The sequence below is a fragment of the Meriones unguiculatus genome, chromosome 14 (genome assembly GCF_030254825.1).
Source record: "Meriones unguiculatus strain TT.TT164.6M chromosome 14, Bangor_MerUng_6.1, whole genome shotgun sequence".
NCBI classification, from domain to species: domain Eukaryota; kingdom Metazoa; phylum Chordata; class Mammalia; order Rodentia; family Muridae; genus Meriones; species Meriones unguiculatus.
In genome coordinates this window covers 49272972-49387477 of record NC_083361.1, presented here as the reverse complement: position 1 = coordinate 49387477, position 114506 = coordinate 49272972, and the positions used below count along the sequence as shown (strand labels likewise).

General features: G+C 41.0%; 31 non-coding genes across 31 annotated transcripts; all 31 read left to right on the top strand.

Annotated features, from left to right (window-relative positions):
* Positions 1-1056: 1056 nt before the first annotated feature.
* Positions 1057-1121, top strand: LOC132647291 (small nucleolar RNA SNORD109A). Its single transcript, XR_009585659.1, has one exon. It is a non-coding gene; the product is annotated as a small nucleolar RNA SNORD109A (small nucleolar RNA).
* Positions 1122-4639: 3518 nt separating this feature from the next.
* LOC132647289 (small nucleolar RNA SNORD109A) lies at positions 4640-4704 on the top strand. The gene has a single exon (XR_009585657.1). It is a non-coding gene; the product is annotated as a small nucleolar RNA SNORD109A (small nucleolar RNA).
* A 3503-nt stretch (positions 4705-8207) lies between these two features.
* Positions 8208-8272, top strand: LOC132647288 (small nucleolar RNA SNORD109A). Its single transcript, XR_009585656.1, has one exon. It is a non-coding gene; the product is annotated as a small nucleolar RNA SNORD109A (small nucleolar RNA).
* Positions 8273-11792: 3520 nt separating this feature from the next.
* LOC132647396 (small nucleolar RNA SNORD109A) lies at positions 11793-11857 on the top strand. Its single transcript, XR_009585764.1, has one exon. It is a non-coding gene; the product is annotated as a small nucleolar RNA SNORD109A (small nucleolar RNA).
* Positions 11858-15344: 3487 nt separating this feature from the next.
* Positions 15345-15409, top strand: LOC132647287 (small nucleolar RNA SNORD109A). The gene has a single exon (XR_009585655.1). It is a non-coding gene; the product is annotated as a small nucleolar RNA SNORD109A (small nucleolar RNA).
* A 3488-nt stretch (positions 15410-18897) lies between these two features.
* LOC132647342 (small nucleolar RNA SNORD109A) lies at positions 18898-18962 on the top strand. Its single transcript, XR_009585710.1, has one exon. It is a non-coding gene; the product is annotated as a small nucleolar RNA SNORD109A (small nucleolar RNA).
* A 3535-nt stretch (positions 18963-22497) lies between these two features.
* LOC132647666 (small nucleolar RNA SNORD109A) lies at positions 22498-22562 on the top strand. The gene has a single exon (XR_009586012.1). It is a non-coding gene; the product is annotated as a small nucleolar RNA SNORD109A (small nucleolar RNA).
* Positions 22563-26093: 3531 nt separating this feature from the next.
* LOC132647594 (small nucleolar RNA SNORD109A) lies at positions 26094-26158 on the top strand. The gene has a single exon (XR_009585941.1). It is a non-coding gene; the product is annotated as a small nucleolar RNA SNORD109A (small nucleolar RNA).
* Positions 26159-29693: 3535 nt separating this feature from the next.
* Positions 29694-29758, top strand: LOC132647722 (small nucleolar RNA SNORD109A). The gene has a single exon (XR_009586066.1). It is a non-coding gene; the product is annotated as a small nucleolar RNA SNORD109A (small nucleolar RNA).
* A 3550-nt stretch (positions 29759-33308) lies between these two features.
* LOC132647664 (small nucleolar RNA SNORD109A) lies at positions 33309-33373 on the top strand. The gene has a single exon (XR_009586010.1). It is a non-coding gene; the product is annotated as a small nucleolar RNA SNORD109A (small nucleolar RNA).
* A 3515-nt stretch (positions 33374-36888) lies between these two features.
* On the top strand, positions 36889-36953 carry LOC132647663 (small nucleolar RNA SNORD109A). The gene has a single exon (XR_009586009.1). It is a non-coding gene; the product is annotated as a small nucleolar RNA SNORD109A (small nucleolar RNA).
* Positions 36954-40500: 3547 nt separating this feature from the next.
* LOC132647662 (small nucleolar RNA SNORD109A) lies at positions 40501-40565 on the top strand. The gene has a single exon (XR_009586008.1). It is a non-coding gene; the product is annotated as a small nucleolar RNA SNORD109A (small nucleolar RNA).
* A 3515-nt stretch (positions 40566-44080) lies between these two features.
* LOC132647661 (small nucleolar RNA SNORD109A) lies at positions 44081-44145 on the top strand. The gene has a single exon (XR_009586007.1). It is a non-coding gene; the product is annotated as a small nucleolar RNA SNORD109A (small nucleolar RNA).
* Positions 44146-47667: 3522 nt separating this feature from the next.
* LOC132647338 (small nucleolar RNA SNORD109A) lies at positions 47668-47732 on the top strand. Its single transcript, XR_009585706.1, has one exon. It is a non-coding gene; the product is annotated as a small nucleolar RNA SNORD109A (small nucleolar RNA).
* A 5297-nt stretch (positions 47733-53029) lies between these two features.
* Positions 53030-53094, top strand: LOC132647286 (small nucleolar RNA SNORD109A). The gene has a single exon (XR_009585654.1). It is a non-coding gene; the product is annotated as a small nucleolar RNA SNORD109A (small nucleolar RNA).
* Positions 53095-56617: 3523 nt separating this feature from the next.
* Positions 56618-56682, top strand: LOC132647758 (small nucleolar RNA SNORD109A). The gene has a single exon (XR_009586101.1). It is a non-coding gene; the product is annotated as a small nucleolar RNA SNORD109A (small nucleolar RNA).
* A 3488-nt stretch (positions 56683-60170) lies between these two features.
* On the top strand, positions 60171-60235 carry LOC132647433 (small nucleolar RNA SNORD109A). The gene has a single exon (XR_009585801.1). It is a non-coding gene; the product is annotated as a small nucleolar RNA SNORD109A (small nucleolar RNA).
* Positions 60236-63842: 3607 nt separating this feature from the next.
* Positions 63843-63907, top strand: LOC132647660 (small nucleolar RNA SNORD109A). The gene has a single exon (XR_009586006.1). It is a non-coding gene; the product is annotated as a small nucleolar RNA SNORD109A (small nucleolar RNA).
* Positions 63908-67379: 3472 nt separating this feature from the next.
* LOC132647658 (small nucleolar RNA SNORD109A) lies at positions 67380-67444 on the top strand. Its single transcript, XR_009586004.1, has one exon. It is a non-coding gene; the product is annotated as a small nucleolar RNA SNORD109A (small nucleolar RNA).
* Positions 67445-70903: 3459 nt separating this feature from the next.
* On the top strand, positions 70904-70968 carry LOC132647320 (small nucleolar RNA SNORD109A). Its single transcript, XR_009585688.1, has one exon. It is a non-coding gene; the product is annotated as a small nucleolar RNA SNORD109A (small nucleolar RNA).
* Positions 70969-76293: 5325 nt separating this feature from the next.
* On the top strand, positions 76294-76358 carry LOC132647285 (small nucleolar RNA SNORD109A). Its single transcript, XR_009585653.1, has one exon. It is a non-coding gene; the product is annotated as a small nucleolar RNA SNORD109A (small nucleolar RNA).
* A 3520-nt stretch (positions 76359-79878) lies between these two features.
* Positions 79879-79943, top strand: LOC132647940 (small nucleolar RNA SNORD109A). Its single transcript, XR_009586280.1, has one exon. It is a non-coding gene; the product is annotated as a small nucleolar RNA SNORD109A (small nucleolar RNA).
* A 3510-nt stretch (positions 79944-83453) lies between these two features.
* LOC132647939 (small nucleolar RNA SNORD109A) lies at positions 83454-83518 on the top strand. Its single transcript, XR_009586279.1, has one exon. It is a non-coding gene; the product is annotated as a small nucleolar RNA SNORD109A (small nucleolar RNA).
* Positions 83519-87026: 3508 nt separating this feature from the next.
* On the top strand, positions 87027-87091 carry LOC132647938 (small nucleolar RNA SNORD109A). Its single transcript, XR_009586278.1, has one exon. It is a non-coding gene; the product is annotated as a small nucleolar RNA SNORD109A (small nucleolar RNA).
* A 3509-nt stretch (positions 87092-90600) lies between these two features.
* Positions 90601-90665, top strand: LOC132647937 (small nucleolar RNA SNORD109A). The gene has a single exon (XR_009586277.1). It is a non-coding gene; the product is annotated as a small nucleolar RNA SNORD109A (small nucleolar RNA).
* Positions 90666-94200: 3535 nt separating this feature from the next.
* Positions 94201-94265, top strand: LOC132647936 (small nucleolar RNA SNORD109A). Its single transcript, XR_009586276.1, has one exon. It is a non-coding gene; the product is annotated as a small nucleolar RNA SNORD109A (small nucleolar RNA).
* A 3526-nt stretch (positions 94266-97791) lies between these two features.
* Positions 97792-97856, top strand: LOC132647934 (small nucleolar RNA SNORD109A). The gene has a single exon (XR_009586274.1). It is a non-coding gene; the product is annotated as a small nucleolar RNA SNORD109A (small nucleolar RNA).
* A 3501-nt stretch (positions 97857-101357) lies between these two features.
* Positions 101358-101422, top strand: LOC132647721 (small nucleolar RNA SNORD109A). Its single transcript, XR_009586065.1, has one exon. It is a non-coding gene; the product is annotated as a small nucleolar RNA SNORD109A (small nucleolar RNA).
* A 3494-nt stretch (positions 101423-104916) lies between these two features.
* On the top strand, positions 104917-104981 carry LOC132647389 (small nucleolar RNA SNORD109A). Its single transcript, XR_009585757.1, has one exon. It is a non-coding gene; the product is annotated as a small nucleolar RNA SNORD109A (small nucleolar RNA).
* Positions 104982-108465: 3484 nt separating this feature from the next.
* Positions 108466-108530, top strand: LOC132647933 (small nucleolar RNA SNORD109A). The gene has a single exon (XR_009586273.1). It is a non-coding gene; the product is annotated as a small nucleolar RNA SNORD109A (small nucleolar RNA).
* A 3523-nt stretch (positions 108531-112053) lies between these two features.
* Positions 112054-112118, top strand: LOC132647768 (small nucleolar RNA SNORD109A). Its single transcript, XR_009586111.1, has one exon. It is a non-coding gene; the product is annotated as a small nucleolar RNA SNORD109A (small nucleolar RNA).
* The last annotated feature ends 2388 nt before the right edge of the window (positions 112119-114506 follow it).

Below are 114506 nucleotides of genomic sequence, written 5' to 3'. Positions count from 1 at the left end.
CCCCTAGAGCACAGAACAATAACCCTCACAAATTTCATCTATCATTGATCCTCTGGCGTGGATACTAAGAGAGCAAACCATGCGTTTTCACTTCCTTGTAAGTAGCATGGAAACATGCAATCTTGCCCTCTAAAATTCAGGTGAATTGCCATAAAGTTTTCAAAAACCCAAACAGAGCTGACAAGGAACCATATTTATTCTTTTTATAAATGATTATGGATTATGTTGAGCCAGAAATCTAGTTGTCCATTGTCAGAACAAAACAAAACAAAACTAAGAATATTTTTGGTATTAAATGCAATGGCTTCCTTCATCTTGGAACCTGGGTGGTGTTGAGTTCATTTGAAGAAACATGACATGAGAGGTGATAAGAAGAGAAGGTTCAGGAATCAGGCACACAGAACCCAACTCCTGTCCCTGTCAATGTCCTGTGGGATACCTGGTGATGTATATGGACCAAAATATAGCTTGGCCTGTGTGTTGCTTTTTGTTGTCCAAGGAAATATGGAAGGAGCTGGTGGTCATGCGACATACATCACAAAATCCTCCAGAGCATTGACAATTGCAGGACAACTGGAAGGCTCAATACTGTGCACTGTAAGATGGAGAGGAACATACATGGAAGACAGGGAACCTGAGGAGGAAGTGTAAAGGCGGGTTAACATGACGAGCATAGAATCAAAACCGCAAATTAGGATGTTGAAAAAATCTTATCTAGATAGGAAAAAAGTCATTTTGCTTTCTTGAATGTTTTCTCTATTCTTACCAAATCTTTGTTGTAAAGATTAAATACATAAATTCAAGGAACATTCACAGGTACCCGATTTGGGGCCAGTGACACCCACCAAAGGCAATGTGTTGACCTCTATTTTTCTCATATGGTGTCAAAGGGGAAAGGCTCTTTAATCCTGTCCTCTGTGTTTCCCCAGAACCTTTGACAGAATGAGGTACATGCCTCCTGCACAGTTTTGAACTTCCTTGTCAAGGCCCAGGAGTCTAGCTCTCTGGGATTTCACTTGGTAGGTGAAAACTCATGTGTTGAGCGAAGGCCTTTCTGGATCTATGATGACAACAGGTCTCTGAGGACGTTGACTGACTTGAACAGATGCGATCTGAGGTCCAGATATGAGGTCCTCGTGAGACCCATGAGGAGTTCAGAGCCTGCCTTGCACTCTTCCCTCTTCAGAGAGGATGAGAACTGTGCAGTATGGCATCAGATTCTGAGAATTTTCGAAAAAGGCCTCATAACAATACCCATACTTGGTTTGATACAATCTTCATTGCTTTCTATTTTCAAAGAGATAGAAATGATTCCAAGTGATAGGGAGACAACCTTTACTATAGGAGTAGGCACATATATCAGGTAGAGATGACTGTAGGTGCAAATGACGTACTCAAAAAATATGTAAGAACTGATGAATTAGAACGTGCTGCTCATTCCTAGTCTCCGGCGATGTACCCTTGCACATATGTGGTAAAGTGTCAGGCTGGGAGGTTAGGGCTCATGCCAGTAGTCCCAAGAATATTGGAGGACAATGACTGCCCTCGCACTTTTCCCAAAGTTGTGTAAAGGCTGACGTATAACTAATAATTAAAGGATCATTCAATTTATATAGAGGGAAAATTGAAATGGTCTTTCCTGTTGGAGGCTGGGTAAATTCTAGATAATAATGGCTAGGTGAGAAGCCAGGGCACCTGTTTGAGACATTCCCTAGTTTTATTGGTGTTCATCATTTATGTCTTAGCTGCCAAAATCTTCCAGAGCATGTTGTGTTTACCTATCTCTTTCTCGCATGGAAACCATCTCAGTTGATCCATCATGAGAAATGACAATTGGGCTTTGCTTTCTGTTACTTGTTGTTGTTGTTTTTCTTTTCCTCCTGGGTACATTCATCCTCTCATTGCCGCTCTCACACAGATGCAAATCATCTATTCTAACAAAATTTGCGTGTTACCCAAGATCTATGAAAACAACTATTCCTTTATGAAACAAGGAAAGATATTTCTAAAGAACATGTTGCTTGCTGGTAGACCCACAATCCTGATAATGGATCAGATGCGCTAACTCTTCAATGAAACAAGAAAGAACCACACACTGAATCTTCTTAACATCCTCATGATGAACACAATTAATTCAGGACTGACACACACATATATGTATATATATATATATATATATATATATATATATATATATATATCTTACTACTAACAGACTTTTACGAAGCTGTAGCATAGGACTCTTGGTAACACTTGCTGGATACACAATTTCTAAAGCCATGTTTGAAGCTTGAATATCCAATCAAGGACATCATGTAATCTCAGATGTGTAGTACAGCATACTCGATAAAAAGGAACCCATGTGTATTTGACCACGGGCTAGTCAGTTAGTGCGTAGAAAACATCTTCTTTTCATCAGATTTAACCTGAAGCATGGTAGATGATTCCAACGCTCTTCCAAGTGGAAGACTTGAGTTTTTATGAATCGAGACATGGTAACATACATGTAGACAAAAAGGTACCTTTGGATTCCCCTCTCTTCCAAGATGAGGTTGCATGGCAGGGAAGAAATCTAAAGTCAATTATGGAACACTCTGTTGGATAAACAAGGAGAGAATTCCATGCACAGAGGACAAATTTCAATGAAACCCTGAAATCTCAAAGGTACCATTGGGCTTACTGACTTTCACCTCTGTGCAACTTGGTCGTTTTGACTTTGAGAAAGGAGGAGTTAAGAATGACCATACTGCAATGCTATACTCACTGCTTCTTCTTTGCTTTGTCCAACTTCCTCGCTGCCCACTGAGAGGCGTCCACACTGTGCCTGCTGGCACTGGCAAAGATGCTCTCACAGACAGCTTCTGAGGAAGTCATCAGAAGAAGAGAAATCCTTGCCACAGTGGCTAAAATCTGAGGGGATTGGAAGGGAGGAAATGAATTCAATAGTTGGTTCTGGGAAAGACTGAAGTGCTGGCAGACTTGAAGGTCGGGACACTTTAGAAAGTCAAGGTTGCCTAGACGCATTTCATTTTCTGATAACCTTCATACTTATTATGTTGCAGGCTAAAACTTGGAGAGGTGCTTCCCTTCTGGCAGGACAGGTAAGTGACGCTGCTTCCCATTGTGTCTTTTGTTTGTAGACAGGCCGCATTCTCGCCTGACTAAATATTTACCTACTGTGTACCACAAGAGATGAGATTTATTTAACGTCCCTCTCATGGCTAAACAACCTAGGCTTCATCTTGCCTATTGATGGTGGAACACTTGCTATGGCCCTGGCATTGTAGGGGACTTAGCTAGGTAGACCAAACCCAAGCAAGTGACAAGGATACTAACTAATACCATTAGTATTTTGAGGTGCATTTGGAAAACCAACAGTTAGGTGAAGTTATTGGCATATTTGACTTTCTTTTGAAGCTACCATTGAAGCTTCCAATGCTAAATAATATATCCAGAAGTACTAAGAAAAGCCTTCTCCCAGCTCCTTCCCTTATCGACATTCAAGCTCAAAGAATTAAACTTTTATTTCTGCCCTGACAGGTGTGGAACCCAAAGGAAGATGATAGGGTGTTAGGAGTCTAGACCCCTAGAGCACAGAACAATAACCCTCACAAATTTCATCTATCATTGATCCTCTGGCGTGGATACTAAGAGAGCAACCCATGCGTTTTCACTTCCTTGTAAGTAGCATGGAAACATGCAATCTTGCCCTCTAAAATTCAGGTGAATTGCCATAAAGTTTTCAAAAACCCAAACAGAGCTGACAAGGAACCATATTTATTCTTTTTATAAATGATTATGGATTATGTTGAGCCAGAAATCTAGTTGTCCATTGTCAGAACAAAACAAAACAAAACTAAGAATATTTTTGGTATTAAATGCAATGGCTTCCTTCATCTTGGAACCTGGGTGGTGTTGAGTTCATTTGAAGAAACATGACATGAGAGGTGATAAGAAGAGAAGGTTCAGGAATCAGGCACACAGAACCCAACTCCTGTCCCTGTCAATGTCCTGTGTGATACCTGGTGATGTATATGGACCAAAATATAGCTTGGCCTGTGTGTTGCTTTTTGTTGTCCAAGGAAATATGGAAGGAGCTGGTGGTCATGCGACATACATCACAAAATCCTCCAGAGCATTGACAATTGCAGGACAACTGGAAGGCTCAATACTGTGCACTGTAAGATGGAGAGGAACATACATGGAAGACAGGGAACCTGAGGAGGAAGTGTAAAGGCGGGTTAACATGATGAGCATAGAATCAAAACCGCAAATTAGGATGTTGAAAAAATCTTATCTAGATAGGAAAAAAGTCATTTTGCTTTCTTGAATGTTTTCTCTATTCTTACCAAATCTTTGTTGTAAAGATTAAATACATAAATTCAAGGAACATTCACAGGTACCCGATTTGGGGCCAGTGACACCCACCAAAGGCAATGTGTTGACCTCTATTTTTCTCATATGGTGTCAAAGGGGAAAGGCTCTTTAATCCTGTCCTCTGTGTTTCCCCAGAACCTTTGACAGAATGAGCTACATGCCTCCTGCACAGTTTTGAACTTTCTTGTCAAGGCCCAGGAGTCTAGCTCTCTGGGATTTCACTTGGTAGGTGAAAACTCATGTGTTGAGCGAAGGCCTTTCTGGATCTATGATGACAACAGGTCTCTGAGGACGTTGACTGACTTGAACAGATGCGATCTGAGGTCCAGATATGAGGTCCTCGTGAGACCCATGAGGAGTTCAGAGCCTGCCTTGCACTCTTCCCTCTTCAGAGAGGATGAGAACTGTGCAGTATGGCATCAGATTCTGAGATTTTTCGAAAAAGGCCTCATAACAATACCCATACTTGGTTTGATACAATCTTCATTGCTTTCTATTTTCAAAGAGATAGAAATGATTCCAAGTGATAGGGAGACAACCTTTACTATAGGAGTAGGCACATATATCAGGTAGAGATGACTGTAGGTGCAAATGACGTACTCAAAAAATATGTAAGAACTGATGAATTAGAACGTGCTGCTCATTCCTAGTCTCCGGGGATGTACCCTTGCACAAATGTGGTAAAGTGTCAGGCTGGGAGGTTAGGGCTCATGCCAGTAGTCCCAAGAATATTGGAGGACAATGACTGCCGTCGCACTTTTCCCAAAGTTGTGTAAAGGCTGACGTATAACTAATAATTAAAGGATCATTCAATTTATATAGAGGGAAAATTGAAATGGTCTTTCCTGTTGGAGGCTGGGTAAATTCTAGATAATAATGGCTAGGTGAGAAGCCAGGGCACCTGTTGGAGACATTCCCTAGTTTTATTGGTGTTCATCATTTATGTCTTAGCTGCCAAAATCTTCCAGAGCATGTTGTGTTTACCTATCTCTTTCTCGCATGGAAACCATCTCAGTTGATCCATCATGAGAAATGACAATTGGGCTTTGCTTTCTGTTACTTGTTGTTGTTGTTTTTATTTTCCTTTTGGGTACATTCATCCTCTTATTGCCGCTCTCACACAGATGCAAATCATCTATTCTAACAAAATTTGCGTGTTACCCAAGATCTATGAAAACAACTATTCCTTTATGAAACAAGGAAAGATATTTCTAAAGAACATGTTGCTAGCTGGTAGACCCACAATCCTGATAATGGATCAGATGCACTAACTCTTCAATGAAACAAGAAAGAACCACACACTGAATCTTCTTAAAATCCTCATGATGAACACAATTAATTCACAACTGACACACACATATATGTATATATATATATATATATATATATATATATCTTACTACTAACAGACTTTTACGAAGCTGTAGCATAGGACTCTTGGTAACACTTGCTGGATACACAATTTCTAAAGCCATGGTTGAAGCTTGAATATCCAATCAAGGACATCATGTAATCTCAGATGTGTAGTACAACATACTCGATAAAATCAACCCAGTGTATTTGACCACGGGCTAGTCAGTTAGTGCGTAGAAAACATCTTCTTTTCATCAGATTTAACCTGAAGCATGGTAGATGATTCCAATGCTCTTCCAAGTGGAAGACTTGAGTTCCATGAATCGAGACATGGTAACATACATGTAGACAAAAAGTTACCTTTGGATTCCCCTCTCTTCCAAGATGAGGTTGCATGGCAGGGAAGAAATCTAAAGTCAATTATGGAACACTCTGTTGGATAAACAAGGAGAGAATTCCATGCACAGAGGACAAATTTCAATGACAACCTGAAATCTCAAAGATACCATTGGGCTTACTGACTTTCACCTCTGTGCAACTTGGTCGTTTTGACTTTGAGAAAGGAGGAGTTAAGAATGACCATACTGCAATGCTATAAGCACTGCTTCTTCTTTGCTTTGTCCAACTTCCTCGCTGCCCACTGAGAGGCGTCCACACTGTGCCTGCAGGCACTGGCAAAGATGCTCTCACAGACAGCTTCTGAGGAAGTCATCAGAAGAAGAGAAATCCTTGCCACAGTGGCTAAAATCTGAGGGGATTGGAAGGGAGGAAATGAATTCAATAGTTGGTTCTGGGAAAGACTGAACTGCTGGCAGACTTGAAGGTCGGGACACTTTAGAAAGTCAAGGTTGCCTAGACGCATTTCATTTTCTGATAACCTTCATACTTATTATGTTGCAGGCTAAAACTTGGAGAGGTGCTTCCCTTCTGGCAGGACAGGTAAGTGACGCTGCTTCCCATTGTGTCTTTTGTTTGTAGACAGGCTGCATTCTCGCCTGACTAAATATTTACCTACTGTGTACCACAAGAGATGAGATTTATTTAACGTCCCTCTCATGGCTAAACAACCTAGGCTTCATCTTGCCTATTGATGGTGGAACACTTGCTATGGCCCTGGCATTGTAGGGGACTTAGCTAGGTAGACCAAACCCAAGCAAGTGACAAGGATACTAACTAATACCATTAGTATTTTGAGGTGCATTTGGAAAACCAACAGTTAGGTGAAGTTATTGGCATATTTGACTTTCTTTTGAAGCTACCATTGAAGCTTCCAATGCTAAATAATATATCCAGAAGTACTAAGAAAAGCCTTCTCCCAGCTCCTTCCCTTATCGACATTCAAGCTCAAAGAATTAAACTTTTATTTCTGCCCTGACAGGTGTGGAACCCAAAGGAAGATGATAGGGTGTTAGGAGTCTAGACCCCTAGAGCACAGAACAATAACCCTCACAAATTTCATCTATCATTGATCCTCTGGCGTGGATACTAAGAGAGCAACCCATGCGTTTTCACTTCCTTGTAAGTAGCATGGAAACATGCAATCTTGCCCTCTAAAATTCAGGTGAATTGCCATAAAGTTTTCAAAAACCCAAACAGAGCTGACAAGGAACCATATTTATTCTTTTTATAAATGATTATGGATTATGTTGAGCCAGAAATCTAGTTGTCCATTGTCAGAACAAAACAAAACAAAACTAAGAATATTTTTGGTATTAAATGCAATGCCTTCCTTCATCTTGGAACCTGGGTGGTGTTGAGTTCATTTGAAGAAACATGACATGAGAGGTGATAAGAAGAGAAGGTTCAGGAATCAGGCACACAGAACCCAACTCCTGTCCCTGTCAATGTCCTGTGGGATACCTGGTGATGTATATGGACCAAAATATAGCTTGGCCTGTGTGTTGCTTTTTGTTGTCCAAGGAAATATGGAAGGAGCTGGTGGTCATGCGACATACATCACAAAATCCTCCAGAGCATTGACAATTGCAGGACAACTGGAAGGCTCAATACTGTGCACTGTAAGATGGAGAGGAACATACATGGAAGACAGGGAACCTGAGGAGGAAGTGTAAAGGCGGGTTAACATGATGAGCATAGAATCAAAACCGCAAATTAGGATGTTGAAAAAATCTTATCTAGATAGGAAAAAAGTCATTTTGCTTTCTTGAATGTTTTCTCTATTCTTACCAAATCTTTGTTGTAAAGATTAAATACATAAATTCAAGGAACATTCACAGGTACCCGATTTGGGGCCAGTGACACCCACCAAAGGCAATGTGTTGACCTCTATTTTTCTCATATGGTGTCAAAGGGGAAAGGCTCTTTAATCCTGTCCTCTGTGTTTCCCCAGAACCTTTGACAGAATGAGCTACATGCCTCCTGCACAGTTTTGAACTTCCTTGTCAAGGCCCAGGAGTCTAGCTCTCTGGGATTTCACTTGGTAGGTGAAAACTCATGTGTTGAGCGAAGGCCTTTCTGGATCTATGATGACAACAGGTCTCTGAGGACGTTGACTGACTTGAACAGATGCGATCTGAGGTCCAGATATGAGGTCCTCGTGAGACCCATGAGGAGTTCAGAGCCTGCCTTGCACTCTTCCCTCTTCAGAGAGGATGAGAACTGTGCAGTATGGCATCAGATTCTGAGATTTTTCGAAAAAGGCCTCATAACAATACCCATACTTGGTTTGATACAATCTTCATTGCTTTCTATTTTCAAAGAGATAGAAATGATTCCAAGTGATAGGGAGACAACCTTTACTATAGGAGTAGGCACATATATCAGGTAGAGATGACTGTAGGTGCAAATGACGTACTCAAAAAATATGTAAGAACTGATGAATTAGAACGTGCTGCTCATTCCTAGTCTCCGGGGATGTACCCTTGCACATATGTGGTAAAGTGTCAGGCTGGGAGGTTAGGGCTCATGCCAGTAGTCCCAAGAATATTGGAGGACAATGACTGCCCTCGCACTTTTCCCAAAGTTGTGTAAAGGCTGACGTATAACTAATAATTAAAGGATCATTCAATTTATATAGAGGGAAAATTGAAATGGTCTTTCCTGTTGGAGGCTGGGTAAATTCTAGATAATAATGGCTAGGTGAGAAGCCAGGGCACCTGTTGGAGACATTCCCTAGTTTTATTGGTGTTCATCATTTATGTCTTAGCTGCCAAAATCTTCCAGAGCATGTTGTGTTTACCTATCTCTTTCTCGCATGGAAACCATCTCAGTTGATCCATCATGAGAAATGACAATTGGGCTTTGCTTTCTGTTACTTGTTGTTGTTGTTTTTATTTTCCTTTTGGGTACATTCATCCTCTTATTGCCGCTCTCACACAGATGCAAATCATCTATTCTAACAAAATTTGCGTGTTACCCAAGATCTATGAAAACAACTATTCCTTTATGAAACAAGGAAAGATATTTCTAAAGAACATGTTGCTAGCTGGTAGACCCACAATCCTGATAATGGATCAGATGCACTAACTCTTCAATGAAACAAGAAAGAACCACACACTGAATCTTCTTAACATCCTCATGATGAACACAATTAATTCACGACTGACACACACATATATGTGTATATATATATATATATATATATATATATATATATATATATATATCTTACTACTAACAGACTTTTACGAAGCTGTAGCATAGGACTCTTGGTAACACTTGCTGGATACACAATTTCTAAAGCCATGGTTGAAGCTTGAATATCCAATCAAGGACATCATGTAATCTCAGATGTGTAGTACAACATCCTCGATAAAATCAACCCAGTGTATTTGACCACTGGCTAGTCAGTTAGTGCGTAGAAAACATCTTCTTTTCATCAGATTTAACCTGAAGCATGGTAGATGATTCCAATGCTCTTCCAAGTGGAAGACTTGAGTTCCATGAATCGAGACATGGTAACATACATGTAGACAAAAAGTTACCTTTGGATTCCCCTCTCTTCCAAGATGAGGTTGCATGGCAGGGAAGAAATCTAAAGTCAATTATGGAACACTCTGTTGGATAAACAAGGAGAGAATTCCATGCACAGAGGACAAATTTCAATGACAACCTGAAATCTCAAAGATACCATTGGGCTTACTGACTTTCACCTCTGTGCAACTTGGTCGTTTTGACTTTGAGAAAGGAGGAGTTAAGAATGACCATACTGCAATGCTATACGCACTGCTTCTTCTTTGCTTTGTCCAACTTCCTCGCTGCCCACTGAGAGGCGTACACAATGTGCCTGTTGGCACTGGCAAAGATGCTCTCACAGATAGCTTCTGAGGAAGTCATCAGAAGAGGAGAAATCCTTGCCACAGTGGCTAAAATCTGAGGGGATTGGAAGGGAGGAAATGAATTCAATAGTTGGTTCTGGGAAAGACTGAACTGCTGGCAGACTTGAAGGTCGGGACACTTTAGAAAGTCAAGGTTGCCTAGACGCATTTCCTTTTCTGATAACCTTCATACTTATTATGTTGCAGGCTAAAACTTGGAGAGGTGCTTCCCTTCTGGCAGGACAGGTAAGTGACGCTGCTTCCCATTGTGTCTTTTGTTTGTAGGCAGGCTGCATTCTCGCCTGACTAAATATTTACCTACTGTGTACCACAAGAGATGAGAATTATTTAACGTCCCTCTCATGGCTAAACAACCTAGGCTTCGTCTTGCCTCTTGATGGTGGAACACTTGCTATGGCCCTGGCATTGTAGGGGACTTAGCTAGGTAGTCCCAACCCAAGCAAGTGACAAGGATACTACCTAATACCATTAGTATTTTGAGGTGCATTTGGAAAACCAACAGTTGGGTGAAGTTATTGGCATATTTGACTTTCTTTTGAAGCTACCATTGAAGCTTCCAATTCTAAATAATATATCCAGAAGTACTAAGAAAAGCCTTCTCCCAGCTCCTTCCCTTATCGACATTCAATCTCAAAGAATTAAACTCTTATTTCTGCCCTGACAGGTGTGGAACCCAAAGGACGATGATAAGGTGTTAGGAGTCTAGACCCCTAGAGCACAGAACAATAACCCTCACAAATTTCATCTATCCTTGATGCTCTGGCGTGGATACTAAGAGAGCCACCCATGCGTTTTCACTTCCTTGTAAGTAGCATGGAAACATGCAATCTTGCCCTCTAAAATTCAAGTGAATTGCCATAAATTTTTCGAAAACTCAAACAGAGCTGACAATGAACCATATTTATTCTTTTTATAAATGATTATGGATTATGTTGAGCCAGAAATCTAGTTGTCCATTGTCAGAACAAAACAAAACAAAATTAAGAATATTTTTGGTATTAAATGCAATGCCTTCCTTCATCTTGGAAACTGGGTGGTGTTGAGTTCATTTGAAGAAACATGACATGAGAGGTGATACGAAGAGAAGGTTCAGGAATCAGGCACACAGAACCCAACTCCTGTCCCTGTCAATGTCCTGTGGGATACCTGGTGATGTATGTGGACCAAAATGTAGCTTGGCCTGTGTGTTGCTTTTTGTTGTCCAAGGAAATATGGAAGGAGCTGTTGGTCATGCGACATACATCACAAAATCCTCCAGAGCATTGACAATTGCAGGACAACTGGAAGGCTCAATACTGGGCACTGTAAGATGGAGAGGAACATACATGGAAGACAGGGAACCTGAGGAGGAAGTGTAAAGGCGGGTTAACATGAAGAGCATAGAATCAATACCGCAAATTAGGATGTTGAAAAAATCTTATCTAGATAGGAAAAAAAGTCATTTTGCTTTCTTGAATGTTTTCTCTATTCTTACCAAATCTTTGTTGTAAAGATTAAATACATAAGTTCAGGGAACATTCACAGGTACCCGATTTGGGGCCAGTGACACCCACCAAAGGCAATGTGTTGACCTCTATTTTTCTCATATGGTGTCAAAGGGGAAAGGCTCTTTAATCCTGTCCTCTGTGTTTCCCCAGAACCTTTGACAGAATGAGCTACATGCCTCCTGCACAGTTTTGAACTTTCTTGTCAAGTGCCAGGAGTCTAGCTCTCTGGGGTTTCACTTGGTAGGTGAAAACTCATGTGTTGAGCGAAGGCCTTTCTGGATCTATGATGACAGCAGGTCTCTGAGGACGTTGACTGACTTGAACAGATGCGATCTGAGGTCCAGATATGAGGTCCTCGTGAGACCCATGAGGATTTCAGAGCCTGCCGTGCAATCTTCCCTCTTCAGAGAGGATGAGAACTGTGCAGTATGGCATCAGATTCTGAGATTTTTCGAAAAAGGCCTCATAACATTACCCATACTTGGTTTGATACAATCTTCATTGCTTTCTATTTTCAAAGAGATAGAAATGATTCCAAGTGATAGGGAGACAACCTTTACTATAGGAGTAGGCACATATATCAGGTAGAGATGACTGTAGGTGCAAATGACGTACTCAAAAAATATGTAAGAACTGATGAATTCGAACGTGCTGCTAATTCCTCGTCTCCGGCGATGTACCCTTGCACATATGTAGTAAAGTGTCAGGAGGGGAGGTTAGGGCTCATGCCAGTAGTCCCAAGAATATTGGAGGACAAGGACTGCCCTCGCACTTTACCCAAAGTTGTGTAAAGGCTGACGTATAACTAATAATTAAAGGATCATTCAATTTATATAGAGGGAAAATTGAAATGGTCTTTCCTGCTGGAGGCTGGGTAAATTCTAGATAATAATGGCCAGGTGAGAAGCCAGGGCACCTGTTGGAGACATTCCCTAGTTTTATTGGTGTTCATCATTTATGTCTTAGCTGCCAAAATCTTCCAGAGCATGTTGTGTTTACCTATCTCTCTCTCGCATGGAAACCATCTCAGTTGATACATCATGAGAAATGACAATTGGGCTTTGCTTTCTGTTATTTGTTGTTGTTGTTTCTGTTTTCCTCCTGGGTACATTCATCCTCTGATTGCCGCTCTCACACAGATGCAAATCATCTATTCTAACAAAATTTGCATGTTACCCAAGATCTATGAAAACAACCATTCCTTTATGAAACAAGGAAAGATATTTCTAAAGAACATGTTGCTAGCTGGTAGACCCACAGTCCTGATAATGGATCAGATGCGCTAACTCTTCAAAGAAACAAGAAAGAACCACACACTGAATCTTCTTAACATCCTCATGATGAACACAATTAATTCAGAACTGACACACACATATATGTATATATATATATATCTTAATACTAACAGACTTTTACGAAGCTGTAGCATAGGACTCTTGGTAACACTTGCTGGATACACAATTTCTAAAGCCATGGTTGAAGCTTGAATATCCAATCAAGGACATCATGTAATCTCAGATGTGTAGTACAACATACTCGATAAAAAGCAACCCAGTGTATTTGACCACGGGCTAGTCAGTTAGTGCGTAGAAAACATCTTCTTTTCATCAGATTTAACCTGAAGCATGGTAGATGATTCCAATGCTCTTCCAAGTGGAAGACTTGAGTTCCATGAATCGAGACATAGTAACATACATGTAGACAAAATGTACCTTTGGATTCCTCTCTCTTCCAAGATGAGGTAGCATGGCAGGGAAGAAATCTAAAGTCAATTATGGAACACTCTGTTGGATAAACAAGGAGAGAATTCCATGCACAGAGGACAAATTTCAATGACACCCTGAAATCTCAAAGATACCATTGGGCTTACTGACTTTCACCTCTGTGCAACTTGGTCGTTTTGACTTTGAGAAAGGAGGAGTTAAGAATGACCATACTGCAATGCTATACACACTGCTTCTTCTTTGCTTTGTCCAACATCCTCTCTGCCCACTGAGAAGTGTACACAATGTGCCTGTTGGCACTGGCAAAGATGCTCTCACAGACAGCTTCTGAGGAAGTCATCAGAAGAAGAGAAATCCTTGCCACAGTGGCTAACATCTGAGGGGATTGGAAGGGAGGAAATGAATTCAATAGTTGGTTCTGGGAAAGATTGAACTGCTGGCAGACTTGAAGGTCGGGACACTTTAGAAAGTCAAGGTTGCCTAGACGCATTTCCTTTTCTGATAACCTTCATACTTATTATGTTGCAGGCTAAATCTTGGAGAGGTGCTTCCCTTCTGGCAGGACAGGTAAGTGACGCTGCTTCCCATTGTGTCTTTTGTTTGTAGGCAGGCTGCATTCTCGCCTGTCTAAATATTTACCTATTGTGTACCGCAAGAGATGAGAATTATTTAACGTACCTCTCATGGCTAAACAACCTAGGCTTCGTCTTGGATCTTGATGGTGGAATACTTGCTATGGCCCTGGCATTGTAGGGGACTTAGCTAGGTAGTCCCAACCCAAGCAAGTGACAAGGATACTACCTAATACCATTAGTATTTTGAGGTGCATTTGGAAAACCAACAGTTGGGTGAAGTTATTGGCATATTTGACTTTCTTTTGAAGCTACCATTGAAGCTTCCAATTCTAAATAATATATCCAGAAGTACTAAGAAAAGCCTTCTCCCAGCTCCTTCCCTTATCGACATTCAAGCTCAAAGAATTAAACTCTTATTTCTGCCCTGACAGGTGTGGAACCCAAAGGAAGATGATAAGGTGTTAGGAGTCTAGACCCCTAGAGCACAGAACAATAACCCTCACAAATTTCATCTATCCTTGATCCTCTGGCGTGGATACTAAGAGAGCCACCCATGCGTTTTCACTTCCTTGTAAGTAGCATGGAAACATGCAATCTTGCCCTCTAAAATTCAGGTGAATTGCCATAAAGTTTTCGAAAACTCAAACAGAGCTGACAATGAACCATATTTATTCTTTTTATAAATGATTATGGATTATGTTGAGCCAGAAATCTTGTTGTCCATTGTCAGAACAAAACAAAACAAAACTAAGAATATTTTTGGTATTAAATGCAATGCCTTCCTTCATCTTGGAAAATGGGTGGTGTTGAGTTCATTTGAAGAAACATGACATGAGAGGTGATACGAAGAGAAGGTTCAGGAATCAGGCACACAGAACTCAACTCCTGTCCCTATCAATGTCCTGTGGGATACCTGGTGATGTTTATGGACCAAAATGTAGCTTGGCCTGTGTGTTGCTTTTTGTTGTCCAAGGAAATATGGAAGGAGCTGGTGGTCATGCGACATACATCACAAAATCCTCCAGAGCATTGACAATTGCAGGACAACTGGAAGGCTCAATACTGGGCACTGAAAGATGGAGAGGAACATACATGGAAGACAGGGAACAGGAGGAGGAAGTGTAAAGGCGGGTTAACATGAGGAGCATAGAATCGAAACCGCAAATTAGGATGTTGAAAAAATCTTATCTAGATAGGAAAAAAAGTCATTTTGCTTTCTTGAATGTTTTCTCTATTCTTACCAAATCTTTGTTGTAAAGATTAAATACATAAGTTCAGGGAACATTCACAGGTACCCGATTTGGGGCCAGTGACACCCACCAAAGGCAATGTGTTGACCTCTATTTTTCTCCTATGGTGTCAAAGGGGAAAGGCTCTTTAATCCTGTCCTCTGTGTTTCCCCAGAACCTTTGACAGAATGAGCTACATGCCTCCTGCACAGTTTTGAACTTCCTTGTCAAGGCCCAGGAGTCTAGCTCTCTGGGTTTCACTTGGTAGGTGAAAACTCATGTGTTGAGTGAAGGCCTTTCTGGATCTATGATGACAACAGGTCTCTGAGGACGTTGACTGACTTGAACAGATGCGATCTGAGGTCCAGATATGAGGTCCTCGTGAGAACCATGAGGATTTCAGAGCCTGCCTTGCACTCTTCCCTCTTCAGAGAGGATGAGAACTGTGCAGTATGGCATCAGATTCTGAGATTTTTCGAAAAAGGCCTCATAACAGTACCCATACTTGGTTTGATACAATCTTCATTGCTTTCTATTTTCAAAGAGATAGAAATGATTCCAAGTGATAGGGAGACAACCTTTACTATAGGAGTAGGCACATATATCAGGTAGAGATGACTGTAGGTGCAAATGACGTACTCAAAAAATATGTAAGAACTGATGAATTAGAACGTGCTGCTCATTCCTAGTCTCCGGCGATGTACCCTTGCACATATGTGGTAAAGTGTCAGGAGGGGAGGTTAGGGCTCATGCCAGTAGTCCCAAGAATATTGGAGGACAAGGACTGCCCTCGCACTTTACCCAAAGTTGTGTAAAGGCTGACGTATAACTAATAATTAAAGGATCATTCAATTTATATAGAGGGAAAATTGAAATGGTCTTTCCTGCTGGAGGCTGGGTAAATTCTAGATAATAATGGCTAGGTGAGAAGCCAGGGCACCTGTTGGAGACATTCCCTAGTTTTATTGGTGTTCATCATTTATGTCTTAGCTGCCAAAATCTTCCAGAGCATGTTTTGTTTACCTATCTCTCTCTCGCATGGAAACCATCTCAGTTGATCCATCATGAGAAATGACAATTGGGCTTTGCTTTCTGTTATTTGTTGTTGTTGTTTCTGTTTTCCTCCTGGGTACATTCATCCTCTGATTGCCGCTCTCACACAGATGCAAATCATCTATTCTAACAAAATTTGCGTGTTACCCAAGATCTATGAAAACAACTATTCCTTTAAAAAACAAGGAAAGATATTTCTAAAGAACATGTTGCTAGCTGGTAGACCCACAGTCCTGATAATGGATCAGATGCGCTAACTCTTCAAAGAAACAAGAAAGAACCACACACTGAATCTTCTTAACATCCTCATGATGAACACAATTAATTCAGAAATGACACACACATATATGTATATATATATATATCTTAATACTAACAGACTTTTACGAAGCTGTAGCATAGGACTCTTGGTAACACTTGCTGGATACACAATTTCTAAAGCCATGGTTGAAGCTTGAATATCCAATCAAGGACATCATGTAATCTCAGATGTGTAGTACAACATACTCGATAAAAAGCAACCCAGTGTATTTGACCACGGGCTAGTCAGTTAGTGCGTAGAAAACATCTTCTTTTCATCAGATTTAACCTGAAGCATGGTAGATGATTCCAACGCTCTTCCAAGTGGAAGACTTGAGTTCCATGAATCGAGACATAGTAACATACATGTAGACAAAAAGGTACCTTTGGATTCCTCTCTCTTCCAAGATGAGGTAGCATGGCAGGGAAGAAATCTAAAGTCAATTATGGAACACTCTGTTGGATAAACAAGGAGAGAATTCCATGCACAGAGGACAAATTTCAATGACACCCTGAAATCTCAAAGATACCATTGGGCTTACTGACTTTCACCTCTGTGCAACTTGGTCGTTTTGACTTTGAGAAAGGAGGAGTTAAGAATGACCATACTGCAATGCTATACTCACTGCTTCTTCTTTGCTTTGTCCAACTTCCTCGTTGCCCACTGAGAGGCGTACATAATGTGCCTGCTGGCACTGGCAAAGATGCTCTCACAGACAGCTTCTGAGGAAGTCATCAGAAGAAGAGAAATCCTTGCCACAGTGGCTAAAATCTGAGGGGATTGGAAGGGAGGAAATGAATTCAATAGTTGGTTCTGGGAAAGACTGAACTGCTGGCTGACTTGAAGGTCGGGACACTTTAGAAAGTCAAGGTTGCCTAGACGCATTTCCTTTTCTGATAACCTTCATACTTATTATGTTGCAGGCTAAAACTTTGAGAGGTGCTTCCCTTCTGGCAGGACAGGTAAGTGACGCTGCTTCCCATTGTGTCTTTTGTTTGTCGGCAGGCTGCATTCTTGCCTGACGAAATATTTACCTACTGTGTACCACAAGAGATGAGAATTATTTAACGTCCCTCTCATGGCTAAACAACCTAGGCTTCATCTTGCCTCTTGATGGTGGAACACTTGCTATGCCCCTGGCATTGTAGGGGACTTAGCTAGGTAGTCCCAACCCAAGCAAGTAACAAGGATACTACCTAATACCATTAGTATTTTGAGGTACATTTGGAAAACCAACAGTTGGGTGAAGTTATTGGCATATTTGACTTTCTTTTGAAGCTACCATTGAAGCTTCCAATTCTAAATAATATATCCAGAAGTACTAAGAAAATCCATCTCCCAGCTCCTTCCCTTATCGACATTCAAGCTCAAAGAATTAAACTCTTATTTCTGCCCTGACAGGTGTGGAACCCAAAGGAAGATGATAGGGTGTTAGGAGTCTAGACCCCTAGAGCACAGAACAATAACCCTCACAAATTTCATCTATCCTTGATCCTCTGGCGAGGATACTAAGAGAGCCACCCATGCGTTTTCACTTCCTTGTAAGTAGCATGGAAACATGCAATCTTGCCCTCTAAAATTCAGGTGTATTGCCATAAAGTTTTCGAAAACTCAAACTGAGCTGAAAATGAACCATATTTATTCTTTTTATAAATGATTATGGATTATGTTGAGCCAGAAATCTAGTTGTCCATTGTCAGAACAAAACAAAACAAAACTAAGAATATTTTTGGTATTAAATGCAATGCCTTCCTTCATCTTGGAAACTGGGTGGTGTTGAGTTCATTGGAAGAAACATGACATGAGAGGTGATACGAAGAGAAGGTTCAGGTTTCAGGCACACAGAACCCAACTCCTGTCCCTGTCAACGTCCTGTGGGATACCTGGTGATGTATATGGACCAAAATGTAGCTTGGCCTGTGTGTTGCTTTTTGTTGTCCAAGGAAATATGGAAGGAGCTAGTGGTCATGCGACATACATCACAAAATCCTCCAGAGCATTGACAATTCCAGGACAACTGGAAGGCTCAATACTGGGCACTGTAAGATGGAGAGGAACATACATGGAAGACAGGGAACAGGAGGAGGAAGTGTAAAGGCGGGTTAACATGAAGAGCATAGAATCAAAACCGCAAATTAGGATGTTGAAAAAATCTTATCTAGATAGGAAAAAAAGTCATTTTGCTTTCTTGAATGTTTTCTCTATTCTTACCAAATCTTTGTTGTAAAGATTAAATACATAAGTTCAGGGAACATTCACAGGTACCCGATTTGGGGCCAGTGACACCCACCAAAGGCAATGTGTTGACCTCTATTTTTCTCCTATGGTGTCAAAGGGGAAAGGCTCTTTAATCCTGTCCTCTGTGTTTCCCCAGAACCTTTGACAGAATGAGCTACATGCCTCCTGCACAGTTTTGAACTTCCTTGTCAAGGCCCAGGAGTCTAGCTCTCTGGGTTTCACTTGGTAGGTGAAAACTCATGTGTTGAGCGAAGGCCTTTCTGGATCTATGATGACAACAGGTCTCTGAGGAAGTTGCCTGACTTGAACAGATGCAATCTGAGGTCCAGATATGAGGTCCTCGTGAGACCCATGAGGAGTTCAGAGCCTGCCATGCACTCTTCCCTCTTCAGAGACGATGAGAACTATGCAGTATGGCATCAGATTCTGAGATTTTTCGAAAAAGGCCTCATAACAATACCCATACTTGGTTTGATACAATCTTCATTGCTTTCTATTTTCAAAGAGATAGAAATGATTCCAAGTGATTGGGAGACAACCTTCACTATAGGAGTAGGGACATATATCAGGTAGAGATGACTGTAGGTGCAAATGACGTACTCAAAAAATATGTAAGAACTGATGAATTCGAACGTGCTGCTCATTCCGAGTCTCCGGCGATGTACCCTTGCACATATGTGGTAAAGTGTCAGGAGGGGAGGTTAGGGCTCATGCCAGTAGTCCCAAGAATATTGGAGGACAAGGACTGCCCTCGCACTTTACCCAAAGTTGTGTAAAGGCTGACGTATAACTAATAATTAAAGGATCATTCAATGTATATAGAGGGAAAATTGAAATGGTCTTTCCTGTTGGAGGCTGGGTAAATTCTAGATAATAATGGCTAGGTGAGAAGCCAGGGCACCTGTTGGAGACATTCCCTAGTTTTATTGGTGTTCATCATTTATGTCTTAGCTGCCAAAATCTTCCAGAGCATGCTGTGTTTACCTATCTCTCTCTCGCATGGAAACCATCTCAGTTGATCCACCATGAGAAATGACGATTGGGCTTTGCTTTCTGTTATTTGTTGTTGTTGTTTCTGTTTTCCTCCTGGGTACATTCATCCTCTGATTGCCGCTCTCACACAGATGCAAATCATCTATTCTAACAAAATTTGCGTGTTACCCAAGATCTATGAAAACAACTATTCCTTCATGAAACAAGGAAAGATATTTCTAAAGAACATGTTGCTAGCTGGTAGATCTACAATCCTGATAATGGATCAGAGGCGCTAACTCTCCAATGAAACAAGAAAGAACCACACACTGAATCTTCTTAACATCCTCATGATGAACACAATTAATTCAGAACTGACACACACATACATGTATATATATATATATATATATATATATATATATATATATATATATATCTTACTACTAACAGACTTTTACGAAGCTGGAGCATAGGACTCTTGGTAACACTTGCTGGATACACAATATCTAAATCCATGTTTGAAGTTTGAATATCCAATCAAGGACATCATGTAATCTCAGATGTGTAGTACAACATACTTGAAAAAAAGCAACCCATGTGTATTTGACCACGGGCTATTCAGTTAGTGCGTACAAAACATCTTCTTTTCATCAGATTTAACCTGAAGCATGGTAGATGATTCCAACGCTCTTCCAAGTGGAAGACTTCAGTTCCATGAATCGAGACATGGTAACATACATGTAGACAAAAAGGCACCTTTGGATTCCCCTCTCTTCCAAGATGAGGTTGCATGGCATGGAAGAAATCTAAAGTCAATTATGGAATACTCTGTTGGATAAACAAGGAAAGAATTCCATGCACAGAGCATAAATTTCAATGACACCCTGAAATCTCAAAGATACCATAGGGCTTACTGATTTTAACCTCTGTGCAACTTGTTCGTTTTGACTTTGAGAAACTAGGAGGAGTCAAGAATGACCATACTGCAATGCTATAGGCAGTGCCTCTTCTTTGCTTTGTTGAACTTCCTTGCTGCCCACTGAGAGGCGTCCACACTGTGTCTGCTGGCACTGGCAAAGATGCTCTCACAGACAGCTTTTGAGGAAGCCATCAGAAGAAGAGAAATTTTTGCCCCAGTGGCTAAAATCTGAGGGGATTGGAAGGGAGGAAATGAATTCAATAGTTGGTTCTGGGAAATACTGAACGGCTGGCAGACTTGAAGGTCGGGACACTTTAGAAAGTCAAGGTTGCCTAGACGCATTTCCTTTTCTGATAACCTTCATACTTATTATGTTGCAGGCTAAAACTTGGAGAGGTGCTTCCCTTCTGGCAGGACAGGTAAGCAGTGACGCTGCTTCCCATGGTGTCTTTTGTTTGTAGGCAGGCTGCAGTCTCCGCTGACTAAATATTTACCTACTGTGTACCTCTAGAGATGAGAATCATTTGACGTCCCTCTTATGGCTAAACAACCTAGGCTTCATCTTGCCTCTTGCTGGTGGAACACTTGTTATGGCCCTGGCATTGTAGGGGACTTAGCTAGGTAGTCCCAACCCAAGCAAGTGACAAGGATACTACCTAATACCATTAGTATGTTGATGTGCATTTGGAAAACCATTAGTTGGGTGAAGTTATTGGACTATGTGACTTTCTTTTGTAGCTACCCTTGAAGCTTCCAATTCTAAATAATATATCCAGAAGTACTAAGAAAAGCCTTCTCCCAGGTCCTTCCCTTATGGACATTCAAGCTCAAAGAATTAAACTCTTCTTTCTGCCCTGACAGGTGTGGAACCCTAAGGAATATGATAGGGTGTTAGGAGTCTAGACCCCTAGAGCACAGAACAATAACCCTCACAAATTTCATCTATCCTTGATCCTCTGGCGTGGATACTAAGAGAGCCACCCATGCGTTTTCACGTCCTTGTAAGTAGCATGGAAACTTGCAATCTTGCCCTCTAAAATTCAGGTGAATGGCCATAAAGTTTTCGCAGCCCCAAACAGAGCTGACAATGAACCATAATTATTCTTTTTATAAATGATTATGGATTATGTTGAGCCAGAAATCTAGTTGTCCATTGTTGGAAAAATCAAAACAAAACAAAACAAAACGAAGAATATTTTTGGTATTAAATGCAATGCCTTCTTTCATCTTGGAAACTGGGTGGATTTGAGTTCATTTGAAGAAACATGACATGAGAGGTGATAAGAAGAGCAGGTTCAGGAATCAGGAACACAGAACCCAGCTCCTGTCCCTGTCAATGTCCTGTGGGATACCTGGAAATGTATATGGACCAAAATGTAGCTTGGCTTGTGTGTTCCAATTTGTTGTCCAAGGAAATATGGAACGAGGTGGTGGTCATGTGACATACATCACAAAATCCTCCAGAGCATTGACAATTGCAGGACAACTGGAAGGCTCAATACTGGGCACTGTAAGATGGAGAGGAACATACATGGAAGAAAGGAACAGGAGGAGGAATCCTAAAGTAGGGTTAAGAGGAAGAGCATAGAATCAAAACCGCAAATTAGGATGTTGAAAAAATCTTATCTAGATAGGAACAAAGTCATTTTGCTTACTTGAATGTTTTCTCTATTCTTACCAAAATCTCTGTTGTAAAGATTAAGTACATAATTTCAGGGAACATTCACAGCTACCCGATTTGGGGCCAGTGACACCCACCAAATGCAATGTTTTGACCTCTATTTTTCTCATATGGTGTCAGAGGGGAAAGGCTCTTCAATCCTGTCACTGTGTTTCCCCACCGCCTTTGACAGAATGAGCTACATGCCTCCTGCACAGTTGTGAACTTCCTTCTCAAGGCCCAGGAGTCTAGCTCTCTGGGGTTTCACTTGGTAGGTGAAAACTCATGTGTTGAGCGAAGGTCTTTCTGGATCTATGATGACAACAGGTATCTGAGGACGTTGACTGACTTGAGCAGATGTAATCTGAGGTCCAGATATGAGGACCTTGTGAGACCCATGAGGATTTCAGAGCCTGCCTGGCACTCTTCCCTCTTCAGAGAGGATGAGAACTGTGCAGTTTGGCATCAGATTATGAGATTTTTCGAAAAAGGCCTCATAAAAGTACCCATACTTGGTTTGATGCATTCTTCATTGCTTTCTATTTTCAAAGAGATTGAAATGATTCCAAGTGATAGGGAGACAGCCTTTACTATAGGAGTAGGCACATATATCAGGTAGAGATGACTGTAGGTGCAAATGATATACTCAAACAATATCTAAGAACTGATGAATTCGAACGTGGTGCTCATTCCTAGTCTCGGTCGATGTACCCTTGCACATATGTGGTAAAGTGTCAGGAGCGGATTTTATGGCTCATGCCAGTAGTCCCAAGAATATTGGAGGACAATGACTGCCCTCGCCCTTTACCCAAAGTTGTGTAAAGGCTGACGTATAACAAATAAATCCAGGATCATTCAATTTAGATAGAGGGAAAATTGAAAAGGTCTTTCCTGTTGGAGGCTGGGTAAATTCTAGATAATAATGGCTAGGTGATAAGCCAGGGCACCTGTTTGAGACATTCCCTAGTTTTATTGGTGTTCTTCAATTATGTCTTAGCTGCCAAAATCTTCCAGAGTATGTTGTGTTTACCTATCTCTCTCTCTCGCATGGAAACCATCTCAGTTGATCCATCATGGAAATGACAATTGGGCTTTGCTTTCTGTTATTTCTTGTTGTTGTTTCTGTTTTCCACCTGCGTACATTCTTCCTCTTATTGCAGCTCTCACACAGATGCACATCATCTCTTCTAACAAAATTTGCGTGTTACCCAAGATCTATGAAAACAACTATTCCTTTAAAAAACAAGGAAAGATATTTCTAAAGAACATGTTGCTAGCTGGTAGACCCACAGTCCTGATAATGGAGCAGACACGCTAACTCTCCAATGAAACAAGAACGAACCACACACTGAATCTTCTTAATATCCTCATGATGAAAATAATTAATTCAGAACTTACACACACACACACACAGATATATATATATATATATATATATATATATATATATATATCTTACTACTAACAGACTTTTAGGAAGCAGGAGGATAGGACTCTTGGTAACTCTTGCTGGATACACAATTTCTACAACCATGGTTGAAACTTGAATATCCAATCAAGAACATCATGTAATCTCAGATGTGTAGTACAACATACTCTATTAAAAAGCAACCCATGAGTATTTGACCACAGGCTAGTCAGTTAGTGCGTACAAAACATCTTCTTTTCATCAGATTTAACCTGAAGCATGGTAGATGATTCCAACGCACTTCCAAGTGGAAGACTTGAGTTCCATGAATCGAGACATGGTAACATACATGTAGACAAAAAGGCACCTTTGGATTCCCCTCTCTTCCAAGATGAGGTTGCATGGCAGGGAAGAAATCTAAAGTCAATTATGGAATACTCTTGGATAAACAAGGAAAGAATTCCATGCACAGAGCATAAATTTCATTGACACCCTGAAATCTCAAAGATACCATAGGGCTTACTGACTTTCACCTCTGTGCAACTTGTTCGTTTTGACTTTGAGAAACGAGGAGGAGTTAAGAATGACCATACTGCAATGCTATAGGCAGTGCCTCTACTTTGCTTTGTTGAACTTCCTTGCTGCCCACTGAGAGGCGTCCACACTGTGTCTGCTGGCACTGGCAAAGATGCTCTCACAAACAGCTTTTGAGGAAGCCATCAGAAGAAGAGAAATTTTTGCCCCAGTGGCTAAAATCTGAGGGGATTGGAAGGGAGGAAATGAATTCAATAGTTGGTTCTGGGAAATACTGAACGGCTGGCAGACTTGAAGGTCGGGACACTTTAGAAAGTCAAGGTTGCCTAGACGCATTTCCTTTTCTGCTAACCTTCGTACTTATTATGTTGCAGGCTAAAACTTGGAGAGGTGCTTCCCTTCTGGCAGGACAGGTAAGCAGTGACGCTGCTTCCCATGGTGTCTTTTGTTTGTAGGCAGGCTGCAGTCTCGGCTGACTAAATATTTACCTACTGTGTACCTCTAGAGATGAGAATCATTTGACGTCCCTCTTATGGCTAAACAACCTAGGCTTCATCTTGCCTCTTGCTGGTGGAACACTTGTTATGGCCCTGGCATTGTAGGGGACTTAGCTAGGTAGTCCCAACCCAAGCAAGTGACAAGGATACTACCTAATACCATTAGTATGTTGATGTGCATTTGGAAAACCATTAGTTGGGTGAAGTTATTGGACTATGTGACTTTCTTTTGTAGCTACCCTTGAAGCTTCCAATTCTAAATAATATATCCAGAAGTACTAAGAAAAGCCTTCTCCCAGGTCCTTCCCTTATGGACATTCAAGCTCAAAGAATTAAACTCTTCTTTCTGCCCTGACAGGTGTGGAACCCAAAGGAAGATGATAGGGTGTTAGGAGTCTAGACCCCTAGAGCACAGAACAATAACCCTCACAAATTTCATCTATCCTTGATCCTCTGGCGTGGATCCTAAGAGAGCAACCCATGCGTTTTCACTTCCTTGTAAGTAGCATGGAAACTTGCAATCTTGCCCTCTAAAATTCAGGTGAATTGCCATAAAGTTTTCGCAGCCCCAAACAGAGCTGACAATGAACCATAATTATTCTTTTTATAAATGATTATGGATTATGTTGAGCCAGAAATCTAGTTGTCCATTGTCGGAAAAATCAAAACAAAACAAAACAAAACGAAGAATATTTTTGGTATTAAATGCAATGCCTTCCTTCATCTTGGAAACTGGGTGGATTTGAGTTCATTTGAAGAAACATGACATGAGAGGTGATAAGAAGAGAAGGTTCAGGAATCAGGAACACAGAACCCGACTCCTGTCCCTGTCAATGTCCTGTGGGATACCTGGAAATGTATATGGACCTAAATGTAGCTTGGCTTGTGTGTTCCAATTTGTTGTCCAAGGAAATATGGAACGAGCTGGTGGTCATGTGACATACATCACAAAATCCTCCAGAGCATTGACAATTGCAGGACAACTGGAAGGCTCAATACTGGGCACTGTAAGATGGAGAGGAACATACATGGAAGAAAGGAACAGGAGGAGGAATCCTAAAGTAGGGTTAAGAGGAAGAGCATAGAATCAAAACCGCAAATTAGGATGTTGAAAAAATCTTATCTAGATAGGAATAAAGTCATTTTGCTTACTTGAATGTTTTCTCTATTCTTACCAAAATCTCTGTTGTAAAGATTAAGTACATAATTTCAGGGAACATTCACAGCTACCCGATTTGGGGCCAGTGACACCCACCAAATGCAATGTTTTGACCTCTATTTTTCTCATATGGTGTCAGAGGGGAAAGGCTCTTCAATCCTGTCACTGTGTTTCCCCACCACCTTTGACAGAATGAGCTACATGCCTCCTGCACAGTTGTGAACTTCCTTGTCAAGGCCCAGGAGTCTAGCTCTCTGGGGTTTCACTTGGTAGGTGAAAACTCATGTGTTGAGCGAAGGTCTTTCTGGATCTATGATGACAATAGGTATCTGAGGACGTTGACTGACTTGAGCAGATGTAATCTGAGGTCCAGATATGAGGACCTTGTGAGACCCATGAGGATTTCAGAGCCTGCCTGGCACTCTTCCCTCTTCAGAGAGGATGAGAACTGTGCAGTTTGGCATCAGATTCTGAGATTTTTCGAAAAAGGCCTCATAAAAGTACCCATACTTGGTTTGATGCATTCTTCATTGCTTTCTATTTTCAAAGAGATTGAAATGATTCCAAGTGATAGGGAGACAGCCTTTACTATAGGAGTAGGCACATATATCAGGTAGAGATGACTGTAGGTGCAAATGATATACTCAAAAAATATCTAAGAACTGATGAATTCGAACGTGGTGCTCATTCCTAGTCTCGGTCGATGTACCCTTGCACATATGTGGTAAAGTGTCAGGAGCGGATTTTATGGCTCATGCCAGTAGTCCCAAGAATATTGGAGGACAATGACTGCCCTCGCCCTTTACCCAAAGTTGTGTAAAGGCTGACGTATAACAAATAAATCCAGGATCATTCAATTTAGATAGAGGGAAAATTGAAAAGGTCTTTCCTGTTGGAGGCTGGGTAAATTCTAGATAATAATGGCTAGGTGATAAGCCAGGGCACCTGTTTGAGACATTCCCTAGTCTTATTGGTGTTCTTCAATTATGTCTTAGCTGCCAAAATCTTCCAGAGCATGTTGTGTTTACCTATCTCTCTCTCTCGCATGGAAACCATCTCAGTTGATCCATCATGGAAATGACAATTGGGCTTTGCTTTCTGTTATTTCTTGTTGTTGTTTCTGTTTTCCACCTGCGTACATTCTTCCTCTTATTGCAGCTCTCACACAGATGCACATCATCTCTTCTAACAAAATTTGCGTGTTACCCAAGATCTATGAAAACAACTATTCCTTTAAAAAACAAGGAAAGTTATTTCTAAAGAACATGTTGCTAGCTGGTAGACCCACAGTCCTGAAAATGGAGCAGACACGCTAACTCTCCAATGAAACAAGAACGAACCACACACTGAATCTTCTTAATATCCTCATGATGAACATAATTAATTCAGAACTGACACACACACACACAGATATATATATATATATATATATATATATATATATATATATATATCTTACTACTAACAGACTTTTAGGAAGCAGGAGGATAGGACTCTTGGTAACTCTTGCTGGATACACAATTTCTACAACCATGGTTGAAACTTGAATATCCAATCAAGGACATCTTGTAATCTCAGATATGTAGTACAACATACTCTATTAAAAAGCAACCCATGAGTATTTGCCCACAGGCTAGTCAGTTAGTGCGTATAAAACATCTTCTTTTCATCAGATTTAACCTAAAGCATGGTAGATGATTCCAACGCTCTTCCAAGTGGAAGACTTGAGTTCCATGAATCGAGACATGGTAACATACATGTAGACAAAAAGGCACCTTTGGATTCCCCTTTCTTCCAAGATCAGGTTGCATGGCATGGAAGAAATCTAAAGTCAATTATGGAATACTCTGTTGGATAAACAAGGAAAGAATTCCATGCACAGAAGATAAATTTCAATGACACCCTGAAATCTCAAAGATACCATAGGGCTTACTGACTTTCACCTCTTTGTTACTTGTTCGTTTTTACTTTGAGAAACGAGGAGGAGTTAAGAATGACCATACTGCAATGCTATAGGCAGTGCCTCTTCTTTGCTTTGTTGAACTTCCTTGCTGCCCACTGAGAGGCGTCCACACTGTGTCTGCTGGCACTGGCAAAGATGCTCTCACAGACAGCTTTTGAGGAAGCCATCAGAAGAAGAGAAATTTTTGCCCCAGTGGCTAAAATCTGAGGGGATTGGAAGGGAGGAAATGAATTCAATAGTTGGTTCTGGGAAATACTGAACGGCTGGCAGACTTGAAGGTCGGGACACTTTAGAAAGTCAAGGTTGCCTAGACGCATTTCCTTTTCTGATAACCTTCATACTTATTATGTTGCAGGCTAAAACTTGGAGAGGTGCTTCCCTTCTGGCAGGACAGGTAAGCAGTGACGCTGCTTCCCATGGTGTCTTTTGTTTGTAGGCAGGCTGCAGTCTCGGCTGACTAAATATTTACCTACTGTGTACCTCTAGAGATGAGAATCATTTGACGTCCCTCTTATGGCTAAACAACCTAGGCTTCATCTAGCCTCTTGCTGGTGGAACACTTGTTATGGCCCTGGCATTGTAGGGGACTTAGCTAGGTAGTCCCAACCCAAGCAAGTGACAAGGATACTACCTAATACCATTAGTATGTTGATGTGCATTTGGAAAACCATTAGTTGGGTGAAGTTATTGGACTATGTGACTTTCTTTTGTAGCTACCCTTGAAGCTTCCAATTCTAAATAATATATCCAGAAGTACTAAGAAAAGCCTTCTCCCAGCTCCTTCCCTTATGGACATTCAAGCTCAAAGAATTAAACTCTTCTTTCTGCCCTGACAGGTGTGGAACCCAAAGGAAGATGATAGGGTGTTAGGAGTCTAGACCCCTAGAGCACAGAACAATAATCCTCACAAATTTCATCTATCCTTGATCCTCTGGCGTGGATACTAAGAGAGCAACCCATGCGTTTTCACTTCCTTGTAAGTAGCATGGAAACTTGCAATCTTGCCCTCTAAAATTCAGGTGAATTGCCATAAAGTTTTCGCAGCCCCAAACAGAGCTGACAATGAACCATAATTATTCTTTTTATAAATGATTATGGATTATGTTGAGCCAGAAATCTAGTTGTCCATTGTCGGAAAAATCAAAACAAAACAAAACAAAACGAATAATATTTTTGGTATTAAATGCAATGCCTTCCTTCATCTTGGAAACTGGGTGGATTTGAGTTCATTTGAAGAAACATGACATGAGAGGTGATAAGAAGAGAAGGTTCAGGAATCAGGAACACAGAACCCAACTCCTGTCCCTGTCAATGTCCTGTGGGATACCTGGAAATGTATATGGACCAAAATGTAGCTTGGCTTGTGTGTTCCAATTTGTTGTCCAAGGAAATATGGAACGAGCTTGTGGTCATGTGACATACATCACAAAATCCTCCAGAGCATTGACAATTGCAGGACAACTGGAAGGCTCAATACTGGGCACTGTAAGATGGAGAGGAACATACATGGAAGAAAGGAACAGGAGGAGGAATCCTAAAGTAGGGTTAAGAGGAAGAGCATAGAATCAAAACCGCAAATTAGGATGTTGACAAAATCTTATCTAGATAGGAACAAAGTCATTTTGCTTACTTGAATGTTTTCTCTATTCTTACCAAAATCTCTGTTGTAAAGATTAAGTACATAATTTCAGGGAACATTCACAGCTACCCGACTTGGGGCCAGTGACACCGACCAAATGCAATGTTTTGACCTCTATTTTTCTCATATGGTGTCAGAGGGGAAAGGCTCTTCAATCCTGTCACTGTGTTTCCCCACCACCTTTGACAGAATGAGCTACATGCCTCCTGCACAGTTTTGAACTTCCTTGTCAAGGCCCAGGAGTCTAGCTCTCTGGGGTTTCACTTGGTAGGTGAAAACTCATGTGTTGAGCGAAGGCCTTTCTGGATCTATGATGACAACAGGTATCTGAGGACGTTGACTGACTTGAGCAGATGTGATCTGAGGTCCAGATATGAGGGCCTCGTGAGACCCATGAGGATTTCAGAGCCTGCCTGGCACTATTCCCTCTTCAGAGAGGATGAGAACTGTGCAGTTTGGCATCAGATTCTGAGATTTTTCGAAAAAGGCCTCATAACAGTACCCATACTTGGTTTGATACTTTCTTCATTGCTTTCTATTTTCAAAGAGATAGAAATGATTCCAATTGATAGGGAGACAGCCTTTACTATAGGAGTAGGCACATATATCAGGTAGAGATGACTGTAGGTGCAAATGATATACTCAAAAAATATCTAAGAACTGATGAATTCGAACGTGGTGCTCATTCCTAGTCTCGGTCGATGTACCCTTGCACATATGTGGTAAAGTGTCAGGAGCGGCTTTTATGGCTCATGCCAGTAGTCCCAAGAATATTGGAGGACAATGACTGCCCTCGCCCTTTACCCAAAGTTGTGTAAAGGCTGACGTATAACAAATAATTCCAGGATCATTCAATTTAGATAGAGGGAAAATTGAAATGGTCTTTCCTGTTGGAGGCTGGGTAAATTCTAGATAATAATGGCTAGGTGATAAGCCAGGGCACCTGTTTGAGACATTCCCTAGTTTTATTGGTGTTCTTCAATTATGTCTTAGCTGCCAAAATCTTCCAGAGCATGTTGTGTTTACCTATCTCTTTCTCTCTCGCATGGAAACCATCTCAGTTGATCCATCATGGAAATGACAATTGGGCTTTGCTTTCTGTTATTTCTTGTTGTTGTTTCTGTTTTCCACCTGCGTACATTCTTCCTCTTATTGCAGCTCTCACACAGATGCACATCATCTCTTCTAACAAAATTTGCGTGTTACCCAAGATCTATGAAAACAACTATTCCTTTAAAAAAAGAGGAAAGATATTTCTAAAGAACATGTTGCTAGCTGGTAGACCCACAGTCCTGATAATGGAGCAGACACGCTAACTCTCCAATGAAACAAGAACGAACCACACACTGAATCTTCTTAATATCCTCATGATGAACATAATTAATTCAGAACTGACACACACATACACACACACACACACACACACACACACACACACATATATATATATATATATATATATATATATTACTACTAACAGACATTTAGGAAGCAGGAGGATAGGACACTTGGTAACTCTTGCTGGATACACAATTTCTACAACCATGGTTGAAACTTGAATATCCAATCAAGGACATCATGTAATCTAAGATGTGTAGTACAACATACTCTATTAAAAAGCAACCCATGAGTATTTGACAACAGGCTAGTCAGTTAGTGCGTACAAAACATCTTCTTTTCATGAGATTTAACCTGAAGCATGGTAGATGATTCCAATGCTCTTCCAAGTGGAAGACTTGAGTTCCATGAATCGAGACATGGTAACATACATGTAGACAAAAAGGCACCTTTGGATTCCCCTCTCTTCCAAGATGAGGTTGCATGGCATGGAAGAAATCTAAAGTCAATTATGGAATACTCTGTTGGATAAACAAGGAAAGAATTCCATGCACAGAGGATAAATTTCAATGACACCCTGAAATCTCAAAGATACCATAGGGCTTACTGACTTTCACCTCTTTGTTACTTGTTCGTTTTTACTTTGAGAAACGAGGAGGAGTTAAGAATGACCATACTGCAATGCTATAGGCAGTGCCTCTTCTTTGCTTTGTTGAACTTCCTTGCTGCCCACTGAGAGGCGTCCACACTGTGTCTGCTGGCACTGGCAAAGATGCTCTCACAGACAGCTTTTGAGGAAGCCATCAGAAGAAGAAAATTTTTGCCACAGTGGCTAAAATCTGAGGGGATTGGAAGGGAGGAAATGAATTCAATAGTTGGTTCTGGGAAATACTGAACGGCTGGTAGACTTGAAGGTCGGGACACTTTAGAAAGTCAAGGTTGCCTAGACGCATTTCCTTTTCTGATAACCTTCATACTTATTATGTTGCAGGCTAAAACTTGGAGAGGTGCTTCCCTTCTGGCAGGACAGGTAAGCAGTGACGCTGCTTCCCATGGTGTCTTTTGTTTGTAGGCAGGCTGCAGTCTCGGCTGACTAAATATTTACCTACTGTGTACCTCTAGAGATGAGAATCATTTGACGTCCCTCTTATGGCTAAACAACCTAGGCTTCATCTTGCCTCTTGCTGGTGGAACACTTGTTATGGCCCTGGCATTGTAGGGGACTTAGCTAGGTAGTCCCAACCCAAGCAAGTGACAAGGATACTACCTAATACCATTAGTATGTTGATGTGCATTTGGAAAACCATTAGTTGGGTGAAGTTATTGGACTATGTGACTTTCTTTTGTAGCTACCCTTGAAGCTTCCAATTCTAAATAATATATCCAGAAGTACTAAGAAAAGCCTTCTCCCAGCTCCTTCCCTTATGGACATTCAAGCTCAAAGAATTAAACTCTTCTTTCTGCCCTGACAGGTGTGGAACCCAAAGGAAGATGATAGGGTGTTAGGAGTCTAGACCCCTAGAGCACAAAACAATAACCCTCACAAATTTCATCTATCCTTGATCCTCTGGCGTGGATACTAAGAGAGCAACCCATGCGTTTTCACGTCCTTGTAAGTAGCATGGAAACTTGCAATCTTGCCCTCTAAAATTCAGGTGAATTGCCATAAAGTTTTCGCAGCCCCAAACAGAGCTGACAATGAACCATAATTATTCTTTTTATAAATGATTATGGATTATGTTGAGCCAGAAATCTAGTTGTCCATTGTCGGAAAAAAATCAAATCAAAACAAAACAAAACGAAGAATATTTTTGGTATTAAATGCAATGCCTTCCTTCATCTTGGAAACTGGGTGGATTTGAGTTCATTTGAAGAAACATGACATGAGAGGTGATAAGAAGAGAAGGTTCAGGAACCAGGAACACAGAACCCAACTCCTGTCCCTGTCAATGTCCTGTGGGATACCTGGAAATGTATATGGACCAAAATGTAGCTTGGCTTGTGTGTTCCAATTTGTTGTCCAAGGAAATATGGAACGAGCTGGTGGTCATGTGACATACATCACAAAATCCTCCAGAGCATTGACAATTGCAGGACAACTGGAAGGCTCAATACTGGGCACTGTAAGATGGAGAGGAACATACATGGAAGAAAGGAACAGGAGGAGGAATCCTAAAGTAGGGTTAAGAGGAAGAGCATAGAATCAAAACCGCAAATTAGGATGTTGACAAAATCTTATCTAGATAGGAACAAAGTCATTTTGCTTACTTGAATGTTTTCTCTATTCTTACCAAAATCTCTGTTGTAAAGATTAAGTACATAATTTCAGGGAACATTCACAGCTACCCGACTTGGGGCCAGTGACACCGACCAAATGCAATGTTTTGACCTCTATTTTTCTCATATGGTGTCAGAGGGGAAAGGCTCTTCAATCCTGTCACTGTGTTTCCCCACCACCTTTGACAGAATGAGCTACATGCCTCCTGCACAGTTTTGAACTTCCTTGTCAAGGCCCAGGAGTCTAGCTCTCTGGGGTTTCACTTGGTAGGTGAAAACTCATGTGTTGAGCGAAGGCCTTTCTGGATCTATGATGACAACAGGTATCTGAGGACGTTGACTGACTTGAGCAGATGTAATCTGAGGTCCAGATATGAGGACCTCGTGAGACCCATGAGGATTTCAGAGCCTGCCTGGCACTCTTCCTCTTCAAAGAGGATGAGAACTGTGCAGTTTGGCATCAGATTCTGAGATTTTTCGAAAAAGGCCTCATAACAGTACCCATACTTGGTTTGATACTTTCTTCATTGCTTTCTATTTTCAAAGAGATTGAAATGATTCCAAGTGATAGGGAGACAGCCTTTACTATAGGAGTAGGCACATATATCAGGTAGAGATGACTGTAGGTGCAAATGATATACTCAAAAAATATCTAAGAACTGATGAATTCGAACGTGGTGCTCATTCCTAGTCTCGGTCGATGTACCCTTGCATATATGTGGTAAAGTGTCAGGAGCGGATTTTATGGCTCATGCCAGTAGTCCCAAGAATATTGGAGGACAATGACTGCCCTCGCCCTTTACCCAAAGTTGTGTAAAGGCTGACGTATAACAAATAATTCCAGGATCATTCAATTTAGATAGAGGGAAAGTTGAAATGGTCTTTCCTGTTGGAGGCTGGGTAAATTCTAGATAATAATGGCTAGGTGATAAGCCAGGGCACCTGTTTGAGACATTCCCTAGTTTTATTGGTGTTCTTCAATTCTGTCTTAGCTGCCAAAATCTTCCAGAGCATGTTGTGTTTACCTATCTCTCTCTCTCGCATGGAAACCATCTCAGGTGATCCATCATGGAAATGACAATTGGGCTTTGCTTTCTGTTATTTCTTGTTGTTGTTTCTGTTTTCCACCTGCGTACATTCTTCCTCTTAGTGCAGCTCTCACACAGATGCACATCATCTCTTCTAACAAAATTTGCGTGTTACCCAAGATGTATGAAAACAACTATTCCTTTAAAAAACAAGGAAAGATATTTCTAAAGAACATGTTGCTAGCTGGTAGACCCACAGTCCTGATAATGGAGCAGACACGCTAACTCTCCAATGAAACAAGAACGAACCACACACTGAATCTTCTTAATATCCTCATGATGAACATAATTAATTCAGAACTTACACACACATACACACACAGATATATATATATATATATATATCTTACTACTAACAGACATTTAGGAAGCAGGAGGATAGGACTCTTGGTAACTCTTGCTGGATACACAATTTCTACAACCATGGTTGAAACTTGAATATCCAATCAAGGACATCATGTAATCTCAGATGTGTAGTACAACATACTCTATTAAAAAGCAACCCATGAGTATTTGACAACAGGATAGTCAGTTAGTGCGTACAAAACATCTTCTTTTCATCAGATTTAACCTGAAGCATGGTAGATGATTCCAACGCTCTTCCAAGTGGAAGACTTGAGTTCCAAGAATCGAGACATGGTAACATACATGTAGACAAAAAGGCACCTTTGGATTCCCCTCTCTTCCAAGATGAGGTTGCATGGCATGGAAGAAATCTAAAGTTAATTATGGAATACTCTGTTGGATAAACAAGGAAAGAATTCCATGCACAGAGTATAAATTTCAATGACACCCTGAAATCTCAAAGATACCATAGGGCTTATTGACTTTCACCTCTGTGCTACTTGTTCGTTTTTACTTTGAGAAACGAGGAGGAGTTAAGAATGACCATACTGCAATGCTATAGGCAGTGCCTCTTCTTTGCTTTGTTGAACTTCCTTGCTGCCCACTGAGAGGCGTCCACACTGTGTCTGCTGGCACTGGCAAAGATGCTCTCACAGACAGCTTTTGAGGAAGCCATCAGAAGAAGAAAATTTTTGCCACAGTGGCTAAAATCTGAGGGGATTGGAAGGGAGGAAATGAATTCAATAGTTGGTTCTGGGAAATACTGAACGGCTGGCAGACTTGAAGGTCGGGACACTTTAGAAAGTCAAGGTTGCCTAGACGCATTTCCTTTTCTGATAACCTTCATACTTATTATGTTGCAGGCTAAAACTTGGAGAGGTGCTTCCCTTCTGGCAGGACAGGTAAGCAGTGACGCTGCTTCCCATGGTGTCTTTTGTTTGTAGGCAGGCTGCAGTCTCGGCTGACTAAATATTTACCTACTGTGTACCTCTAGAGATGAGAATCATTTGACGTCCCTCTTATGGCTAAACAACCTAGGCTTCATCTTGCCTCTTGCTGGTGGAACACTTGTTATGGCCCTGGCATTGTAGGGGACTTAGCTAGGTAGTCCCAACCCAAGCAAGTGACAAGGATACTACCTAATACCATTAGTATGTTGATGTGCATTTGGAAAACCATTAGTTGGGTGAAGTTATTGGACTATGTGACTTTCTTTTGTAGCTACCCTTGAAGCTTCCAATTCTAAATAATATATCCAGAAGTACTAAGAAAAGCCTTCTCCCAGCTCCTTCCCTTATGGACATTCAAGCTCAAAGAATTAAACTCTTCTTTCTGCCCTGACAGGTGTGGAACCCAAAGGAAGATGATAGGGTGTTAGGAGTCTAGACCCCTAGAGCACAGAACAATAATCCTCACAAATTTCATCTATCCTTGATCCTCTGGCGTGGATACTAAGAGAGCAACCCATGCGTTTTCACGTCCTTGTAAGTAGCATGGAAACTTGCAATCTTGCCCTCTAAAATTCAGGTGAATTGCCATAAAGTTTTCGCAGCCCCAAACAGAGCTGACAATGAACCATAATTATTCTTTTTATAAATGATTATGGATTATGTTGAGCCAGAAATCTAGTTTTCCATTGTCGGAAAAATCAAAACAAAACAAAACAAAACGAAGAATATTTTTGGTATTAAATGCAATGCCTTCCTTCATCTTGGAAACTGGGTGGATTTGAGTTCATTTGAAGAAACATGACATGAGAGGTGATAAGAAGAGAAGGTTCAGGAACCAGGAACACAGAACCCAACTCCTGTCCCTGTCAATGTCCTGTGGGATACCTGGAAATGTATATGGACCAAAATGTAGCTTGGCTTGTGTGTTCCAATTTGTTGTCCAAGGAAATATGGAACGAGCTGGTGGTCATGTGACATACATCACAAAATCCTCCAGAGCATTGACAATTGCAGGACAACTGGAAGGCTCAATACTGGGCACTGTAAGATGGAGAGGAACATACATGGAAGAAAGGAACAGGAGGAGGAATCCTAAAGTAGGGTTAAGAGGAAGAGCATAGAATCAAAACCGCAAATTAGGATGTTGACAAAATCTTATCTAGATAGGAACAAAGTCATTTTGCTTACTTGAATGTTTTCTCTATTCTTACCAAAATCTCTGTTGTAAAGATTAAGTACATAATTTCAGGGAACATTCACAGCTACCCGACTTGGGGCCAGTGACACCGACCAAATGCAATGTTTTGACCTCTATTTTTCTCATATGGTGTCAGAGGGGAAAGGCTCTTCAATCCTGTCACTGTGTTTCCCCACCACCTTTGACAGAATGAGCTACATGCCTCCTGCACAGTTTTGAACTTCCTTGTCAAGGCCCAGGAGTCTAGCTCTCTGGGGTTTCACTTGGTAGGTGAAAACTCATGTGTTGAGCGAAGGCCTTTCTGGATCTATGATGACAACAGGTATCTGAGGACGTTGACTGACTTGAGCAGATGTAATCTGAGGTCCAGATATGAGGACCTCGTGAGACCCATGAGGATTTCAGAGCCTGCCTGGCACTCTTCCTCTTCAAAGAGGATGAGAACTGTGCAGTTTGGCATCAGATTCTGAGATTTTTCGAAAAAGGCCTCATAACAGTACCCATACTTGGTTTGATACTTTCTTCATTGCTTTCTATTTTCAAAGAGATTGAAATGATTCCAAGTGATAGGGAGACAGCCTTTACTATAGGAGTAGGCACATATATCAGGTAGAGATGACTGTAGGTGCAAATGATATACTCAAAAAATATCTAAGAACTGATGAATTCGAACGTGGTGCTCATTCCTAGTCTCGGTCGATGTACCCTTGCATATATGTGGTAAAGTGTCAGGAGCGGATTTTATGGCTCATGCCAGTAGTCCCAAGAATATTGGAGGACAATGACTGCCCTCGCCCTTTACCCAAAGTTGTGTAAAGGCTGACGTATAACAAATAATTCCAGGATCATTCAATTTAGATAGAGGGAAAGTTGAAATGGTCTTTCCTGTTGGAGGCTGGGTAAATTCTAGATAATAATGGCTAGGTGATAAGCCAGGGCACCTGTTTGAGACATTCCCTAGTTTTATTGGTGTTCTTCAATTCTGTCTTAGCTGCCAAAATCTTCCAGAGCATGTTGTGTTTACCTATCTCTCTCTCTCGCATGGAAACCATCTCAGGTGATCCATCATGGAAATGACAATTGGGCTTTGCTTTCTGTTATTTCTTGTTGTTGTTTCTGTTTTCCACCTGCGTACATTCTTCCTCTTAGTGCAGCTCTCACACAGATGCACATCATCTCTTCTAACAAAATTTGCGTGTTACCCAAGATGTATGAAAACAACTATTCCTTTAAAAAACAAGGAAAGATATTTCTAAAGAACATGTTGCTAGCTGGTAGACCCACAGTCCTGATAATGGAGCAGACACGCTAACTCTCCAATGAAACAAGAACGAACCACACACTGAATCTTCTTAATATCCTCATGATGAACATAATTAATTCAGAACTGACACACACATACACACACAGATATATATATATATATATATATATATATATATATATATATATATATATATATCTTACTACTAACAGACATTTAGGAAGCAGGAGGATAGGACTCTTGGTAACTCTTGCTGGATACACAATTTCTACAACCATGGTTGAAACTTGAATATCCAATCAAGGACATCATGTAATCTCAGATGTGTAGTACAACATACTCTATTAAAAAGCAACCCATGAGTATTTGACAACAGGCTAGTCAGTTAGTGCGTACAAAACATCTTCTTTTCATCAGATTTAACCTGAAGCATGGTAGATGATTCCAACGCTCTTCCAAGTGGAAGACTTGAGTTCCAAGAATCGAGACATGGTAACATACATGTAGACAAAAAGGCACCTTTGGATTCCCCTCTCTTCCAAGATGAGGTTGCATGGCATGGAAGAAATCTAAAGTTAATTATGGAATACTCTGTTGGATAAACAAGGAAAGAATTCCATGCACAGAGCATAAATTTCAATGACACCCTGAAATCTCAAAGATACCATAGGGCTTACTGACTTTCACCTCTGTGCTACTTGTTCGTTTTTACTTTGAGAAACGAGGAGGAGTTAAGAATGACCATACTGCAATGCTATAGGCAGTGCCTCTTCTTTGCTTTGTTGAACTTCCTTGCTGCCCACTGAGAGGCGTCCACACTGTGTCTGCTGGAACTGGCAAAGATGCTCTCACAGACAGCTTTTGAGGAAGCCATCAGAAGAAGAAAATTTTTGCCACAGTGGCTAAAATCTGAGGGGATTGGAAGGGAGGAAATGAATTCAATAGTTGGTTCTGGGAAATACTGAACGGCTGGCAGACTTGAAGGTCGGGACACTTTAGAAAGTCAAGGTTGCCTAGACGCATTTCCTTTTCTGATAACCTTCATACTTATTATGTTGCAGGCTAAAACTTGGAGAGGTGCTTCCCTTCTGGCAGGACAGGTAAGCAGTGACGCTGCTTCCCATGGTGTCTTTTGTTTGTAGGCAGGCTGCAGTCTCGGCTGACTAAATATTTACCTACTGTGTACCTCTAGAGATGAGAATCATTTGACGTCCCTCTTATGGCTAAACAACCTAGGCTTCATCTTGCCTCTTGCTGGTGGAACACTTGTTATGGCCCTGGCATTGTAGGGGACTTAGCTAGGTAGTCCCAACCCAAGCAAGTGACAAGGATACTACCTAATACCATTAGTATGTTGATGTGCATTTGGAAAACCATTAGTTGGGTGAAGTTATTGGACTATGTGACTTTCTTTTGTAGCTACCCTTGAAGCTTCCAATTCTAAATAATATATCCAGAAGTACTAAGAAAAGCCTTCTCCCAGCTCCTTCCCTTATGGACATTCAAGCTCAAAGAATTAAACTCTTCTTTCTGCCCTGACAGGTGTGGAACCCAAAGGAAGATGATAGGGTGTTAGGAGTCTAGACCCCTAGAGCACAAAACAATAACCCTCACAAATTTCATCTATCCTTGATCCTCTGGCGTGGATACTAAGAGAGCAACCCATGCGTTTTCACGTCCTTGTAAGTAGCATGGAAACTTGCAATCTTGCCCTCTAAAATTCAGGTGAATTGCCATAAAGTTTTCGCAGCCCCAAACAGAGCTGACAATGAACCATAATTATTCTTTTTATAAATGATTATGGATTATGTTGAGCCAGAAATCTAGTTGTCCATTGTCGGAAAAAAATCAAATCAAAACAAAACAAAACGAAGAATATTTTTGGTATTAAATGCAATGCCTTCCTTCATCTTGGAAACTGGGTGGATTTGAGTTCATTTGAAGAAACATGACATGAGAGGTGATAAGAAGAGAAGGTTCAGGAACCAGGAACACAGAACCCAACTCCTGTCCCTGTCAATGTCCTGTGGGATACCTGGAAATGTATATGGACCAAAATGTAGCTTGGCTTGTGTGTTCCAATTTGTTGTCCAAGGAAATATGGAACGAGCTGGTGGTCATGTGACATACATCACAAAATCCTCCAGAGCATTGACAATTGCAGGACAACTGTAAGGCTCAATACTGGGCACTGTAAGATGGAGAGGAACATACATGGAAGAAAGGAACAGGAGGAGGAATCCTAAAGTAGGGTTAAGAGGAAGAGCATAGAATCAAAACCGCAAATTAGGATGTTGACAAAATCTTATCTAGATAGGAACAAAGTCATTTTGCTTACTTGAATGTTTTCTCTATTCTTACCAAAATCTCTGTTGTAAAGATTAAGTACATAATTTCAGGGAACATTCACAGCTACCCGACTTGGGGCCAGTGACACCCACCAAATGCAATGTTTTGACCTCTATTTTTCTCATATGGTGTCAGAGGGGAAAGGCTCTTCAATCCTGTCACTGTGTTTCCCCACCACCTTTGACAGAATGAGCTACATGCCTCCTGCACAGTTTTGAACTTCCTTGTCAAGGCCCAGGAGTCTAGCTCTCTGGGGTTTCACTTGGTAGGTGAAAACTCATGTGTTGAGCGAAGGCCTTTCTGGATCTATGATGACAACAGGTATCTGAGGACGTTGACTGACTTGAGCAGATGTAATCTGAGGTCCAGATATGAGGACCTCGTGAGACCCATGAGGATTTCAGAGCCTGCCTGGCACTCTTCCTCTTCAAAGAGGATGAGAACTGTGCAGTTTGGCATCAGATTCTGAGATTTTTCGAAAAAGGCCTCGTAACAGTACCCATACTTGGTTTGATACTTTCTTCATTGCTTTCTATTTTCAAAGAGATTGAAATGATTCCAAGTGATAGGGAGACAGCCTTTACTATAGGAGTAGGCACATATATCAGGTAGAGATGACTGTAGGTGCAAATGATATACTCAAAAAATATCTAAGAACTGATGAATTCGAACGTGGTGCTCATTCCTAGTCTCGGTCGATGTACCCTTGCACATATGTGGTAAAGTGTCAGGAGCGGATTTTATGGCTCATGCCAGTAGTCCCAAGAATATTGGAGGACAATGACTGCCCTCGCCCTTTACCCAAAGTTGTGTAAAGGCTGACGTATAACAAATAATTCCAGGATCATTCAATTTAGATAGAGGGAAAATTGAAATGGTCTTTCCTGTTGGAGGCTGGGTAAATTCTAGATAATAATGCCTAGGTGATAAGCCAGGGCACCTGTTTGAGACATTCCCTAGTTTTATTGGTGTTCTTCAATTCTGTCTTAGCTGCCAAAATCTTCCAGAGCATGTTGTGTTTACCTATCTCTCTCTCTCGCATGGAAACCATCTCAGTTGATCCATCATGGAAATGACAATTGGGCTTTGCTTTCTGTTTTTTCTTGTTGTTGTTTCTGTTTTCCACCTGCGTACATTCTTCCTCTTAGTGCAGCTCTCACACAGATGCACATCATCTCTTCTAACAAAATTTGCGTGTTACCCAAGATCTATGAAAACAACTATTCCTTTAAAAAACAAGGAAAGATATTTCTAAAGAACATGTTGCTAGCTGGTAGACCCACAGTCCTGATAATGGAGCAGACACGCTAACTCTCCAATGAAACAAGAACGAACCACACACTGAATCTTCTTAATATCCTCATGATGAACATAATTAATTCAGAACTTACACACACATACACACACAGATATATATATATATATATATATCTTACTACTAACAGACATTTAGGAAGCAGGAGGATAGGACTCTTGGTAACTCTTGCTGGATACACAATTTCTACAACCATGGTTGAAACTTGAATATCCAATCAAGGACATCATGTAATCTCAGATGTGTAGTACAACATACTCTATTAAAAAGCAACCCATGAGTATTTGACAACAGGATAGTCAGTTAGTGCGTACAAAACATCTTCTTTTCATCAGATTTAACCTGAAGCATGGTAGATGATTCCAACGCTCTTCCAAGTGGAAGACTTGAGTTCCAAGAATCGAGACATGGTAACATACATGTAGACAAAAAGGCACCTTTGGATTCCCCTCTCTTCCAAGATGAGGTTGCATGGCATGGAAGAAATCTAAAGTTAATTATGGAATACTCTGTTGGATAAACAAGGAAAGAATTCCATGCACAGAGTATAAATTTCAATGACACCCTGAAATCTCAAAGATACCATAGGGCTTATTGACTTTCACCTCTGTGCTACTTGTTCGTTTTTACTTTGAGAAACGAGGAGGAGTTAAGAATGACCATACTGCAATGCTATAGGCAGTGCCTCTTCTTTGCTTTGTTGAACTTCCTTGCTGCCCACTGAGAGGCGTCCACACTGTGTCTGCTGGCACTGGCAAAGATGCTCTCACAGACAGCTTTTGAGGAAGCCATCAGAAGAAGAAAATTTTTGCCACAGTGGCTAAAATCTGAGGGGATTGGAAGGGAGGAAATGAATTCAATAGTTGGTTCTGGGAAATACTGAACGGCTGGCAGACTTGAAGGTCGGGACACTTTAGAAAGTCAAGGTTGCCTAGACGCATTTCCTTTTCTGATAACCTTCATACTTATTATGTTGCAGGCTAAAACTTGGAGAGGTGCTTCCCTTCTGGCAGGACAGGTAAGCAGTGACGCTGCTTCCCATGGTGTCTTTTGTTTGTAGGCAGGCTGCAGTCTCGGCTGACTAAATATTTACCTACTGTGTACCTCTAGAGATGAGAATCATTTGACGTCCCTCTTATGGCTAAACAACCTAGGCTTCATCTTGCCTCTTGCTGGTGGAACACTTGTTATGGCCCTGGCATTGTAGGGGACTTAGCTAGGTAGTCCCAACCCAAGCAAGTGACAAGGATACTACCTAATACCATTAGTATGTTGATGTGCATTTGGAAAACCATTAGTTGGGTGAAGTTATTGGACTATGTGACTTTCTTTTGTAGCTACCCTTGAAGCTTCCAATTCTAAATAATATATCCAGAAGTACTAAGAAAAGCCTTCTCCCAGCTCCTTCCCTTATGGACATTCAAGCTCAAAGAATTAAACTCTTCTTTCTGCCCTGACAGGTGTGGAACCCAAAGGAAGATGATAGGGTGTTAGGAGTCTAGACCCCTAGAGCACAGAACAATAATCCTCACAAATTTCATCTATCCTTGATCCTCTGGCGTGGATACTAAGAGAGCAACCCATGCGTTTTCACGTCCTTGTAAGTAGCATGGAAACTTGCAATCTTGCCCTCTAAAATTCAGGTGAATTGCCATAAAGTTTTCGCAGCCCCAAACAGAGCTGACAATGAACCATAATTATTCTTTTTATAAATGATTATGGATTATGTTGAGCCAGAAATCTAGTTTTCCATTGTCGGAAAAATCAAAACAAAACAAAACAAAACGAAGAATATTTTTGGTATTAAATGCAATGCCTTCCTTCATCTTGGAAACTGGGTGGATTTGAGTTCATTTGAAGAAACATGACATGAGAGGTGATAAGAAGAGAAGGTTCAGGAATCAGGAACACAGAAACCAACTCCTGTCCCTGTCAATGTCCTGTGGGATACCTGGAAATGTATATGGACCAAAATGTAGCTTGGCTTGTGTGTTCCAATTTGTTGTCCAAGGAAATATGGAACGAGCTGGTGGTCATGTGACATACATCACAAAATCCTCCAGAGCATTGACAATTGCAGGACAACTGGAAGGCTCAATACTGGGCACTGTAAGATGGAGAGGAACATACATGGAAGAAAGGAACAGGAGGAGGAATCCTAATGTAGGGTTAAGAGGAAGAGCATAGAATCAAAACCGCAAATTAGGATGTTGACAAAATCTTATCTAGATAGGAACAAAGTCATTTTGCTTACTTGAATGTTTTCTCTATTCTTACCAAAATCTCTGTTGTAAAGATTAAGTACATAATTTCAGGGAACATTCACAGCTACCCGACTTGGGGCCAGTGACACCGACCAAATGCAATGTTTTGACCTCTATTTTTCTCATAAGGTGTCAGAGGGGAAAGGCTCTTCAATCCTGTCACTGTGTTTCCCCACCACCTTTGACAGAATGAGCTACATGCCTCCTGCACAGTTCTGAACTTTCTTGTCAAGGCCCAGGAGTCTAGCTCTCTGGGGTTTCACTTGGTAGGTGAAAACTCATGTGTTGAGCGAAGGCCTTTCTGGATCTATGATGACAACAGGTATCTGAGGACGTTGACTGACTTGAGCAGATGTAATCTGAGGTCCAGATATGAGGACCTCGTGAGACCCATGAGGATTTCAGAGCCTGCCTGGCACTCTTCCCTCTTCAGAAGGATGAGAACTGTGCAGTTTGGCATCAGATTCTGAGATTTTTCGAAAAAGGCCTCATAACAGTACCCATACTTGGTTTGATACTTTCTTCATTGCTTTCTATTTTCAAAGAGATTGAAATGATTCCAAGTGATAGGGAGACAGCCTTTACTATAGGAGTAGGCACATATATCAGGTAGAGATGACTGTAGGTGCAAATGATATACTCAAAAAATATCTAAGAACTGATGAATTCGAACGTGCTGCTCATTCCTAGTCTCGGTCGATGTACCCTTGCACATATGTGGTAAAGTGTCAGGAGCGGATTTTATGGCTCATGCCAGTAGTCCCAAGAATATTGGAGGACAATGACTGCCCTCGCCCTTTACCCAAAGTTGTGTAAAGGCTGACGTATAACAAATAATTCCAGGATCATTCAATTTAGATAGAGGGAAAATTGAAATGGTCTTTCCTGTTGGAGGCTGGGTAAATTCTAGATAATAATGGCTAGGTGATAAGCCAGGGCACCTGTTTGAGACATTCAATAGTTTTATTGTTGTTCTTCAATTCTGTCTTAGCTGCCAAAATCTTCCAGAGCATGTTGTGTTTACCTATCTCTCTCTCTCGCATGGAAACCATCTCAGTTGATCCATCATGGAAATGACAATTCGGCTTTGCTTTCTGTTATTTCTTGTTGTTGTTTCTGTTTTCCACCTGTGTACATTCTTCCTCTTATTGCAGCTCTCACACAGATGCACATCATCTCTTCTAACAAAATTTGCGTGTTACCCAAGATCTATGAAAACAACTATTCCTTTAAAAAACAAGGAAAGATATTTCTAAAGAACATGTTGCTAGCTGGTAGACCCACAGTCCTGATAATGGAGCAGACACGCTAACTCTCCAATGAAACAAGAACGAACTACACACTGAATCTTCTTAATATCCTCATGATGAACATAATTAATTCAGAACTGACACACACACAGATATATATATATATATATATATATATATATATATATATATATATATCTTACTACTAACAGACTTTTAGGAAGCAGGAGGATAGGACTCTTGGTAACTCTTGCTGGATACACAATTTCTACAACCATGGTTGAAACTTGAATATCCAATCAAGGACATCATGTAATCTCAGATGTGTAGTACAACATATTTTATTAAAAAGCAACCCATGAGTATTTGACCACAGGCTAGTCAGTTAGTGCATACAAAACATCTTCTTTTCATCAGATTTAACCTGAAGCATGGTAGATGATTCCAACGCTCTTCCAAGTGGAAGAGCTCTTGAGTTCCGTGAATCGAGACATGGTAACATACATGTAGACAAAAAGGCACCTTTGGATTCCCCTCTCATCCAAGATGAGGTTGCATGGCATGGAAGAAATCTAAAGTTAATTATGGAATACTCTGTTGGATAAACAATGAAAGAATTCCATGCACAGAGGATAAATTTCAATGACACCCTGAAATCTCAAAGATACCATAGGGCTTACTGACTTTCACCTCTGTGCAACTTGTTCGTTTTGACTTTGAGAAACGAGGAGGAGTTAAGAATGACCATACTGCAATGCTATAGGCAGTGCCTCTTCTTTGCTTTGTTGAACTTCCTTGCTGCCCACTGAGAGGCATCCATACTGTGTCTGCTGGCACTCGCAAAGATGCTCTCACAGACAGCTTTTGAGGAAGCCATCAGAAGAAGAGAAATTTTTGCCACAGTGGCTAAAATCTGAGGGGATTGGAAGGGAGGAAATGAATTCAATAGTTGGTTCTGGGAAATACTGAACGGCTGGCAGACTTGAAGGTCGGGAAACTTTAGAAAGTCAAGGTTGCCTAGACGCATTTCCTTTTCTGATAACCTTCATACTTATTATGTTGCAGGTTAAAACTTGGAGAGGTGCTTCCCTTTTGGCAGGACAGGTAAGCAGTGACGCTGCTTCCCATGGTGTCTTTTGTTTGTAGGCAGGCTGCAGTCTCGGCTGACTAAATATTTACCTACTGTGTACCTCTAGAGATGAGAATCATTTGACTTCCCTCTTATGGCTAAACAACCTAGGCTTCATCTTGCCTCTTGCTGGTGGAACACTTGTTATGGCCTTTGCATTGTAGGGGACTTAGCTAGGTAGTCCCAACCCAAGCAAGGATACTACCTATTACCATTAGCATGTTGAGGTGCATTTGGAAAACCAACAGTTGGGTGAAGTTATTGGCATATTTGGCTTTCTTTTGAAGCTACCATTGAAGCTTCCAATTCTAAATAATATATCCAGAAATACTAAGAAAAGTCTTTTCCCAGCTCCTTCCCTTATCGACATTCAAGCTCAAAGAATTAAACTCTTATTTCTGCCCTGGCAGGTTGGAACTCAAAGGAAGATGATAGGGTGTTAGGAGTCTAGAACCCTAGAGCACAGAACAATAACCCTCACAAATTTCATCTATCCTTGTTCCTCTGGCGTGGATACTAAGAGAGCGACCAATGTATTTTCAAGTCCTTGTAAGTAGCATGGAAACTTGCAATCTGCCCTCCAAAATTCAGGTGAATTGCCGTAAAGTTTTCGTAGCCCCAAACAGAGCTGATAATGAACCATAATTATTCTTTTTATAAATGATTATGGATTATGTTGAGCCAGAAATCTAGTTTTCCATTGTCAGAAAAAACAAAACAAAACAAAACTAAGAATATTTTTGGTATTAAATGCAATGCCTCCCTTCATCTTGGAAACTGGGTGGTTTTGAGTTCATTTGAAGAAACATGACATGAGAGGTGATAAGAAGAGCAGGTTCAGGAATCAGGCACACAGAATCCAACTCCTGTCCCTGTCAATGTCCTTTGGGATACCTGGTGATATATATGGATCAAAATGTAGCTTGGTTTCTCTGTTCCAGTTTGTGTCCAAGGAAATATGGAACGAGCTGGTGGTCATGTGACATACATCACAAAATCCTCCAGAGCATTGACAATTGCAGGACAACTGGAAGGCTCAATACTGGGCACTGAAAGATAGAGAGGAACATACATGGAAGACAGGGAACAGGAGGAAGAATCCTAAAGGAGGGTAAAGAGGAAGAGCATAGAATCAAAACCGCAAATTAGGATGTTGAAAAAATCTTATCTAGATAGGAACAAAGTCATTTTGCTTACTTGAATGTTTTCTCTATTCTTGCCAAAATCTCTGTTGTAAAGGTTAAGTACAGAAGTTCAGGGAACATTGAGAGGCACCCGATTTGGGGGCAGTGACACCCACCGAATGCAATGTTTTGACCTCTATTTTTCTCATATGGGGTCAAAGGGGAAAGGCTCTTTAATCCTGTCCTCTGTGTTTCCCCACCACCTTTGATAGAATGAGCTACATGCCTCCTGCTCAGTTTTGAACTTCCTTGTCAAGGCCCAGGAGTCTAGCTCTCTGGGGTTTCATTTGGTAGGTGAAAACTCATGTGTTTATCAAAGGCCTTTCTGGATCTATGATGACAACAGGTATCTGAGGACGTTGACTGACTAGAACAGATGCGATATGAGGTCCAGATATGAGGTCCGTGTGAGACCCATGAGGATTTCAGAGTCTGCCTGGCACTCTTCCCTCTTCAGAGAGGATGAGAACTGTGCAGTTTGGCATCAGATTCTGAGATTTTTCGAAAAAGGCCTCATAACAGTACCCATACATGGTTTGATACATTCTTCATTGCGTTCTATTTTCCAAGAGATTGAAATGATTTCAAGTGATAGGGAGAGAGCCTTTACTATAGGAATAGGCACAAATATCAGGTAGAGATGACTGTAGGTGCAAATGACGTACTCAAAAACTATCTAGGAACTGATGAATTCGAACGTGCTGCTCATTCCTAGTCTCGGTCGATGTACCCTTGCACATATTTAGTAAAGTGTCAGGAGGGGATGTTATGGATCATGCCAGTAGTCCCAAGAATATTGGAGGACAATAACTGCCCTCGCCATTTACCCAAAGTTGTGTAAAGGCTGACGTATAACAAATAATTCCAGGACCATTCAATTTATATAGAGGGAAATTTGAAATGATCTTTCCTGTTGGAGCCTGGGTAAATTCTAGATAATAATGGCTAGGTGATAAGCCAGGGCACCTGTTTGAGACATTCCCTAGTTTTATTGGTGTTCATCAAGTATGTCTTAGCTGCCAAAATATTCCAGAGCATGTTGTGTTTACCTATCTCTCTCTCACATGGAAACCCTCTCAGTTGATCCATCATGAGAAATGACAATTGGGCTTTGCTTTCTGTTATTCGTTGTTTTTGTTTCTATTTTCCTCCTTGGTACATTCATCCTCTTATTGCTGCACTCACACAGATGCAAATCATCTCTTTTAACAAAATTTGCGTGTTACCCAATATCTATGAAAACAACTATTCCTTTAAAAAACAAAGGAAAGATACGTCTATAGAACATGTTGCTAGCTGGTAGACCCACAGTCCTGATAATGGAGCAGACACACTAACTCTCCAATGAAACAAGAAAGAACCACACACTGAATCTTCTTAATATCCTCATGATGAACACAATTAATTCAGAACTGACACACACACACACACACATATATATAAATATATATATATATACATATATATATCTTACTACTAACAGACTTTTAGGAAGCAGGAGCATAGGACTTTTGGTAACACTTGCTGGATACACAATTTCTAAAGCCATGGTTGACGCTTGAATATCCAATCAAGGACATCATGTAATCTCAGATTTGTAGTACAACATACTCGATAAAAAGCAACCCATGAGTATTTGACCACGGGCTAGTCAGTTAGTGAGTAGAAAACATCTTCTTTTCATCAGATTTAACCTGAAGCATGGTAGATGATTCCAACTCTCTTCCAAGTGGAATACTTGAGTTCCATGAATCGATACATGGTAACATACATATAGACAAAAAGGCACCTTTGGAATCCCCTCTCTTCCAAGATGAGGTTGCATGGCAGGGAAGAAATCTAAAGTCAATTATGGAACACTCTGTTGGATAAACATGAGAGAATTCCATGCACAGAGGACAAATTTCAATGACACCCTGAAATCTCAAAGATACCATAGGGCTTACTGACTTTCACCTCTGTGCAACTTGTTCATTTTGACTTTGAGAAACCAGGAGATAAGAATGACCATACTGTACAGTATGACTCATGGCTAATGCCCTGGTGGTAGCTCCAACAGCTGTCAATGAGATGGTAGTAACAATGGTGGCTGTAGTTCCAAGATCCCTTTTCTGTCTGAAGAGAGTCATAGCGTGAGGGGCATCAATGGGCACAGGCACCCAGCGAGGCATGCGAGTAACCAGGGCATACCTAAATTTACTAGCATTCCAGCATTGGGCAAAAAAGCAAGTATCATTACCACAATTACTTGACTCTATCTGGCTAATAATGAATAAAAATGGGGGATATAGACAAACAGGTGTGGGCTTATAGGAAATATTATGAGAAGCCTTAACCCCTCGTTGGAACATCCTGCGTCAGTTCTAGAACTAGCAGTGGTGGTGTCCGAGGTCTGAGTAAGTTCAGGAGACCATTGCCCCCAGGGGCGAGACGTGCTCCATGCCAATTGACTAACTCCATGTTTTCCTCCAATTTTGAAATTCATTTAAGGTTATTAAATTATTTTTTTTCCTTTTTTCTTAAATTTTTCATCAATTACACTTTATTCATTCTGCATCCCCCCATTAGCCCCTCCCTCCTCTCCTCCCAATCCCACCCTCCCTCCTCCCTCTGCTTGCATGCCACTCCCCAAGTCCACTAATAGGGGAGGATCTCCTCTCCTTTCTTATTGTAGTCTGTCAGTTCAGACCCTGAATAATCATTAAGCCAATGTAGCTCATGCCTTTGTTGTACATAAAGGAATTAATGCTCAACTAAAAGGAAGCTTGATGGTGTTCAATCAGAGGATTGACCTCTTGTAGGAGCAAATAGATACCCTATGGCAAATCGCTCAAGCTGGCTGTCAATGAAAGTATGCTGGACTTTGTGTCACTAGCATACAACATGAGAATTTTTCCTGTGCTGCAAATCTGTCTAAACAATTGTCGAGCTATATTTTAGATAATTGGACTGGAGAATTCGATACTACGATGGAGCAGCTGAGAGTGGCCATTGTCACAGTAAATTCTACCAGAGTGGACGCAGGACTAGCCACAGGATTATCAACATGGATTGCTGCAGCAATGAACCATCTGAAGGAATGGGCGGGCATGGGAGTGTTAGCAGGCCTTCTGGTGTTGGTCTCCTTGGTTTGCCTGTGGTATATATGCAAGATTAGAGAATCACAACAGTGTGATGCAGCCATGATCATTCAGGTCTTTACAGCCATGAAGCAGGACATTCCCCCAAGCATGGTTGGATACCAGAAAAAGCTAAAATGATAAGCTCAGGATGCGAGGCTAAGCACTGCACTCAGGGTCAGCCGCTTTGGACCCAGAGAAGACCATGTCTGATTGGATGCAGGTTGATGCCCCAGGTCCCGCCTCTGAGAAAAAGGTATCGGACGGGTCTGATGCTCTTTGGGTGGATGACACCTAAATGAACATCTGTACAAAGTCCCAATTTATTTCTAATATCAGAGATCAGACCTCTACTCTTGCCTGATGCGTCTAAAACAAAAAGGGGGAACTGTAGAGAGCTGCGGAATGCTATGCCTTAAAGATGGAGCTGGTTTCCGCCTTTCACCTTCCTGATGGTGAGTGCTCTCTGTCACGAACAACTCCACATTTGGCTAAGGCCGAGGATCTGGCTTGCTTCCATGTATGTGGACCTATCTGCATTGCCCCCGTGGCACGCCTGGGTTGGCTACCCAGAGGCTATTTAAGCTGTGGGCTGACTTTCCCCAGGGCCCGAGGATTCTTCAATGTTCCTGAATAAACAGCATTGAAAAAAAAAAAAAAAAAAGAATGACCATACTGCAATGCTATAGGCAGTGCCTCTTCTATGCTTTGTCCAACTTCCCTGCTGCCCACTGAGAGGCGTCCACACTGTGTCTGCTGGCACTGGCAAAGATGCTCTCACAGACAGCTTTTGAGGAAGCCATCAGAAGAAGAAAATTTTTGCCACAGTGGCTAAAATCTGAGGGGATTGGAAGGCAGGAAATGAATTCAATAGTTGGTTCTGGGAAAGACTGAAGTGCTGGCAGACTTGAAGGTCGGGACACTTTAGAAAGTCAAGGTTGCCTAGACGCATTTCCTTTTCTGATAACCTTCATACTTATTATGTTGCAGGCTAAAACTTGGAGAGGTGCTTCCCTTCTGGCAGGACAGGTAAGTGACGCTGCTTCCCATTGTGTCTTTTGTTTGTAGGCAGGCTGCATTCTCGCCTGACGAAATATTTACCTACTGTGTACCACAAGAGATGAGAATTATTTAACGTCCCTCTCATGGCTAAACAACCTAGGCTTCGTCTTGCCTCTTGATGGTGGAACACTTGCTATGGCCCTGGCATTGTAGGGGACTTAGCTAGGTAGTCCCACCCCAAGCAAGTGACAAGGATATTACCTAATACCATTAGTATTTTGAGGTGCATTTGGAAAACCAACAGTTGGGTAAAGTTATTGGCATATTTGACTTTCTTTTGAAGCTACCATTGAAGCTTCCAATTCTAAAAAATATATCCAGAAGGACTAAGAAAAGCTTTCTCCCAGCTCCTTCCCTTATCGACATTCAAGCTCAAAGAATTAAACTCTTATTTCTGCCCTGACAGGTGTGGAACCCAAAGGAAGATGATAGGGTGTTAGGAGTCTAGACCCCTAGAGCACAGAACAATAACCCTCACAAATTTCATCTATCCTTGATCCTCTGGCGTGGATACTAAGAGAGCCACCCATGCGTTTTCACTTCCTTTTAAGTAGCATGGAAACATGCAATCTTGCCCTCTAAAATTCAGGTGAATTGCCATAAAGTTTTCGAAAACCCAAACAGAGCTGACAATGAACCATGTTTATTCTTTTTATAAATGATTATGGATTATGTTGAGCCAGAAATCTAGTTCTGTCCATTGTCAGAACAAAACAAAACAAAACTAAGAATATTTTTGGTATTAAATGCAATGCCTTCCTTCATCTTGGAAACTGGGTGGGGTTGAGTTCATTTGAAGAAACATGACATGAGAGGTGATACGAAGAGAAGGTTCAGGAATCAGGCACACAGAACCCAACTCCTGTCCCTGTCAATGTCCTGTGGGATACCTGGTGATGTATATGGACCAAAATGTAGCTTGGCCTGTGTGTTGCTTTTTGTTGTCCAAGGAAATATGGAAGAAGCTGGTGGTCATGCGACATACATCACAAAATCCTCCAGAGCATTGACAATTGCAGGACAACTGGAAGGCTCAATACTGGGCACTGTAAGATGGAGAGGAACATACATGGAAGACAGGGAACAGGAGTAGGAAGTGTAAAGGCGGGTTAACATGAAGAGCATAGAATCAAAATCGCAAATAAGGATGTTGAAAAAATCTTATCTAGATAGGAAAAAAAGTCATTTTGCTTTCTTGAATGTTTTCTCTATTCTTACCAAATCTTTGTTGTAAAGATTAAATACATAAGTTCAGGGAACATTCACAGGTACCCGATTTGGGGCCAGTGACACCCACCAAAGGCAATGTGTTGACCTCTATTTTTCTCATATGGTGTCAAAGGGGAAAGGCTCTTTAATCCTGTCCTCTGTGTTTCCCCAGAACCTTTGACAGAATGAGCTACATGCCTCCTGTACAGTTTTGAACTCCCTTGTCAAGGCCCGGGAGTCTAGCTCTCTGGGGTTTCACTTGGTAGGTGAAAACTCATGTGTTGAGCGAAGGCCTTTCTGGATCTATGATGACAACAGGTCTCTGAGGACGTTGACTGACTTGAACAGATGCGATCTGAGGTCCAGATATGAGGTCCTCGTGATACCCATGAGGATTTCAGAGCCTGCCTTGCACTCTTCCCTCTTCAGAGAGGATGAGAACTGTGCAGTATGGCATCAGATTCTGAGATTTTTCGAAAAAGGCCTCATAACAGTACCCATACTTGGTTTGATACAATCTTCATTGCTTTCTATTTTCAAAGACATAGCAATGATTCCAAGTGATAGGGAGAAAACCTTTACTATAGGAGTAGGCACATATATCAGGTAGAGATGACTGTAGGTGCAAATGACGTACTCAAAAAATATGTAAGAACTGATGAATTATATGTAAGAACGTGCTGCTCATTCCTAGTCTCCGGCGATGTACCCTTGCACATATGTGGTAAAGTGTCAGGAGGGGAGGTTAGGGCTCATGCCAGTAGTCCCAAGAATATTGGAGGACAATGACTGCCCTCGAACTTTACCCAAAGTTGTGTAAAGGCTGACGTATAACTAATAATTAAAGGATCATTCAATTTATATAGAGGGAAAATTGAAATGGTCTTTCCTGTTGGAGGCTGGGTAAATTCTAGATAATAATGGCTAGGTGAGAAGCCAGGGCACCTGTTGGAGACATTCCCTAGTTTTATTGGTGTTCATCATTTATGTCTTAGCTGCCAAAATCTTCCAGAGCATGTTGTGTTTACCTATCTCTCTCTCGCATGGAAACCATCTCAGTTGATCCATCATGAGAAATGAAAATTGGGCTTTGCTTTCTGTTATTTGTTGTTGTTGTTTCTGTTTTCCTCCTGGGTACATTCATCCTCTTATTGCCACTCTCACACAGATGCAAATCATCTATTCTAACAAAATTTGCGTGTTACCCAAGATCTATGAAAACAACTAATCCTTTATGAAATAAGGAAAGATATTTCTAAAGAACATGTTGCTAGCTGGTAGACCCACAATCCTGATAATGGATCAGACGTGCTAACTCTCCAATGAAACAAGAAAGAACCACACCCTGAATATTCTTAACATCCTCATGATGAACACAATTAATTCAGAACTGACACACACATATATGTATATATATATATATATATATATATATATATATATATATATATCTTGCTACTAAGAGACTTTTACGAAGCTGGAGTATAGGACTCTTGGTAACACTTGCTGGATACACAATTTCTAAAGCCATGGTTGAAGCTTGAATATCCAATGAAGGACATCATGTAATCTCAGATGTGTAGTACAACATACTCGATAAAAAGCAACCCATTGTATTTGACCACGGGCTAGTCAGTTAGTGCGTAGAAAACATCTTCTTTTCATCAGATTTAACATGAAGCATGGTAGATGATTCCAACGCTCTTCCAAGTGGAAGACTTGAGTTCCATGAATCGAGACATGGTAACATACAGGTAGACAAAAAGGTACCTTTGGTTTCCCCTCTCTTCCAAGATGAGGTTGCATGGCAGGGAAGAAATCTAAAGTCAATTATGGAACACTCTGTTGAATAAACAAGGAGAGAATTCCATGCACAGAGGACAAATTTCAATCACACCCTGAAATCTCAAAGATACAATTGGGCTTACTGACTTTCACCTCTGTGCAACTTGGTCGTTTTGACTTTGAGAAAGGAGGAGTTAAGAATGACCATACTGCAATGCTATACTCACTGCTTCTTCTTTGCTTTGTCCAACTTCCTCGCTGCCCACTGAGAGGCGTCCACACTGTGCCTGCTGGCACTGGCAAAGATGCTCTCACAGACAGCTTCTGAGGAAGTCATCAGAAGAAGAGAAATCCTTGCCACAGTGGCTAAAATCTGAGGGGATTGGAAGGGAGGAAATGAATTCAATAGTGGGTTCTGGGAAAGACTCAACTGCTGGCAGACTTGAAGGTCGGGACACTTTAGAAAGTCAAGGTTGCCTAGACGCATTTCCTTTTCTGATAACCTTCATACTTATTATGTTGCAGGCTAAAACTTGGAGAGGTGCTTCCCTTCTGGCAGGACAGGTAAGTGACGCTGCTTCCCATTGTGTCTTTTGTTTGTAGACAGGCTGCATTCTCGCCTGACTAAATATTTACCTACTGTGTACCACAAGAGATGAGATTTATTTAACGTCCCTCTCATGACTAAACAACCTAGGCTTCGTCTTTCCTCTTGATGGTGGAACACTTGCTATGGCCCTGGCATTGTAGGGGACTTAGCTAGGTAGTCCCAACCCAAGCAAGTGACAAGGATACTAACTAATACCATTAGTATTTTGAGGTGCATTTGGAAAACCAACAGTTGGGTGAAGTTATTGGCATATTTGACTATCATTTGAAGCTACCATTGAAGCTTCCAATTCTAAATAATATATCCAGAAGTACTAAGAAAAGCCTTCTCCCAGCTCCTTCCCTTATGGACATTCAAGCTCAAAGAATTAAACTCTTCTTTCTGCCTTGACATGTGTGGAACCCAAAGGAAGATGATTGGGTGTTAGGAGTCTAGACCCGTAGAGCACAGAACAATAACCCTCACAAATTTCATCTATCCTTGATGCTCTGGCGTGGATACTAAGAGAGCCACCCATGCGTTTTCACTTCCTTGTAAGTAGCATGGAAACATGCAATCTTGCCCTCTAAAATTCAGGTGAATTGCCATAAAGTTTTCGAAAACCCAAACAGAGCTGACAATGAACCGTATTTATTCTTTTTATAAATGATTATGGATTATGTTGAGCCAGAAATCTAGTTGTCCATTGTCAGAACAAAACTAAACAAAACTAAGAATATTTCTGGTATTAAATGCAATGCATTCCTTCATCTTGGAAACTGGGTGGTGTTGAGTTCATTTGAAGAAACATGATATGAGAGGTGATACGAAGAGAAGATTCAGGAATCAGGCACACAGAACCCAACTCCTGTCCCTGTCAATGTCCTGTGGGATACCTGGAGATGTATATGGACCAAAATGTAGCTTGGCCTGTGTGTTGCTTTTTGTTGTCCAAGGAAATATGGAAGGAGCTGGTGGTCATGCGACATATATCACAAAATCCTCCAGAGCATTGACAATTCCAGGACAACTGGAAGGCTCAGTACTGGGCACTGTAAGATGGAGAGGAACATACATGGAAGACAGGGAACAGGAGGAGGAAGTGTAAAGGCGGGTTAACATGAAGAGCATAGAATCAAAACCGCAAATTAGGATGTTGAAAAATCTTATCTAGATAGGAAAAAAAGTCATTTTGCTTTCTTGAATGTTTTCTCTATTCTTACCAAATCTTTGTTGTAAAGATTAAATACATAAGTTCAGGGAACATTCACAGGTACCCGATTTGGGGCCAGTGACACCCACCAAAGGCAATGTGTTGACCTCTATTTTTCTCATATGGTGTCAAAGGGGAAAGGCTCTTTAATCCTGTACTCTGTGTTTCCACAGAACGTTTGACAGAATGAGCGACATGCCTCCTGCACAGTTTTGAACTTCCTTGTCAAGGCCCAGGAGTCTAGCTCTCTGGGGTTTCACTTGGTAGGTGAAAACTCATGTGTTGAGCGAAGGCCTTTCTGGATCTATGATGACAACAGGTATCTGAGGACGTTGACTGACTTGAACAGATGCGATCTGAGGTCCAGATATGAGGTCCTCGTGAGACCCATGAGGATTTCAGAGCCTGCCTTGCACTCTTCCCTCTTCAGAGAGGATGAGAACTGTGCAGTATGGCATCACATTGTGAGATTTTTCGAAAAAGGCCTCATAACAGTACCCATACTTTGTTTGATACAATCTTACTTGCTTTCTATTTTCAAAGAGATAGAAATGATTCCAAGTGATAGGGAGACAACCTTTACTATAGGAGTAGGCACATATATCAGGTAGAGATGACTGTTGGTGCAAATGACGTACTCAAAAAATATGTAAGAACAGATGAATTCGAACGTGCTGCTCATTCCTAGTCTCCGGCGATGTACCCTTGCACATATTTGGTAAAGTGTCAGGAGGGGAGGTTAGGGCTCATGCCAGTAGTCCCAAGAATATTGGAGGACAAGGACTGCCATCGCACTTTACCCAAAGTTGTGTAAAGGCTGACGTATAACTAATAATTAAAGGATCATTCAATTTATATAGAGTGAAAATTGAAATGGTCTTTCCTGTTGGAGGCTGGGTAAATTCTAGATAATAATGGCTAGGTGAGAAGCCAGGGCACCTGTTGGAGACATTCCCTAGTTTTATTGGTGTTCATCATTTATGTCTTAGCTCCCAAAATCTTCCAGAGCATGTTGTGTTTACCTTTCTCTCTCTCGCATGGAAACCATCTCAGTTGATCCATCATGAGAAATGACAATTGGGCTTTGCATTCTGTTATTTGTTGTTGTTGTTTCTGTTTTCCTGCTGGGTACATTCATCCTCTTATTGCCGTTCTCACACAGATGCAAATCATCTATTCTAACAAAATTTGCGTGTTACCCAAGATCTATGAAAACAACTATTCCTTTATGAAACAAGGAAAGATATTTCTAAAGAACATGTTGCTAGCTGGTAGACCTACAATCCTGATAATGAATCAGATGCGCTAACTCTTCAATGAAACAAGAAAGAACCACATACTGAATCTTCTTAACATCCTCATGATGAACACAATTAATTCAGAACTGACACACACATATATGTATATATATATATATCTTACTACTAACAGACTTTTACGAAGCTGTAGCATAGGACTCTTGGTAACACTTGCTGGATACACAATTTCTAAAGCCATGGTTGAAGCTTGAATATCCAATCAAGGACATCATGTAATCTCAGATGTGTAGTACAACATACTCGATAAAAAGCAACCCAGTGTATTTAACCACGGGCGAGTCAGTTAGTGCATAGAAAACATCTTCTTTTCATCAGATTTAACATGAAGCATGGTAGATGATTCCAACGCTCTTCCAAGTGGAAGACTTGAGTTCTATGAATAGAGACATGGTAACATACATGTAGACAAAAAGGTACCTTTAGATTCCCCTCTCTTCCAAGATGAGGTTGCATGGCAGGGAAGAAATCTAAAGTCAATTATGGAACACTCTGTTGAATAAACAAGGAGAGAATTCCATGCACAGAGGACAAATTTCAATGACACCCTGAAATCTCGAAGATACCATTGGGCTTACTGACTTTCACCTCTGTGCAACTTGGTCGTTTTGACTTTGAGAAAGGAGGAGTTAAGAATGACCATACTGCAATGCTATACTCACTGCTTCTTCTTTGCTTTGTCCAACTTCCTCGCTGCCCACTGAGAGGCGTCCACACTGTGCCTGCTGGCACTGGCAAAGATGCTCTCACAGACAGCTTCTGAGGAAGTCATCAGAAGAAGAGAAATCCTTGCCACAGTGGCTAAAATCTGAGGGGATTGGAAGGGAGGAAATGAATTCAATAGTTGGTTCTGGGAAACACTGAAGTTCTGGCAGACTTGAAGGTCGGGTCACTTTAGAAAGTCAAGGTTGCCTAGACGCATTTCATTTTCTGATAACCTTCATACTTATTATGTTGCAGGCTAAAACTTGGAGAGGTGCTTCCCTTCTGGCAGGACAGGTAAGTGACGCTGCTTCCCATTGTGTCTTTTGTTTGTAGACAGGCTGCATTCTCGCCTGACTAAATATTTACCTACTGTGTACCACAAGAGATGAGATTTATTTAACATCCCTCTCATGGCTAAACAACCTAGGCTTCATCTTGCCTATTGATGGTGGAACACTTGCTATGGCCCTGGCATTGTAGGGGACTTAGCTAGGTAGACCAAACCCAAGCAAGTGACAAGGATACTAACTAATACCATTAGTATTTTGAGGTGCATTTGGAAAACCAACAGTTGGGTGAAGTTATTGGAATATTTGACTTCCTTTTGAAGCTACCATTGAAGCTTCCAATTCTAAATAATATATCCAGAAGTACTAAGAAAAGCCTTCTCCCAGCTCCTTCCCTTATCGACGTTCAAGCTCAAAGAATTAAACTTTTATTTCTGCCCTGACAGGTGTGGAACCCAAAGGAAGATGATAGGGTGTTAGGAGTCTAGACCCCTAGAGCACAGAACAATAACCCTCACAAATTTCATCTATCATTGATCCTCTGGCGTGGATACTAAGAGAGCAACCCATGCGTTTTCACTTCCTTGTAAGTAGCATGGAAACATGCAATCTTGCCCTCTAAAATTCAGGTGAATTGCCATAAAGTTTTCAAAAACCCAAACAGAGCTGACAATGAACCATATTTATTCTTTTTATAAATGATTATGGATTATGTTGAGCCAGAAATCTAGTTGTCCATTGTCAGAACAAAACAAAACAAAACTAAGAATATTTTTGGTATTAAATGCAATGCCTTCCTTCATCTTGGAACCTGGGTGGTGTTGAGTTCATTTGAAGAAACATGACATCAGAGGTGATAAGAAGAGAAGGTTCAGGAATCAGGCACACAGAACCCAACTCCTGTCCCTGTCAATGTCCTGTTGGATACCTGGTGATGTATATGGACCAAAATATAGCTTGGCCTGTGTGTTGCTTTTTGTTGTCCAAGGAAATATGGAAGGAGCTGGTGGTCATGGGACATACATCACAAAATCCTCCAGAGCATTGACAATTGCAGGACAACTGGAAGGCTCAATACTGTGCACTGTAAGATGGAGAGGAACATACATGGAAGACAGGGAACCTGAGGAGGAAGTGTAAAGGCGGGTTAACATGACGAGCATAGAATCAAAACCGCAAATTAGGATGTTGAAAAATCTTATCTAGATAGGAAAAAAAGTCATTTTGCTTTCTTGAATGTTTTCTCTATTCTTACCAAATCTTTGTTGTAAAGATTAAATACATAAATTCAAGGAACATTCACAGGTACCCGATTTGGGGCCAGTGACACCCACCAAAGGCAATGTGTTGACCTCTATTTTTCTCATATGGTGTCAAAGGGGAAAGGCTCTTTAATCCTGTCCTCTGTGTTTCCCCAGAACCTTTGACAGAATGAGCTACATGCCTCCTGCACAGTTTTGAACTTCCTTGTCAAGGCCCAGGAGTCTAGCTCTCTGGGATTTCACTTGGTAGGTGAAAACTCATGTGTTGAGCGAAGGCCTTTCTGAATCTATGATGACAACAGGTCTCTGAGGACGTTGACTGACTTGAACAGATGCGATCTGAGGTCCAGATATGAGGTCCTCGTGAGACCCATGAGGAGTTCAGAGCCTGCCTTGCACTCTTCCCTCTTCAGAGAAGATGAGAACTGTGCAGTATGGCATCAGATTCTGAGATTTTTCGAAAAAGGCCTCATAACAATACCCATACTTGGTTTGATACAATCTTCATTGCTTTCTATTTTCAAAGAGATAGAAATGATTCCAAGTGATAGGAAGACAACCTTTACTATAGGAGTAGGCACATATATCAGGTAGAGATGACTGTAGGTGCAAATGACGTACTCAAAAAATATGTAAGAACTGATGAATTAGAACGTGCTGCTCATTCCTAGTCTCCGGCGATGTACCCTTGCACATATGTGGTAAAGTGTCAGGCTGGGAGGTTAGGGCTCATGCCAGTAGTCCCAAGAATATTGGAGGACAATGACTGCCCTCGCACTTTTCCCAAAGTTGTGTAAAGGCTGACGTATAACTAATAATTAAAGGATCATTCAATTTATATAGAGGGAAAATTGAAATGGTCTTTCCTGTTGGAGGCTGGGTAAATTCTAGATAATAATGGCTAGGTGAGAAACCAGGGCACCTGTTTGAGACATTCCCTAGTTTTATTGGTGTTCATCATTTATGTCTTAGCTGCCAAAATCTTCCAGAGCATGTTGTGTTTACCTATCTCTTTCTCGCATGGAAACCATCTCAGTTGATCCATCATGAGAAATGACAATTGGGCTTTGCTTTCTGTTACTTGTTGTTGTTGTTTTTCTTTTCCTCCTGGGTACATTCATCCTCTTATTGCCGCTCTCACACAGATGCAAATCATCTATTCTAACAAAATTTGGGTGTTACCCAAGATCTATGAAAACAACTATTCCTTTATGAAACAAGGAAAATATTTCTAAAGAACATGTTGCTAGCTGGTAGACCCACAATCCTGATAATGGATCAGATGCGCTAACTCTTCAATGAAACAAGAAAGAACCACACACTGAATCTTCTTAACTTCCTCATGATGAACACAATTAATTCAGAACTGACACACACATATATGTATATATATATATATATATATATATATATATATATATATATATCTTACTACTATGCAACTGACACACAAATATATGTACCTCTGTGCAACTGACACACAAATATATGTATATATATATATCTTACTACTAACAGACTTTTACGAAGTTGGAGAATAGGACTCTTGGTAACACTTGCTGGATACACAATTTCTAAAGCCATGGTTGAAGCTTGAATATCCAATCAAGGACATCATGTAATCTCAGATGTGTAGTACAACATACTTGAAAAAAAGCAACCCATGTGTATTTGACCACGGGCTAGTCAGTTAGTGCGTACAAAACATCTTCTTTTCATCAGATTTAACCTGAAGCATGGTAGATGATTCCAACGCTCTTCCAAGTGGAAGACTTCAGTTCCATGAATCGAGACATGGTAACATACATGTAGACAAAAAGGCACCTTTGGATTCCCCTCTCTTCCAAGATGAGGTTGCATGGCATGGAAGAAATCTAAAGTCAATTATGGAATACTCTGTTGGATAAACAAGGAAAGAATTCCATGCACAGAGCATAAATTTCAATGACACCCTGAAATCTCAAAGATACCATAGGGCTTACTGATTTTAACCTCTGTGCAACTTGTTCGTTTTGACTTTGAGAAACGAGGAGGAGTTAAGAATGACCATACTGCAATGCTATAGGCAGTGCCTCTTCTTTGCTTTGTTGAACTTCCTTGCTGCCCACTGAGAGGGGTCCACACTGTGTCTGCTGGCACTGGCAAAGATGCTCTCACAGACAGCTTTTGAGGAAGCCATCAGAAGAAGAGAAATTTTTGCCACAGTGGCTAAAATCTGAGGGGATTGGAAGGGAGGAAATGAATTCAATAGTTGGTTCTGGGAAATACTGAACGGCTGGCAGACTTGAAGGTCGGGACACTTTAGAAAGTCAAGGTTGCCTAGACGCATTTCCTTTTCTGATAACCTTCATACTTATTATGTTGCAGGCTAAAACTTGGAGAGGTGCTTCCCTTCTGGCAGGACAGGTAAGCAGTGACGCTGCTTCCCATGGTGTCTTTTGTTTGTAGGCAGGCTGCAGTCTCGGCTGACTAAATATTTACCTACTGTGTACCTCTAGAGATGAGAATCATTTGACGTCCCTCTTATGGCTAAACAACCTAGGCTTCATCTTGCCTCTTGCTGGTGGAACACTTGTTATGGCCCTGGCATTGTAGGGGACTTAGCTAGGTAGTCCCAACCCAAGCAAGTGACAAGGATACTACCTAATACCATTAGTATGTTGATGTGCATTTGGAAAACCATTAGTTGGGTGAAGTTATTGGACTATGTGACTTTCTTTTGTAGCTACCCTTGAAGCTTCCAATTCTAAATAATATATCCAGAAGTACTAAGAAAAGCCTTCTCCCAGGTCCTTCCCTTATGGACATTCAAGCTCAAAGAATTAAACTCTTCTTTCTGCCCTGACAGGTGTGGAACCCAAAGGAAGATGATAGGGTGTTAGGAGTCTAGACCCCTAGAGCACAGAACAAAAACCCTCACAAATTTCATCTATCCTTGATCCTCTGGCGTGGATACTAAGAGAGCAACCCATGCGTTTTCACGTCCTTGTAAGTAGCATGGAAACTTGCAATCTTGCCCTCTAAAATTCAGGTGAATTGCCATAAAGTTTTCGCAGCCCCAAACAGAGCTGACAATGAACCATAATTATTCTTTTTATAAATGATTATGGATTATGTTGAGCCAGAAATCTAGTTGTCCATTGTCGGAAAAATCAAAACAAAACAAAACAAAACGAAGAATATTTTTGGTATTAAATGCAATGCCTTCCTTCATCTTGGAAACTGGGTGGATTTGAGTTCATTTGAAGAAACATGACATGAGAGGTGATAAGAAGAGAAGGTTCAGGAATCAGGAACACAGAACCCGACTCCTGTCCCTGTCAATGTCCTGTGGGATACCTGGAAATGTATATGGACCTAAATGTAGCTTGGCTTGTGTGTTCCAATTTGTTGTCCAAGGAAATATGGAACGAGCTGGTGGTCATGTGACATACATCACAAAATCCTCCAGAGCATTGACAATTGCAGGACAACTGGAAGGCTCAATACTGGGCACTGTAAGATGGAGAGGAACATACATGGAAGAAAGGAACAGGAGGAGGAATCCTAAAGTAGGGTTAAGAGGAAGAGCATAGAATCAAAACCGCAAATTAGGATGTTGAAAAAATCTTATCTAGATAGGAATAAAGTCATTTTGCTTACTTGAATGTTTTCTCTATTCTTACCAAAATCTCTGTTGTAAAGATTAAGTACATAATTTCAGGGAACATTCACAGCTACCCGATTTGGGGCCAGTGACACCCACCAAATGCAATGTTTTGACATCTATTTTTCTCATATGTTGTCAGAGGGGAAAGGCTCTTCAATCCTGTCACTGTGTTTCCCCACCACCTTTGACAGAATGAGCTACATGCCTCCTGCACAGTTGTGAACTTCCTTGTCAAGGCCCAGGAGTCTAGCTCTCTGGGGTTTCACTTGGTAGGTGAAAACTCATGTGTTGAGCGAAGGTCTTTCTGGATCTATGATGACAACAGGTATCTGAGGACGTTGACTGACTTGAGCAGATGTAATCTGAGGTCCAGATATGAGGACCTTGTGAGACCCATGAGGATTTCAGAGCCTGCCTGGCACTCTTCCCTCTTCAGAGAGGATGAGAACTGTGCAGTTTGGCATCAGATTCTGAGATTTTTCGAAAAAGGCCTCATAAATGTACCCATACTTGGTTTGATGCATTCTTCATTGCTTTCTATTTTCAAAGAGATTGAAATGATTCCAAGTGATAGGGAGACAGCCTTTACTATAGGAGTAGGCACATATATCAGGTAGAGATGACTGTAGGTGCAAATGATATACTCAAAAAATATCTAAGAACTGATGAATTCGAACGTGGTGCTCATTCCTAGTCTCGGTCGATGTACCCTTGCACATATGTGGTAAAGTGTCAGGAGCGGATTTTATGGCTCATGCCAGTAGTCCCAAGAATATTGGAGGACAATGACTGCCCTCGCCCTTTACCCAAAGTTGTGTAAAGGCTGACGTATAACAAATAATTCCAGGATCATTCAGTTTAGATAGAGGGAAAATTGAAATGGTCTTTCCTGTTGGAGGCTGGGTAAATTCTAGATAATAATGGCTAGGTGATAAGCCAGGGCACCTGTTTGAGACATTCCCTAGTTTTATTGGTGTTCTTCAATTATGTCTTAGCTGCCAAAATCTTCCAGAGCATGTTGTGTTTACCTATCTCTCTCTGTCGCATGGAAACCATCTCAGTTGATCCATCATGGAAATGACAATTGGGCTTTGCTTTCTGTTATTTCTTGTTGTTGTTTCTGTTTTCCACCTGCGTACATTCTTCCTCTTATTGCAGCTCTCACACAGATGCACATCATCTCTTCTAACAAAATTTGCGTGTTACCCAAGATCTATGAAAACAACTATTCCTTTAAAAAACAAGGAAAGATATTTCTAAAGAACATGTTGCTAGCTCGTAGACCCACAGTCCTGAAAATGGAGCAGACATGCTAACTCTCCAATGAAACAAGAACGAACCACACACTGAATCTTCTTAATATCCTCATGATGAACATAATTAATTCAGAACTGACACACACACACACACAGATATATATATATATCGGACTCTTGGTAACTCTTGCTGGATACACAATTTCTACAACCATGGTTGAAACTTGAATATCCAATCAAGGACATCTTGTAATCTCAGATATGTAGTACAACATACTCTATTAAAAAGCAACCCATGAGTATTTGCCCACAGGCTAGTCAGTTAGTGCGTATAAAACATCTTCTTTTCATCAGATTTAACCTAAAGCATGGTAGATGATTCCAACGCTCTTCCAAGTGGAAGACTTGAGTTCCATGAATCGAGACATGGTAACATACATGTAGACAAAAAGGCACCTTTGGATTCCCCTCTCTTCCAAGATGAGGTTGCATGGCATGGAAGAAATCTAAAGTCAATTATGGAATACTCTGTTGGATAAACAAGGAAAGAATTCCATGCACAGAGCATAAATTTCAATGACACCCTGAAATCTCAAAGATACCATAGGGCTTACTGATTTTAACCTCTGTGCAACTTGTTCGTTTTGACTTTGAGAAACGAGGAGGAGTTAAGAATGACCATACTGCAATGCTATAGGCAGTGCCTCTTCTTTGCTTTGTTGAACTTCCTTGCTGCCCACTGAGAGGCGTCCACACTGTGTCTGCTGGCACTGGCAAAGATGCTCTCACAGACAGCTTTTGAGGAAGCCATCAGAAGAAGAGAAATTTTTGCCACAGTGGCTAAAATCTGAGGGGATTGGAAGGGAGGAAATGAATTCAATAGTTGGTTCTGGGAAATACTGAACGGCTGGCAGACTTGAAGGTCGGGACACTTTAGAAAGTCAAGGTTGCCTAGACGCATTTCCTTTTCTGATAACCTTCATACTTATTATGTTGCAGGCTAAAACTTGGAGAGGTGCTTCCCTTCTGGCAGGACAGGTAAGCAGTGACGCTGCTTCCCATGGTGTCTTTTGTTTGTAGGCAGGCTGCAGTCTCGGCTGACTAAATATTTACCTACTGTGTACCTCTAGAGATGAGAATCATTTGACGTCCCTCTTATGGCTAAACAACCTAGGCTTCATCTTGCCTCTTGCTGGTGGAACACTTGTTATGGCCCTGGCATTGTAGGGGACTTAGCTAGGTAGTCCCAACCCAAGCAAGTGACAAGGATACTACCTAATACCATTAGTATGTTGATGTGCATTTGGAAAACCATTAGTTGGGTGAAGTTATTGGACTATGTGACTTTCTTTTGTAGCTACCCTTGAAGCTTCCAATTCTAAATAATATATCCAGAAGTACTAAGAAAAGCCTTCTCCCAGGTCCTTCCCTTATGGACATTCAAGCTCAAAGAATTAAACTCTTCTTTCTGCCCTGACAGGTGTGGAACCCAAAGGAAGATGATAGGGTGTTAGGAGTCTAGACCCCTAGAGCACAGAACAAAAACCCTCACAAATTTCATCTATCCTTGATCCTCTGGCGTGGATACTAAGAGAGCAACCCATGCGTTTTCACGTCCTTGTAAGTAGCATGGAAACTTGCAATCTTGCCCTCTAAAATTCAGGTGAATTGCCATAAAGTTTTCGCAGCCCCAAACAGAGCTGACAATGAACCATAATTATTCTTTTTATAAATGATTACGGATTATGTTGAGCCAGAAATCTAGTTGTCCATTGTCGGAAAAATCAAAACAAAACAAAACAAAACGAAGAATATTTTTGGTATTAAATGCAATGCCTTCCTTCATCTTGGAAACTGGGTGGATTTGAGTTCATTTGAAGAAACATGACATGAGAGGTGATAAGAAGAGAAGGTTCAGGAATCAGGAACACAGAACCCGACTCCTGTCCCTGTCAATGTCCTGTGGGATACCTGGAAATGTATATGGACCTAAATGTAGCTTGGCTTGTGTGTTCCAATTTGTTGTCCAAGGAAATATGGAACGAGCTGGTGGTCATGTGACATACATCACAAAATCCTCCAGAGCATTGACAATTGCAGGACAACTGGAAGGCTCAATACTGGGCACTGTAAGATGGAGAGGAACATACATGGAAGAAAGGAACAGGAGGAGGAATCCTAAAGTAGGGTTAAGAGGAAGAGCATAGAATCAAAACCGCAAATTAGGATGTTGAAAAAATCTTATCTAGATAGGAATAAAGTCATTTTGCTTACTTGAATGTTTTCTCTATTCTTACCAAAATCTCTGTTGTAAAGATTAAGTACATAATTTCAGGGAACATTCACAGCTACCCGATTTGGGGCCAGTGACACCCACCAAATGCAATGTTTTGACATCTATTTTTCTCATATGTTGTCAGAGGGGAAAGGCTCTTCAATCCTGTCACTGTGTTTCCCCACCACCTTTGACAGAATGAGCTACATGCCTCCTGCACAGTTGTGAACTTCCTTGTCAAGGCCCAGGAGTCTAGCTCTCTGGGGTTTCACTTGGTAGGTGAAAACTCATGTGTTGAGCGAAGGTCTTTCTGGATCTATGATGACAACAGGTATCTGAGGACGTTGACTGACTTGAGCAGATGTAATCTGAGGTCCAGATATGAGGACCTTGTGAGACCCATGAGGATTTCAGAGCCTGCCTGGCACTCTTCCCTCTTCAGAGAGGATGAGAACTGTGCAGTTTGGCATCAGATTCTGAGATTTTTCGAAAAAGGCCTCATAAATGTACCCATACTTGGTTTGATGCATTCTTCATTGCTTTCTATTTTCAAAGAGATTGAAATGATTCCAAGTGATAGGGAGACAGCCTTTACTATAGGAGTAGGCACATATATCAGGTAGAGATGACTGTAGGTGCAAATGATATACTCAAAAAATATCTAAGAACTGATGAATTCGAACGTGGTGCTCATTCCTAGTCTCGGTCGATGTACCCTTGCACATATGTGGTAAAGTGTCAGGAGCGGATTTTATGGCTCATGCCAGTAGTCCCAAGAATATTGGAGGACAATGACTGCCCTCGCCCTTTACCCAAAGTTGTGTAAAGGCTGACGTATAACAAATAATTCCAGGATCATTCAGTTTAGATAGAGGGAAAATTGAAATGGTCTTTCCTGTTGGAGGCTGGGTAAATTCTAGATAATAATGGCTAGGTGATAAGCCAGGGCACCTGTTTGAGACATTCCCTAGTTTTATTGGTGTTCTTCAATTATGTCTTAGCTGCCAAAATCTTCCAGAGCATGTTGTGTTTACCTATCTCTCTCTGTCGCATGGAAACCATCTCAGTTGATCCATCATGGAAATGACAATTGGGCTTTGCTTTCTGTTATTTCTTGTTGTTGTTTCTGTTTTCCACCTGCGTACATTCTTCCTCTTATTGCAGCTCTCACACAGATGCACATCATCTCTTCTAACAAAATTTGCGTGTTACCCAAGATCTATGAAAACAACTATTCCTTTAAAAAACAAGGAAAGATATTTCTAAAGAACATGTTGCTAGCTCGTAGACCCACAGTCCTGAAAATGGAGCAGACACGCTAACTCTCCAATGAAACAAGAACGAACCACACACTGAATCTTCTTAATATCCTCATGATGAACATAATTAATTCAGAACTGACACACACACACACACAGATATATATATATATCGGACTCTTGGTAACTCTTGCTGGATACACAATTTCTACAACCATGGTTGAAACTTGAATATCCAATCAAGGACATCTTGTAATCTCAGATATGTAGTACAACATACTCTATTAAAAAGCAACCCATGAGTATTTGCCCACAGGCTAGTCAGTTAGTGCGTATAAAACATCTTCTTTTCATCAGATTTAACCTAAAGCATGGTAGATGATTCCAACGCTCTTCCAAGTGGAAGACTTGAGTTCCATGAATCGAGACATGGTAACATACATGTAGACAAAAAGGCACCTTTGGATTCTCCTTTCTTCCAAGATCAGGTTGCATGGCATGGAAGAAATCTAAAGTCAATTATGGAATACTCTGTTGGATAAACAAGGAAAGAATTCCATGCACAGAAGATAAATTTCAATGACACCCTGAAATCTCAAAGATACCATAGGGCTTACTGACTTTCACCTCTGTGCAACTTGTTCGTTTTGACTTTGAGAAACGAGGAGGAGTTAAGAATGACCATACTGCAATGCTATAGGCAGTGCCTCTTCTTTGCTTTGTTGAACTTCCTTGCTGCCCACTGAGAGGCGTCCACACTGTGTCTGCTGGCACTGGCAAAGATGCTCTCACAGACAGCTTTTGAGGAAGCCATCAGAAGAAGAGAAATTTTTCCCACAGTGGCTAAAATCTGAGGGGATTGGAAGGGAGGAAAAGAATTCAATAGTTGGTTCTGGGAAATATTGAACGGCTGGCAGACTTGAAGGTCGGGACACTTTAGAAAGTCAAGGTTGCCTAGACGCATTTCCTTTTCTGATAACCTTCATACTTATTATGTTGCAGGCTAAAACTTGGAGAGGTGCTTCCCTTCTGGCAGGACAGGTAAGCAGTGACGCTGCTTCCCATGGTGTCTTTTGTTTGTAGGCAGGCTGCAGTCTCGGCTGACTAAATATTTACCTACTGTGTACCTCTACAGATGAGAATCATTTGACGTCCCTCTGATGGCTAAACAACCTAGGCTTCATCTTGCCTCTTGCTGGTGGAACACTTGTTATGGCCCTGGCATTGTAGGGGACTTAGCTAGGTAGTCCCAACCCAAGCAAGGATACTACCTATTACCATTAGTATGTTGAGGTGCATTTGGAAAACCAACAGTTGGGTGAAGTTATTGGCATATTTGACTTTCTTTTGAAGCTACCATTGAAGCTTCCAATTCTAAATAATATATCCAGAAATACTAAGAAAAGTCTTTTCCCAGCTCCTTCCCTTATCGACATTCAAGCTCAAAGAATTAAACTCTTATTTCTGCCCTGGCAGGTTGGAACTCAAAGGAAGATGATAGGGTGTTAGGAGTCTAGACCCCTAGAGCACAGAACAATAACCCTCACAAATTTCATCTATCCTTGTTCCTCTGGCGTGGATACTAAGAGAGCGACCAGTGTATTTTCAAGTCCTTGTAAGTAGCATGGAAACTTGCAATCTGCCCTCCAAAATTCAGGTGAATTGCCGTAAAGTTTTCGTAGCCCCAAACAGAGCTGATAATGAACCATAATTATTCTTTTTATAAATGATTATGGATTATGTTGAGCCAGAAATCTAGTTTTCCATTGTCAGAAAAAACAAAACAAAACAAAACTAAGAATATTTTTGGTATTAAATGCAATGCCTTCCTTCATCTTGGAAACTGGGTGGTTTTGAGTTCATTTGAAGAAACATGACATGAGAGGTGATAAGAAGAGCAGGTTCAGGAATCAGGCACACAGAATCCAACTCCTGTCCCTGTCAATGTCCTTTGGGATACCTGGTGATATATATGGATCAAAATGTAGCTTGGTTTCTCTGTTCCAGTTTGTGTCCAAGGAAATATGGAACGAGCTGGTGGTCATGTGACATACATCACAAAATCCTCCAGAGCATTGACAATTGCAGGACAACTGGAAGGCTCAATACTGGGCACTGAAAGATAGAGAGGAACATACATGGAAGACAGGGAACAGGAGGAAGAATCCTAAAGGAGGGTAAAGAGGAAGAGCATAGAATCAAAACCGCAAATTAGGATGTTGAAAAAATCTTATCTAGATAGGAACAAAGTCATTTTGCTTACTTGAATGTTTTCTCTATTCTTGCCAAAATCTCTGTTGTAAAGGTTAAGTACAGAAGTTCAGGGAACATTGAGAGGCACCCGATTTGTGGGCAGTGACACCCACCGAATGCAATGTTTTGACCTCTATTTTTCTCATATGGGGTCAAAGGGGAAAGGCTCTTTAATCCTGTCCTCTGTGTTTCCCCACCACCTTTGATAGAATGAGCTACATGCCTCCTGCTCAGTTTTGAACTTCCTTGTCAAGGCCCAGGAGTCTAGCTCTCTGGGGTTTCATTTGGTAGGTGAAAACTCATGTGTTTATCAAAGGCCTTTCTGGATCTATGATGACAACAGGTATCTGAGGACGTTGATTGACTAGAACAGATGCGATATGAGGTCCAGATATGAGGTCCGTGTGAGACCCATGAGGATTTCAGAGTCTGCCTGGCACTCTTCCCTCTTCAGAGAGGATGAGAACTGTGCAGTTTGGCATCAGATTCTGAGATTTTTCGAAAAAGGCCTCATAACAGTACCCATACATGGTTTGATACATTCTTCATTGCGTTCTATTTTCCAAGAGATTGAAATGATTTCAAGTGATAGGGAGAGAGCCTTTACTATAGGAGTAGGCACATATATCAGGTAGAGATGACTGTAGGTGCAAATGACGTACTCAAAAACTATCTAGGAACTGATGAATTCGAACGTGCTGCTCATTCCTAGTCTCGGTCGATGTACCCTTGCACATATGTGGTAAAGTGTCAGGAGCGGATTTTATGGCTCATGCCAGTAGTCCCAAGAATATTGGAGGACAATAACTGCCCTCGCCATTTACCCAAAGTTGTGTAAAGGCTGACGTATAACAAATAATTCCAGGACCATTCAATTTATATAGAGGGAAATTTGAAATGATCTTTCCTGTTGGAGCCTGGGTAAATTCTAGATAATAATGGCTAGGTGATAAGCCAGGGCACCTGTTTGAGACATTCCCTAGTTTTATTGGTGTTCATCAAGTATGTCTTAGCTGCCAAAATATTCCAGAGCATGTTGTGTTTACCTATCTCTCTCTCGCATGGAAACCCTCTCAGTTGATCCATCATGAGAAATGACAATTGGGCTTTGCTTTCTGTTATTCGTTGTTTTTGTTTCTATTTTCCTCCTTGGTACATTCATCCTCTTATTGCTGCACTCACACAGATGCAAATCATCTCTTTTAACAAAATTTGCGTGTTACCCAATATCTATGAAAACAACTATTCCTTTAAAAAACAAAGGAAAGATACGTCTATAGAACATGTTGCTAGCTGGTAGACCCACAGTCCTGATAATGGAGCAGACACACTAACTCTCCAATGAAACAAGAAAGAACCACACACTGAATCTTCTTAATATCCTCATGATGAACACAATTAATTCAGAACTGACACACACACACACACACATATATATAAATATATATATATATATATATATATATATATATATATATATATACATATATATATCTTACTACTAACAGACTTTTAGGAAGCAGGAGCATAGGACTTTTGGTAACACTTGCTGGATACACAATTTCTAAAGCCATGGTTGACGCTTGAATATCCAATCAAGGACATCATGTAATCTCAGATTTGTAGTACAACATACTCGATAAAATCAACCCATGAGTATTTGACCACGGGCTAGTCAGTTAGTGAGTAGAAAACATCTTCTTTTCATCAGATTTAACCTGAAGCATGGTAGATGATTCCAACTCTCTTCCAAGTGGAATACTTGAGTTCCATGAATCGATACATGGTAACATACATATAGACAAAAAGGCACCTTTGGAATCCCCTCTCTTCCAAGATGAGGTTGCATGGCAGGGAAGAAATCTAAAGTCAATTATGGAACACTCTGTTGGATAAACATGAGAGAATTCCATGCACAGAGGACAAATTTCAATGACACCCTGAAATCTCAAAGATACCATAGGGCTTACTGACTTTCACCTCTGTGCAACTTGTTCATTTTGACTTTGAGAAACCAGGAGTTAAGAATGACCATACTGTACAGTATGACTCATGGCTAATGCCCTGGTGGTAGCTCCAACAGCTGTCAATGAGATGGTAGTAACAATGGTGGCTGTAGTTCCAAGATCCCTTTTCTGTCTGAAGAGAGTCATAGCGTGAGGGGCATCAATGGGCACAGGCACCCAGCGAGGCATGCGAGTAACCAGGGCATACCTAAATTTACTAGCATTCCAGCATTGGTCAAAAAAGCAAGTATCATTACCACAATTACTTGACTCTATCTGGCTAATAATGAATAAAAATGGGGGATATAGACAAACAGGTGTGGGCTTATAGGAAATATTATGAGAAGCCTTAACCCCTCGTTGGAACATCCTGCGTCAGTTCTAGAACTAGCAGTGGTGGTGTCCAAGGTCTGAGTAAGATCAGGAGACCATTGTCCCCAGGGGCGAGACGTGCTCCATGCCAATTGACTAACTCCATGTTTTCCTCCAATTTTGAAATTCATTTAAGGTTATTAAATTATTTTTTTCCTTTTTTCTTAAATTTTTCATCAATTACACTTTATTCATTCTGCATCCCCCCATTAGCCCCTCCCTCCTCTCCTCCCAATCCCACCCTCCCTCCTCCCTCTGCTTGCATGCCACTCCCCAAGTCCACTAATAGGGGAGGATCTCCTCTCCTTTCTTATTGTAGTCTGTCAGTTCAGACCCTGAATAATCATTAAGCCAATGTAGCTCATGCCTTTGTTGTACATAAAGGAATTAATGCTCAACTAAAAGGAAGCTTGATGGTGTTCAATCAGAGGATTGACCTCTTGTAGGAGCAAATAGATACCCTATGGCAAATCGCTCAAGCTGGCTGTCAATGAAAGTATGCTGGACTTTGTGTCACTAGCATACAACATGAGAATTTTTCCTGTGCTGCAAATCTGTCTAAACAATTGTCGAGCTATATTTTAGATAATTGGACTGGAGAATTCGATACTACGATGGAGCAGCTGAGAGTGGCCATTGTCACAGTAAATTCTACCAGAGTGGACGCAGGACTAGCCACAGGATTATCAACATGGATTGCTGCAGCAATGAACCATCTGAAGGAATGGGCGGGCATGGGAGTGTTAGCAGGCCTTCTGGTGTTGGTCTCCTTGGTTTGCCTGTGGTATATATGCAAGATTAGAGAATCACAACAGTGTGATGCAGCCATGATCATTCAGGCCTTTACAGCCATGAAGCAGGACATTCCCCCAAGCATGGTTGGATACCAGAAAAAGCTAAAATGATAAGCTCAGGATGCGAGGCTAAGCACTGCACTCAGGGTCAGCCGCTTTGGACCCAGAGAAGACCATGTCTGATTGGATGCAGGTTGATGCCCCAGGTCCCGCCTCTGAGAAAAAGGTATTGGACGGGTCTGATGCTCTTTGGGTGGATGACACCTAAATGAACATCTGTACAAAGTCCCAATTTATTTCTAATATCAGAGATCAGACCTCTACTCTTGCCTGATGCGTCTAAAACAAAAAGGGGGAACTGTAGAGAGCTGCGGAATGCTATGCCTTAAAGATGGAGCTGGTTTCCGCCTTTCACCTTCCTGATGGTGAGTGCTCTCTGTCACGAACAACTCCACATTTGGCAAAGGCCGAGGATCTGGCTTGCTTCCATGTATGTGGACCTATCTGCATTGCCTTCGTGGCACGCCTGGGTTGGCTACCCAGAGGCTATTTAAGCTGTGGGCTGACTTTCCCCAGGGCCCGAGGATTCTTCAATGTTCCTGAATAAACAGCATTGAAAAAAAAAAAAAAAAAAAGAATGACCATACTGCAATGCTATAGGCAGTGCCTCTTCTTTGCTTTGTCCAACTTCCCTGCTGCCCACTGAGAGGCGTCCACACTGTGTCTGCTGGCACTGGCAAAGATGCTCTCACAGACAGCTTCTGAGGAAGTCATCAGAAGAAGAGAAATCCTTGCCACAGTGGCTAAAATCTGAGGGGATTGGAAGGGAGGAAATGAATTCAATAGTTGGTTCTGGGAAAGACTGAAGTGCTGGCAGACTTGAAGGTCGGGACACTTTAGAAAGTCAAGGTTGCCTAGACGCATTTCCTTTTCTGATAACCTTCATACTTATTATGTTGCAGGCTAAAACTTGGAGAGGTGCTTCCCTTCTGGCAGGACAGGTAAGTGACGCTGCTTCCCATTGTGTCTTTTGTTTGTAGGCAGGCTGCATTCTCGCCTGACGAAATATTTACCTACTGTGTACCACAAGAGATGAGAATTATTTAACGTCCCTCTCATGGCTAAACAACCTAGGCTTCGTCTTGCCTCTTGATGGTGGAACACTTGCTATGGCCCTGGCATTGTAGGGGACTTAGCTAGGTAGTCCTACCCCAAGCAAGTGACAAGGATATTACCTAATACCATTAGTATTTTGAGGTGCATTTGGAAAACCAACAGTTGGGTAAAGTTATTGGCATATTTGACTTTCTTTTGAAGCTAACATTGAAGCTTCCAATTCTAAAAAATATATCCAGAAGAACTAAGAAAAGCTTTCTCCCAGCTCCTTCCCTTATCGACATTCAAGCTCAAAGAATTAAACTCTTATTTCTCCCCTGACAGGTGTGGAACCCAAAGGAAGATGATAGGGTGTTAGGAGTCTAGACCCCTAGAGCACAGAACAATAACCCTCACAAATTTCATCTATCCTTGATCCTCTGGCGTGGATACTAAGAGAGCCACCCATGCGTTTTCACTTCCTTTTAAGTAGCATGGAAACATGCAATCTTGCCCTCTAAAATTCAGGTGAATTGCCATAAAGTTTTCGAAAACCCAAACAGAGCTGACAATGAACCATATTTATTCTTTTTATAAATGATTATGGATTATGTTGAGCCAGAAATCTAGTTCTGTCCATTGTCAGAACAAAACAAAACAAAACTAAGAATATTTTTGGTATTAAATGCAATGCCTTCCTTCATCTTGGAAACTGGGTGGGGTTGAGTTCATTTGAAGAAACATGACATGAGAGGTGATACGAAGAGAAGGTTCAGGAATCAGGCACACAGAACCCAACTCCTGTCCCTGTCAATGTCCTGTGGGATACCTGGTGATGTATATGGACCAAAATGTAGCTTGGCCTGTGTGTTGCTTTTTGTTGTCCAAGGAAATATGGAAGGAGCTGGTGGTCATGCGACATACATCACAAAATCCTCCAGAGCATTGACAATTGCAGGACAACTGGAAGGCTCAATACTGGGCACTGTAAGATGGAGAGGAACATACATGGAAGACAGGGAACAGGAGTAGGAAGTGTAAAGGCGGGTTAACATGAAGAGCATAGAATCAAAACCGCAAATAAGGATGTTGAAAAAATCTTATCTAGATAGGAAAAAAAGTCATTTTGCTTTCTTGAATGTTTTCTCTATTCTTACCAAATCTTTGTTGTAAAGATTAAATACATAAGTTCAGGGAACATTCACAGGTACCCGATTTGGGGCCAGTGACACCCACCAAAGGCAATGTGTTGACCTCTATTTTTCTCATATGGTGTCAAAGGGGAAAGGCTCTTTAATCCTGTCCTCTGTGTTTCCCCAGAACCTTTGACAGAATGAGCTACATGCCTCCTGCACAGTTTTGATCTTCCTTGTCAAGGCCCAGGAGTCTAGCTCTCTGGGGTTTCACTTGGTAGGTGAAAACTCATGTGTTGAGCGAAGGCCTTTCTGGATCTATGATGACAACAGGTCTCTGAGGACGTTGACTGACTTGAACAGATGCGATCTGAGGTCCAGATATGAGGTCCTCGTGAGACCCATGAGGAGTTCAGAGCCTGCCTTGCACTCTTCCCTCTTCAGAGAGGATGAGAACTGTGCAGTATGGCATCAGATTCTGAGATTTTTTGAAAAAGGCCTCATAACAATACCCATACTTGGTTTGATACAATCTTCATTGCTTTCTATTTTCAAAGAGATAGAAATGATTCCAAGTGATAGGGAGACAACCTTTACTATAGGAGTAGGCACATATATCAGGTAGAGATGACTGTAGGTGCAAATGACGTACTCAAAAAATATGTAAGAACTGATGAATTAGAACGTGCTGCTCATTCCTAGTCTCCGGCGATGTACCCTTGCACATATGTGGTAAAGTGTCAGGCTGGGAGGTTAGAGCTCATGCCAGTAGTCCCAAGAATATTGGAGGACAATGACTGCCCTCGCACTTTTCCCAAAGTTGTGTGAAGGCTGACGTATAACTAATAATTAAAGGATCATTCAATTTATATAGAGGGAAAATTGAAATGGTCTTTCCTGTTGGAGGCTGGGTAAATTCTAGATAATAATGGCTAGGTGAGAAACCAGGGCACCTGTTTGAGACATTCCCTAGTTTTATTGGTGTTCATCATTTATGTCTTAGCTGCCAAAATCTCACAGAGCATGTTGTGTTTACCTATCTCTTTCTCGCATGGAAACCATCTCAGTTGATCCATCATGAGAAATGACAATTGGGCTTTGCTTTCTGTTACTTGTTGTTGTTGTTTTTCTTTTCCTCCTGGGTACATTCATCCTCTTATTGCCGCTCTCACACAGATGCAAATCATCTATTCTAACAAAATTTGGGTGTTACCCAAGATCTATGAAAACAACTATTCCTTTATGAAACAAGGAAAGATATTTCTAAAGAACATGTTGCTAGCTGGTAGACCCACAATCCTGATAATGGATCAGATGCGCTAACTCTTCAATGAAACAAGAAAGAACCACACACTGAATCTTCTTAACTTCCTCATGATGAACACAATTAATTCAGAACTGACACACACATATATGTATATATATATATATATATATATATATATATATATATATATATATCTTACTACTAACAGACTTTTACGAAGCTGTAGCATAGGACTCTTGGTAACACTTGCTGGATACACAATTTCTAAAGCCATGTTTGAAGCTTGAATATCCAATCAAGGACATCATGTAATCTCAGATGTGTAGTACAACATACTCGATAAAAAGCAACCCATGTGTATTTGACCACGGGCTAGTCAGTTAGTGCATAGAAAACATCTTCTTTTCATCAGATTTAACCTGAAGCATGGTAGATGATTCCAACACTCTTCCAAGTGGAAGACTTGAGTTTTTATGAATCGAGTTTGGTAACATACATGTAGACAAAAAGGTACCTTTGGATTCCCCTCTCTTCCAAGATGAGGTTGCATGGCAGGGAAGAAATCTAAAGTCAATTATGGAACGCTCTGTTGGATAAACAAGGAGAGAATTCCATGCACAGAGGACAAATTTCTATGACACCCTGAAATCTCAAAGATACCATTGGGCTTACTGACTTTCACCTCTGTGCAACTTGGTCGTTTTGACTTTGAGAAAGGAGGAGTTAAGAATGACCATACTGCAATGCTATACTCACTGCTTCTTCTTTGCTTTGTCCAACTTCCTCGCTGCCCACTGAGAGGCGTCCACACTGTGCCTGCTGGCACTGGCAAAGATGCTCTCACAGACAGCTTCTGAGGAAGTCATCAGAAGAAGAGAAATCCTTGCCACAGTGGCTAAAATCTGAGGGGATTGGAAGGGAGGAAATGAATTCAATAGTTGGTTCTGGGAAAGACTGAAGTGCTGGCAGACTTGAAGGTCGGGACACTTTAGAAAGTCAAGGTTGCCTAGACGCATTTCCTTTTCTGATAACCTTCATACTTATTATGTTGCAGGCTAAAACTTGGAGAGGTGCTTCCCTTCTGGCAGGACAGGTAAGTGATGCTGCTTCCCATTGTGTCTTTTGTTTGTAGACAGGCTGCATTCTCGCCTGACGAAATATTTACCTACTGTGTACCACAAGAGATGAGATTTATTTAACATCCCTCTCATGGCTAAACAACCTAGGCTTCATCTTGCCTATTGATGGTGGAACACTTGCTATGGCCCTGGCATTGTAGGGGACTTAGCTAGGTAGACCAAACCCAAGCAAGTGACAAGGATACTAACTAATACCATTAGTATTTTGAGGTGCATTTGGAAAACCAACAGTTGGGTGAAGTTATTGGCATATTTGACTTTCTTTTGAAGCTACCATTGAAGCTTCCAATTCTAAATAATATATCCAGAAGTACTAAGAAAAGCCTTCTCCCAGCTCCTTCCCTTATCGACATTCAAGCTCAAAGAATTAAACTTTTATTTCTGCCCTGACAGGTGTGGAACCCAAAGGAAGATGATAGGGTGTTAGGAGTCTAGACCCCTAGAGCACAGAACAATAACCCTCACAAATTTCATCTATCATTGATCCTCTGGCGTGGATACTAAGAGAGCAACCCATGCGTTTTCACTTCCTTGTAAGTAGCATGGAAACATGCAATCTTGCCCTCTAAAATTCAGGTGAATTGCCATAAAGTTTTCAAAAACCCAAACAGAGCTGACAATGAACCATATTTATTCTTTTTATAAATGATTATGGATTATGTTGAGCCAGAAATCTAGTTGTCCATTGTCAGAACAAAACAAAACAAAACTAAGAATATTTTTGGTATTAAATGCAATGCCTTCCTTCATCTTGGAACCTGGGTGGTGTTGAGTTCATTTGAAGAAACATGACATGAGAGGTGATAAGAAGAGAAGGTTCAGGAATCAGGCACACAGAACCCAACTCCTGTCCCTGTCAATGTCCTGTGGGATACCTGGTGATGTATATGGACCAAAATATAGCTTGGCCTGTGTGTTGCTTTTTGTTGTCCAAGGAAATATGGAAGGAGCTGGTGGTCATGCGACATACATCACAAAATCCTCCAGAGCATTGACAATTGCAGGACAACTGGAAGGCTCAATACTGGGCACTGTAAGATGGAGAGGAACATACATGGAAGACAGGGAACAGGAGTAGGAAGTGTAAAGGCGGGTTAACATGAAGAGCATAGAATCAAAACCGCAAATAAGGATGTTGAAAAAATCTTATCTAGATAGGAAAAAAAGTCATTTTGCTTTCTTGAATGTTTTCTCTATTCTTACCAAATCTTTGTTGTAAAGATTAAATACATAAGTTCAGGGAACATTCACAGGTACCCGATTTGGGGCCAGTGACACCCACCAAAGGCAATGTGTTGACCTCTATTTTTCTCATATGGTGTCAAAGGGGAAAGGCTCTTTAATCCTGTCCTCTGTGTTTCCCCAGAACCTTTGACAGAATGAGCTACATGCCTCCTGCACAGTTTTGATCTTCCTTGTCAAGGCCCAGGAGTCTAGCTCTCTGGGGTTTCACTTGGTAGGTGAAAACTCATGTGTTGAGCGAAGGCCTTTCTGGATCTATGATGACAACAGGTCTCTGAGGACGTTGACTGACTTGAACAGATGCGATCTGAGGTCCAGATATGAGGTCCTCGTGAGACCCATGAGGAGTTCAGAGCCTGCCTTGCACTCTTCCCTCTTCAGAGAGGATGAGAACTGTGCAGTATGGCATCAGATTCTGAGATTTTTTGAAAAAGGCCTCATAACAATACCCATACTTGGTTTGATACAATCTTCATTGCTTTCTATTTTCAAAGAGATAGAAATGATTCCAAGTGATAGGGAGACAACCTTTACTATAGGAGTAGGCACATATATCAGGTAGAGATGACTGTAGGTGCAAATGACGTACTCAAAAAATATGTAAGAACTGATGAATTAGAACGTGCTGCTCATTCCTAGTCTCCGGCGATGTACCCTTGCACATATGTGGTAAAGTGTCAGGCTGGGAGGTTAGAGCTCATGCCAGTAGTCCCAAGAATATTGGAGGACAATGACTGCCCTCGCACTTTTCCCAAAGTTGTGTGAAGGCTGACGTATAACTAATAATTAAAGGATCATTCAATTTATATAGAGGGAAAATTGAAATGGTCTTTCCTGTTGGAGGCTGGGTAAATTCTAGATAATAATGGCTAGGTGAGAAACCAGGGCACCTGTTTGAGACATTCCCTAGTTTTATTGGTGTTCATCATTTATGTCTTAGCTGCCAAAATCTCACAGAGCATGTTGTGTTTACCTATCTCTTTCTCGCATGGAAACCATCTCAGTTGATCCATCATGAGAAATGACAATTGGGCTTTGCTTTCTGTTACTTGTTGTTGTTGTTTTTCTTTTCCTCCTGGGTACATTCATCCTCTTATTGCCGCTCTCACACAGATGCAAATCATCTATTCTAACAAAATTTGGGTGTTACCCAAGATCTATGAAAACAACTATTCCTTTATGAAACAAGGAAAGATATTTCTAAAGAACATGTTGCTAGCTGGTAGACCCACAATCCTGATAATGGATCAGATGCGCAAACTCTTCAATGAAACAAGAAAGAACCACACACTGAATCTTCTTAACTTCCTCATGATGAACACAATTAATTCAGAACTGACACACACATATATGTATATATATATATATATATATATATATATATATATATCTTACTACTAACAGACTTTTACGAAGCTGTAGCATAGGACTCTTGGTAACACTTGCTGGATACACAATTTCTAAAGCCATGTTTGAAGCTTGAATATCCAATCAAGGACATCATGTAATCTCAGATGTGTAGTACAACATACTCGATAAAAAGCAACCCATGTGTATTTGACCACGGGCTAGTCAGTTAGTGCGTAGAAAACATCTTCTTTTCATCAGATTTAACCTGAAGCATGGTAGATGATTCCAACGCTCTTCCAAGTGGAAGACTTGAGTTTTTATGAATCGAGTTTGGTAACATACATGTAGACAAAAAGGTACCTTTGGATTCCCCTCTCTTCCAAGATGAGGTTGCATGGCAGGGAAGAAATCTAAAGTCAATTATGGAACGCTCTGTTGGATAAACAAGGAGAGAATTCCATGCACAGAGGACAAATTTCTATGACACCCTGAAATCTCAAAGATACCATTGGGCTAACTGACTTTCACCTCTGTGCAACTTGGTCGTTTTGACTTTGAGAAAGGAGGAGTTAAGAATGACCATACTGCAATGCTATACTCACTGCTTCTTCTTTGCTTTGTCCAACTTCCTCGCTGCCCACTGAGAGGCGTCCACACTGTGCCTGCTGGCACTGGCAAAGATGCTCTCACAGACAGCTTCTGAGGAAGTCATCAGAAGAAGAGAAATCCTTGCCACAGTGGCTAAAATCTGAGGGGATTGGAAGGGAGGAAATGAATTCAATAGTTGGTTCTGGGAAAGACTGAAGTGCTGGCAGACTTGAAGGTCGGGACACTTTAGAAAGTCAAGGTTGCCTAGACGCATTTCCTTTTCTGATAACCTTCATACTTATTATGTTGCAGGCTAAAACTTGGAGAGGTGCTTCCCTTCTGGCAGGACAGGTAAGTGACGCTGCTTCCCATTGTGTCTTTTGTTTGTAGACAGGCTGCATTCTCGCCTGACGAAATATTTACCTACTGTGTACCACAAGAGATGAGATTTATTTAACATCCCTCTCATGGCTAAACAACCTAGGCTTCATCTTGCCTGTTGATGGTGGAACACTTGCTATGGCCCTGGCATTGTAGGGGACTTAGCTAGGTAGACCAAACCCAAGCAAGTGACAAGGATACTAACTAATACCATTAGTATTTTGAGGTGCATTTGGAAAACCAACAGTTGGGTGAAGTTATTGGCATATTTGACTTTCTTTTGAAGCTACCATTGAAGCTTCCAATTCTAAATAATATATCCAGAAGTACTAAGAAAAGCCTTCTCCCAGCTCCTTCCCTTATCGACATTCAAGCTCAAAGAATTAAACTTTTATTTCTGCCCTGACAGGTGTGGAACCCAAAGGAAGATGATAGGGTGTTAGGAGTCTAGACCCCTAGAGCACAGAACAATAACCCTCACAAATTTCATCTATCATTGATCCTCTGGCGTGGATACTAAGAGAGCAACCCATGCGTTTTCACTTCCTTGTAAGTAGCATGGAAACATGCAATCTTGCCCTCTAAAATTCAGGTGAATTGCCATAAAGTTTTCAAAAACCCAAACAGAGCTGACAATGAACCATATTTATTCTTTTTATAAATGATTATGGATTATGTTGAGCCAGAAATCTAGTTGTCCATTGTCAGAACAAAACAAAACAAAACTAAGAATATTTTTGGTATTAAATGCAATGCCTTCCTTCATCTTGGAACCTGGGTGGTGTTGAGTTCATTTGAAGAAACATGACATGAGAGGTGATAAGAAGAGAAGGTTCAGGAATCAGGCACACAGAACCCAACTCCTGTCCCTGTCAATGTCCTGTGGGATACCTGGTGATGTATATGGACCAAAATATAGCTTGGCCTGTGTGTTGCTTTTTGTTGTCCAAGGAAATATGGAAGGAGCTGGTGGTCATGGGACATACATCACAAAATCCTCCAGAGCATTGACAATTGCAGGACAACTGGAAGGCTCAATACTGTGTACTGTAAGATGGAGAGGAACATACATGGAAGACAGGGAACCTGAGGAGGATGTGTAAAGGCGGGTTAACATGACGAGCATTGAATCAAAACCGCAAATTAGGATGTTGAAAAATCTTATCTAGATAGGAAAAAAGTCATTTTGCTTTCTTGAATGTTTTCTCTATTCTTACCAAATCTTTGTTGTAAAGATTAAATACATAAATTCAAGGAACATTCACAGGTACCCGATTTGGGGCCAGTGACACCCACCAAAGGCAATGTGTTGACCTCTATTTTTCTCATATGGTGTCAAAGGGGAAAGGCTCTTTAATCCTGTCCTCTGTGTTTCCCCAAAACCTTTGACAGAATGAGCTACATGCCTCCTGCACAGTTTTGAACTTCCTTGTCAAGGCCCAGGAGTCTAACTCTCTGGGATTTCACTTGGTAGGTGAAAACTCATGTGTTGAGCGAAGGCCTTTCTGGATCTATGATGACAACAGGTCTCTGAGGACGTTGACTGACTTGAACAGATGCGATCTGAGGTCCAGATATGAGGTCCTCGTGAGACCCATGAGGAGTTCAGAGCCTGCCTTGCACTCTTCCCTCTTCAGAGAGGATGAGAACTGTGCAGTATGGCATCAGATTCTGAGATTTTTCGAAAAAGGCCTCATAACAATACCCATACTTGGTTTGATACAATCTTCATTGCTTTCTATTTTCAAAGAGATAGAAATGATTCCAAGTGATAGGGAGACAACCTTTACTATAGGAGTAGGCACATATATCAGGTAGAGATGACTGTAGGTGCAAATGACGTACTCAAAAAATATGTAAGAACTGATGAATTAGAACGTGCTGCTCATTCCTAGTCTCCGGCGATGTACCCTTGCACATATGTGGTAAAGTGTCAGGCTGGGAGGTTAGGGCTCATGCCAGTAGTCCCAAGAATATTGGAGGACAATGACTGCCCTCGCACTTTTCCCAAAGTTGTGAAAAGGCTGACGTATAACTAATAATTAAAGGATCATTCAATTTATATAGAGGGAAAATTGAAATGGTCTTTCCTGTTGGAGGCTGGGTAAATTCTAGATAATAATGGCTAGGTGAGAAACCAGGGCACCTGTTTGAGACATTCCCTAGTTTTATTGGTGTTCATCATTTATGTCTTAGCTGCCAAAATCTTCCAGAGCATGTTGTGTTTACCTATCTCTTTCTTGCATGGAAACCATCTCAGTTGATCCATCATGAGAAATGACAATTGGGCTTTGCTTTCTGTTACTTGTTGTTGTTGTTTTTCTTTTCCTCCTGGGTACATTCATCCTCTTATTGCCGCTCTCACACAGATGCAAATCATCTATTCTAACAAAATTTGCGTGTTACCCAAGATCTATGAAAACAACTATTCCTTTATGAAACAAGGAAAGATATTTCTAAAGAACATGTTGCTAGCTGGTAGACCCACAATCCTGATAATGGATCAGATGCGCTAACTCTTCAATGAAACAAGAAAGAACCACACACTAAATCTTCTTAACATCCTCATGATGAACACAATTAATTCAGAACTGACACACACATATATGTATATATGTATATATATATATATATATATATATATCTTACTACTAACAGACTTTTAGGAAGCTGTAGCATAGGACTCTTGGTAACACTTGCTGGATACACAATATCTAAAGCCATGTTTGAAGCTTGAATATCCAATCAAGGACATCATGTAATCTCAGATGTGTAGTACAACATACTCAATAAAAAGCAACCCATGTGTATTTGACCACGGGCTAGTTAGTTAGTGCGTAGAAAACATCTTCTTTTCATCAGATTTAACCTGAAGCATGGTAGATGATTCCAACGCTCTTCCAAGTGGAAGACTTGAGTTTTTATGAATCGAGACATGGTAACATACATGTAGACCAAAAGGTACCTTTGGATTCCCCTCTCTTCCAAGATGAGGTTGCATGGCAGGGAAGAAATCCAAAGTCAATTATGGAACACTCTGTTGGATAAACAAGGAGAGAATTCCATGCACAGAGGTTAAATTTCAATGACACCCTGAAATCTCAAAGATACCATTGGGCTTACTGACTTTCACCTCTGTGCAACTTGGTCGTTTTGACTTTGAGAAAGGAGGAGTTAAGAATGACCATACTGCAATGCTATACTCACTGCTTCTGCTCTGCTTTGTCCAACTTCCTCGCTGCCCACTGAGAGGCGTCCACACTGTGCCTGCTGGCACTGGCAAAGATGCTCTCACAGACAGCTTCTGAGGAAGTCATCAGAAGAAGAGAAATCCTTGCCACAGTGGCTAAAATCTGAGGGGATTGGAAGGGAGGAAATGAATTCAATAGTTGGTTCTGGGAAAGACTGAACTGCTGGCAGACTTGAAGGTCGGGACACTTTAGAAAGTCAAGGTTGCCTAGACGCATTTCATTTTCTGATAACCTTCATACTTATTATGTTGCAGGCTAAAACTTGGAGAGGTGCTTCCCTTCTGGCAGGACAGGTAAGTGACGCTGCTTCCCATTGTGTCTTTTGTTTGTAGACAGGCTGCATTCTCGCCTGACGAAATATTTACCTACTGTGTACCACAAGAGATGAGATTTATTTAACATCCCTCTCATGGCTAAACAACCTAGGCTTCATCTTGCCTATTGATGGTGGAACACTTGCTATGGCCCTGGCATTGTAGGGGACTTAGCTAGGTAGACCAAACCCAAGCAAGTGACAAGGATACTAACTAATACCATTAGTATTTTGAGGTGCATTTGGAAAACCAACAGTTGGGTGAAGTTATTTGCATATTTGACTTTCTTTTGAAGCTACCATTGAAGCTTCCAATTCTAAATAATATATCCAGAAGTACTAAGAAAAGCCTTCTCCCAGCTCCTTCCCTTATCGACATTCAAGCTCAAAGAATTAAACTTTTATTTCTGCCCTGACAGGTGTGGAACCCAAAGGAAGATGATAGGGTGTTAGGAGTCTAGACCCCTAGAGCACAGAACAATAACCCTCAAAAATTTCATCTATCCTTGATCCTCTGGCGTGGATACTAAGAGAGCAACCCATGCGTTTTCACTTCCTTGTAAGTAGCATGGAAACATGCAATCTTGCCCTCTAAAATTCAGGTGAATTGCCATAAAGTTTTCAAAAACCCAAACAGAGCTGACAATGAACCATATTTATTCTTTTTATAAATGATTATGGATTATGTTGAGCCAGAAATCTAGTTGTCCATTGTCAGAACAAAACAAAACAAAACTAAGAATATTTTTGGTATTAAATGCAATGCCTTCCTTCATCTTGGAACCTGGGTGGTGTTGAGTTCATTTGAAGAAACATGACATGAGAGGTGATAAGAAGAGAAGGTTCAGGAATCAGGCACACAGAAACCAACTCCTGTCCCTGTCAATGTCCTGTGGGATACCTGGTGATATATATGGACCAAAATATAGCTTGGCCTGTGTGTTGCTTTTTGTTGTCCAAGGAAATATGGAAGGAGCTGGTGGTCATGGGACATACATCACAAAATCCTCCAGAGCATTGACAATTGCAGGACAACTGGAAGGCTCAATACTGTGCACTGTAAGATGGAGAGGAACATACATGGAAGACAGGGAACCTGAGGAGGAAGTGTAAAGGCAACTAACATGACGAGCATTGAATCAAAACCGCAAATTAGGATGTTGAAAAATCTTATCTAGATAGGAAAAAAGTCATTTTGCTTTCTTGAATGTTTTCTCTATTCTTACCAAATCTTTGTTGTAAAGATTAAATACATAAATTCAAGGAACATTCACAGGTACCCGATTTGGGGCCAGTGACACCCACCAAAGGCAATGTGTTGACCTCTATTTTTCTCATATGGTGTCAAAGGGGAAAGGCTCTTTAATCCTGTCCTCTGTTTTTCCCCAAAACCTTTGACAGAATGAGCTACATGCCTCCTGCACAGTTTTGAACTTTCTTGTCAAGGCCCAGGAGTCTAGCTCTCTGGGGTTTCACTTGGTAGGTGAAAACTCATGTGTTGAGCGAAGGCCTTTCTGGATCTATGATGACAACAGGTCTCTGAGGACGTTGACTGACTTGAACAGATGCGATCTGAGGTCCAGATATGAGGTCCTCGTGAGACCCATGAGGAGTTCATAGCCTGCCTTGCACTCTTCCCTCTTCAGAGAGGATGAGAACTGTGCAGTATGGCATCAGATTCTGAGATTTTTCGAAAACGGCCTCATAACAATACCCATACTTGGTTTGATACAATCTTCATTGCTTTCTATTTTCAAAGAGATAGAAATGATTCCAAGTGATAGGGAGACAACCTTTACTATAGGAGTAGGCACATATATCAGGTAGAGATGACTGTAGGTGCAAATGACGTACTCAAAAAATATGTAAGAACTGATGAATTCGAACGTGCTGCTCATTCCTAGTCTCCGGCGATGTACCCTTGCACATATGTGGTAAAGTGTCAGGCTGGGAGGTTAGGGCTCATGCCAGTAGTCCCAAGAATATTGGAGGACAATGACTGCCCTCGCACTTTTCCCAAAGTTGTGTAAAGGCTGACGTATAACTAATAATTAAAGGATCATTCAATTTATATAGAGGGAAAATTGAAATGGTCTTTCCTGTTGGAGGCTTGGTAAATTCTAGATAATAATGGCTAGGTGAGAAACCAGGGCACCTGTTTGAGACATTCCCTAGTTTTATTGGTGTTCATCATTTATGTCTTAGCTGCCAAAATCTTCCAGAGCATGTTGTGTTTACCTATCTCTTTCTCGCATGGAAACCATCTCAGTTGATCCATCATGAGAAATGACAATTGGGCTTTGCTTTCTGTTACTTGTTGTTGTTGTTTTTCTTTTCCTCCTGGGTACATTCATCCTCTTATTGCCGCTCTCACACAGATGCAAATCATCTATTCTAACAAAATTTGCGTGTTACCCAAGATCTATGAAAACAACTATTCCTTTATGAAACAAGGAAAGATATTTCTAAAGAACATGTTGCTAGCTGGTAGACCCACAATCCTGATAATGGATCAGATGCGCTAACTCTTCAATGAAACAAGAAAGAACCACACACTGAATCTTCTTAACATCCTCATGATGAACACAATTAATTCAGAACTGACACACACATATATGTATATATATATATATATATATATATATATATATATATATATATATATCTTACTACTAACAGACTTTTACGAAGCTGTAGCATAGGACTCTTGGTAACACTTGCTGGATACACAATTTCTAAAGCCATGTTTGAAGCTTGAATATCCAATCAAGGACATCATGTAATCTCAGATGTGTAGTACAACATACTCGATAAAAAGCAACCCATGTGTATTTGACCACGGGCTAGTCAGTTAGTGCGTAGAAAACATCTTCTTTTCATCAGATTTAACCTGAAGCATGGTAGATGATTCCAACGCTCTTCCAAGTGGAAGACTTGAGTTTTTATGAATCGAGACATGGTAACATACATGTAGACAAAAAGGTACCTTTGGATTCCCCTCTCTTCCAAGATGAGGTTGCATGGCAGGGAAGAAATCTAAAGTCAATTATGGAACACTCTGTTGGATAAACAAGGAGAGAATTCCATGCACAGAGGTTAAATTTCAATGACAACCTGAAATCTCAAAGATACCATTGGGCTTACTGACTTTCACCTCTGTGCAACTTGGTCGTTTTGACTTTGAGAAAGGAGGAGTTAAGAATGACCATACTGCAATGCTATACTCACTGCTTCTTCTTTGCTTTGTCCAACTTCCTCGCTGCCCACTGAGAGGCGTCCACACTGTGCCTGCTGGCACTGGCAAAGATGCTCTCACAGAGAGCTTCTGAGGAAGTCATCAGAAGAAGAGAAATCCTTGCCACAGTGGCTAAAATCTGAGGGGATTGGAAGGGAGGAAATGAATTCAATAGTTGGTTCTGGATAAGACTGAACTGCTGGCAGACTTGAAGGTCGGGACACTTTAGAAAGTCAAGGTTGCCTAGACGCATTTCATTTTCTGATAACCTTCATACTTATTATGTTGCAGGCTAAAACTTGGAGAGGTGCTTCCCTTCTGGCAGGACAGGTAAGTGATGCTGCTTCCCATTGTGTCTTTTGTTTGTAGACAGGCTGCATTCTCGCCTGACGAAATATTTACCTACTGTGTACCACAAGAGATGAGATTTATTTAACATCCCTCTCATGGCTAAACAACCTAGGCTTCATCTTGCCTGTTGATGGTGGAACACTTGCTATGGCCCTGGCATTGTAGGGGACTTAGCTAGGTAGACCAAACCCAAGCAAGTGACAAGGATACTAACTAATACCATTAGTATTTTGAGGTGCATTTGGAAAACCAACAGTTGGGTGAAGTTATTGGCATATTTGACTTTCTTTTGAAGCTACCATTGAAGCTTCCAATTCTAAATAATTGATAAGGAGCCTTCTCCCAGCTCCTTCCCTTATCAACATTCATGCTCAAAGAATTAAACTTTTATTTCTGCCCTGACAGGTGTGGAACCCAAAGGAAGATGATAGGGTGTTAGGAGTCTAGACCCCTAGAGCACAGAACAATAACCCTCACAAATTTCATCTATCCTTGATCCTCTGGCGTGGATACTAAGAGAGCAACCCATGCGTTTTCACTTCCTTGTAAGTAGCATGGAAACATGCAATCTTGCCCTCTAAAATTCAGGTGAATTGCCATAAAGTTTTCAAAAACCCAAACAGAGCTGACAATGAACCATATTTATTCTTTTTATAAATGATTATGGATTATGTTGAGCCAGAAATCTAGTTGTCCATTGTCAGAACAAAACAAAACAAAACTAAGAATATTTTTGGTATTAAATGCAATGCCTTCCTTCATCTTGGAACCTGGGTGGTGTTGAGTTCATTTGAAGAAACATGACATGAGAGGTGATAAGAAGAGAAGGTTCAGGAATCAGGCACACAGAACCCAACTCCTGTCCCTGTCAATGTCCTGTGGGATACCTGGTGATGTATATGGACCAAAATATAGCTTGGCCTGTGTGTTGCTTTTTGTTGTCCAAGGAAATATGGAAGGAGCTGGTGGTCATGCGACATACATCACAAAATCCTCCAGAGCATTGACAATTGCAGGACAACTGGAAGGCTCAATACTGTGCACTGTAAGATGGAGAGGAACATACATGGAAGACAGGGAACCTGAGGAGGAAGTGTAAAGGCGGGTTAACATGATGAGGATAGAATCAAAACCGCAAATTAGGATGTTGAAAAAATCTTATCTAGATAGGAAAAAAGTCATTTTGCTTTCTTGAATGTTTTCTTTATTCTTACCAAATCTTTGTTGTAAAGATTAAATACATAAATTCAAGGAACATTCACAGGTACCCGATTTGGGGCCAGTGACACCCACCAAAGGCAATGTGTTGACCTCTATTTTTCTCATATGGTGTCAAAGGGGAAAGGCTCTTTAATCCTGTCCTCTGTGTTTCCCCAGAACCTTTGACAGAATGAGCTACATGCCTCCTGCACAGTTTTGAACTTCCTTGTCAAGGCCCAGGAGTCTAGCTCTCTGGGATTTCACTTGGTAGGTGAAAACTCATGTGTTGAGCGAAGGCCTTTCTGGATCTATGATGACAACAGGTCTCTGAGGACGTTGACTGACTTGAACAGATGCGATCTGAGGTCCAGATATGAGGTCCTCGTGAGACCCATGAGGAGTTCAGAGCCTGCCTTGCACTCTTCCCTCTTCAGAGAGGATGAGAACTGTGCAGTATGGCATCAGATTCTGAGATTTTTCGAAAAAGGCCTCATAACAATACCCATACTTGGTTTGATACAATCTTCATTGCTTTCTATTTTCAAAGAGATAGAAATGATTCCAAGTGATAGGGAGACAACCTTTACTATAGGAGTAGGCACATATATCAGGTAGAGATGACTGTAGGTGCAAGTGACGTACTCAAAAAATATGTAAGAACTGATGAATTCGAACGTGCTGCTCATTCCTAGTCTCCGGCGATGTACCCTTGCACATATGTGGTAAAGTGTCAGGCTGGGAGGTTAGGGCTCATGCCAGTAGTCCCAAGAATATTGGAGGACAATGACTGCCCTCGCACTTTTCCCAAAGTTGTGTAAAGGCTGACGTATAACTAATAATTAAAGGATCATTCAATTTATATAGAGGGAAAATTGAAATGGTCTTTCCTGTTGGAGGCTGGGTAAATTCTAGATAATAATGGCTAGGTGAGAAGCCAGGGCACCTGTTGGAGACATTCCCTAGTTTTATTGGTGTTCATCATTTATGTCTTAGCTGCCAAAATCTTCCAGAGCATGTTGTGTTTACCTATCTCTTTCTCGCATGGAAACCATCTCAGTTGATCCATCATGAGAAATGACAATTGGGCTTTGCTTTCTGTTACTTGTTGTTGTTGTTTTTCTTTTCCTTTTGGGTACATTCATCCTCTTATTGCCGCTCTCACACAGATGCAAATCATCTATTCTAACAAAATTTGCGTGTTACCGATGATCTATTGGATAACAACTATGAAAACAACTATTCCTTTATGAAACAAGGAAAGATATTTCTAAAGAACATGTTGCTAGCTGGTAGACCCACAATCCTGATAATGGATCAGATGCACGAACTCTTCAATGAAACAAGAAAGAACCACACACTGAATCTTCTTAACATCCTCATGATGAACACAATTAATTCACAACTGACACACACATATATGTATATATATATATATATATATATATATATATATATATATATATATATATCTTACTACTAACAGACTTTTACGAAGCTGTAGCATAGGACTCTTGGTAACACTTGCTGGATACACAATTTCTAAAGCCATGGTTGAAGCTTGAATATCCAATCAAGGACATCATGTAATCTCAGATGTGTAGTACAACATACTCGATAAAATCAACCCAGTGTATTTGACCACGGGCTAGTCAGTTAGTGCGTAGAAAACATCTTCTTTTCATCAGATTTAACCTGAAGCATGGTAGATGATTCCAATGCTCTTCCAAGTGGAAGACTTGAGTTCCATGAATCGAGACATGGTAACATACATGTAGACAAAAAGTTACCTTTGGATTCTCCTCTCTTCCAAGATGAGGTTGCATGGCAGGGAAGAAATCTAAAGTCAATTATGGAACACTCTGTTGGATAAACAAGGAGAGAATTCCATGCACAGAGGACAAATTTCAATGACAACCTGAAATCTCAAAGATACCATTGGGCTTACTGACTTTCACCTCTGTGCAACTTGGTCGTTTTGACTTTGAGAAAGGAGGAGTTAAGAATGACCATACTGCAATGCTATACGCACTGCTTCTTCTTTGCTTTGTCCAACTTCCTCGCTGCCCACTGAGAGGCGTACACAATGTGCCTGTTGGCACTGGCAAAGATGCTCTCACAGATAGCTTCTGAGGAAGTCATCAGAAGAGGAGAAATCCTTGCCACAGTGGCTAAAATCTGAGGGGATTGGAAGGGAGGAAATGAATTCAATAGTTGGTTCTGGGAAAGACTGAACTGCTGGCAGACTTGAAGGTCGGGACACTTTAGAAAGTCAAGGTTGCCTAGACGCATTTCTTTTTCTGATAACCTTCATACTTATTATGTTGCAGGCTAAAACTTGGAGAGGTGCTTCCCTTCTGGCAGGACAGGTAAGTGACGCTGCTTCCCATTGTGTCTTTTGTTTGTAGGCAGGCTGCATTCTCGCCTGACTAAATATTTACCTACTGTGTACCACAAGAGATGAGAATTATTTAACGTCCCTCTCATGGCTAAACAACCTAGGCTTCGTCTTGCCTCTTGATGGTGGAACACTTGCTATGGCCCTGGCATTGTAGGGGACTTAGCTAGGTAGTCCCAACCCAAGCAAGTGACAAGGATACTACCTAATACCATTAGTATTTTGAGGTGGATTTGGAAAACCAACAGTTGGGTGAAGTTATTGGCATATTTGACTTTCTTTTGAAGCTACCATTGAAGCTTCCAATTCTAAATAATATATCCAGAAGTACTAAGAAAAGCCTTCTCCCAGCTCCTTCCCTTATCGACATTCAAGCTCAAAGAATTAAACTCTTATTTCTGCCCTGACAGGTGTGGAACCCAAAGGACGATGATAAGGTGTTAGGAGTCTAGACCCCTAGAGCACAGAACAATAACCCTCAAAAATTTCATCTATCCTTGATCCTCTGGCGTGGATACTAAGAGAGCCACCCATGCGTTTTCACTTCCTTGTAAGTAGCATGGAAACATGCAATCTTGCCCTCTAAAATTCAAGTGAATTGCCATAAATTTTTCGAAAACTCAAACAGAGCTGAGAATGAACCATATTTATTCTTTTTATAAATGATTATGCATTATGTTGAGCCAGAAATCTAGTTGTCCATTGTCAGAACAAAACAAAACAAAATTAAGAATATTTTTGGTATTAAATGCAATGCCTTCCTTCATCTTGGAAACTGGGTGGTGTTGAGTTCATTTGAAGAAACATGACATGAGAGGTGATACGAAGAGAAGGTTCAGGAATCAGGCACACAGAACCCAACTCCTGTCCCTGTCAATGTCCTGTGGGATACCTGGTGATGTATATGGACCAAAATGTAGCTTGGCCTGTGTGTTGCTTTTTGTTGTCCAAGGAAATATGGAAGGAGCTGGTGGTCATGCGACATACATCACAAAATCCTCCAGAGCATTGACAATTGCAGGACAACTGGAAGGCTCAATACTGTGCACTGTAAGATGGAGAGGAACATACATGGAAGACAGGGAACCTGAGGAGGAAGTGTAAAGGCGGGTTAACATAATGAGGATAGAATCAAAACCGCAAATTAGGATGTTGAAAAAATCTTATCTAGATAGGAAAAAAGTCATTTTACTTTCTTGAATGTTTTCTCTATTCTTACCAAATCTTTGTTGTAAAGATTAAATACATAAATTCAAGGAACATTCACAGGTACCCGATTTGGGGCCAGTGACACCCACCAAAGGCAATGTGTTGACCTCTATTTTTCTCATATGGTGTCAAAGGGGAAAGGCTCTTTAATCCTGTCCTCTGTGTTTCCCCAGAACCTTTGACAGAATGAGCTACATGCCTCCTGCACAGTTTTGAACTTCCTTGTCAAGGCCCAGGAGTCTAGCTCTCTGGGATTTCACTTGGTAGGTGAAAACTCATGTGTTGAGCGAAGGCCTTTCTGGATCTATGATGACAACAGGTCTCTGAGGACGTTGACTGACTTGAACAGATGCGATCTGAGGTCCAGATATGAGGTCCTCGTGAGACCCATGAGGAGTTCAGAGCCTGCCTTGCACTCTTCCCTCTTCAGAGAGGATGAGAACTGTGCAGTATGGCATCAGATTCTGAGATTTTTCGAAAAAGGCCTCATAACAATACCCATACTTGGTTTGATACAATCTTCATTGCTTTCTATTTTCAAAGAGATAGAAATGATTCCAAGTGATAGGGAGACAACCTTTACTATAGGAGTAGGCACATATATCAGGTAGAGATGACTGTAGGTGCAAATGACGTACTCAAAAAATATGTAAGAACTGATGAATTCGAACGTGCTGCTCATTCCTAGTCTCCGGCGATGTACCCTTGCACATATGTGGTAAAGTGTCAGGCTGGGAGGTTAGGGCTCATGCCAGTAGTCCCAAGAATATTGGAGGACAATGACTGCCCTCGCACTTTTCCCAAAGTTGTGTAAAGGCTGACGTATAACTAATAATTAAAGGATCATTCAATTTATATAGAGGGAAAATTGAAATGGTCTTTCCTGTTGGAGGCTGGGTAAATTCTAGATAATAATGGCTAGGTGAGAAGCCAGGGCACCTGTTGGAGACATTCCCTAGTTTTATTGGTGTTCATCATTCATGTCTTAGCTGCCAAAATCTTCCAGAGCATGTTGTGTTTACCTATCTCTTTCTCGCATGGAAACCATCTCAGTTGATCCATCATGAGAAATGACAATTGGGCTTTGCTTTCTGTTACTTGTTGTTGTTGTTTTTCTTTTCCTTTTGGGTACATTCATCCTCTTATTGCCGCTCTCACACAGATGCAAATCATCTATTCTAACAAAATTTGCGTGTTACCCATGATCTATTGGATAACAACTATGAAAACAACTATTCCTTTATGAAACAAGGAAAGATATTTCTAAAGAACATGTTGCTAGCTGGTAGACCCACAATCCTGATAATGGATCAGATGCACGAACTCTTCAATGAAACAAGAAAGAACCACACACTGAATCTTCTTAACATCCTCATGATGAACACAATTAATTCACAACTGACACACACATATATGTATATATATATATATATATATATATATATATATATATATCTTACTACTAACAGACTTTTACGAAGCTGTAGCATAGGACTCTTGGTAACACTTGCTGGATACACAATTTCTAAAGCCATGGTTGAAGCTTGAATATTCAATCAAGGACATCATGTAATCTCAGATGTGTAGTACAACATACTCGATAAAATCAACCCAGTGTATTTGACCACGGGCTAGTCAGTTAGTGCGTAGAAAACATCTTCTTTTCATCAGATTTAACCTGAAGCATGGTAGATGATTCCAATGCTCTTCCAAGTGGAAGACTTGAGTTCCATGAATCGAGACATGGTAACATACATGTAGACAAAAAGTTACCTTTGGATTCCCCTCTCTTCCAAGATGAGGTTGCATGGCAGGGAAGAAATCTAAAGTCAATTATGGAACACTCTGTTGGATAAACAAGGAGAGAATTCCATGCACAGAGGACAAATTTCAATGACAACCTGAAATCTCAAAGATACCATTGGGCTTACTGACTTTCACCTCTGTGCAACTTGGTCGTTTTGACTTTGAGAAAGAAGGAGTTAAGAATGACCATACTGCAATGCTATACGCACTGCTTCTTCTTTGCTTTGTCCAACTTCCTCGCTGCCCACTGAGAGGCGTACACAATGTGCCTGTTGGCACTGGCAAAGATGCTCTCACAGATAGCTTCTGAGGAAGTCATCAGAAGAGGAGAAATCCTTGCCACAGTGGCTAAAATCTGAGGGGATTGGAAGGGAGGAAATGAATTCAATAGTTGGTTCTGGGAAAGACTGAACTGCTGGCAGACTTGAAGGTCGGGACACTTTAGAAAGTCAAGGTTGCCTAGACGCATTTCCTTTTCTGATAACCTTCATACTTATTATGTTGCAGGCTAAAACTTGGAGAGGTGCTTCCCTTCTGGCAGGACAGGTAAGTGACGCTGCTTCCCATTGTGTCTTTTGTTTGTAGGCAGGCTGCATTCTCGCCTGACTAAATATTTACCTACTGTGTACCACAAGAGATGAGAATTATTTAACGTCCCTCTCATGGCTAAACAACCTAGGCTTCGTCTTGCCTCTTGATGGTGGAACACTTGCTATGGCCCTGGCATTGTAGGTGACTTAGCTAGGTAGTCCCAACCCAAGCAAGTGACAAGGATACTACCTAATACCATTAGTATTTTGAGGTGGATTTGGAAAACCAACAGTTGGGTGAAGTTATTGGCATATTTGACTTTCTTTTGAAGCTACCATTGAAGCTTCCAATTCTAAATAATATATCCAGAAGTACTAAGAAAAGCCTTCTCCCAGCTCCTTCCCTTATCGACATTCAAGCTCAAAGAATTAAACTCTTATTTCTGCCCTGACAGGTGTGGAACCCAAAGGACGATGATAAGGTGTTAGGAGTCTAGACCCCTAGAGCACAGAACAATAACCCTCACAAATTTCATCTATCCTTGATCCTCTGGCGTGGATACTAAGAGAGCCACCCATGCGTTTTCACTTCCTTGTAAGTAGCATGGAAACATGCAATCTTGCCCTCTAAAATTCAAGTGAATTGCCATAAATTTTTCGAAAACTCAAACAGAGCTGACAATGAACCATATTTATTCTTTTTATAAATGATTATGCATTATGTTGAGCCAGAAATCTAGTTGTCCATTGTCAGAACAAAACAAAACAAAATTAAGAATATTTTTGGTATTAAATGCAATGCCTTCCTTCATCTTGGAAACTGGGTGGTGTTGAGTTCATTTGAAGAAACATGACATGAGAGGTGATACGAAGAGAAGGTTCAGGAATCAGGCACACAGAACCCAACTCCTGTCCCTGTCAATGTCCTGTGGGATACCTGGTGATGTATATGGACCAAAATGTAGCTTGGCCTGTGTGTTGCTTTTTGTTGTCCAAGGAAATATGGAAGGAGCTGTTGGTCATGCGACATACATCACAAAATCCTCCAGAGCATTGACAATTGCAGGACAACTGGAAGGCTCAATACTGGGCACTGTAAGATGGAGAGGAACATACATGGAAGACAGGGAACAGGAGGAGGAAGTGTAAAGGCGGGTTAACATGAAGAGCATAGAATCAATACCGCAAATTAGGATATTGAAAAAATCTTATCTAGATAGGAAAAAAAGTCATTTTGCTTTCTTGAATGTTTTCTCTATTCTTACCAAATCTTTGTTGTAAAGATTAAATACATAAGTTCAGGGAACATTCACAGGTACCCGATTTGGGGCTAGTGACACCCACCAAAGGCAATGTGTTGACCTCTATTTTTCTCATATGGTGTCAAAGGGGAAAGGCTCTTTAATCCTGTCCTCTGTGTTTCCCCAGAACCTTTGACAGAATGAGCTACATGCCTCCTGCACAGTTTTGAACTTCCTTGTCAAGGGCCAGGAGTCTAGCTCTCTGGGGTTTCACTTGGTAGGTGAAAACTCATGTGTTGAGCGAAGGCCTTTCTGGATCTATGATGACAACAGGTCTCTGAGGACGTTGACTGACTTGAACAGATGCGATCTGAGGTCCAGATATGAGGTCCTCGTGAGACCCATGAGGATTTCAGAGCCTGCCGTGCAATCTTCCCTCTTCAGAGAGGATGAGAACTGTGCAGTATGGCATCAGATTCTGAGATTTTTTGAAAAAGGCCTCATAACAGTACCCATACTTGGTTTGATACAATCTTCATTGCTTTCTATTTTCAAAGAGATAGAAATGATTCCAAGTGATAGGGAGACAACCTTTACTATAGGAGTAGGCACATATATCAGGTAGAGATGACTGTAGGTGCAAATGACGTACTCAAAAAATATGTAAGAACTGATGAATTCGAACGTGCTGCTAATTCCTTGTCTCCGGCGATGTACCCTTGCACATATGTAGTAAAGTGTCAGGAGGGGAGGTTAGGGCTCATGCCAGTAGTCCCAAGAATATTGGAGGACAAGGACTGCCCTCGCACTTTACCCAAAGTTGTGTAAAGGCTGACGTATAACTAATAATTAAAGGATCATTCAATTTATATAGAGGGAAAATTGAAATGGTCTTTCCTGCTGGAGGCTGGGTAAATTCTAGATAATAATGGCTAGGTGAGAAGCCAGGGCACCTGTTGGAGACATTCCCTAGTTTTATTGGTGTTCATCATTTATGTCTTAGCTGCCAAAATCTTCCAGAGCATGTTGTGTTTACCTATCTCTCTCTCGCATGGAAACCATCTCAGTTGATCCATCATGAGAAATGACAATTGGGCTTTGCTTTCTGTTATTTGTTGTTGTTGTTTCTGTTTTCCTCCTGGGTACATTCATCCTCTGATTGCCGCACTCACACAGATGCAAATCATCTATTCTAACAAAATTTGCATGTTACCCAAGATCTATGAAAACAACTATTCCTTTATGTAACAAGGAAGGATATTTCTAAAGAACATGTTGCTAGCTGGTAGACCCACAGTCCTGATAATGGATCAGATGCGCTAACTCTTCAATGAAACAAGAAAGAACCACACACTGAATCTTCTTAACATCCTCATGATGAACATAATTAATTCAGAACTGACACACACATATATGTATATATATATATATATCTTACTACTAACAGACTTTTACGAAGCTGGAGCATAGGACTCTTGGTAACACTTGCTGGATACACAATTTCTACAGCCATGGTTGAAGCTTGAATATCCAATCAAGGACATCATGTAATCTCAGATGTGTAGTACAACATACTCGATAAAAAGCAACCCAGTGTATTTGACCACGGGCTAGTCAGTTAGTGCGTAGAAAACATCTTCTTTTCATCAGATTTAACCGGAAGCAGGGTAGATGATTCCAACGCTCTTCCAAGTGGAAGACTTGAGTTGCATGAATCGAGACATGGTAACATACATGTAGACAAAAAGGTACCTTTGGATTCCCCTGTCTTCCAAGATGAGGTTGCATGGCAGGGAAGAAATCTAAAGTCAATTATGGAACACTCTGTTGGATAAACAAGAAGAGAATTCCATGCACAGAGGACAAATTTCAATGACATCCTGAAATCTCAAAGATACCATTGGGCTTACTGACTTTCACCTCTGTGCAACTTGGTCGTTTTGACTTTGAGAAAGGAGGAGTTAAGAATGACCATACTGCAATGCTATAGGCAGTGCCTCTTCTTTGCTTTGTTGAACTTCCTTGCTGCCCACTGAGAGGCATCCACACTGTGTCTGCTGGCACTGGCAAAGATGCTCTCACAGACAGCTTTTGAGGAAGCCATCAGAAGAAGAGAAATTTTTGCCACAGTGGCTAAAATCTGAGGGGATTGGAAGGGAGAAAATGAATTCAATTGTTGGTTCTGGGAAATACTGAACGGCTGGCAGACTTGAAGGTCGGGACACTTTAGAAAGTCAAGGTTGCCTAGACGCATTTCCTTTTCTCTAAACCTTCATACTTATTATGTTGCAGGCTAAAACTTGGAGAGGTGCTTCCCTTCTGGCAGGACAGGTAAGCAGTGACGCTGCTTCCCATGGTGTCTTTTGTTTGTAGGCAGGCTGCAGTCTGAGCTGACTAAATATTTACCTACTGTGTACCTCTAGAGATGAGAATCATTTGACGTCCCTCTTATTGCTAAACAACCTAGGCTTCATCTTGCCTCTTGCTGGTGGAACACTTGTTATGGCCCTGGCATTGTAGGGGACTTAGCTAGGTAGTCCCAGCCCAAGCAAGTGACAAGGATACTACCTAATACCATTAGTATGTTGATGTGCATTTGGAAAACCATTAGTTGGGTGAAGTTATTGGACTATGTGACTTCTTTTGTAGCTACCCTTGAAGCTTCCAATTCTAAATAATATATCCAGAAGTAATAAGAAAAGCCTTCTCCCAGCTCCTTCCCTTATGGACATTCAAGCTCAAAGAATTAAACTCTTCTTTCTTCCCTGACAGGTGTGGAACCCAAAGGAAGATGATAGGGTGTTAGGAGTCTAGACCCCTAGAGCACAGAACAATAACCCTCACAAATTTCATCTATCCTTGATCCTCTGGCGTGGATACTAAGAGAGCAACCCATGCGTTTTCACGTCCTTGTAAGTAGATTGGAAACTTGCAATCTTGCCCTCTAAAATTCAGGTGAATTGCCATAAAGTTTTCGCAGCCCCAAACAGAGCTGACAATGAACCATAATTATTCTTTTTATAAATGATTATGGATTATGTTGAGCCAGAAATCTAGTTGTCCATTGTCGGAAAAATCAAAACAAAACAAAACAAAACGAAGAATATTTTTGGTATTAAATGCAATGCCTTCCTTCATCTTGGAAACTGGGTGGATTTCAGTTCATTTGAAGAAACATGACATGAGAGGTGATAAGAAGAGAAGGTTCAGGAATCAGGAACACAGAACCCAACTCCTGTCCCTGTCAATGTCCTGTGGGATACCTGGAAATGTATATGGACCAAAATGTAGCTTGGCTTGTGTGTTCCAATTTGTTGTCCAAGGAAATATGGAACGAGCTGGTGGTCATGTGACATACATCACAAAATCCTCCAGAGCATTGACAATTGCAGGACAACTGGAAGGCTCAATACTGGTCACTGTAAGATGGAGAGGAACATACATGGAAGAAAGGAACAGGAGGAGGAATCCTAAAGTAGGGATAAGAGGAAGAGCATAGAATCAAAACTGCAAATTAGGATGTTGACAAAATCTTATCTAGATAGGAACAAAGTCATTTTGCTTACTTGAATGTTTTCTCTATTCTTACCAAAATCTCTGTTGTAAAGATTAAGTACATAAGTTCAGGGAACATTCACAGCTACCCGATTTGGGGCCAGTGACACCCACCAATTGCAATGTGTTGACCTCTATTTTTCTCATATGGTGTCAAAGGGGAAAGGCTCTTAAATCCTGTCCTCTGTGTTCCCCCACCACCTTTGACAGAATGAGCTACATGCCTCCTGCACAGTTTTGAACTTCCTTGTCAAGGCCCAGGAGTCTAGCTCTCTGGGGTTTCACTTGGTAGGTGAAAACTCATGTGTTGAGCGAAGGCCTTTCTGGATCTATGATGACAACAGGTATCTGAGGACGTTGACTGACTTGAGCAGATGTGATCTGAGGTCCAGATATGAGGTCCTTGTGAGACCCATGAGGATTTCAGAGCCTGCCTGGCACTCTTTCCTCTTCAGAGAGGATGCGAACTGTGCAGTTTGGCATCAGATTCTGAGATTTTTCGAAAAAGGCCTCATAACAGTACCCATACTTGGTTTGATACATTCTTCATTGCTTTCTATTTTCCAAGAGATTGAAATGATTTCAAGTGATAGGGAGACAGCCTTTACTATAGGAGTAGGCACATATATTAGGTAGAGATGACTGTAGGTGCAAATGATATACTCAAAAAATATCTAAGAACTGATTAATTCGAACGTTGTGCTCATTCCTAGTCTCGGTCGATGTACCCTTGCACATATGTGGTAAAGTGGCAGGAGCGGATTTTATGGCTCATGCCAGTAGTCCCAAGAATATTGGAGGACAATGACTGCCCTCGCCCTTTACCCAAAGTTGTGTAAAGGCTGACGTATAACAAATAATTCCAGGATCATTCAATTTATAGAGAGGGAAAATTGAAATGGTCTTTCCTGTTGGAGGCTGGGTAAATTCTAGATAATAATGGCTAGGGGATAAGCCAGGGCACCTGTTTGAGACATTCCCTAGCTTTATTGGTGTTCTTCAATTATGTCTTAGCTGCCAAAATCTTCCAGAGCATGTTGTGTTTACCTATCTCTCTCTCTCGCATGGAAACCATCTCAGTTGATCCATCATGGAAATGACAATTGGGCTTTGCTTTCTGTTATTTCTTGTTGTTGTTTCTGTTTTCCACCTGCGTACATTCTTCCTCTTATTGCAGCTCTCACACAGATGCACATCATCTCTTCTAACAAAATTTGCGTGTTACCCAAGATCTATGAAAACAACTATTCCTTTAAAAAACAAGGAAAGATATTTCTAAAGAACATGTTGCTAGCTGGTAGACCCACAGTCCTGATAATGGATCAGATGCGCTAACTCTTCAATGAAACAAGAACGAACCACACACAGAATCTTCTTAATATCCTCATGATGAACATAATTAATTCAGAACTGACACACACACACACAGAGATATATATATATATCTTACTACTAACAGACTTTTAGGAAGCAGGAGGATAGGACTCTTGGTAACTCTTGCTGGATACACAATTTCTACAACCATGGTTGAAACTTGAATATCCAATCAAGGACATCATGTAATCTCAGATATGTAGTACAACATACACTATTAAAAAGCAACCCATGAGTATTTGCCCACAGGCTAGTCAGTTAGTGCGTATAAAACATCTTCTTTTCATCAGATTTAACGTGAAGCATAGTAGATGATTCCAACGCTCTTCCAAGTGGAAGACTTGAGTTCCATGAATCGAGACATGGTAACAAACATGTAGACAAAAAGGTACATTTGGATTCCCCTTTCTTCCAAGATGAGGTTGCCTGGCAGGGAAGAAATCTGAAGTCAATTATGGAACACTCTGTTGGATAAACAAGGAAAGAATTCCATGCACAGAGGATAAATTTCTTTGACACCCTGAAATCTCAAAGATACCATAGGGCTTACTGACTTTCACCTCTGTGCAACTTGTTCGTTTTGACTTTGAGAAACGAGGAGGAGTTAAGAATGACCATACTGCAATGCTATAGGCAGTGCCTCTTCTTTGCTTTGTTGAACTTCCTTGCTGCCCACTGAGAGGCGTCCACACTGTGTCTGCTGGCAATGGCAAAGATGCTCTCATAGACAGCTTTTGAGGAAGCCATCAGAAGAAGAGAAATTTTTGCCACAGTGGCTAAAATCTGAGGGGATTGGAAGGGAGGAAATGAATTCAATAGTTGGTTCTGGGAAATACTGAACGGCTGGCAGACTTGAAGGTCGGGACACTTTAGAAAGTCAAGGTTGCCTAGACGCATTTCCTTTTCTGATAACCTTCATACTTATTATGTTGCAGGCTAAAACTTGGAGAGGTGCTTCCCTTCTGGCAGGACAGGTAAGCAGTGACGCTGCTTCCCATGGTGTCTTTTGTTTGTAGGCAGGCTGCAGTCTCGGCTGACTAAATATTTACCTACTGTGTACCTCTAGAGATGAGAATCATTTGACGTCCCTCTTATGGCTAAACAACTTAGGCTTCATCTTGCCTCTTGCTGGTGGAACATTTGTTATGGCCCTGGCATTGTAGGGGACTTAGCTAGGTAGTCCCAACCCAAGCAAGTGACAAGGATACTACCTAATACCATAAGTATGTTGAGGTGCATTTGGAAAACCAACAGTTCGGTGAAGTTTTTGGCATATTTGACTTTCTTTTGAAGCTACCATTGAAGCTTCCAATTCTAAATAATATATCCAGAAGTACTAAGAAAAGCCTTCTCCCAGCTCCTTCCCTTCTCGACAATCAATCTCAATGAATTAAACTCTCATTTCTGCCCTGACAGGTGTGGAACCCAAAGGAAGATGATACGGTGTTAGGAGTCTCGACCCCTAGAGCACAGAACAATAACCCTCACAAATTTCATCTATCCTTGATTCTCTTGTGTGGATACTAAGAAAGCAACCCATGCGTTTTCATGTCCTTGTAAGTAGCATGGAAACTTGCAATCTTGCCCTCTAAAATTCAGGTGAATTGCCATAAAGTTTTCGCAGCCCCAAACAGAGCTGACAATGAACCATAATTTTTCTTTTTATAAATGATTATGGATTATGTTGAGCCAGAAATCTAGTTATCCATTGTCAGAAAAAACAAACCAAACCAAAACAAAACGAAGAATATTTTTGGTATTAAATGCAATGCCTTCCTTCATCTGGGAAACTGGGTGGTTTTGAGTTCATTTGAAGAAACATGACATGAGAGGTGATATGAAGAGCAGGTTCAGGAATCAGGCACGCAGAATCCAACTCCTGTCCCTGTCAATGTCCTGTGGGATGGACCAAAATGTAGCTTGGTTTGTGTGTTACAATTTGTTGTCCAAGGAAATATGGAACGAGCTGGTGGTCATGTGACATACATCACAAAATCCTCCAGAGCATTGACAATTGCAGGACAACTGGAAGGCTCAATACTGTGCACTATAAGATGGAGAGCAACATACATGGAAGACAGGGAACAGGAGGAGGAATCCTATAAGCAGGGTAAAGAGGAAGAACATACAATCAAAACCGCAAATTAGGATGTTGAAAAAATCTTATCTAGATAGGAACAAAGTCATTTGGCTTACTTGAATGTTTTCTCTATTCTTACCAAAATCTCTGTTGTAAAGATTAAGTACATAAGTTCAGGGAATATTCACAGGTACCTGATTTGTGGCCAGTGACACCCAACAAATGCAATGTTTTGACCTCTATTTTTCTCATATGGTGTCAAAGGGGAAAGGCTCTTTAATCCTGTCCTCTGTGTTTCCTCACCACCTTTGACAGAATGAGCTACATGCCTCCTGCACAGTTTTGAACTTCCTTGTCTAGGCCCAGGAGTCTAGCTCTCTGGGGTTTCACTTGGTAGGTGAAAACTCATGTGTTGAGCGAAGGCCTTTCTGGATCTATGATGACAACAGGTATCTGAGGACGTTGACCTACTTGAACAGATGCGATCTGAGGTCCAGATATGAGGTCCTCGTGAGACCCATGAGGATTTCAGAGCCTGCCTGGCACTCCTCCCTCTACAGACTGGATGAGAACTGTGCAGTTTGGCATCAGATTAGGAGACTTTTCGAAAAAGGCCTCATAACAGTACATATACTTGGTTTGATACATTCTTCATTGCTTTCTATTTTCAAAGAGAATGAAATGATTCCAAGTGATAGGGAGACAGCCTTTACTATAGGAGTAGGCACATATATCAGGTAGAGATGACTGTAGGTGCAAATGACGTAACCAAAAAATATCTAGGAACTAATGAATTCGAACGTGCTGCTCATTCCTAGTCTCGGTCAATGTACCCTTGCATTTATGTGGTAAAGTGTCAGAAGGGGATGTTATGGCTCATGCCAGTAGTCCCAAGAATATTGGAGGACAATGACTGTCCTCGCCCTTTACCCAAAGTTGTGTAAAGGCTGACGTATAAGAAATAATTCCAGCATCATTCAATTTATGTAGAGGGAAAATTGAAATGGTCTTTCCTTTGGAGGCTGGGTAAATTCTAGATAATAATGGCTACGTGAGAAGCCAGGGTACCTGTTGGAGACATTCCCTAGTTTTATTGGTGTTCATCATTTATGTCTTAGCTGCCAAAATCTTCCAGAGCATGTTGTGTTTACTTATCTCTCTCTCGCATGGAAACCATCTCAGTTGATCCAAAATGAGAAATGACAATTGGGCTTTGCTTTCTGTTATTTGTTGTTGTTTCTATTTTCCTCCTGGGTACATTCATCCTCTTATTGCTGCTCTCACACAGATGCAAATCATCTCTTCTAACAAAATTTGCGTTTAACCCAAGTTCTATGAAAACAACTATTCCTTTAAAAAACAAAGGAAAGATATTTCTAAAGAACATGTTGCTATCTGGTAGACCCACAGTCCTGATAATGGATCAGACGTGCTAACTCTCCAATGAAATAAGAAAGAACCACACACTGAATCTTCTTAACATACTCATGATGAACACAATTAATTCAGAACTGACACACACATATATGTATATATATATATCTTACTACTAACAGACTTTTACGAAGCTGGAGCATAGGACTCTTGGTAACACTTGCTGGATACACAATTTCTAAAGCCATGGTTGAAGCTTGAATATCCAATCAAGGACATCATGTAATCTCAGATGTGTAGTACAACATACTCGATAAAAAGCAACCCATGTGTATTTGACCACGGGCTAGTCAGTTAGTGCGTAGAAAACATCTTCTTTTCATCAGATTTAACCTAAAGCATGGTAGATGATTCCAACGCTCTTCCAAGTGGAAGACTTGAGTTCCATGAATCGAGACATGGTAACATACATGTAGACAAAAAGGTACCTTTGGATTCCCCTCTCTTCCAAGATGAGGTTGCATGGCAGGGAAGAAATCTAAAGTCAATTATGGAACACTCTGTTGGATAAACAAGGAGAGAATTCCATGCACAGAGGACAAATTTCAATGACACCCTGAAATCTCAAAGATGCCATTGGGCTTACTGACTTTCACCTCTGTGCAACTTGGTCGTTTTGACTTTGAGAAAGGAGGAGTTAAGAATGACCATACTGCAATGCTATACTCACTGCTTCTTCTTTGCTTTGTCCAACTTCCTCGCTGCCCACTGAGAGGCGTCCACACTGTGCCTGCTGGCACTGGCAAAGATGCTCTCACAGACAGCTTCTGAGGAAGTCATCAGAAGAAGAGAAATCCTTGCCACAGTGGCTAAAATCTGAGGGGATTGGAAGGGAGGAAATGAATTCAATAGTTGGTTCTGGGAAAGACTGAAGTGCTGGCAGACTTGAAGGTCGGGTCACTTTAGAAAGTCAAGGTTGCCGAGACGCATTTCATTTTCTGATAACCTTCATACTTATTATGTTGCAGGCTAAAACTTGGAGAGGTGCTTCCCTTCTGGCAGGACAGGTAAGTGACGCTGCTTCCCATTGTGTCTTTTGTTTGTAGACAGGCTGCATTCTCGCCTGACTAAATATTTACCTACTGTGTACCACAAGAGATGAGATTTATTTAACATCCCTCTCATGGCTAAACAACCTAGGCTTCATCTTGCCTATTGATGGTGGAACACTTGCTATGGCCCTGGCATTGTAGGGGACTTAGCTAGGTAGACCAAACCCAAGCAAGTGACAAGGATACTAACTAATACCATTAGTATTTTGAGGTGCATTTGGAAAACCAACAGTTGGGTGAAGTTATTGGAATATTTGACTTTCTTTTGAAGCTACCATTGAAGCTTCCAATTCTAAATAATATATCCAGAAGTACTAAGAAAAGCCTTCTCCCAGCTCCTTCCCTTATCGACGTTCAAGCTCAAAGAATTAAACTTTTATTTCTGCCCTGACAGGTGTGGAACCCAAAGGAAGATGATAGGGTGTTAGGAGTCTAGACCCCTAGAGCACAGAACAATAACCCTCACAAATTTCATCTATCATTGATCCTCTGGCGTGGATACTAAGAGAGCAACCCATGCGTTTTCACTTCCTTGTAAGTAGCAAGGAAACATGCAATCTTGCCCTCTAAAATTCAGGTGAATTGCCATAAAGTTTTCAAAAACCCAAACAGAGCTGACAATGAACCATATTTATTCTTTTTATAAATGATTATGGATTATGTTGAGCCAGAAATCTAGTTGTCCATTGTCAGAACAAAACAAAACAAAACTAAGAATATTTTTGGTATTAAATGCAATGCCTTCCTTCATCTTGGAACCTGGGTGGTGTTGAGTTCATTTGAAGAAACATGACATGAGAGGTGATAAGAAGAGAAGGTTCAGGAATCAGGCACACAGAACCCAACTCCTGTCCCTGTCAATGTCCTGTGGGATACCTGGTGATGTATATGGACCAAAATGTAGCTTGGCCTGTGTGTTGCTTTTTGTTGTCCAAGGAAATATGGAAGGAGCTGGTGGTCATGGGACATACATCAAAAAATCCTCCAGAGCATTGACAATTGCAGGACAACTGGAAGGCTCAATACTGTGCACTGTAAGATGGAGAGGAACATACATGGAAGACAGGGAACCTGAGGAGGAAGTGTAAAGGCGGGTTAACATGACGAGCATAGAATCAAAACCGCAAATTAGGATGTTGAAAAATCTTATCTAGATAGGAAAAAAAGTCATTTTGCATTCTTGAATGTTTTCTCTCTTCTTACCAAATCTTTGTTGTAAAGATTAAATACATAAGTTCAGGGAACATTCACAGGTACCCGATTTGGGGCCAGTGACACCCACCAAAGGCAATGTGTTGACCTCTATTTTTCTCATATGGTGTCAACGGGGAAAGGCTCTTTAATCCTGTCCTCTGTGTTTCCCCAGAACCTTTGACAGAATGAGCTACATGCCTCCTGCACAGTTTTGAACTTCCTTGTCAAGGCCCAGGAGTCTAGCTCTCTGGGGTTTCACTTGGTAGGTGAAAACTCATGTGTTGAGCGAAGGCCTTTCTGGATCTATGATGACAACAGGTCTCTGAGGACGTTGACTGACTTGAACAGATGCGATCTGAGGTCCAGATATGAGGTCCTCGTGAGACCCATGAGGAGTTCAGAGCCTGCCTTGCACTCTTCCCTCTTCAGAGAGTATGAGAACTGTGCAGTATGGCATCAGATTCTGAGATTTTTCGAAAAAGGCCTCATAACAATACCCATACTTGGTTTGATACAATCTTCATTGCTTTCTATTTTCAAAGAGATAGAAATGATTCCAAGTGATAGGGAGACAACCTTTACTATAGGAGTAGGCCCATATATCAGGTAGAGATGACTGTAGGTGCAAATGACGTACTCAAAAAATATGTAAGAACTGATGAATTAGAACGTGCTGCTCATTCCTAGTCTCTGGCGATGTACCCTTGCACATATGTGGTAAAGTGTCAGGCTGGGAGGTTAGGGCTCATGCCAGTAGTCCCAAGAATATTGGAGGACAATGACTGCCCTCGCACTTTTCCCAAAGTTGTGAAAAGGCTGACGTATAACTAATAATTAAAGGATCATTCAATTTATATAGAGGGAAAATTGAAATGGTCTTTCCTGTTGGAGGCTGGGTAAATTCTAGATAATAATGGCTAGGTGAGAAACCAGGGCACCTGTTTGAGACATTCCCTAGTTTTATTGGTGTTCATCATTTATGTCTTAGCTGCCAAAATCTTCCAGAGCATGTTGTGTTTACCTATCTCTTTCTTGCATGGAAACCATCTCAGTTGATCCATCATGAGAAATGACAATTGGGCTTTGCTTTCTGTTACTTGTTGTTGTTGTTTTTCTTTTCCTCCTGGGTACATTCATCCTCTTATTGCCGCTCTCACACAGATGCAAATCATCTATTCTAACAAAATTTGCGTGTTACCCAAGATCTATGAAAACAACTATTCCTTTATGAAACAAGGAAAGATATTTCTAAAGAACATGTTGCTAGCTGGTAGACCCACAATCCTGATAATGGATCAGATGCGCTAACTCTTCAATGAAACAAGAAAGAACCACACACTGAATCTTCTTAACATCCTCATGATGAACACAATTAATTCAGAACTGACACACACATATATGTATATATATATATATATATATATATATATATATATATATATATATATATCTTACTACTAACAGACTTTTAGGAAGCTGTAGCATAGGACTCTTGGTAACACTTGCTGGATACACAATATCTAAAGCCATGTTTGAAGCTTGAATATCCAATCAAGGACATCATGTAATCTCAGATGTGTAGTACAACATACTCAATAAAAAGCATCCCATGTGTATTTGACCACGGGCTAGTCAGTTAGTGCGTAGAAAACATCTTCTTTTCATCAGATTTAACCTGAAGCATGGTAGATGATTCCAACGCTCTTCCAAGTGGAAGACTTGAGTTTTTATGAATCGAGACATGGTAACATACATGTAGACCAAAAGGTACCTTTGGATTCCCCTCTCTTCCAAGATGAGGTTGCATGGCAGGGAAGAAATCTAAAGTCAATTATGGAACACTCTGTTGGATAAACAAGGAGAGAATTCCATGCACAGAGGACAAATTTCAATGACACCCTGAAATCTCAAAGATACCATTGGGCTTACTGACTTTCACCTCTGTGCAACTTGGTCGTTTTGACTTTGAGAAAGGAGGAGTTAAGAATGACCATACTGCAATGCTATACTCACTGCTTCTTCTTTGCTTTGTCCAACTTCCTCGCTGCCCACTGAGAGGCGTCCATACTGTGCCTGCTGGCACTGGCAAAGATGCTCTCACAGACAGCTTCTGAGGAAGTCATCAGAAGAAGAGAAATCCTTGCCACAGTGGCTAAAATCTGAGGGGATTTGAAGGGAGGAAATTAATTCAATAGTTGGTTCTGGGAAAGACTGAACTGCTGGCAGACTTGATGGTCGGGACACTTTAGAAAGTCAAGGTTGCCTAGACGCATTTCATTTTCTGATAACCTTCATACTTATTATGTTGCAGGCTAAAACTTAGAGAGGTGCTTCCCTTCTGGCAGGACAGGTAAGTGACGCTGCTTCCCATTGTGTCTTTTGTTTGTAGACAGGCTGCATTCTCGCCTGACGAAATATTTACCTACTGTGTACCACAAGAGATGAGATTTATTTAACGTCCCTCTCATGGCTAAACAACCTAGGCTTCATCTTGCCTATTGATGGTGGAACACTTGCTATGGCCCTGGCATTGTAGGGGACTTAGCTAGGTAGACCAAACCCAAGCAAGTGACAAGGATACTAACTAATACCATTAGTATTTTGAGGTGCATTTGGAAAACCAACAGTTGGGTGAAGTTATTGGCATATTTGACTTTCTTTTGAAGCTACCATTGAAGCTTCCAATTCTAAATAATATATCCAGAAGTACTAAGAAAAGCCTTCTCCCAGCTCCTTCCCTTATCGACATTCAAGCTCAAAGAATTAAACTTTTATTTCTGCCCTGACAGGTGTGGAACCCAAAGGAAGATGATAGGGTGTTAGGAGTCTAGACCCCTAGAGTACAGAACAATAACCCTCACAAATTTCATCTATCATTGATCCTCTGGCGTGGATACTAAGAGAGCAACCCATGCGTTTTCACTTCCTTGTAAGTAGCATGGAAACATGCAATCTTGCCCTCTAAAATTCAGGTGAATTGCCATAAAGTTTTCAAAAACCCAAACAGAGCTGACAATGAACCATATTTATTCTTTTTATAAATGATTATGGATTATGTTGAGCCAGAAATCTAGTTGTCCATTGTCAGAACAAAACAAAACAAAACTAAGAATATTTTTGGTATTAAATGCAATGCCTTCCTTCATCTTGGAACCTGGGTGGTGTTGAGTTCATTTGAAGAAACATGACATGAGAGGTGATAAGAAGAGAAGGTTCAGGAATCAGGCACACAGAACCCAACTCCTGTCCCTGTCAATGTCCTGTGGGATACCTGGTGATATATATGGACCAAAATATAGCTTGGCCTGTGTGTTGCTTTTTGTTGTCCAAGGAAATATGGAAGGAGCTGGTGGTCATGGGACATACATCACAAAATCCTCCAGAGCATTGACAATTGCAGGACAACTGGAAGGCTCAATACTGTGCACTGTAAGATGGAGAGGAACATACATGGAAGACAGGGAACCTGAGGAGGAAGTGTAAAGGCGGGTTAACATGACGAGCATAGAATCAAAACCGCAAATTAGGATGTTGAAAAATCTTATCTAGATAGGAAAAAAGGCATTTTGCTTTCTTGAATGTTTTCTCTATTCTTACCAAATCTTTGTTGTAAAGATTAAATACATAAATTCAAGGAACATTCACAGGTACCCGATTTGGGGCCAGTGACACCCACCAAAGGCAATGTGTTGACCTCTATTTTTCTCATATGGTGTCAAAGGGGAAAGGCTCTTTAATCCTGTCCTCTGTGTTTCCCCAGAACCTTTGACAGAATGAGCTACATGCCTCCTGCACAGTTTTGAACTTCCTTGTCAAGGCCCAGGAGTCTAGCTCTCTGGGATTTCACTTGGTAGGTGAAAACTCATGTGTTGAGCGAAGTCCTTTCTGGATCTATGATGACAACAGGTCTCTGAGGACGTTGACTGACTTTAACAGATGCGATCTGAGGTCCAGATATGAGGTCCTCGTGAGAACCATGAGGAGTTTAGAGCCTGCCTTGCACTCTTCCCTCTTCAGAGAGGATGAGACTGTGCAGTATGGCATCAGATTCTGAGATTTTTCGAAAAAGGCCTCATAACAATACCCATACTTGGTTTGATACAATCTTCATTGTTTTCTATTTTCAAAGAGATAGAAATGATTCCAAGTGATAGGGAGACAACCTTTACTATAGGAGTAGGCACATATATCAGGTAGAGATGACTGTAGGTGCAAATGACGTACTCAAAAAATATGTAAGAATTGATGAATTCGAACGTGCTGCTCATTCCTAGTCTCCGGCGATGTACACTTGCACATATGTGGTAAAGTGTCAGGAGCGGATTTTATGGCTCATGCCAGTAGTCCCAAGAATATTGGAGGACAATGACTGCCCTCGCCCTTTACCCAAAGTTGTGTAAAGGCTGACGTATAACAAATAATTCCAGGATCATTCAATTTAGATAGAGGGAAAATTGAAATGGTCTTTCCTGTTTGAGGCTTGGTAAATTCTAGATAATAATGGCTAGGTGATAAGCCAGGGCACCTGTTTGAGACATTCAATAGTTTTATTGTTGTTCTTCAATTCTGTCTTAGCTGCCAAAATCTTCCAGAGCATGTTGTGTTTACCTATCTCTCTCTCTCGCATGGAAACCATCTCAGTTGATCCATCATGGAAATGACAATTGGGCTTTGCTTTCTGTTATTTCTTGTTGTTGTTTCTGTTTTCCACCTGTGTACATTCTTCCTCTTATTGCAGCTCTCACACAGATGCACATCATCTCTTCTAACAAAATTTGCGTGTTACCCAAGATCTATGAAAACAACTATTCCTTTAAAAAACAAGGAAAGATATTTCTAAAGAACATGTTGCTAGCTGGTAGACCCACAGTCCTGATAATGGAGCAGACACGCTAACTCTCCAATGAAACAAGAAAGAACTACACACTGAATCTTCTTAATATCCTCATGATGAACATAATTAATTCAGAACTGACACACACACACACACACACAGATATATATATATATATATATATATATATATATATTACTACTAACAGACTTTTAGGAAGCAGGAGGATAGGACTCTTGGTAACTCTTGCTGGATACACAATTTCTACAACCATGGTTGAAACTTGAATATCCAATCAAGGAAATCATGTAATCTCAGATGTGTAGTACAACATATTCTATTAAAAAGCAACCCATGAGTATTTGACCACAGGCTAGTCAGTTAGTGCATACAAAACATCTTCTTTTCATCAGATTTAACCTGAAGCATGGTAGATGATTCCAACGCTCTTCCAAGTGGAAGACTTGAGTTCCGTGAATCGAGACATGGTAACATACATGTAGACAAAAAGGCACCTTTGGATTCCCCTCTCATCCAAGATGAGGTTGCATGGCATGGAAGAAATCTATAGTAAATTATGGAATACTCTGTTGGATAAACAATGAAAGAATTCCATGCACAGAGGATAAATTTCAATGACACCCTGAAATCTCAAAGATACCATAGGGCTTACTGACTTTCACCTCTGTGCAACTTGTTCGTTTTGACTTTGAGAAACGAGGAGGAGTTAAGAATGACCATACTGCAATGCTATAGGCAGTGCCTCTTCTTTGCTTTGTTGAACTTCCTTGCTGCCCACTGAGAGGCATCCATACTGTGTCTGCTGGCACTCGCAAAGATGCTCTCACAGACAGCTTTTGAGGAAGCCATCAGAAGAAGAGAAATTTTTGCCACAGTGGCTAAAATCTGAGGGGATTGGAAGGGAGGAAATGAATTCAATAGTTGGTTCTGGGAAATACTGAACGGCTGGCAGACTTGAAGGTCGGGAAACTTTAGAAAGTCAAGGTTGCCTAGACGCATTTCCTTTTCTGATAACCTTCATACTTATTATGTTGCAGGTTAAAACTTGGAGAGGTGCTTCCCTTCTGGCAGGACAGGTAAGCAGTGACGCTGCTTCCCATGGTGTCTTTTGTTTGTAGGCAGGCTGCAGTCTCGGCTGACTAAATATTTACCTACTGTGTACCTCTAGAGATGAGAATCATTTGACTTCCCGCATATGGCTAAACAACCTAGGCTTCATCTTGCCTCTTGCTGGTGGAACACTTGTTATGGCCTTTGCATTGTAGGGGACTTAGCTAGGTAGTCCCAACCCAAGCAAGGATACTACCTATTACCATTAGCATGTTGAGGTGCATTTGGAAAACCAACAGTTGGGTGAAGTTATTGGCATATTTGACTTTCTTTTGAAGCTACCATTGAAGCTTCCAATTCTAAATAATATATCCAGAAATACTAAGAAAAGTCTTTTCCCAGCTCCTTCCCTTATCGACATTCAAGCTCAAAGAA